General features: G+C 37.7%; 15 protein-coding genes and 1 long non-coding RNA gene across 30 annotated transcripts; 7 read left to right on the top strand and 9 right to left on the bottom strand.

Moving 5' to 3' along the window:
- Positions 1 to 13,550: 13,550 nt before the first annotated feature.
- Positions 13,551 to 33,048, bottom strand: cta (Guanine nucleotide-binding protein subunit alpha cta). The gene is made up of 3 exons (XM_028317829.1): positions 32,331 to 33,048; positions 23,215 to 23,483; positions 13,551 to 17,120 (listed from the first exon to the last, which is right to left on the bottom strand). Exons 1-3 carry the CDS (start codon positions 32,829 to 32,831, stop codon positions 16,763 to 16,765), a joined length of 1,128 nt encoding a protein of 375 aa, XP_028173630.1. The 5' UTR covers positions 32,832 to 33,048; the 3' UTR covers positions 13,551 to 16,762.
- Positions 33,049 to 35,689: 2,641 nt separating this feature from the next.
- On the top strand, positions 35,690 to 40,925 carry Tif-IA (RNA polymerase I-specific transcription initiation factor RRN3 homolog Tif-IA). 2 transcript variants are annotated; one of them, XR_003656673.1, is made up of 8 exons: positions 35,690 to 36,098; positions 36,181 to 36,280; positions 37,496 to 37,648; positions 37,830 to 38,048; positions 38,278 to 38,642; positions 39,459 to 39,684; positions 40,131 to 40,431; positions 40,611 to 40,925. XR_003656673.1 is itself a non-coding variant. In XM_028317847.1 (7 exons), exons 1-7 carry the CDS (start codon positions 35,690 to 35,692, stop codon positions 40,324 to 40,326), a joined length of 1,668 nt encoding a protein of 555 aa, XP_028173648.1. In that variant the 3' UTR covers positions 40,327 to 40,524. The 2 variants fall into 2 exon arrangements, 1 of the variants encoding a protein (XP_028173648.1); XM_028317847.1 differs by lacking the exon at positions 40,611 to 40,925 and having other exon boundaries at positions 40,131 to 40,524.
- A 1,851-nt stretch (positions 40,926 to 42,776) lies between these two features.
- Positions 42,777 to 43,453, bottom strand: LOC114362434 (uncharacterized). Its single transcript, XR_003656674.1, has 2 exons — positions 43,114 to 43,453; positions 42,777 to 43,005 (listed from the first exon to the last, which is right to left on the bottom strand). It is a non-coding gene; the product is annotated as an uncharacterized LOC114362434 (long non-coding RNA).
- A 55-nt stretch (positions 43,454 to 43,508) lies between these two features.
- On the bottom strand, positions 43,509 to 44,735 carry LOC114362432 (probable RNA-binding protein 18). The gene is made up of 4 exons (XM_028317846.1): positions 44,585 to 44,735; positions 44,394 to 44,479; positions 44,016 to 44,226; positions 43,509 to 43,844 (listed from the first exon to the last, which is right to left on the bottom strand). The coding sequence occupies exons 1-4, from the start codon at positions 44,597 to 44,599 to the stop codon at positions 43,572 to 43,574; spliced, it is 585 nt and encodes a 194-aa protein (XP_028173647.1). The 5' UTR covers positions 44,600 to 44,735; the 3' UTR covers positions 43,509 to 43,571.
- A 411-nt stretch (positions 44,736 to 45,146) lies between these two features.
- Polr2M (RNA polymerase II subunit M) lies at positions 45,147 to 46,214 on the top strand. The gene has a single exon (XM_028317855.1). The coding sequence runs from the start codon at positions 45,261 to 45,263 to the stop codon at positions 46,209 to 46,211; it is 951 nt and encodes a 316-aa protein (XP_028173656.1). The 5' UTR covers positions 45,147 to 45,260; the 3' UTR covers positions 46,212 to 46,214.
- A 380-nt stretch (positions 46,215 to 46,594) lies between these two features.
- Positions 46,595 to 61,940, top strand: LOC114362436 (SEC14-like protein 2). The gene is made up of 10 exons (XM_028317849.1): positions 46,595 to 46,820; positions 54,916 to 54,985; positions 58,006 to 58,049; positions 58,132 to 58,252; positions 58,692 to 58,843; positions 59,182 to 59,320; positions 59,534 to 59,733; positions 60,181 to 60,326; positions 60,707 to 60,855; positions 61,451 to 61,940. The coding sequence occupies exons 1-10, from the start codon at positions 46,758 to 46,760 to the stop codon at positions 61,615 to 61,617; spliced, it is 1,251 nt and encodes a 416-aa protein (XP_028173650.1). The 5' UTR covers positions 46,595 to 46,757; the 3' UTR covers positions 61,618 to 61,940.
- gudu (Armadillo repeat-containing protein gudu) lies at positions 50,372 to 54,244 on the bottom strand. Its single transcript, XM_028317848.1, has 6 exons — positions 53,646 to 54,244; positions 53,262 to 53,568; positions 52,695 to 53,040; positions 52,111 to 52,494; positions 51,807 to 52,021; positions 50,372 to 50,532 (listed from the first exon to the last, which is right to left on the bottom strand). Exons 1-6 carry the CDS (start codon positions 54,242 to 54,244, stop codon positions 50,401 to 50,403), a joined length of 1,983 nt encoding a protein of 660 aa, XP_028173649.1. The 3' UTR covers positions 50,372 to 50,400.
- Positions 61,941 to 63,937: 1,997 nt separating the features above from the next.
- LOC114362437 (thioredoxin domain-containing protein 17) lies at positions 63,938 to 65,465 on the bottom strand. Its single transcript, XM_028317850.1, has 3 exons — positions 65,299 to 65,465; positions 64,537 to 64,618; positions 63,938 to 64,186 (listed from the first exon to the last, which is right to left on the bottom strand). The coding sequence occupies exons 1-3, from the start codon at positions 65,441 to 65,443 to the stop codon at positions 64,033 to 64,035; spliced, it is 381 nt and encodes a 126-aa protein (XP_028173651.1). The 5' UTR covers positions 65,444 to 65,465; the 3' UTR covers positions 63,938 to 64,032.
- Positions 65,466 to 65,709: 244 nt separating this feature from the next.
- LOC114362428 (uncharacterized) lies at positions 65,710 to 68,001 on the top strand. Its single transcript, XM_028317840.1, has 5 exons — positions 65,710 to 65,882; positions 66,017 to 66,151; positions 66,242 to 66,408; positions 66,496 to 66,595; positions 66,685 to 68,001. Exons 1-5 carry the CDS (start codon positions 65,819 to 65,821, stop codon positions 67,800 to 67,802), a joined length of 1,584 nt encoding a protein of 527 aa, XP_028173641.1. The 5' UTR covers positions 65,710 to 65,818; the 3' UTR covers positions 67,803 to 68,001.
- Positions 68,002 to 68,427: 426 nt separating this feature from the next.
- LOC114362431 (peroxisomal membrane protein 2) lies at positions 68,428 to 74,692 on the top strand. Its single transcript, XM_028317845.1, has 4 exons — positions 68,428 to 68,703; positions 72,574 to 72,666; positions 73,272 to 73,557; positions 73,916 to 74,692. The coding sequence occupies exons 1-4, from the start codon at positions 68,615 to 68,617 to the stop codon at positions 74,000 to 74,002; spliced, it is 555 nt and encodes a 184-aa protein (XP_028173646.1). The 5' UTR covers positions 68,428 to 68,614; the 3' UTR covers positions 74,003 to 74,692.
- A 430-nt stretch (positions 74,693 to 75,122) lies between these two features.
- Positions 75,123 to 101,835, bottom strand: Srrm234 (Serine-arginine repetitive matrix 2/3/4). Of its 10 annotated transcripts, none has more exons than XM_028317831.1 (11): positions 101,733 to 101,835; positions 101,330 to 101,585; positions 98,224 to 98,328; positions 91,266 to 91,478; positions 90,162 to 90,218; positions 89,563 to 89,686; positions 86,815 to 86,867; positions 83,755 to 85,932; positions 80,190 to 80,279; positions 79,205 to 79,327; positions 75,123 to 76,235 (listed from the first exon to the last, which is right to left on the bottom strand). In XM_028317831.1, exons 2-11 carry the CDS (start codon positions 101,566 to 101,568, stop codon positions 76,112 to 76,114), a joined length of 3,306 nt encoding a protein of 1,101 aa, XP_028173632.1. In that variant the 5' UTR covers positions 101,569 to 101,585; positions 101,733 to 101,835; the 3' UTR covers positions 75,123 to 76,111. The 10 variants fall into 10 exon arrangements, 9 of the variants coding, with proteins under 9 accessions (XP_028173632.1, XP_028173635.1, XP_028173634.1 ...); XM_028317834.1 differs by having other exon boundaries at positions 79,205 to 79,294; XM_028317833.1 differs by having other exon boundaries at positions 90,162 to 90,215.
- Positions 101,836 to 102,613: 778 nt separating this feature from the next.
- Positions 102,614 to 104,102, top strand: thoc6 (THO complex subunit 6). Its single transcript, XM_028317843.1, has 4 exons — positions 102,614 to 102,828; positions 102,939 to 103,328; positions 103,467 to 103,629; positions 103,717 to 104,102. Exons 1-4 carry the CDS (start codon positions 102,725 to 102,727, stop codon positions 104,035 to 104,037), a joined length of 978 nt encoding a protein of 325 aa, XP_028173644.1. The 5' UTR covers positions 102,614 to 102,724; the 3' UTR covers positions 104,038 to 104,102.
- Positions 104,103 to 104,110: 8 nt separating this feature from the next.
- LOC114362429 (uncharacterized) lies at positions 104,111 to 118,601 on the bottom strand. Of its 2 annotated transcripts, none has more exons than XM_028317841.1 (5): positions 118,513 to 118,601; positions 107,756 to 107,835; positions 107,119 to 107,667; positions 105,483 to 105,703; positions 104,111 to 104,786 (listed from the first exon to the last, which is right to left on the bottom strand). In XM_028317841.1, exons 1-5 carry the CDS (start codon positions 118,541 to 118,543, stop codon positions 104,336 to 104,338), a joined length of 1,332 nt encoding a protein of 443 aa, XP_028173642.1. In that variant the 5' UTR covers positions 118,544 to 118,601; the 3' UTR covers positions 104,111 to 104,335. The 2 variants fall into 2 exon arrangements, with proteins under 2 accessions (XP_028173642.1, XP_028173643.1); XM_028317842.1 differs by lacking the exon at positions 118,513 to 118,601 and adding an exon at positions 112,588 to 112,949 and having other exon boundaries at positions 104,112 to 104,786.
- A 715-nt stretch (positions 118,602 to 119,316) lies between these two features.
- On the top strand, positions 119,317 to 121,979 carry LOC114362440 (WD repeat-containing protein 78). Of its 2 annotated transcripts, XM_028317853.1 has the most exons (2): positions 119,317 to 119,441; positions 119,817 to 121,979. In XM_028317853.1, exon 2 carries the CDS (start codon positions 119,821 to 119,823, stop codon positions 121,900 to 121,902), a length of 2,082 nt encoding a protein of 693 aa, XP_028173654.1. In that variant the 5' UTR covers positions 119,317 to 119,441; positions 119,817 to 119,820; the 3' UTR covers positions 121,903 to 121,979. The 2 variants fall into 2 exon arrangements, with proteins under 2 accessions (XP_028173654.1, XP_028173653.1); XM_028317852.1 differs by having other exon boundaries at positions 119,317 to 121,979.
- An 86-nt stretch (positions 121,980 to 122,065) lies between these two features.
- On the bottom strand, positions 122,066 to 127,911 carry Rbsn-5 (Rabenosyn-5). Of its 3 annotated transcripts, none has more exons than XM_028317857.1 (7): positions 127,360 to 127,911; positions 127,124 to 127,271; positions 126,717 to 126,937; positions 125,742 to 125,936; positions 123,631 to 123,762; positions 123,126 to 123,245; positions 122,070 to 122,245 (listed from the first exon to the last, which is right to left on the bottom strand). In XM_028317857.1, the coding sequence occupies exons 1-7, from the start codon at positions 127,783 to 127,785 to the stop codon at positions 122,171 to 122,173; spliced, it is 1,317 nt and encodes a 438-aa protein (XP_028173658.1). In that variant the 5' UTR covers positions 127,786 to 127,911; the 3' UTR covers positions 122,070 to 122,170. The 3 variants fall into 3 exon arrangements, with proteins under 3 accessions (XP_028173657.1, XP_028173658.1, XP_028173659.1); XM_028317858.1 differs by lacking the exon at positions 123,126 to 123,245 and adding an exon at positions 122,733 to 122,860 and having other exon boundaries at positions 123,639 to 123,762; XM_028317856.1 differs by lacking the exon at positions 123,126 to 123,245 and having other exon boundaries at positions 122,066 to 122,245; positions 123,511 to 123,762.
- A 570-nt stretch (positions 127,912 to 128,481) lies between these two features.
- LOC114362439 (tetratricopeptide repeat protein 27-like) lies at positions 128,482 to 131,827 on the bottom strand (the record flags this gene model as incomplete). The annotated part of the gene is made up of 6 exons (XM_028317851.1): positions 128,482 to 128,752; positions 128,972 to 129,119; positions 129,891 to 130,072; positions 130,605 to 130,791; positions 131,394 to 131,568; positions 131,679 to 131,827. Coding segments are annotated over 6 exons (1,108 nt in total), but the record flags the coding sequence as incomplete, so codon positions are not given.
- Between the last annotated feature and the right edge of the window lie 515 nt (positions 131,828 to 132,342).

Here is a 132,342-nt window from a genome sequence, read left to right as displayed (position 1 = left end):
TAGTATTTCTCTTCGACAAATACTTTAACACATTGTGAACCACTTTTCTTTCACGACTATAAAAATATTTTAGCAATTTAATTCATAAAACCAATTGCGCACATTTAAAATAAAGTTTGTTTACACTTTGACAGCAATAGACTGACATGCAAGGTGACATGCCAATGAAGTTTTCAGTTACTGTTGCCATTAAAAGAAATTAGTACCATTAGTTTTCCGCAACATGGCGAGGGTTTTTATGTTCCTGGTCAGGCTATAATTGTTAAAACTAAGGCTGAATTGCGCCACCTAACTTGAACAGTTGTAGTTCTTGCAACTCACGAAGACGAGTGAGCTTTACTTGTGTGTTTACGTGTACACTCAGCGTCAAAGACGTTGTTGTGACAACAAAAACATCTTAAAACTTTATTTTAAAATATGATAGTCAAAATATACCCTATCACTACATCATCATCATCATCTCAGCCATAGGACGTCCACAGCTGAACATAGGCCTCCCCCAATGCTTTCCATGCTGCCCGGTTGGTAGCGGCCTGCGTCCAGCGCCTTCCTGCTACCTACCTTTATGATGTCGTCGGTCCACCTTGTTGGTGGACGTCTCACGCTGCGTTTTCCGGTACGCGGCCTCCACTCCAGAACCATGCTGCCCCATCGGCCGTCGGTTCTACGTACTATGTGCCCTGCCCGTTGCCACTTCAGCTTGCTAATCCATCGGGCTATGTCAGCTACTTTAGTTCGTTTCAAAATCAAAATCAAAAATATTTATTCAGTTTAGACCACAAGTGGCACTTATGAACGTCAATAGAAAATAATAAAAAAAGAAAAAGGTAGCCCTTATGGGGCACTTTACATGTCTCCTTATCTTTTGGGCCCTACCAGCGCTTCGAGACAAACATATGGCAAGTGCTGAGAAGAAACGCCGGAACAAACTCAGTCACCACTTATTGCCAGGAATTATCTAACGGTAAGAATAGTCAAATTTAAGTACATCAAATATGTGCAGACTGAACTGACCACGCATCCTTGTCATCAATATAGTCTCGAACCTTGTAGTACCCTTTGGACATAAGGGTATTTTTTATATGTATCTTAAATTTGTTTATTGGCAATTCGACAAGGTTGTGTGGTATTTTGTTAAATATGGTAATACATTTCCCCAAGAATGAATTACCTATCTTATGCAACCTAAATGATGGAACAGCAAGTTTATTCTTATGTCTCGTGTTAAATGAGTGGACGTCACTTTTCTTAGTAAATAAATGTATATGTTTACGGACATACATAATGTTATCAAATATGTATTGCGAAGCCACAGTCAATATATTGATTTCTTTAAAAACTTCTCTAAGCGAGTCACGTGGTTTAAGACCGTATATTGCCCGAACAGCTCTTTTCTGTAAAATGAAAATTGATTCTATGTCTGCTGCTGAGCCCCACAGTAAAAGACCATAAGACATAATACTATGAAAATAACTAAAATATACAAGCCTTGCTGTTTCAACATCAGTCAAGTTTCTGATCTTTCTCACCGCAAAGGCAGCTGAACTAAGTCTTCCCGCCAAGGCAGCAATATGGGGGCCCCATTGTAATTTACAGTCTAGGGTAATACCTAGAAAGACAGTAGAGTTTATCAGTTCAATGCGTTCATTATTTACTGTAATATTAGTATTAACTTGTTTGACATTAGGCATAGTGAATTTTAAACATTTGGTTTTTTTTGCGTTTAATAGCAAATTATTAGTTGTAAACCAGTCTAATACTTTGGAAAGAGCATTATTCACGTCGTCAAATATTTCCTGACGCCTGTCAGTTTTAAAAATTAAAGAAGTGTCATCAGCAAATAATACTATCTCACAAAGGTCCTTTGAATAAAAAGGTAGATCATTTATATAAATCAGAAAGAGCAATGGTCCCAGTATTGAGCCTTGGGGCACTCCCATTTTTAGGGGGGCGCCCGAAGAGTTAGTTCCGTGAATATTTACTTTTTGTAATCTGTCTGAGAGGTAAGAGTGTAATAGGCTTAAGGCCTTGCCTGATACGCCATAATGTTCTAGCTTAAATAACAGAGTTTGATGATCAACACAGTCAAACGCCTTCGATAAGTCACAAAATACACCAATAGTATCATTGGTGTATTTTGTGACTATTTATACCACCATCTTTTTTCTCCTGCCAAGCATCGAAAATGTGTTTGATAAGAGCAACCCCTGCATCGGTCGTACTTTTCCCTTTTGTGAACCCATATTGTTTTTCATGAAACAGTTTATTTAAGGTAAAATGAGACAGTAGTTGATTGAAAATATTTTTTTCAAATATTTTACTGAGCGCAGGTAGTATCGATATAGGTCTAAAGTTGGATGGGTCACTTTTGTCTCCTGCTTTAAATAATGGTATGATTTTACTATGTTTCATCATTAAAGATATGAGCTAAATGGGGAGCTATAAGAGGAATGATGGGTTTTATTATGTCTGTTGATATGCCCCATATATCCTCTGTCTTTTTTATATTTAGTTCTATGTTTAGGGATCTCCTCATTTCCGATTCGATCTCGTAAAGAAACACCGAGCATAGCTCTCTCCATAGCACGCTGTGCAACTTTGAGCTTCTGTATAAGGCCTATAGTGAGGGGCCACGTTTCGTTCTATCACTATAAGTTAAGGATTATTTTCCTATTAAGAAGTACTTATGACCACTACGCTTGATTAGATACGATTGAACTATTTATTTGCATACATATAGTTTTGAACACCCAAACTCCAAAATAGGTAAGGCGGTTATCACACTGCGCCGCGCTCCGCCGCGGAGCGCGTGATTTCATATAATAAATCCCGCGCGCAGACTCGTTGTCTGTGTGTTGTGCCGCGCGTGTTTTCTATACAAACTAAGGTCCTTGCATAATTATAACATAATGATTAAATCTGTCGTCCCGCGTACCGGCGGAGCGCGGCGCAGTGTGATAACCGCCTAATAGGTGAATACCGCGGAGACTAAGATTGAATAAGCATAACAACGAAATCGGGCGATTAACACGTGAATACAAAAAGTGACTCCAGCGATCAAATCGCTTGCATGTCGTTGGAGTTTGGGTTGTTACGTGAATACGGCTACTGATGATTTTGGTTATCTTAGACGCTGACGACTGTACATGCACATAACGATTAGTGAGCGAGCCCCACCTCACATGTACAGCTCACTCACCTTCGTGAATTGCAACAACTAAAACTATAACATTAAGGCCCAGAACAGACCGTGAAACGCAACTGCAACTGCTAGTTACTTTTGAGTTGCATCTAAGTTTCTGCCATAGCGTCCGTTGAGAGACCACACATGACGCGACCAGTTTGAAACTTTCAGTTTCAGTTTCATTCATCAGAATCATCAGAAAGTTGCAGTTTCGTTGCAGTTGCGTTTCACCGTCTGTTCTGGGCCTAACCGGTGTTTTTTTGTATGGAGTTTGACAGATTTGTGATTGTGACGTTTGTCATCATTGATTTTTTCATTAAATTCAGCGATGCAGCTAGCAGTAGTTAGAATTCAGTTTTTTATTTACCTAAATTGTTAATTAATTTATTATAATGTCGTTATTAACTTCATACTCTGTTACCCAGACCCAAAGATGGCGAACAACAAAGAACTAAAGGCGTTCCAGCGACTGGTATCCCTGAAACCCCTGGATGTCTCCCTGATGAAGACTCTACCAGCCGGTATGTGCCTACTGCCAGCCGGGATGTCCCTGATCGCCAGCCACATCATCATGATTTTACAATTTAATAACGATATATAAAAACTTTAATGGGTTTTGAGTGTGATAGATATTGGTTAACACGTGTTTTTTCTTTAGCTCAAGTAGCACCCTGATTTAGAATGACGTTTTTAAGCAGTTTTTAATATGTATCAAATATTTCATTGTGAAGTGTGTTATTAATTTAAGTAAATTACCTACATATTTTAAATTTTAATAGCTTTGAACACTTAATTTATACGAGTATGTAATTAAATTTTTAAATCAACAAAGGCGTATAAGTGTGAATAGAGTAGGTAGGTAAGTACTTCTAAGCTTTAACTGCCATTATTTTCAGAACAAGTTTAGTGCGACGCTTTTTCTTTTGACTCGACTGCGCGACGCAAAGGACACGGTAGATAGTATTACCGTGCAAAGGATGTCCTAATTTATCCTCATAAGACACGTGTAGTGAAAATAATAATGACTTCAATATCTCCGTCAATATAATAATATTGGCTACACACTGACACGCTAATTATAGCGTGCTAATGGTCATTAAACCATCACGTAGATTTTGAGTGATGATCATTTTTCGTAATGACCATTTACTTGATGAATTGGTTTTTTACGAAGATCCTAACATTCATTGTTCCCGACCTACTAAACAGACACGTCAATGTCTTAAAAAATATCGAATTGAATGTTACTGTTATACAATGGAGCATTTCGAATCGATAAAGTTTCTGTGTGGAATAGAGAAGTTTCTGAATATCCGTCGTGATTTTATCTACCTAAAGCTAAAACAGCAGATTTTAACTATCTTTGGAGTTCTATTAGAAGGCATCGTCTCATTTGTGTTAATCCTAGAGAACTTTTCATTTTTATTGCATTCTCAGCCAGTACGTCTCATAGCTTATGGTTTGTTAAGTTTCCAACTTCTGTACCTCGTACAGAGTATCCTCTCTGGATTATACTTTGGGCCAAGATTCGGTTCAGAGTTTACAAATCTTCTGACGAACCTGTCACGCGCCCATCAAGTCGTTCAACACGATAGCTCGTACCAAAAACTTCTGGAGCAGCTTAAGATCAAATGTATACTTACCGTGTGTATTCTAGCCATCCTTAGGACAGTTTTAGGAACACACCAAATATTAAACTATGAAAATAAAGAGTTATATCATCATTATATAATTATGTTGTTTGCTTTAAAAATCTGGGCGGAGACAAAATTTTTGATTGCAATACTAATGTACTGCTCCTTACTTTGTGTGATCAAAACTATTCTCCTGACTTTAAATACCCTAGTGAAAGACATGGCCCTAGATGACTCTATTGGAGACTATTTAAAGGATTTAGTTACGACCTACCAACAACTGTTTGAGTGTACTCTACGATTAAAGAAGTGCTTTGGCAATCAGGTAAGTAGATAACATTATGTTTCTCTGCTTACGAGCGGCTATAGATTATTTATACATGTGTCTAGATGTTGGTAAGCAAATTGATTTGTGATTTTGTTTCAGATACTATTCGCATTATTTATAGCAGGAAGTCACCTCATATTTTTGATATACAGATTTTGTCAAGAGAATTTAACACACGTACGGTTTTTTAAGTTATTTAACCTTAATCTCACGTAGGTACCTATACATTTCCATAGGGATAACTTTGACTTTTAATTCTTTTAGGAGGGTCCACTTATCTTTAGGCCACACGGGGTCAGCCATCTAATCGTGCATATATCCTGGGTCATCATATGTTCCCGTTACGGCCAAGAAGTGCACAACATGGCTTCGAAACTCAACCGAATCCTAACCAAAATTTGCTGCGAAGTTTCTACAGGTAAAAAGTTTAAGTGTACCTAAAAGGCACCATTTAAATTCCCGCAATATAGAAAAAACATCCTCAAAGAAGTTGGTTAATTTTACCGATATACGAGTATGTACAAAAGGCAATCGCAGCGTAACACGTCCATCCACAAGGTGAACCGATGACCTCATAAAGGTTGCAGGAAGGCGCTGAATGCAAGCCGCTGTCAATAGGCCAATCTGCAAGTCATTGGGGGAGGCCTATGTTCAGCAGTGGACATTGATGACTGATATGATACCAATAATCTAAGAATTATGACCCTGAACCGTTTTAACGATGACTTAGCTTGGCTCTATTATTTTGTTTCCAGACGTAAAAATGACAAGTACGAAAGACCTGAAGGACTTCCAGCGCCTAGTATCCTTGAGACCCCTGGAAGTTTTCCTGCTACAGCCAATGCCAATGGGAATGTACCTACCTCCTGCCAGCTGGGATGTCAATTACTGCGCAGTATATAATCGTCATTTTGCAGTTTAATGATGTTATTTAGCTCTCATTCGGCATGTAGGGAAAACTTTAGTCTTATAACGTACATACATTATTGCAAACGACCATAAATCTGCTTACGGATATGATTAATGGTTCGTTCAGCAGTTCGTCCTTTAGTTACTTGTAAACGCAATATTATAGATCGTTTCATCCACGGAGACGCGCCCCACCAATCTAAGATTGGCGGAAGATTGGCAATCTTCCGCTAATGTTTGAGTGTTATCAGTACACACTAAATTATCCATGAGTGTACACCCACATTACAATAATGACGCTCGGATTTCTCGGATCACCCTCCCCGCGAGTCCCGCGACCCCTCGACCAAAAATTGGTGGGGCGCGTCTTCGTGTATAAAACGTTCTATATTATAGATTATGTATAGATTCTATACACATATTCCTATCTACTTAATAATTTATAGGTACCTATAATTGTGTGTAAACTTAGAAAAAAATTTTTATCAAACGAATTTATTACCAAGATACTTGTAGCACAAACAAAAGTGCATTTTAATATTCACAGCTCATTCGAGTTTAATTTTCGGCAAGCGAATACGATAATCGACAAAATGAACAATAACGCCACCATTGAGGCTATTGGTCAATCGATTAAACCTCATCAACTTGGAATCGAATCATTCGACTTGATCAGTTTTAAATTAGCTTTGATGCTGGACCGATATGAATTTTAATTAGTGTACAAAATAATTGGGATCCGTGAACGATAGATCGACAAAAGCTTTAGTGAATTCTGAATAACGCCATGTTTTATATTTGCGAAAAAAACTGTTGTTAAAAGTTCGTGATTTTACAGTATTTAAAAAAAATTAAACCAACAACAACAGAAATCCGTTACCCGAACATTAAAATTTAACAGCGAGCGCACTGAAATAAATATGTTTCAGTGCAAAATGGTACCGAGTTGCTAACATTTCCTTTAACACCTGTATAATTTTCCATATTTGTTTTTTTTTGTTACCATTTAACAAATATACGCTAATAAATAAACTATAGCAACATCCCAAATTTTATTTCGATTTGGTTGACTTTAATCGAGCTACTGTTTTGAAAAAAGTTTTTCAGTCAGAATTTCGGGATTCTTTCCAGGCAGACAAGTTGGAGCGCGCCTAACGAGCGCAGAGGCCGGCTCAAAGCCCTAATGGCCGCAAATAAACCCAAATCGCTCTAATTGAACGACCGACTGCCGAAATACTGAGTCAAAGAGTCTCATGTTCCCGTCTCTATTTATTTGGCAGAAAGAAACACTCGACTTAATGAAAGCTGGCGCGAAATATGATGTAGAGCTTGCGTACACATTACGTAGTAAGTCACGAGTAAAATCGACGGCACAACAAACATCTGTGTTGCAATATAAATAAAAAAAATTTTCAGTCAGAATTTCGGGGTTCTTTCCAGGTTAACACATACAACTTAGGTGTTTTGCTTAATTTGCTGCCATCGATAAATCTCAGGGCTGAAGAATCGACGTCTCTGTAAACCTACAGCATGTGGCTGTGGAGACCAGCTCCAGTTCAGACTTGAGTAGGTATCAATGTTTGCACAAGATCAGACCACCTGGCTCGGGTCATGAGACTCATGAGTTGCAATTGAGATCGAGCTTTGTTGGGGCAAATTAGTGCCGTTGACATGAAAGAAGAAGAAAGAGAAGGAAAAATAAATCACTTAGGCCCGATTCAACCAAACTTTTATCCGAGTTTTAGTATGGGAAATATGTCCAAACGTAAATTTATATTTACGTTTGGTCGAATCCACCCATAATCCAATAAAGGAAATATCCATGCATCAAGGAATACAAATTGTAAGGAAAGGAAAGATATTTTTGCACTCTTGATTGTGCAGGTTCACAGTAATATTTTCATGGAATTCACTCGAGTGCATCCGTAATACATTTCAATTTTCATTTGAGCAAAAATTAATTAATTAATTATTAAATCACTACCGAGAACTTCCAACAGCCAGGTAGCTTAATACCGAATACGTACCAATATATCTTGGTTAATAAATGATAGTAGCAGAGAGCAGTCCATTAAAACTCCCAAGCTAAATTCAGAGCGGTTAAGTAATTAAAAACGCAATTAATTAAGTCAGAAGATAAAGGTATGGGCCATGCCAATCCAATGTAATTATTTTAGGTACGATGAAAATAAATGAGCACGTCGTTTTTGGGTTGTGATTTTCCAATTTGTTTTAGACTGTACCTACCTAGGTACCAAAATTCCATGACTCTACCTACCTACTAATAGATAGAGCTGATCAGCTTTCATCCTATTTTGAAATCTAAGCTTACTTTCAAGCTGTTTTTAAATGGATGTTTAGTATGACTTACCTAAGATAGTGTTAGGTAGGTACGTAAGTAGATCAGATAGGTAGATTTACNGTCATTATACTGCTAGGTGAGCGATATGTCAAAACCGACGTTTGGTCGAATCCACCCATAATTTAATAAAGGACATATCCATGCATCAAGGAATACAAATTGTAAGGAAAGGAAAGATATTTTTGCACTCTTGATTGTAATACATTTCAATTTTCATTTGAGCAAAAATTAATTAATTAATTATTAAATCACTACCGAGAACTTCCAACAGCCAGGTAGCTTAATACCGAATACGTACCAATATAATAATATTATCTTGGTTAATAAATGATAGTAGCAGAGAGCAGTCCATTAAAACTCCCAAGCTAAATTCAGAGCGGTTAAGTAATTAAAAACGCAATTAATTAAGTTGAAGATAAAGGTATGGGCCATGCCAATCCAATGTAATTATTTTTTGGTACGATGAAAATAAATGAGCACGTCGTTTTTAGGATGGCATTTTACTTACCAAAATCCCATGACTCTACTTACCTACTAATAGATAGAGCTGATCAGCTTTCATCCTATTTTGAAATGTTTTTAAATTGATGTTTAGTATGACTTACCTAAGATAGTGTTACGTACCTAACTACGTAGATCAGATAGGTAGGTAGATTTACAAGTAACTTGCAGATTTTAGAGAAGTTTGAAAATTTCTCACAATTTGGTATAACGAGGCCATGTTAATATTACAGTTAACATGCTAAATTGTAACTTCATCTTGAAGCCAAAGTAGAGTGAAGTATATTAATGTTCCACAAATTTTCCCTGAAGTTGTCAATGTTTTCGGTACGAACGATTCGATAATTTAGAAACAATTCCAAGTATTACATAACAAGTGGATTGGGTTGGGTAGCCATGTAGGTACCTGCTTAATAACACCCGTATTCACAAGCAGCAAATCGAACGGACAACGTTGAATAGAGCTCTGTGATTGGTTCGTGTGTGACCCTGCGCGTCCACACGCACTGTGAGACCTCATAGTAATGTTTGTGATTACGGGCGTAAATCTATTTGTAAATATCAGCTCTCTAATAAGATAAACAAGAAACCGAGAGTCGGTAGTTCTACAACTGTTCACAACTCACACGAAATTGTTCACACTCACACACAACACTCACGGACAGTCGATCCACCAATTTCCTTGCTTCCATTAAAGGTATTCATTTACTTGTCCCCTTTTACTGCCCAACATAAGGTAGGTACGTATTATAACGCCAACATTGTATTTATGTTATGTACACTTTACTTCCCCGGGAACACTCCACTCCCGCTTTGAATTTATAACTAGAACCGGGAGTAAGTAGGCAGAAGGCAATAAACAGGAAACGTGCTAAAAGCTTCCAGGCAAGATTCGAAACTTAGTGGATACTAGAGAATCACATTAAAATAACAAAATAGCTTACTCATTCTATTTCGATTTCCGGGAAGCCCTGAAATTTCCTAAATCAACAAAGAAATTCAAGAAACTTGCCCTCGATTTTTAAGTGCTTGTACCTAAATTCTTATTATTTATTAGACGGGTCGTAACGTAAAAAAATGTTAAAAGTATTTGCATAAATAATAAAGATACGTAAAAAAGAACTAAGGGAACATAAAAGCCCCAAGGAAAAGCCTACCTAAAAAAGATACCTAATAATGAAACGAGTGAACATCGGCAATTTCTTGTTTTTTACAATTTGATAAATTAATCTTGATAAATCTGTAAATCCCACTTCATGATTGTTTAAAGGAAGGAAAACAGACTTTTCTCTGTAATGCCTATAGAACAAGCTTTGTAAAGTACAAACAATACGTGCACACAATACCAACAGAGCTTCTTGTATGTTAAATCATGATTTGTTATGTTTTGTTTTGCTCTGAGCAAAAGCGTAGACGTGACAAAGTTGACTGTTTGAGTTCATACACAATCACAGCAAATATAATTTTTAAAATAGCACGAAAGCTTTGAAAATTCGTAATGTTACCTTAGGTGCTCACAACGTAGGTATTTATTTCGAAATACATAATATCTTGGATATTAAAATAAATTATGTAGAATACTAGCTTTCCGCCCGCGGCTTCGCCCGCGTGGAATTTTGTCTGTCACAGAAAAACTTTATCGCGCGCGTCTCTGTTTCAAAAACCGGGTAAAAAACTATCCTATGTTCTTTCCCGGGACTCAAACTATCTCTATGCCAAATTTCATCAAAATCGGTTGCGAGGTTTAAGCGGGAAAGCGTAACAGACAGACAGACAGACAGACAGACAGACAGAGTTACTTTCGCATTTATAATATTAGTTGGGATTAGTTGGGATTTACACGTGTCCAAATTGAAGTTTAGTTCGAGTTTAATTATTTTCTAAATTACTGGGTAGGAAATATGTGTGGAAATAAAACGTTTCATTATACATGCATGATATTTTATTACACTGTACAATAAATATTGGGCTGTATACAAAATATAGAGGAATTCCAAAAGATATTGTCGACACTCTAGCATACATAACATGAGTGTAAAATGACTCCTAACATATGTTAAAATTCGTAACGTATAACTAACTTTAACCGCGTTTTCGTGAGCTTTGGGCCTGGTTTGTTGTCTGATGGGGATGAGATGGTAATCATTTGATTGGATGCTTACGTATTAATAATTGCATCAGTTTCGATTAATGCGACGGACTCTTTCTATTCGTATAACAATTTAAATTCCTCTTAATACTGGCCAATAAATAAAAGTCCCGAAAACTTCGTGTAGGATAAGTTTGAAAGTGCTTAAAATATTTCACACAATCTTTTTACAAATTTTAATATTACCTATTCCTGTCCCCATCAAATAGCCAACCTGTTTATTTCTGAAAATATCCTCTACTTAGGCCTTGGTATCCTCGTAACATTCGATTCTTTGATATTAGGGATATTTCCTCTGATTTAAACGAACATTTAATTTTGTACCCTTAGCTTTATGCCTATAACATTATCCAGATCTTGTGAAGCATTCATTTATGTATACTGCATTGATTTATTTAATGATTTAGATTTTATCGAATCAAATAAAATGTTTTCAGCAACTAAATTCTTAATAAACTCTTAACATTCCCTCACAAACCTCATGTCGAATATTAGATACTTTACAAATTATTTACACAGATTAATCATCTTAAATAAACATCACATATAATATTCAATGAATGCTTCACGGTGCTCTGACCCTACACGATCGTATTGCCTCGACTTTGTCGTTACATTTTTGAGACCCATGTTCCAACATCACTGCCTTCCATTACACTAAGTTTTCCAACATTTCCTAATTTTGTCACACAATATTATTATGAAAAGATGAAATTCTGGAATCACCAGATGGCAAATTGAAGTCAGAAATATCAGGTTCTGAAATCTTTCATAGCTAGCTTTACTACAAAGCAAATATTTCGAAAATTTAACTACGAAGAGTAAATATTACATACATCCTATTTGGAACAATAGTAGATGTAACTAAAGTAAATAGGTACCATCTGGTAATTCTTACCTCACTCGCTCAATCGTTTACAACAGTTAATCAATAGTTTATGTCAACATGATCTTAACCCTTAGTGCCGTCCGCTGCTATGAGCGTGTGGCCAACCATTTCTCACAACATATTTCATTGCTCGCATAGTAATACTTTTCAGGCCAATATAACATCAAGATAATAGGAAAATTAACAAGCCAGTACAAGTACTCCAAATAGCTGCCCGATATAAGGTGCGAGCCAAATTGCACTTGTGATAATTCAAATTATTAAATAACAAATGATAAGGCATCGTAAATTCAATTGTTTTTGCTGGGTTAACCCGTTCATTATTAAATTCATAAGGCGATCAACATTTGTGTGTAATGTAAGAAACTCTGCATAATTCAAGCCATGTTAACCATTATAGCCTGACCAGGAACATAAAAACCCTCGCCATGTTGCGGAAAACTAATGGTACTAATTTCTTTTAATGGCAACAGTAACTGAAAACTTCATTGACATGTCACCTTGCATGTCAGTCTATTGTTGTCAAAGTGTAAACAAACTTTATTTTAAATGTGTGCAATTGATTTTGTGAATTAAATTGCTAAAATATTTTTATAGTCGTGAAAGAAAAGTGGTTCACAATGTGTTAATGTATTTGTCGAAGAGAAATACTAACGGTTCGGACAATATTTTCATTGAATAATGTTTCCGACAAAGGTTGTCAAATTGACTGACATGTTTATCGTATAGTACAGTCCACTATGAAAATTAGCTGTAGTCTGTTTCAACTACCTATTTTAAAGTTTTTTGTCACTTTCTAAGTTTTGAATTTTATGGAATTGGGAAAGAAGTACCGAGTTTGAAGCGTTCATGAGCAGACATTGCAGTTGAATATTCAAGTTCTGAATTTGATTATTGATGAATAATAAAATAAATCCTACTAGCTCGATTGATGGTTTCATTTAATTTATTTAAACCAGGTTACCTTTAATAATATTTTTTCGGTAATTTATGAAAATATCAAATTAGCCCGTAATCCTGAATCCTGATACATAAATTTAGCCTATTAATTTAACACATGTACGACTGTACTCAGTGTTGCACTATCAAATGCAATTGAGGCGCCTCTATGCCAGGGTTTTTATGTTCCTGGTCAGGCTATACAGTCGAAATATGCAGAACGTATGAGTGACTACCGTAATATCAAAAACATATCACTTATCAAAAACATAGTATAGTAATAGTAGGAATAGCAATATAAGACGAGAGAGATGGCGCTGTATAAACTAAAAGCTGTATGTGTGTGTATTATGTCTCTCTCTGCCGATCTACAAACTACCAAGATATACGTTTTGTGTACAGCACCGTAAAAAAACTGAGCATTTTATTTCAGAGACGAATAATTCATGACAATCTCTACTCAAAGTACCCCTAGACAACGTAGCGTCCGCTATCGACTTCAGTTCGAGAAAGTCGCACATCTACTGTATCTACCTAACGAAGCAATCACGAAGGGTAATCGACAGCAAATGTTTTGTCTACAGGCACTGAACTCTCGTGATGATAAGTGAACAATGACGATTTAGAGGGCACTGAACCGGTTAACTTCCTAAAATATTGTTTTACTATACATATTGCCAAATCATGAAATCATGACTGTATATACAGTGGTAGTCAAAAATACTGCTGACAATTTTCTGCATTTAGCAGTAGCCTCAAGCCCTTTAAACATAATGTTAGTATCATTATAGGATTTTAAATATTCAGTTAAAACACCTCAGGAATGCCTAGTAAAATTCGACCTTTGGTATCATAATGTTAGTTTCCATTACAGTGGTTATATTTCAGAAAAACTATTTAACATACTTGTCTTTGGAATGAAATGTAACGTGAAATATTGATTGTTTTTTTAACATATCTTTTTTCGTTTTACTTAGAGAATAAGTGAGATGATAGTATAATTTATAAGGTCAGGATATCTGTCATTAGAATACAATCAGACACAATTAAACTAGAACAGAGATACGATAGGCTTACTCCTCAATAGGCGTAAGTGGACATCAAAAAGTTTACTGGACATCTTTGTTGAATATACATAGGTACAAAACACAAAATATATGGTCCTGTACCCATTGCATTCTTTACAAACTTACTGAGGGGTGAGCTACCTGTACCTTTTGTGGTATAACCTAAAGGCAGATTTATTTAGAGTCAATAGCTGGCACCTGTCTCACTGGCGGATTACTGGCATATTACTTGCCAGGTCAGCGCCAAAGGCACTGGCCAGTGGCACCAGACATCCAGCTACCAGCTCCTTATAACACCTGCCTATACAAACAATTCCCAGTCAAAATCAACCATCTCTTAGAGATAATAGAAAATCGCAAAACTTCACTTACACATTTTAATTTATTGCTATAAACGAGTAAACCGTGCGTTTAGATATACGACAAACACCAAATAAACTTACACCCATACAACATAAAAAATGTATCAAATCAAGTCATCAAAATTAGTTGAACAAAAAATAAGATCAATATAGCTTTTCTAAATTTGAGAACAGTAATGTACTTATTGGTTACACTGAATAATCTAAAAAAATCAAAATTCAGGCTAATATAGGTACTAGTTGATCACAAAGTTCAATTTCGAAAAGTTGATGTTACCGAAGGAATGTAGGCATGCTCTTATATACTATATGCGATATTCATATGGCAAAATGATGGAGCAAACTATAAGTTGGTCAATATAAGTGTCAAATAAAATATTATCTTCTAGGGACTGTCCACTATAAAACATGTAAGAGTACTTCATATAAATTCGTTTTGTACTTCTTTAAGTGTACCTATCGGGTACATCTGGTAAAACGTTACGTGTAATATTAAGGCATCTTAATGTATTTTGTTAATAACTGCTAAATACAAAAGGAGCAGTTTAAAAACGGGTGATTGTGAACTCTCAAACGGGAGAATATTCTTGTGCTATAGCAGTTTGATAGTGGAATCACTCATATTAATAAGAGTAGTAAGGAAGTAATTAATCCAAGAGCAAGACCCTCGTTAGATCAGCGTGTGGAGAATGGACCCTGCGGTCTCGCGCCGGCGGCCAGATCGCGCGATGGCACTATTAAATGCATTCAGTGTTCCTGCGAGTCAAACCCATCCCTAGCGTACAGGCGACGTACCAACTACTTAACACCGAGTGATGTAAAATTAAGAGGTATATACACATAGCCTCGATAAACTGTTCATAAAAATTTACAGTGAATAAATAGATACTGCTCTATCTAAAACTCGTAAATAATTTTTTTAACGTCTAAGCTTTAAATAAATACACTTAGCTTATCGAAACTTATAACTAAATGAGTATAATTATTATGATCGAAATTATGCATTGCCGAAGAAAATAACCTTTTATCGGACGACCCGATTGAGAATTTGATAGTCGAATTCGATCAATCATTAACATAACCTTTGTGCCCTTTATTACAAATTATGTATGTATAATTGTACAAAAATGTATAATTAAAATATACAAGATAGAAGCTAGTGAGATTACACGTTTTTGCATTAAATTGTGCCAAGGGACGGAACATTTCGTAAGAGTAGAACACTGCAGAACGTATTGTAGAAAACTAAAACCGCATCGTATAAAAAGGTCGTTTGGTCCTCTTGGCCCATAGACAAAGGAACATTCGCTATTCAAATTGATCATTACCAAATGTATGGAGATGAGAAAATATGCCACATTTTTCGAATATTTATGGTTTCTCTAACTCAAGTAAGTCCTCCGAACGAAACGAAAGTATGTTTAGCGAAGTTGCTTTGCTTACGGAGACTCTTGGACCGGAACGACACAGTAAACCATTTCAATTTTGAGCGCGTCAATATGTCAGACTCGGATTCCTCAACAACATTTAACGTACATTCGTTGCTGTTTACAGCCAACACTTTACAAAAATTCGATCACAGAGCAAATCTAACTCATCTTCAAACCTATGTACACTTTTATTCCCCGGAGGGAGTATCAATAAGTCTTCTCTTTATAAAAAGAGCACTCGTGAGCTCCCCGAATATGTGGCACCCCGTTAGAGCAATTTATTTTACATCTAATTGATATATTAATTTATATAGCCAATCTACAGTTCAATCTCACCTCTAAGTTGGCACTGCAATACTATGACTCGATTAAGAGTTATTCTCAACTCCGCACCGCAAAGACAACGACGTCTTATTTCTGCGTTTTTGTCCGCACTTTTAAAAGTAACATAGACATTAGACGCAAAATAAGACAGAACGATGTCTAGCAGGCAACGAGTTGATAGGTGTGCGTAACCCCTAATAGGAATCAATCTCACCATAGCGGCGAAAAAAGTAATTTGAGTACCATTTTAGGCGTAAAATCTACTTCGTTTATCAATTTTTCTAAGACCAATAACTTTAAAGGTTATACAAATCGTCTAAACTAGTACAATAATGCAGCCTGTGGTTACACCTAGTCCCTTGTACGTAAATACGAGTACATGCGTAGATACATACGTAAATTCATCAAAAAGTGTTCAAAATACGTTTCAAGTGCAAAATCTATGTTTTTTGGTCATAAATACACTGATATACAAACTTTATCATTTCATTAGATAACTATACATGAGCCAAACATCTTTGGCGAATAAATATTCGTCGAATTACATACATATTTTACAACCGTGGCTAAAAAATAAAAATCACATATTTGTCTTTTGAACGCGTCCTCGCTGTCGCTGGATCGTGAGTGATAGCTAGAGTTCATCGCCAAGGTATCACGAGCTTGGGGGCGCGTGCGCTCCGGTCACTGCAGCATGAGAGACTCGAGGTTGCGGTTGAGGATGGTGTCTTTGACGGAGTTGAAGACTACCTCGATGTTGTGCGTGTCTATGGCAGTGGTGAAGTGGTGGTAGAGCGTTGTCTTTGGTTCCCGCCGGACGTTTGCGAACATGTTTAGCAGGAACATTTGCACGTCGCGGAGGGAGTGCGGGTCTCCGCTATAGTGGGGGTAGTACCAGCGAATGTCGGTCTCCTTGCTGGCCACCTTCTTCGCGAGCAGATCCGACTTGTTCAGGAAGAGGATTATGGAGATGCCCTTGAAGTTCACGTTGTTCACGATCGTGTCGAAGATGTTTAGCGCCTCTTCGAGACGATTCGTTTTTCTGTGAACAGAGAGAATAAATTTTGAAATGTCTTTATTCAAAAAGTACACACACAGACACAATAGTATAGATGACCCACGCTGAACTGTCCCACCAAACTCAATGACAGGGGGGCGCTACCATCGTTCAACTATATGGTTTCCAACATGGCAAAAATCGGAACCAGCGATCCGGTATTGACGGTGGCGCCCCACTGTCAATGTCATGCATAGGACAGGTCAGTATTTTGGAACTATATTCCGGCAGTTAGGGGGTAAGATAGCCAGTTCCTCCGTGGTTGATTCCGGGTGAAGCTCGCTTCCACCTTCGGCCTGATCGTCACTTACCGTCAAGTGAGATACAGGCCAAGAGCTTCGTTGTGGATAAAAAAAAAGTAAAAAGGCGACAATAGCCCAACAGTATCGACACCTGACTGCCTATTCGACATTCTATTTCGATCCCTCTAATTCGATTTTCGCTAGTTCGAGCCCTATCGATCACTGGATGGATTATTGCGGCCACTCCTAGCATATGTCTACCTTACTTGAAAGGGTTTAAACATAAACCATTTATACAAGCATTATTTAAGTGTCGAGCACAGGTTTGAACTGGTAAATCTAAACTACAGAACACTATGCTTGAATGTAATTTAAATATTTCTAATTATTCAACGAGGCATAGCAATAGCATCGTAGCTTACATAATAGTAATAACTAGTTGAAATCACGCGTTACAGCCATGGCGATAAAAGCCCTGCCCGAAACATGTGTAATAGATACCTTATCATTATTAGAATATTGTTTTGTAAGAGTAAATACGAATTATTGTAAATCTTATCATGCCATACGGATATTACACGAAGTTTACGTTAATCTAAGTTAAAGAATGTATTTGGGTACTTTGCTGAAACCGATATCATTAAATTATCAATAAGCCTCTTAGATAAAAATACGAAAAAGCTATCCAATTGCTAAACATTACACTGCCGTTCAATGTACCGTCAGTGCCATCTCGTAAACAGAATCGACAACTGCAAACGGATGCTAATAATAAATATTAGTACTCAATGGGACAGTTTTTAAAAGAAGCTTCAAAATTGGTTCACAAATAAACTTCTACAAAGAGAAGAATTTAAACGATCTTAAATTAATGCAATAACAAATACATAACGATGAGCTGTCTTTAGATGAAAGATGTAGTGCAATCTTATAAATCTAGGTGAATAATAAGACAGAATTATACCGGCCTCGCACTGCCGGTGGATGTACTTTTCTTAACTCACACCTGTTATCCGCTTTTAATGAGGGTTTTCGCGATTGAAAAATCCGCCAGATGGCAATACGTAGACGCGAGATCCAAATGCTGCATGATTGGTTATTTTTGACATGACATTGACAGATATGTCAAAATCCACCAATCACGCAGCATTTGGACCTCCCGTCTATGTATTGCCATCTGGCGGATTTTTCAATCGCGAAAACCCTCATTATAAATGCGCACGAATTTTTGTTGCATATATTCACATCTATTCTATACTATATTATATATTCTATACTAATATTATAAATGCGAAAGTAACTCTGTCTGTCTGTCTTGCTTTCACGCCTAAACCACTGAACCGATTTTGATGAAATTTGGCATAGAGATAGTTTAAGTCTCGGGAAAGGACATAGGATAGTTTTTATCCCGGTTTTTGAAACAGGGACGCGTCCGATAAAGTTTTTCTGTGACAGACAAAATTCCAAGCGGGCGAAGCCGCGGGCGGAAAGCTAGTTATGAAATATTTTAGTCTACCCAATATTCTAGCAATTTGGATCGACGACCGGCTTTCGTGTTTGACCCTAACGAGGAGTAATTTTAAATTTGTAGAGCAGTACACAAACAACTAATAAAATTGGAAACTAATTAGTAATCCACGATACAGCTAAGTATCTATTATTCCTTAATTAAAAAACCAATTACCCTTAATTGTAGCTAAACACTATCATGGGACACTTTTATTCGAACTATTATTTAGGTCACGTGACACAAGGGCCGATGACATCCAGCGTATAAAACTATAGTTATGGGTTGCTTCATTATATTTGTTGCAAAATAGCACTCTATCACAACTACATAAGAAGCTACATTTGATATGCCTGTACATATGTAGTTTATGCCCGGATCCACTATAATATGGTGGTGGACACGATGGAAATGCCCACAATCCTACTAGACCTGTGACGTCATAATGACGTGAAAATTCACGGTCTATCGAGGTGACAGGCTAATGACATTTATAAAAAATCTGGTGGTTGTAACGTGCTCATAAACTTTTTTGAGGCCTGGATCTTTCACTTTACCAGGCGTAGATCCAGTACAGTTATACTGTATAACGCACCAATACTGAAATGTCAAAGGTCTCTATATTTTCTCACAACAATACAATTTGAAGCGCCACTAACGTGAACTGGGCATTAAGGAAATTGTCCAATCGATTTCGTGATGGAGGCAAGATAATGTATTGTCTAAATTAGACCTAATCAATAAGTTGTTCGCAACTAAGAGCCAACTGTGAGCCTAATGCTTATTGAGTTTGACTGTCGACCCGAACGTAAGTAATTTTGTAATTTCCTAGATAAAGATAGGTCAAAGGTCAATTGTAGACTGAATGAGTATCTCACTGCGGAGATCACAAGCATATTAAATGGGTTGCTTAATCATATTCGTATAAACAAATAATCACTGTTAGCACCTTTTTAACACCGTTTTAGACCATCCGTAGATCCATTGAGACAAGTCCTCAAGGAATAATTAAATAGGTAAGATTTTTAGTTAGCCCGATTTGCTGTCGACTGAACGTCCATCATACGGAAGACATCAATAGACATTTGAATTATTAATAACTTCTGAGTTGTACCTTTTCGTAAAGTTTTTCTAACATAACGGTACAATTGCACGTCATAGTACCTATAGATGTCAATGGTATCAAGGTAACCGAGTAAAAACATTTTATTTTTAAGGAAACGCACTTTACACTTCTTGCTTTTCAAAAACATATTATCCATTCACAATAAAATGAATACGTCTGCGGTATTAACTTCGTAACAAAATCTTGGCACGAATATTAAATAAGGGTCGAGGCGAAAACAAGGCGCGACTTTGAGTGCCTCTAGTAGGAAAAACTTTCGAGTTCGTTTCGTTGCGTATTCAAAGTGTCATCGAAAAATTTTGTATGAAAAATTAAACAGCGCCCCCTATATTATAGCCGCCCTAGGGGGCGCTGTTTAATTTTTCATACAAAATTTTTCGATGACACTTTGAATACGCAACGAAACGAACTCGAAAGTTTTTCCTACTAGAGGTACTGAAACGAGCTGCGATGTTGAGTGACGTCACTTGAAAGGTTTCAATTACGCGCCACCTTTCTTGAATTTAACATTGCAGGGGAAAATATTGTGCAATTGTGAGGTTAAAACTTCTATGGATTCTGCAGTTGACATGTTATAAAAAAACATAATAGTTAATCGTAGTCGTGTAATATTTTTTATATTCAGACTATACAGTGTGAGTCACGTTAAAGTGTACATATGTGAATAGATGAAACTAGACCTATTTTTATCGACAAAAAAGTGGTCAAAATTTTTTTGAGATTTTTTTAAAATTTTTTATAGAATTTTTTTTCTTCCAATTACTTATTGTCAAGAAAACGTAATAACTTTTAAACTAAGCAGCATATCCTGATAAAATAAAAACAGTAATAATGCGAAATAACAGGCAATACTAAAAAAATACATACAATACACAAAAAATGCCAACAAATAATAAAAAATGACAATTTTTGAAAAAAAATCTGCTTAAAAATTCGTGTTTTTTTGTTATTTGATAAATTTCTCCGAAAAATGCCCCTATAACAGGTAGTTTTTATTGTTTTGTATTATTCTCTATTGTATTACCTTTGTAAAACCAAAAATTGCATGTCTCTATCCCTATCACAACATTTGCTATGATCGTTTGAACTAAGCCTCTCCGGGCGCGCCATTCAACGCTTCGTTAACAACGAAACTGAAAATGGCTCTAGATTTGTAATTTTGATAAAGACAAGTTAGATTTCAAGTAAAAACAAAAGATTTCGAAGTAAAATAAGCATTTTAGTTAAAATTAAAATTGTCCTTAACTGTAGAGGAGAATAATGTTGTGGTAGGCCTTTGTTCAAACTATCATAGCAAATGTTGTGATAGAGATAGAGACATGCAATTTTTGGTTTTACAAAGGTAATACGATAGAGAATAATACACAACAATAAAAACCACCTGTTATAGGGGCATTTTTTGGAGAAATTTATCAAATAACCAAAAAAACACGAATTTTTAAGCAGATTTTTTTCAAAAAGTATCATTTTTTATTACTTGTTGGCATTTTTTGTGTATTGTATGTATTTTTTTAGTATCGCCTGCTATTTAGCATTATTACTGTTTTTATTTTATCAGGATATACCGCTTAGTTTAAAAGTTATTACGTTTTCTTTACAATAAGTAATTGGAAGAAAAAAAATTCTATAAAAAAATAAAAAAATCTAAAAAAAATTTGACCTCTTTTTTGTCGATAAAAATTGGTCTAGTTTCATCTATTTTCATATGTACACTTTAACGTGACTCACACTGTATATATTTTTTAATACAAAATAGCACCCAATCACAACAACATAACATGGCACAGTGACTAGCTTGATGTGCCATTGTCTGTGCATTGACGAAATTTGCAGATGACAGCACCTCAGATTTTACATTTTTGTTGCAAAAAAGCCTCTATTACTAGAGTCATAAAGGCCACCGTGTTTGCCGTCAGTCGTCTGTACATAATTAAAAGCATACAAATATGTTTTTTTATTAATAAGAGTCCATGTTAGTACTCGTAGTACGGTCAAGAATCACATAGAGGTGAGTGGGGCAATGACCCGCTAATCGGCGGGAAGTGGCTCATTGAGAAAACTAACAAATTAAGACGCAAGCAGACACACAATATACGTAAAGTTGTTCATACACTTTACTATAGGTAGGAACGAGCATATTTAACTTTACGATGTAATTTACGGGACTGACAAATTCTCTAAATCACGTGCAAAGCTTTAATACATAATAAGGAAAACAATTATTTTAATAAACCTGTACAAAGGTGTTAATCATCCATATTTCCTCAGCTTACAACTTTGCCTATCGCAATAGGAACAAAAGGATATGCTTATTTGTTTAATTATGCATAAACTTATGAATCACCGTCGCCACTCAACGTAAACCTCATTCACAGCGCGTCACAACTAGAAATTCAAGCATTTACATAATCACTGTCATGGTCATAGAGCAGGTCAATACAGGCATTAATTATTCACTACGACGGCACATTTTCCTAGTAACCTACCACACAACAACACTACAAGTAGATCTCCTAAATATTTGATAAGCAAAGGAGACAATATTGAGCTAGAACATCGACACATTTACTATAAACTAATAATACGAAAAATAAGTATTAATCGCTGTTCTAAATCATTTTCGGATTCTTTCACGCGTGGTATAACAGAGATTGTAAATAGAATAGAAATTCGTAATAATAACGATGAATCAATTGCAAGTTTCATGAACAAAATTGATTTTAATTAAGTGTGAAACGTGTTAATGCCTCTCTCGCATGTCAACGCAGGAAGACGACCAATTTCTCAGAGGCAAATGAAGGATTTAGCCTACACTCCCCATGCTAGCCTAGACGGGTTGGGGAGACCTAATATTCGTATCCCCATGGACGGAAAGCAAATAAAAGGTGTATTTTCGTATTAACTATTTCAAGTAATTAATCCACGATAGCCGAACGGTGAAGGGATCGGACTGGCCGACTCGTCATCCGAGGATCGCGGGTTTAACCGATTGAGTCCCAGACGGCATTAATTAATGTCATAACAATTGATTATCTATTGTGTCTAGATTCGCGGAGCTTGAAGGATTAAACCCCGCTAACGCTATTGTGGTGAGCCCAATCGTGACACAAGCATTTTAATTTAGTATGAGGTGCTAACGGGACTATTAGTAATTTGTGCAAAACCAAATCACTATTGTTTAAAAAAAAATGCTCAATTGCTCACCTGTCTTCAGACAACACCTGGTCGAACTCTGACGAGGATACAAGGAAGAGTATCGACGTGACCGAGTCGAAGCACTGCGTCCACTTCTGCCGCTGTGTCCTCTGGCCTCCCACGTCCACAAACACGAAGGGGACGTTGTTGATGTTGATGGTGCACTCCGTGATGCCTTTGGTGGCTTTCCGACAGTGCAGGATGTCTTGGTGGGACGGCACGTAGTCGGGCCTGGCTATGCGCTCCAGCTCGTCGAAGAAGTAACTTACTGAGTCGCTCTGGAAAGTGGAGATGTTTTAGGGTTTAATTTCGTTGAGACATAAGTAAAGAACTATAATTTAGTCCTATGGTTGGTGTAACTGATTAGTGTAGAGGTTTCCTTCAAGCACCTAACAAGCTTCGCGAAGAACAGTATACTAGTCCGAACGCGGCAAGCCAGATACATAAGGTGTCATAAAATGTGACACAAAGAGGACATCACACAATAGCAGAATAAAATAAAAGATTTTTTTGCCCGTTAGTTTACTTAGTTTACGTGGTTGAACTTGAACTTTGTCACTATAAGAAATGAGACATTGTTTCGATTCGAGTGTAGTCTTAAAGGATTAGCAGTTACTAATTTGGCTTGGCAGCATCGATCTACCTATCAAATGATCACGTTTACAACCGTTCAATTCACCTCAAACAACATAGAAGACAACATTGTGGACATTGTATGTCACTTATTAATAAATATTTGTATCTTATTAATAAAATTAGTAACATTATCAATAACTTTTTTTTAGTTCAGCTTGATATTTGGAAAACAAGGTAAAGGCGTTGTTGATAAGTTTGGAAAACTGTCTGGGATTTTGGAGAAAAGTTTACTGTGACGAGAAACAGGCAAGCAGGAGAATCATGAATGACTAATCGGACTGGGGCGTAAATAACATGCTCGATTTATTTCTGCAGGAAAGAATAACTCGGTGGACTTTGTATGACCCCCAATAGACATGCATTCAGTTTTTCATCGTAAAATTAACTCCGAACCGAATGTACATGTTTTTATAATCTTTCTTTAAACCTCTAGCTAGATATTTTTAATGAAATCTCAAGCGGTGTAGTAAATTTCCACGAACGCAAGTGTATAACGAATGTTTACTGCATATTTATAGACTAGCGTAGACGTCGAAACGTTTTATGAATGAAAAAATATACTGCATTGTGGAAGGAAGTGCGGTAAAGAATCTAGGGCAATGCGATACTAAGCCGCGGCATCAGGCACTAATTGACATTCTGACGGAAGGCCTTCTATCTTCAGAATAGAGCAAGTAACCTAGAATTGTCCATCGATTTCATTACATTTTTACTCTTATACTCTCTAATGGCCTCAAATAAAGAGCTTGTCCCAGAAGGGCCCATAATAATAATAGCAAATTACTAAATCATCATTAATTTAAATCCAAACACTTAGTCATTAAAATACCGAACAATAATACCTCGAATGCGTAAGCGCTTTACGATAATGGTAATCCTGTATTAAAAGTAATAAGTTGATGTAGGTGTGTAATTGACTATTTAATTGCAAATCATATAGACTTTGTAAAGTACTACTACTTTGTTATTGATGGGAAATAAATATGTATAATATTGTTGTTTTCTAATAAACTTGATAGACTCTCCCTTTCGAGAGATCATAGTTTTTAATCTAACAAGCTATTAGGTTAATTACGAACAGGTAAAAATGCTAAAAATGAGTATGGTATGTGTAAACTTTAACTCATTACTGCTACTTCAAATAGCTATTAAGTAATTTGTGTCATTACGATTCACTGGAGACAGATTCAGACATAGCAAACATTGCGAAATATGCATCGAGTAGCGAGAACCGCCTTCAAAAATAAATGCACAGAAGATAGCAAGTAAAATAATGGCATATAAAAGATTTCATTTATCATTTTAAAACTGCAAACAAAATGCCGTATGAAGACTGCATTAATTAACACACATTCCTGTGAGATAAGAACCAAAGGAATCTATTGAACGAACGAGTTGCATATTACGGTATGGCCGATGACTGTGAACAAAGGCTTTTATAGCCACCACTCCACGGCAACGAGGACTGGCATTCTGAATCGATAAATACCGATCTCTAGGAAAATATATTCTTATTGCACTGCATTTATTATGGACTGATGTTAGTTTCGTGGCAGATTGTCGCTCTACTATTTATCTCCATTGGATTCTGTACTTCTGTCGATACAGCTAATACGCCTAAAACACCCCATAAAAGGGTTACTAAGTAAAAACTAACAAGATTGAAGAATGAATAGAGATAGAAAGTTACTATTTTACTGCATTGCATATTGCCGAAAAATATCCTAATAAAAACTAAAACATTTTTGGATATGAGATATTCATTCAATCAACAAAGCAGTTACAACGAAATCAAAAGCTGATTCATTTATTAGTAACCTATTTATTTTTGGAATATTGATTCCTATCATATTAACAAGTAAATCCTATCGTTAGTAGATTCTTCTAGGAACGAGTTCCCTGAAAAGTAAAACATGGCTCGATTCTTAAAATTGACACGGTTCACGGCCATAAAAAACGCGCCAAAATATTCGTAAATATTAGTTTTCCTGCGCACACGCAGTAAATTAGGTGTCGGGGTCACTGATCGACACATTTACTGGTGCGAAGGTGAGTGCATACGATCCGAGCCAGAACTGTATGACGTATAAGAAGAGGACACGCGACACGAGTGGGTTTAATCCTTTATTTGAAGAAAGGGTTTCGAGACAAACAAGCGAGACGTGCGTGAGCGATCTTCGGCCATTCGACCATGTGATCCCAAACGATTAGGCGTTAAGGTGACCCGCGAATGAAACGAGCAGAAAACGAAAACACTCAATTATTTAATCTAAAAAGTTGGAAAAACGCAATTTCGAGTGCGGTTCTGTAATTTAGATAATGTTGTGCAAGATAATGTTTTACAGACAGAGAAGGAAAGAATTTGAGAGAACCTACACGTTGAATAGCTCCCAAAAATTATTATTTATTGTAAAGGTCAAACTGCATTTGGTAATGGCAAAAGCCTTATTAACTAACAGCTTTTGTCATCTTCGTTTTCCATATTTGCATTGAGGAACACGACGAAAATGAAGATAAAACAGAAAACAATAACAATGCTACAACTAAGAGTAACTAAGAGTCACAATAACATATGCAAGCACTTGTCAAATTGTTTTATCAGCAATTCGGAACCACCAAGCATTGTTCACGGGTTCTTCATTTTAAATTTCTTTTAATAACCTCCACCATTTTAAAATAATTATTTTAGGGACTCAAAACCCATCGCAGTGAGTGATTAGCGGCTAAATTACTAATTTTAACTTCGCTAGCAACACTTTATGAGTCGACCTAATTACCGCGCGATGCGGACTCGTTTGGGAACTATTAAAGTTCCACTTATTGCGATTATCTAATGTAAACAAGTACAATGACGTCAAAATTTTTAAAGGGTATAACGAGACTAGCATCGGTTCATTCAAGAATCCTACTAAAGGAGCTATGTTGTGAGAGTAAGAAAGTCTCAGTAAATTCTTTGAATTCCTCAAATTGTTCGTTACATTTTTAACGCGCAAAATCCAGTGGAATCATGAACTAACCTTCATCATCGTTTTACCTTGACCAGTCAATCCGAACCATAATGATTCCCTTTTCGTAAATCTGGAGCAATTTGCATCTTATTAGGACCTGTGTTATAAAGAACGATAATTGCAACCTTCAGAGGCACGGCAAGGGTTTACGAAAAGTTTAACCCCATACAAAAGTACCTACATTGCGTAGTAGATAACCAGTAATTAGTATTACCAATAAAGCAATGTAACCATTATCAGGAGGATTGTGAAAATACTGTGATATCGAAATGGCATTCATGACTCATTGATGAAAATACGCCTTCAACTGCAGGTTGCAATGACCAGCGTTGCCAGACGTCCCGATTTTTAAATCAAATTTAAATGTCCCGCGCGGGACAGGCTCGCTCCCGCTTTTCCGAGAGAGACACTCACTTCATCAGACTATTGTTTGAAACGCCATATTATTCTAAAGTATAAAACTTTTAAAAAAAAATCTTTTTTTATTCTAAAGACGAATTTAACGATAGAGTAAATCTGATTTAAAATATTATTTTTTTTGTTAAAATACATTTTCTATGGCTACTTTTGCTATCTATTGTCAGGTAAACGTAATTTTAAGTCAAATAAAAAGATAAATACATGAAAACCTTTGATTATATAGGTTTTTTTACTATGTCCCGCTTTTGACGGAAGAATCCCGCTATTTTCACTCAAAAAGTACCAAAGTTCCGACTTGGCGAAAAAAAAAACTGGCAACGCTGAATGACACCTCACTGCAGTTTGTGCATTGTTCTGCGGTTAAGTAATTAATGAACTGGCATGAGAGTTAAAACACTTTGGCCCTATAGATGTGTGCCTAGTACAAATGACGTTGTCAGCGGTAATTGCAGAAAGTGCAGTGAAGGTGGTAAAGTAGCTTCACTCGAGTTATTACTAGGACTTGCCTAGTAATAATGAAAAAATTAGGAATCTTCTCACAGAAAACGTGCATAACGAATAATACAACGATTTTCCTGGTATACGGAAAAAAACACGAATTCTACGCATTTGAACAGACGTGCAATAAAAGATGAAGGTACATATTTTTTAAGAAGGACGATGGTATCGTTTGGTTGATCGTAGTTAAATGGTGCCAACCGATTTAGATTGTGTAAAGAAATACCTAGAATCCTAAGAACGGAATCAAAGTAACAATTTCGTTTACGAAATCTAGTCGCTGATACAGGGTTACCAAGTATTTAAATTGAATTAAAACCTTTTTTATAATTGTTTACTAGCCAGCCTGTATATTATTTAGTATAGGGTTGTCGTTAATGTTACACGAAGGTACTCATTCGCATGCGCCTGCGCCTGTCGTTAGTCAGCTTGTTATCATCATCATCAGGTTCATTTAGTTTCCACTACAGAAGAACAACTCTCCTCTCAGACAGGAGAGTTCTTCTTCTGTAGTGGAAACCGTACCTCCATCCAATCCTGCATTTTACCACAGGGTTATAGAGGATTTGGTCTACGCTAGTCAAATTGGGTAGGCCTGTTGTTAGTCGCCTCTTACGACATCCACGGAAAAAGCGGGGGAGGCTCTTTACTATTCTTCCAGCACTAAGCTAAGTATGCCTTAAGCTAGAGTCTGCTCAGTTCCTGACAACCCTAGAGAAGATACCGTCCTCACATGTGCGGAGGCTTGAGCATGACGCATGACGCAACCGGCCAGTGACTAATCAAATGAGATAAGGAATGCAATTACAATTATTTTATTTATGCCAGCGACGTTTCCAAAGAAACACTGTGGAAATCTAATTGCGCTATTTTAAACAGTTCAACCGATAGTGTCGATATGAATGTTTTTCAAAACAAGTGATTGTTGCTATCAGAAAACTCATCAGTAGCATTCATATTTTGATACTACAATAAACTTGGCGTATGCTTCATAGCTACGTATTGTACTTAAAGAGCAGAAAATCAAATTAGATGAAAAACGAGGATTTTCGTAACAAATAAACTTTAATTTGGTCTAAGATAGATTGGACCTTGGATAGGTTTATCTTTCGCCAAAAAACTTGAAAAGCTTCAAATAAAAGGGAAGCTTATAGTACATTTTTTTACATTTAGTCATATCATAAGATTCATAGGGGATATATCTTTGTACCAGGATCGCGAGACGCGTGATAAACACTTTTTAGAAGAGCGAATACTACGTGGACGAAAAAACTGCATGTAAAAGCAATTAAAGTAAATAAAAAAATAACATGCTGATTCAACAAGCAACAACTATAAGGATGTTAAAATATAAAAACAAGATACCTATACTGCTAGGATTAGATCACAGCGAGTTAAAAAAAAACATGACCAAAAAACCTTAGGTAGGTATTTTTGTTCAAAACACAGTCAATGCCAAAAGTTAATAAGCATCTCAAGAAGGCAGTAATGCATAATAAAGACATAGGTAGGAGGTAAAATTTTATCTACAGATAAGTTTTATAATAATCAAGGTTTTACCATAATTGGGACCATTATGGCATGCTTTAATAGGTTCAATAAATACATTTTATGCTTGTTGTATATCCTACTAATCCTACTAATATTATAAATGCGAAAGTTTGGATGTCTGGATGTTTGTTACTCTTTCACATGAAAACTACTGAATGTATTTTGATGAAACTTTACAGTGTTATTGTTTATAATAACCCAGAATAACATATAGGCTATAATTTATGACGATCTGTGACAAACAAAATTTCACGCGGGTGAAGCAGCGGGCAAAAGCTAGTAGGTTCAATAAATACATTATGTGCTTGTGATATAAAAAATAAATGTTACACTATTGTTATGACTGTAAATATTAACTATGTAACACTGAATTAAAAAAGAGGAAGTAAGGATTACTACTCAAATTCTGGGGAGAAACTAGCAGCCACTTATAACAAAATATGGACAAGCTAGAAAAATAAAATGGCAGTGAATGAAACCATAGATAAATAGAAAAACATTTGTTTTCTTACTAATTAGAAATATAACTGTAACATTAAGTAGGTAGATGGATTTTTGTAATCCTTTTATAAGCAATAACTATTTAATAAAAAAATCTTATTAGATAGCGTACATTATTATTAGAGATGAAACGGATATCCGGCAACTATCCGGTAGGCCGGATATCCGGCCTAAATTTACTATGCGGCCGGATACCGGATAGTAACTCACTATCCGGCCGGATACCGGATATTAAAAAACTAGGACAATTTCCTATTAATAAAATGAAATACATTAATCTTTGAGGTAAATATAAATAAAATGGGTATCCTTCCGTTTGGCCAAATTACTTTTCGCCAAATTTCACTTCGCAAACAACTTATCGCCAAAGTTTCATTTCCCAAATGAACTTTTAGCAACTGCTCTTTTCGCAACTAATTCATTTGGTCAAATAATCATTTGGCCAAATTTTACTTGGCAAATGTTTATATAATAGCAAATGTTTTATTGGGCCAAATATTATATTCCAAATAATTTGTTTCGTCAAATTGACACTTCAGATACTTACCGACCGTTACCCACAAATCAAAGCATAGGCACATCATGGTTTTCACAAGAATTGTACGTAAAACAAAGAGATTGCAGAAAACAGTATGGTTGCAGAAAGTAGGTATTGCAGAAAATAGTAGGTTAGGTTAGGTTAGAACAGTGACCATTAACGCGCGAAGGCGAGCGAAGCGTGCCGCGGCAGCGGCCGCCGAGCGCTAGAATCACCTTTATTGTTGATGAATCATTTGAAAATTTCGATAAAAAGAATGAAATATGAAAATTAGTATAGAAAAGAAATTATATTAACTACCCACGAAACAAAATAATAACCACAAGCTTATTTGTATTCCATTCTATGCATCAATCAAATTATTTTGTAAATTGTTTATCGTGAAATATTTTTGCCAAATGAAATATTTGGCAAAACATACCTTGCCAAACAATAATTTACTAAACAATAATATGCCAAAAACGACATTTGCGAATTAAACATTTTCAATAAGTAGTTTTGCCAAATGAAAATTTGCCAAATGAAAGTTTGCGAAACGTTGTTTGCGATGTGATAATTTGGGAAACGTTTTTTGGCCAAACATTAGTAATCCAATAAAATGGCTTATAATAATGGCGGCTTTTATTTAAAGTCCAAAAAGTTACAAAAAAGCCATATTAAGACCTTTCAAAAAATTAATTTCTTTTTCTGGGCTTATTCACTCTAATGACGAATACATAAATAGTAAATATCTGTTAAGTCGAAATATTCCCAAATAAAATAGGTGATCTTTTTTTTACTGATGGTCTGATGTCATGCATGATGCAGTTCAGTCAGATTAGGCAGCAAGTAAACTAATTTAATTTTCGCTATTCAATCACACAGTCACGATGGCAACCGAAATCCCTCGAATTGATCTGCCCCCTAGACAAGTGGCAAAATCTGACATTCTATTCGGACTGATTCGATTTTCGAAAAGTGTGACTAGTCTAGTTTACTAATAGACCCACTGATCGCGTTCGAAGCACTTGTGCGGCGCTAAACTCGTCACGACATGCAACGAGACAATGGGCCAACTATCCGGCCGCCGGATATCCGGCTATCCGGCCTAGCAACTGGCCGGATATCCGGTATCCGGTATCCGGCCAAACAACTATCCGTTTCATCTCTAATTATTATATCGAAATAATATAATATTGTATTATTGCCAATAGTAAAAATAATAAAAACAATTTATAAAGAAATTGTCTAGTTTATGAACTCTACCAACGGTGTCACAGGTGTCCGACAAAGCCGGGCAAACAACCAATACAGATTTAATTACAATAAATGTAACTATGCTTAGCAGGTGACGAGGAAAACATCCTACATAAAATACTATAATGCATGCATAAAACTGCATTGTCATTTGTACTGATGCACCGACCATCAAAGGAACAATACAAAGGAATGAAAGTTTTATTATATTTGTGGTCTATTGTGGGACTGATGAAATATTTAATATTATGTTGGAATTACCTAATGATTAAGTGAGCAAAACACATAATTAAGCACTACTAGTATTTTTATAGAGGTACCTTTGCTGTTTGTTTTTCAATACAGTGTAAAGAAACCAAACAAGAATTAATAAATTTATACAATAGTTTCTCTAAAGAATAATATGCTGATGTAACAATCAATAGTAACAAAAAATATTTGGTATTAACTCAATTCCAATACATCAACAAGAACTACTCACTATTATCATCACTGTATGTACCTACAAAGAGTTTATAACAAAACTAAACATGCACCATTGTAAACAACATGGTTTTCTCACTTGAACAATAAAATTGTATGTTCCTGCTACATGAATAACTAGTAAATAAAGTCTAATTGCATGATGACTAAAATGTACAACATGGAAAAGTACATTTGCCATGTAACTAGAAAGTCAGAGTGGAAACTTCGAACCTTGTTTACACAGTAAATATTGGTTGTCATTTGTTACTCACCAATTGAAATTCTCTCCGCCTGTCGTAGGCTCTTTTTATGGCCCTGTCGAGCCACAGGGAGTGGATGTGCGGCGCGTAGTGCATGAACAGGCGGCTGTCGAGCGACGCCGTGCTGTTGAAGTGCAGCGCCTGCTGACCCACGTCCAGGTTCCGTGGGTTCTCCCATGGGATCGCGAGCTTGTCCCGCGCGTCCACCAGCACCTGAATACCCTTCACAATGTTCTGGTATATCACGTGCTGGTACTCCCGCACCAGTTCCGGCTCAAACTTCACTTTATGTATTATCCTCATCTGTTTCAGGAATGTTGATTTTCCGCTTTCACCCGCACCGAGCAGTAACAACTTCACTTGTCGCCGCAGCGTTTGTTTGTCCTTCTCCAATATTCTATCGATCTCTTTGCTTCTGTACCTCTGCTCTATCTCCTCCGGTGACAGCTTCAGGCGCAGCCAGCAAGTCAGAGCCTCGGTACAACAGGTACATGACCACAAATCGTTGGCCATTTTGCATGATTATCTACGCCCATAGAAAAGAAAGAAACTGAACTCGTATAGCACTAATGATTATATAGATTGACATAGCACATTTTCGCAATAAAACTTAGTATGCACTGATAAATTACACTATTTTTATTAAGATTAATGTCCCACAAATCGGAATTATGAAATAGATACACACGCATTCCACCCCTCCCAAAACTCAAAAATGAGAACGCACAGATTAGAAAATGTATTATGAAAACCAAAGAGATGAAAACCTTGATAGATTAAAATATATACTGGCAACACAGACAATAGCTTGGAGGAGTTTCCATGGAGTCTCCATATTTTGTTATGCTGTTTGTTTAATGCTCATGTCATAATATACAGGGTGTTTGGCGCATCGTGTGCCAAAATGATTTGGCGGATAGAATGGGTCATTTCCTACATTTTCAGCCCCCATAACACGTTCCATGCCAGGTGGCTACTTTTATATTAATTTTTTTAGTAATTTCACCAAAATACCCAAATCGCATCATTTAATTTCGATTTTAAAAAAAACCACTAGACGTAGCCTCAAAGTAAATATTTTGTTTTGACGTGCATTGATGTAGGGTTGCATCAAATCTAAATTTACTGGCAAATATCATCTAGTTTTTTTTTTAATTCAGCTTTGAAGTTTTCCGAAAAGTTAAAAATGGACTGAATATTTAAGTTTACATGGCTATAATTTTTTTTTAAAAGAGATAGTGATCTTCGGATTTTATCAAAACTTCTCTAGTCTATCCCCATTCAAACGGTATACTAATCTAGTTTAAATAATAACAACAACTTCACAAATTCCTTAAATTAGTGCATTGACTCTACTCGGACTGATTTGCGAAATTTGTGTTTATAGCCCCTTTTTGTGTGAATAGCACGTTAAATACCTACAGGTAAAAATTATTTATCTTATGCAATGTAAAAACCTTTTCCCTATCGTTTTTCAATGTGGATTTCTTGAAATTAAAGACGAAAATAACTATTTTTATCGTTTATTAATTATTACAAATTTTGTTCAAAATGTCCGCTTAGGCAACGTATACACTCACGACATCTTCTTCTAATTTCGACGGTTGTCGTATGCAGGCTTATTTCTCTTTTTTTATTACTACAAAGGCGTTTTCTATTCGTGGATTGGAAGAGATGGCCCTATGCCACTGTATATGCCTGCACGTTCCCCAGACCTAGCTCCGTTAGATTTTTACGTCTGGGGACGAGCTAAAGAACTGGTGTACTTAATGGAAGTTCAAACAATAGAAGAACTACAACAACGAATAGAAAACGCCTTTGTAGTAATAAAAAAAGAGAAATGAGCCTGCATACGACAACAGTCGAAATTAGAATAAAATGTCGTGAGTGTATACGTTGCCTAAGCAGATATTTTGAAAAAAAAATTGTAATAATAAACGATCAAAAAAATTTTTTTCGTCTTTAATTTCAAGAAATCCACATTGAAAAACGATAGGGAAAAGGTTTTTACATTGCATAAGATAAATAATTTTTACCTGTAGGTATTTAACGTGCTATTCACACAAAAAGGGGCTATAAACACAAATTTCGCAAATAAGTCCGAGTAGAGTCAATGTGNAACAATAATAATTATGAGTTAAAAGTACCTATCGGCCAATGTGGTTTGGCTAAATGAAATTTTAGGCGTACCGAGGGGCACCCGATCACGCGACCGCGCTTGAGCCGCTTAATTTTATACATTTCCTAATACAATATTGGAATTCTATAAAATTCCTAGGAAAAGTATACATTTCCTAGGATATGTGCGTATTAAAAAATCTCTGAAGCAATATTTTATACATTTCCTAAATAGCTTCGGAATTGTATACATTTCCTAGGAATAGTATACAATTCCTAGAATTCATACATTTCCTGTAACATATATATAGATTCCTATGCCTATGCACATACACACACAACACAACATAATTAATTTTTATTCAACTAATATTGAAATTAATTTGTTGAAACAATCTTGACCTAATAAATCACAAAACCTTAAATAATATTTTTTAATACACCATATTGTGAGATTTTATCTACCAAAGTTTATTTTCAATCCATCCATCACAAAATATTATTCATAACCTACTGCACCTGTCAGCATTAGAACAAATTAGTTTTAAAATATGTGTTTATTTATGAAATGAGATTAATATAAAAATATACACTGATTTGTTGCAAAACTGGTAGCATATTATTTTGACAAATCATGGTCATACATTAATGAACACTTAGATGGTATTTAGGGAGACGTTAAGACCACAAAGTTTCTTATAAACTAAGAATATATTAATACTGAATAAANCAGAGTACGTAATAGTACACGAACGAAACGTCATCCATCAGCAGGTAAAACGTCATAAATTTTTGCGCGATGTGAATAGTTGAAACGCACGTGTTATATTTTCTAAAATTGTCTTTATTTACTATTAAATAAGTAACTTGATAAACAAAAAACGTTTTAGAATTTTAATCCATCAAGTGCTGAAACTTTAAACACTTCAACAATGTAAATATTATATTGTGCAATGTCTAAAGAAGGTTATAGTGGTGAAAGAAAAGAAGGTGATAATAAAGTGGTATTAGAAAGATTGCAGTCGTATCTGAAAGATAAAAGAAGTACGGAAAGTGTGGAGCCTTCGCTGAGTTACAGTAAACCAAGTACGAGCTTTGATCAAAGTGTAAACGTTCCCGCTTTCGAAGACAGTAGCAACATACTGCGCGAAGTGCTGAACCACAAGAAAGCTCAGTTGCTGAGACAGCCGGAAATAGTGGAGTACCTAAAATCAGTGTCATCCGATCTTAAGAAGTAGAATTTACTATCTACAATGGCAGTGGCAGCACAAAAGTCCGTTTCGACTCTGATGCGTAAAACCCTGCAGCGGCAGGCAGCTGTAGCCAGAGAAAAATTTAAATTCAATAAAAATCAAGTAGAGCAAATCTTGCTAGCCTATGTGAGAGAGAAAAAAACTGGGCCATACAATGATTTGCTAAAAGTTCTGAAGGACATTCCTTTGAACGACGAAAACTATCAGATTCTCTTTGAAGATAGTCTGTCTTGTGTGGTTCTGTTAGGACGTGACTTCAAACAGTATGTGGAACTTGTGTGTAGTGTTGAGTTTGCCGGCCGGAGGGAGGATCTCGTGGAACTGTTCAGTAGATTTGTACTGAGCTTGGTTACTGCGCACACATACCATTGTGCGAGTGTGATGACCTGTCTTATTAAGTTGTTCAAAGGTAAGTTGCTATGACTAGTTTATCTATCATGAACTTTGCATCATATATCCTAGAACTAGCTAATTCTCTTTTAACCTTTCAGCTGAAGGTGAAAACTGGGAAGACAGTCCACCGCCAGAAACAGTGATGAAATGGTCAAATATCCACACAGTTATTGCACAAATTGTAGCCATCATGCCTATGTAAGTACTTTCTTTACCTTGTTTATTTCTTTTTTGGAAAAAAAAAAACAGTGGGTCTGATTAAAGTTCAGTCAACTGAGTGACTCTCAGAAAAAACCATGAATCCCAACAATATTGATTGTATGATCAACAGTAGTCATGAAAATGACCATTACATATTGCAAAAAGTTATGAAATCTTATTTATGTTACTAAAATATATTGTGCAAGAGTATTGTTGTGAAATAAGTATCTTAAATTTTTTCTGATTTCTTATGTCAGAAAAAAAAAGATACATTATAACAATAAATAATGCACAGTCATACTTATATTACCATTTCGTAAAATGGTGGCATTTTATTCAGAAATCAAACAACTTTTAGATTTCAGATGTCACTATCACAAACAATATTTGAATGATAAAGATCATGTTTTCAGTGATAAGTGACTGGAATTCTGTGCTATCTCCACATTCTAGGAGTTGGTGAAAATCTTCAGGGGACACTAAAGAGTAGAGAAAAGACCACAATGAGAGGTTCTACCAAATATGGCCCTTCAGAAGCTTTGATGATTGTTGTCTATGACCACTTAATCATTAAAGGCTTCTATAGATAAACCATAGAAATGGGTAAGAAAAGTAGCCACATACTTTAAAATTAATAGAAGAATCTACAGAAAAATAAAACTGTACTTTAAAAAATATAGATCATAAGATAAAAAAAAGTCATTAAAAACTGGCAGAATGAACGAATCCTGTACAATTGATGCATAACAGATACATCTGTTATCTAAAAGGATTCCAAACAAACTATTGACTGAATGAATGATTCACCAAGTCACAGGCGCGGATCCAGCCCTCAAAAAAGGTTGTGGGCAAAACCACCAAAAATTTGCAAAGTGAGAGTTGGATCACTACATGCCCGGACATACATACATGCCTATCGATCTTATCAATAGATCATAATTAAAACAAGCAAATTAGGGTTGTGGGCATGCCCACAGTGCCCACAACGGTGGATCCGCGCCTGCCAAGTCAAGTCAGATTCCGTCAATTACCTAAGATATTACCATCTTAGTTCTGGAATCAAATTCATGTGACTTTTCATTCCATTGGAGTAGTTTGCTTTTGCACTCTCCATTTCACTTTGAAACTGTCAATGAATGAATAAGCTAGTATAAAACACAAGAAATATTTTCATTTTAATATTTACTAATAAATTAATCCAAATAATTTCAGGTCCAGTGATCTCCTAATGCAAACAGTGATAGATGGGTTTCCGTATTACAAAGCAGGCTGCTATATCAATAGGTCTTACATACACAATCTAATATGGATGAGCAAATACATACCACTACTTCAGGAACAAATTGTGACGACCATAGTTAGCAGGTAAAGCTTGAACTTATATCATATTTTAGTCTGCTTTTAATTAAAAACAATAAAAGGCTTTTATTGTATAAACAGACATTTAAATGCATTATAAGCATAAATTGTTGCATTCTAAAAATCATAATTTACCTTACCTATTTTTATCATAATTTAAATATTTGACACAATTTATTTCTTACAGATTAGTAATAATGGATGTAAATTTAGTAGACCGATCAAAGAATAGAGTACCGGCTGAGACACTGTTTGAAATGGACACGGACGAGCAAGACGTTCTTACAGACTCATTGGACTACTGCATGTTGGAAATGTTGAAATGGCTCGAAGAGGAAAGAGATCCTGCACTGAACATCTTGTGCAATGTTTTCGAAAGAGTTGTTCTTCCAACCTATGGTATAAAGTAAGTATTATGTTTCTATCTTAGGGTTATTTTGTAATTGTAGCATTCAATAAGTGACTGGCAGTATTACGTACATTTTACTAGATGAGATTAGTTTCCAAATCAAAATTATGAATGATGACGTCATCAATTTACAAGTCACTAACAAAAAGACAGTAACAAGTGCTAATTTGATTAGATAACTTATTAATTGAAAAATAGCGTCAACTTAATTTTACCCTGTTTTCAGATACGTCCAATTCCTGCTGCTATACACGATATCGATCAACCAGCAATGCGCCGACCGTATACTGAACAACTTGTGGATAGTGGCGGCAGGTCTTCACGGGTTGGGACCCGGTGCCTTAGCGACCCGGCGGACAGCTGCCAGCCATCTGGCTGGTTTACTAGCGCGCTGCGTCAGGGTTCCTAACTCCAGACTGATTCACTACCTAAGAAACATGGCGGAATGGTGCCACTCGTATATTACGGCGACGCAGGAATCGACAGCGGCGTGTGATAACACCAAAGTGCACGGCTCCTTCCATGCTGTGTGCCACGCCATCTTTTATCTGGTCGCGTTCAAAAACCATCACCTGTTCATGAACAAAGAAAGTAAGTACATCATTCAGTTATCAAAGTTGATGTCATTATAAGGCGGTTATCACACTGCGCCGCGCTCCGCCGCGGAGCGCGTGATTTTCATATAAAAACACGCGCGCGGACGCGTTGTCACTTCACAAAGTGCCGCGCGTGTTTTCTATACAAACTGAGGTACTTGCATACAATGATTAAATCTGTCGCCCCGCAGTATGATAACCGCCAAAACCTACATTTAGCTGTCGTTGATCTTTTTTCGATTTTGAAATGTCTAGCTCCCTCATTCATTATTTGGAAATTTTAAAGCTTAATAGAGGCGATCAAACATTTCAGTCAATTTTAGCAGTAACCACAACTTCATTAACATTGTTTCGTGTGAAGATAAGTAGGTACTACATCCACGGGAAATGTGGGTCCCGTGTTTAATTGTTAGGCTGCGTTGCCTTCGTTCGTTCGTTCGTTTCAGCCAAATGACGTCCACTGCTGGACAAAGGCCTCCCCCAAGGTTTTCCACAATGAACGGTCCTGCGCTGCCCGCATCCAGGCTCTTCCCGCGACCTTTACCAGATCATCGGTATACGGATCTGAGACGTGGTCGCTTACTATGGGCCTCATAAGAAGGCTCAAGGTCACCCAAAGGGCGATGGAGCGGGCTATGCTCGGAGTTTCCCTGCGTGATCGAATCAGAAATGAGGAGATCCGCAGGAGAACCAAAGTAACCGACATAGCTCGCAGAATTGCTAAAATCAAGTGGCAGTGGGCGTTGCCTTATTCTGCCGGAACCACACTGCATGCACAAAGTTTAGCATTAACACAAGTCTTCTATTCCAGATCTCCTCTTCGTCGAGTCACTCAACCTCCCTCGTCTAGTAACCTGCAACCTGAACCCGCTCCGCACGTGTCCACCGCAAGTGACGCACGCATTCTCTTCAGTGACGCGCGCGCACCAAGTCGTGTACTGCCAAGCTATCATCGAGAAGAACGCGCGACACACGCTGCAGTCGGCTGCTCAAGATTATGATGATTGGTTCCCGTATGATCCCTACACGCTGCCTGTGTGAGTATCAACATAATCATAATCGTCATCAGGTCATTGTCACCACTGCAGGAACCCTATGTATCCTTTATAATTTGCAAGAGGCAGATAGACCATTCAGTTTCGATGCGGGTCTCGATCCGCTATAAGAGACAACAAGAGAAGGATTGATTTGACTTACACTCCCCACGCTTACCGATGGGTTTCATTATCAGCTCAAATAGGCTCTTGGAGCATGACTCGTTGTAATTTACCACAGCCACGAGTATACACACCCCATGCTGACCAAACATTGCAAAGGCCTGATACTCACATCTTGTCTCATATATCTCTTCTGAGTCGATCGAACCGCGAATTTTGGAATAGTAGTTGAGCATGCAAATGTCTAGGTTGCCAGTAGTGAGCAATTAATTTATCAGAAAATCTCTAATTTGACTACAATCTCACATTGTTATTTTTGTTTTCAGATCCGGTAAGATAATCTGGCCGTTATGCATAGAGTACAAAGACTTCCTAAAGGACGGCGACAACGAGTCGCAATACACGCACATGAAAATAAAGCTTGAAGAAGACGACGACTACCTAATGTTAGCCAGCCCCACGAAAAGGATAACGAACGGCATTTCACCCGGATTCAGAACCAGTGAATCAATTATGATGTAGAGAATATGACTGAAATGGAGATTACTAATACTGCTTGGACAGTTAGCATCAAAAGTAGTGATAGTCCAAAGATTTGAAAAACCTCTTTTGATACTTTCTGTACCATAAGAGTAGGCGCACACCGTTGATTTTTAGTTGGCCAATAGTTGTGCCCGATTTTAAATTGTATGAAGAATCGGCCAAATCGAATCGTCGTAGTGTGCGCACTCCCAATACATGCCCATACCGATCAACTGCCCGACTAAACTATCGGCCGACGAAAAATCAACGGTGTGCGCCTACTCTAAAAGGCATCCAATGTAAGCCTTAAAAATTACTGATTTAATACAAATGTTAAGTTTTAGCCCAATATTAATGTTATTAAGATTGTGTCATACATTTTTGATATGTAACTAAATAATACATATTCGTATGTAAACATTTATACTTATCAATGGTATATTTTATGGAGTAGCGAAGAAAAAATTGCTATATTGCCTACCAGTAAATAATTTGCTTTACTTTTTTCTTAAGTCATGTTATCTATTGGATTCAGATGATAATTAAAGTCTGTTTTAAGTAAATTATTTATTCACCTTGATTTTTAAATAAAACATGTAAAAACATTTGCGAAACTTTTATTTCACACTAGCTGACCCGGCGAACTTCGTACCGCCTTAGCGTAGAGATTTTCTTAATATTTTTTTCCATAAGAACCATCCTTGGACTTCTACAAACATTTAAAAAAAAGAATTATCGAAATCGGTTCAGCCGTTCACACGTGATGCCGTGACAACGCGAAACGGGTTTCATTTTTATATATGTTACAGGAAATGTATGAAATCCGTCATTGTACACAATTCCTAGGAATTGTGTATAAATCCTAAAATCACCCGGAAATGTGTGATGTAAATTATATTAGACACATTTCCTAGGAAAATTACACATTTCCTAAACAGCAATCGGAAATGTAATTAAGATATTTTTTTTTTACAAAATCATTTTTATTACGCCACTTTTGGTTCTCCGAAACTTAAATGGCGCTACCGCGCCGCGGCAGCTGTGTATGTGTAAGGTCTCAAGTCTAACCTAACCTAACGGAGACTTTGTTATCCAGCTACAGGAGTACTAAAACCTTCATGCCAATAATAGTTTAATAAAAGAGATGTTAAAATTAGGCATTTCCAATACTTCAGCGTAACATGCGTGATGCCGAAAGCAAGGTATGCCAATAAATTTTAGGCAAATATTTTTTTCGATCAAAGTATAATAGTGCGAAAACAACTGTCAAGCTAAACAATAATAAGTAATTATGAGTTAAAAGTACCTATCGGCCAATGTGGTTTGGCTAAATGAAATTTTAGGCGTACCGAGGGGCACCCGATCACACGACCGCGCTTGAGCCGCTTAATTTTATACATTTCCTAATACAATATTGGAATTCTATAAAATTCCTAGGAAAAGTATACATTTCCTAGGATATGTGCGTATTAAAAAATCTCTGAAGCAATATTTTATACATTTCCTAAATAGCTTCGGAATTGTATACATTTCCTAGGAATAGTATACAATTCCTAGAATTCATACATTTCCTGTAACATATATATAAATTCCTATGCCTATGCACATACACACACAACACAACATAATTAATTTTTATTCAACTAATATTGAAATTAATTTGTTGAAACAATCTTGACCTAATAAATCACAAAACCTTAAATAATATTTTTTAATACACCATATTGTGAGATTTTATCTACCAAAGTTTATTTTTAATCCATCCATCACAAAATATTATTCATAACTTACTGCACCTGTCAGCATTAGAACAAATTAGTTTTAAAATATGTGTTTATTTATGAAATGAGATTAATATAAAAATATATGTTACGGTCAAAGTGATAAATGTGAAAATTATGAATAATCGCCGGTTATTATGAATAATTACCGCATGATTTGGTAAATGTGATTAATATGAGGTCATTTATGTGTGTATAAAACTAAATAGGCGGCTTAGGGGTGGCCCAAGGGCCACCCCCGCCGCACCTTAACCTATTTTTCACTTTAAATCAAAACATTATGTTATAGGCATCATGGAAAAGTAATATTATGCAAAAAACATTCCAAACTCATTATGCCAAATTATACTAATATATGATATCAAAACGTTCAAAAGTTTGGCTGTACACGAGCACGTACACAAGATGTTGTTCTCTTTTATGAAATTTGTTAGTACTAAGGTTGAATTATTAAATAATCACTGTTAAATGTGATTAATTTATCACTTTCACCGCGACTGTCGGGAATTATTCATAATAACCGGTTATTATTAATAATTTTCAATTTATCACATTAACCGTAACATATACACTGTTGCAAAACTGGTAGCATTTTATTTGACAAATCATGGTCATACATTAATGAACACTTAGATGGTATTTAGGGAGACGTTAAGACCACAAAGTTTCTTATAAACTAAGAATATATTAATACTGAATAAAAAACTAATAGGTATATTATACATACTAAAAGTATTAAACCGATTTTGCATTAAGTATTGGATAGCTTTACTAACATGAATAGATTAAATTCAGAATTAAAACCAGTATTGAGTATTTTTCTTGATAGGTAGCACAGATAGATACATGTTCTGCAATATTTTCTGATAAAATTAATTTGGAGTAGATAGGAATTTACCTGGATGCAAGCGGCGCAGGACCGGTCTTTGTGGAAATCCTTGGGGGAGGCCTTTGTCCAGCAGTGGACGTCTTTCGGCTGAAACGAACGAACGAACGAGGAATTTACTGATATTCAATTATTCTATCACTAATGTAGCATCAAGCAAGCAATAGAAATATGATTAAACAACTTGCAATATTCATACTGCTAGTATGAAACAATGCGCTATAACTTTTACTAATAATAATTATTATCATAATACAGTGGTAATATCAAAGATCTTTCAGGGATGCAAAAATTCACAAAATTCTCACCTCAATTTTAACTAGTAAATTTTTCAGGGTAGACAAGTGTACTTATAACTAACATTTTAGAAAAGTTTGCTATAAAAGCTATAAGTTGTTTACATATTGCAATATTTTGTCAATAAACCTAACAAAATAAAATACCACAATTTAACAAACATTTGCCTNATTTGCTTACTCAATAAGCAGAAATATGAAACACAGTAATTGTTTTCATGTGCCCTTAAATATTTCCTTTACCTGATTTACAAAGGCGATGTAATAATCTAAAAAAAAAGATTATCTTTTTTTATGATAGGGGTGTCTTCTTCTAAACGAGCTGATGGTTTTATTGGGGGGCTGGTGCTGTTTTGACTGATACTGAGCAATGATTGGGGTCTCATTGGCTGCCAGCTTGTTGACTACAAAGTCATCGCCTGGTTTCATGTTCTCCATCATCTTCAGCTTGGCCTCAATAGACTGGATGGCTGTCTTTTTGCTTAGTTTTAACTCCGGCTTAGCACCAGCTAAAGCCGCTATACCCAACTCTGGTTTTGGTTTGTCCTGGTCATCCTGAAATAAAAAAATGATGTAATGTTTTTGATGACTAAAACAGTTATTATATGATTTAGAAAGAAGAAATTGATTGCCACAACTAACACTATTGAATCTTCTAATTATTAACATTGCAATCTTGATAGGGTTTGTTAGGACAGTTGAAACAAACAATACAAACAAACTTACCGAAGTATTCTTTGCGAATTTGACACAGATTCTTTTGCAGCCTAATAGCTGTCCGTTCAATGAGTTCATGGCTTGAATTGCATCTTGCCTAAGCTTGTACGTAACAAAGGCGAATCCCCGGGGCTGACCCGTGTTGGGTCCACTCCGATGAAACAGCATGTCAAACTTTTCGATGTTCCCATACACACGGACCATTTTCAGTAATTGATACCGGTAATGAAAATAAATGGAGTTAATTAGACAAGGCAGTTGTAACACAATAACATATCTACATGAACACATGTGAAAAAGCAGGTAATAAATCAATAAAAAAAACTAGAGCTTGAACTTTTAAGGTAATGGGGTCGTTTAGGACAAATTTTGTAAAAATAGTCATACTCATTAACTCTGGTGTCCAGGTTGCCAATCCAAAGCCTCTTTTCGCACACCTCACTCTGCTGCATAGGTTCCAAATGCAAAGGGACCTAAAATAGAGAGAACCAAGTGGTAATTAAATGATTTTCCGAGGATATTGTATACAATCCCGGAGTCAATAAAAATAGATTTTATTTAAATAAAATAACACAAACCGTGGCGTCCTCCATTGTTAAAGTATTTCTCCTTTTACACAGTGCGATTTTTTCACGTATTTTTCATCCAGAACAGAATGTTCATACCGAAAACGCTCTCGCTCGCAAATAAAAATACCACTCACAAACACAGATTAGAGAGTATGCTCACAAAAACAAAGCTGTCATTTTGAATTTTTTACTTTTTTTTAAGGGAGAGTTCTTTTGTTTGTGTTTGACCTTCATCAATCATCGTTGAATTCAACTACAACGCCAACGCCAGCGCCACTTTAACATAGACTTAAACCAAGTAAAAAACTAACATTGCGAAATATCAATTTTAAACGAAATGGAACATGCTCCTGTTATACTTTTTTTAGCCCTTTAATAAAAATGGCAATGATAATTTTACTTATTTGATTCCCATCTCTCTGTTATATTTCATTAGGTTTTACCTTATTTATAACAACGCTTTATTTGATGGGGTGAATAATATAATTAGGATGTCTTCGGTTATGTACTAATTTAAAAAAAAGATGTCAATGACTTATGTCAAGTTTGACATTGACATGTGGTGGTGGTGACGAAATTGCACGAAATTGTGTTTTTGTTTGTTATCTTACAAATTACAATTCTTGAGTTTTAATTATACTCAAATTGAAATTATTTATGTTATTTCTTTAGTCATAGAAGTGAAATGGCTGTTATTCCAACTATGAAAAAAATTAACACAAAAATCCCTGGAATTTTACCGCCTCCGCCAAAAACTGAAATCGACGGTAAAATCTCTGATCTTTCGTCAAAAACAATTCCAGAATTAATAGAACTCCAGTCTCGACAAGCTAAACTATTGTGCAATAAGTCTTTTGTTTCCAAACTGCCAGACAAAGGCGCTAAAATACAGGCTTTCCATGACAAAATTGCTAGTACACTAAAGGAAAAACAAGAGGAAGAACAAACATGTCGTTTATTTAGTGATATGAAGCTGGACAATCGTACTGTTCAAGAGTTTGAATGGAAGGGCAAATTAGACGCAAATAGGAACACTTATCTAGATTCAGATGATGACAGTGAACCTGAAGATGTTTTGCAAATACTCAGCCAAAGCACAGCCCATGAAAAGAAGGTGAAAGTGATAGAGCCAATGGAGCCAAGTATAACAACTGAGGATCTTGTTAAAATAGGAGAAATCCCACATGTGAGGTATATTGTTGAAAAGACAGAGCACAAGCCTGAATCAAAAAAGGCAACAGGAAACTTCAAGCCGTTCAAAACCACTGTATCAGATGTGCACAACCCAGAAAAGGAGATTCTTAGGAAAAAGCACAAACACTGGGAGGTGACTGCAGCCACGCCTCCACCTTCCATCCATGGTCCGGCAAAGTTGCTGGCTTTGGAAGAGTCTTTAAAACTGCAAAAGGAGTATAATGTACACTTGAAGGAAGTTGAGGCCCAACATGCTGCTGAGAAGTTATTGGCCCGGACTGGAATCAAAATGCCCGTTCTGCCGAAAGATACAACAACCTTTGGATCATACAGAGACGCAAACAGCGATGATTCGGAAGAGTCTGATGAGGAGGGCAGTGATAAAGAGGTGCATGATGAGGAACCTGAAAGAGGCGGAGTTGTTTTTACAGTCATGAAGTAATTTTATGAATACCAAATCTACTTGATGGTTTAGCCATTTGTCAAAGATAAATCAAGTTACAGAAGCAGGATTATATTTTTTAATTTGATTTGATTGTACTCTTTAGGCAATATCGTTATGAAGTACCTACCTTATTGTTAACTTATCTATAGATTTTACAATGTGATCAGGAATAAAGGATATTTTTGCAGGCATTTATTATTTTCACTTTACCTTCTTTGCAATAGGACTTATTTACTTACTTACACAATATTATACCCACCTATCTTCTATACTTTTGTTTCTTGGACAGGATAAATTGAACTAAAGCAAATTACCTACTATGCTTACTAATATTAGTTGCAACTTGCAAGGCAAGATAATGAAAAGACTGCATTTGAGCATAAATGTAGGGGCGCTCGCGCACACGCTAGTCTGTTTTTGTTTATCATGCAACTTTTCCGACACGACACGAACGTATAATCATTCGCGCGCTGACCGCCAAGCGTGCCACTTGCGTGTTTCGCTTCCTTTAGCTGAGTGTTAAATAATCTATTGTTCTGTGAAATGGCTCCGGTTTCCAATACGGTTGTGGGGATCGACGATGACCAGCGATTCGCCCTGATGAAGGTAAGTGTGGTGATACGTTCTCGTTGTTATTCTTTATTTAAGCTAACATATCCGACAAATCTCGTTTGGCGATAAGCAAAGGCCGTCAAAATATTATTTATGTTGAGACCTTGCACTTGTTAGGCACTTGCCTTTATTAAACTATACTATACCTACTTTAAAATTGTACATACCTACATGCTTTGATTAGGTAATTTATAATCAAATAAGTAGGTATTACAAAGATAGGTAGGTACCTACTTACTTGACCACAGATATAGATATATCTATATCTGTGTACTTGACCGTGTTAATGCACCGAGGGAAGATAAATTCGTACGTAACCGAAAATTTAAGAATTACTTAATTAAACAATATATTTTGAAAAGTAACTATGTAGGTAGTTAACTGAAAAATTATTACACACCAACATGACAGTCGTCACGTTAAAACCAATAACCATTTCCGCCTCGTCCAATGGTTGACTGGAAGAAAATCAATCAATGCGTTACTTTTCGTTATGAGTACCTACTTACTTAATCTGGGCAAACTGAAGCCTGTTTGTGTAGGTAATGTAAAAAAGGCGCCCTAATTTAATCTTAAACAGACAAAATCAATGGGTAACCTACCTAAAGGTGTGCGTGCCCTCAAATCTATTGCTGCACCTGAATTCCGTACACCCACCCTATAACTTCTTGTCATACAAATTAGAAACAACTACATTATCTATAGTCCACAGCAAACCGGTGAAAGTACCATCCATGCATGGTGACCGTCAACCACACCAGAGGGCAATAAACTCGTATGCCAGACATATTTAAATTCGTTTTTTTACCAATAATAGCCAAAATAAAACTAGCTTTTCCAGTTTCCATAGTGGGACGCACATCTGCTATTTAGAGATATTTTCTGACAAAATAATAAATATTTTACTCAGGCAAATTAATTTCCCGAACTTCTTATTCGTTTTCTTATTGCCTCAACTGTTTTTAATGTACTATCTGGCGACTTGTGCATAGTTTAATCACAAAATAGAAATTAATTTAGTAGGCGTCAATAGCCAAACGGTGTCGTCGTGTCGGACCACCGAGGAACGCGGGTTCGATCCCCGCCCCGAGAACCCATCTCGTAACGTACCTACATAGTAACTAGTATTATATTATCTGTGATAGTACTATTACCCTATCATTAGGCAGTATGGCATATAATTTTTTCCTACCCAAACAAAAAAAAACTTGGATTTGTTCAGTATCTTGCGGTATTGACGTAATATCGGAGTGAGCGAAGTGACCGTAATCGCGTTTTAATGGAACCTGCATAACGGAGCTGGGAAAACTGATAGAGTTGCAATAATTGCGTTGTTGTGTTGAAACATGTTTCATACATGTTTTTTTTTATGCATGCATCACTATTAAAAGCGATTCTGTCGCCTCTAAGGAAAAGTTACAGAAATCTCAATCTAAATGATTCGTTGGACATCATTGAGTAAAGTACGAGTACATAGCACTGGGTACCTACATAATTGTTTAATGACATGTTGATCACGGCACATTTTGACTGCAATATGTTGCTTCTCAATATATTAATGTTACGCACGTAACAAAGTGGAAACACCAAAAAAATGTGGGACTCGCCCTTTCGCTTTGTAATTTCGTAGTCACCACAAAACCTTTACCGCCAATAAAAACTATTGACCATAAAAAGAAGATAAAACCCAATGGCCCTACAGATTTTGATGATTGTATGATTACAAAAACTGCCCGTTGAATGGCCGATTCGAATTGTAACGAGGTTACTATGAAATATTGAATGAACGTCCAAGAGTTAATAGTTACTCAAGTTTTGAATTTTGATCAGAAGTTACATTACACTTTTTAGCAATATTCATAAAAAAACATAATAATAATAACAGATATTGGACCATCAGAGACTAAACTGTAGGTAGAGCAACAGAGCAACTAAACGGTACCTACCTTCCGCTATTCTGTGTTTTAGTACCCCGAGCACGAATAAATATCCGCAATCCGATTTCAGTTATCATGAGCGCGGGATATTATAATCATAATTATTATGATTTTGAGAATTAGCTAGATTACTTCCTACTTTGGTATACAATAATGTTAGTTGTTATACCTACCAAATAGATTAGATACCGACATGTGGATTAATCTGTTTACAAATTAAGAGTGAATGCCTCTCAACTAGATGAATGACCTCCTAAACATATTGCAACTCTACGTTAAGCATTTTAAATTGAAGCAGATGTCAACATCATGCTAATTAAGTTTGAAAGAGTTGATCGAAATTGTGTAACTTTGGAAATAAATATTGATTCAGGTTCCCCGCAAGGAACCATCTTGAGACCCCTTTGTGGTCGTGATTGCTGTATCAACTCAACTGTGTGTTATGCTGAATTATTCTAAGCACATCAACAAACAAAGCTACATTTAGGTGTCAACGACTCTCCTAACAGTCATTAATGTATCGATGAAGGACGAGCAAATAATCTATTAGTGTGTTTGTGTCAACATTGCGAAATGCATCGCACATACAAGGTCAGGGGAATGCTACTGGTTTGATACGCAATGTGTAATGTTTTCGACACTAGCAAGAACAAGTGTTTCTCAAATACTCAGTGAATGTCCGGACAACCTCCAGCCGGATGATAAAAGGGAAGGGAAATAAAAGAAAGGGAAAGGCAGAGTCCGGAGAGAATTTAAAACTTTTAGTTTCGGACACCCAACTGACTTATTTCTAGAGCATAATTATATTAAGTAATCTACACTCACAAATTAATTAAGATGCCAGTCAGAGTCGCAAAGTCTCTACATCACATAACCAAGGTTTTTTTTTTCAAGATGAGACATGGCCAGACTCGGAAAAACAAAAGTTTCTGGTAATTCATAACTCAAACAAAACAAAGAGCTATTTCGTAAGCTTTTCGGTAAATAAGTACTTTATAAGGAAAAGGAATCTGTTAACTGACGATGACCCCACGCCATTAAGTCCGAAGAACAAACAACCGGTTTCAAGCAAATAAGTTGCAGTTTTGGCTAATATTTGCGAATATGATTGTGCATTTAGCAAAGATGATGACGTATGCGTGTGAAAAAGCAGGCGACATCTTCGTTAGCTAATCTTAGGTAAATTCCCTGTCACCTGTCTAGCCACGTCTTGCGGTGAATAGAATTATGTAAAACATCCTTGTTTCTAGTGAAATTCTAATAGTACCTAAGTAGGATTAAAAAGAAAGAAATTCATGTCCTAATATGCTTTGAAATAGCTGAAAGAAGTAGGTACACCTACCTAATCAGAAAATTAGCATTTTAAAAAGTTTTGAGCTTACTTGAAGTTCATATTATTAGCAGCCTTACATTTTATAAAACGACATGTTTATTACAATGTCGACTGGATCACCTTGACCGTGTGAGCACTCTGTAAAAACTGGTTGAAAAAACCCGATTCTTTTATTACCTGCCTTACCTACTTGATTATTTATTTTTAATTAGAAGGTGGGAATAAAAACCTTCCAAACTGGATGGGTCGAAAGCAAAGCCAATATGTCACGATAGCCAACTACTTTAATATAAATAAATTCACATTATTGCTTCAGTTTAATTTTCTCCGTGGCGAGCGCCAACTTGCGGATATTGCAGAGGCAGCCTGCTGACGCCTCCTGTAGGATCGGATCTTTGGACCCAATGGTTTCCAGCAGGAACTGCACTACACCAGCCTGGAATAATAATAAACATCACATTTTCATTACTAGCTTCGTCCTGTAGCTCTACCAGGGCCGTCTTTAACCTACTAGAGGCCCTGGGCATTTAAGAATCAAGGATGTCCTTTCCTCAAAAAATGGGAAATTAGAGAAATTTTCACCCCACTCGATCGCGGGGCCTTGGTAACCTGCCCAGAATACCCACTGGGAAAGAGGGGCCTGAGCTCTACCCTTGTGAAGTACCAAAAGTGACTGACAGTCTTTATAACCTCGTGGATTTTGATGAATGAAGTTAGTTTTTAGCGATAGGTGAACGAGCTCCGAGGTCACAGAAACATAAATATTTTGCGCAGACGTTTAAAAAACGTTATTTTGAGGATATCCGCAATTGTTCAAAACATATTAATAATAGGACTAATAAAATTATGTAACTTATCTCAGCTTCTCTTCACAAATGTTTGTTTGTACACAGACAAAATTTAAACTAAGTTACTGCGTGGATATCTGTTATTGGCTTTCCATAGTGTTAAGTGTCTAATGTTACATTGAAATCTGTAAGCTGTTGATGTCCCTAATAAATAAATAAATAAATATTACCGTTACATTAACTGGATACCTAACTTTCGTATTCAACCACATATTTTTACGAATTTAGTCAGGTAAGTAATTATGTATTGTTCTTACTTACTTCGTGTCAAAGATCAGGTCATGCCATTTACGCTAAGTAAGATTTTAGGTTTTCTTTGTCTGCTTACATTTACAGATACCTAGTTACATTAGATAAACGACGCTAAATACTTATCCGAATTTCTTAATCTTCGAATGACGTAAAGTAAGTTCTATTTTAAGACCTATTGCGCTGGTGCAACTTGAATGTTCAAATAGATACAAGAACTGCTTTGGAAAGTAATCTCACACGTTATTGTCGCCACCTGACTCAAATCCGTGTGGTAACACGGAACACCTACAATGATTGCATGACGTGCTATGCAGCATACGCAAACAATTAAGAAAGGCAGTGCTATTTGTGTAAACTAGGTATAAGTATGACAGCATTCATCTTACACATATTGCACACTTGGCTAGCTGCTAACCACACGCAACTTTAATACAACTAAATCGTTTTCAAGCTTTAACAAGACCTCACATTCAGATTCCTATAACTTTTTGATTAGGATCTACATAATTAATCGAAACATGCCATCAAAACTATATTTTTGGACCCATAACACTAGCACAAACATTATCATGCAGAATGGTTGAAAAGTGATTAAGAAGATGCTACTAACAGCATGCATGGTGACACAGTTGATGGAGTAGAAGGACAGGTGGTAGAGAGCCAGTGCCGTCGCCCTGTGCACGTTGGGGTCCCGTGACGTCATGTAGTTGACCAGCGGCGTGATGGCGCCTCGCTTGCCAAACTCCTGCCTGTTCTGTGCCCAGTCGCAGCAGTACGCTATTGCCACGCCCAGATTCGCTCTCAGGTGATCATCTGTTGTGCTCACTGCAATGAAACATTGTAATAATACTCGCAAATGGAATAAAGTTATGACAATTGAACANATTGAACGTAAAACCGGTAATTTGTCTTACCGAGTTTCGAAAGTTTACCCACAACACCGTGATCGGATATGACCGCCAAATTCTCGTGGTCTCTTGCAATGGTTGCGATTGCAGCGCAAACTGCCGACAAAACGTTATGGTCGTCGGAGTCCAGTAGGTCCACGGTCAACTCCAAGGCGCCTACGAAGGATCTGACCATCTCCCCGGAATCTGCGGCATTTTGCACACAAGGGCTCAAAGCCAAAGCGGCGTTTGTCTGAACTTTCTTCGAGTCGTTCTTCAGCAAAGACCAAACAAGCCTCACACCGTCCAATTCGTCTATTTCGTTCATGCAAAACTGTTCTTTAGCGCATTCCATTAACACCAGAGGCACGTTCTCCAGCAATGGCTTGTAAGTGTTGTTTAGATGATGAACTGAAATAAATAAAGATTATAAGACTTTAATTTCGCGATTAAAATTACTAACTAACTAAGTACCTATTTATGCAACTCGATTAATGTTTTTCCTGTGAAGTGCACCCCATAATTTATATGGGTCATTTCATTATTCATGATTGTTTCTTATTGTGTAGCGTTTGCACACAAGAGAATGTTTAATTAAAATAATGACTTACTTAGCATTGGAATGCCACCAGCAGATCTAATTTTATCACGATTCGGTGGATATTTAGCACACTCTGCGAGTGCCCCGGCGACGTTGGTCAATACGCCATCGTTTTCGTCATCCAACAATCTGACCAGTATAGGGACTGCTCCAAGGCTGTCCAGCCTTTTTACACTAGCATCGCTGTTGGCACATTTCCATAGAGCTCCAGTAACCGCCGCCAACAAAGGTTTATTAGGTCTATTGGTGCTATCTTGCGCGGCCTCTACCAACAGCTCCAAACCTCCAGCTTCACGAATCATATCCCTCGTAATAGAATCGCTTGCGCATTTGTAAATCGCCAAACTACAGTAAGTCTGTAACGCATAACGTAACCATATAGGAAGTTTAAAACGTGAATACGTTGTTTACGCACCGCGAAATTGTTAAGCTACCCAAATTATTCATAAGTATTCAGATCGCGTGACAGCAAATCGGGAAAGGTAGGTACGTGCAACTCAACCATGATGAGCGGTGCCATAAAAGAGTCGGCGTTAATACCACAGCGTTACCCAACAAAACAATTGCTACATGTTACCTTCAGATCTTTGTCATCGTTGGCCAAGTGCGTTATCAAGTCGGTGACCATTTTCTCCGTTTGTATAGCCAGTTGGAATGACGTTTCATTCGCGCACATTTGAAGAAGTCCAACTGCCGGAACAGCCACGTCTAGATGAATAGTTTTGAGCATTTTGGCTATAAGAGGTATCATGCCGTACTTCCGCATTGCCTCGCGGTTCCTTTGTGAGGATGACATTGACCATAATGCTTTAGCTCCAGCACGAGCTATATCTAGAAACTGTAACTCATCTTGATTTAGCTCCTCACGCGGAGACACTAAGTACCTAAAAGATAAAACTATCGTGTACCTACATACATTTTGTTATGAAATCCTATCCATATCAAAATTCAAGTTATTCACCGTTCCTTTATGTCCAATAAATCGATCAGTTTGGGAATCCCTCCAAATTTTCTGCAAAACTTCCTACTTTTACGGATTCGCCCTAAATTAGCAATTGTTTCTGCCGCCAGGATTTGCACGTCCCGTGCTGGATCAGACAACAATCCCACCAACAAAGGGATCGCTCCCAAATCTGTTACTTTCTTCCTTATTTCAATATTCGGGGTTATATCTTTCAGAACAGCCAGTCCACCTAAGATACAACACAGATCTCTCGTTTCCAGCAAATTCACTAAAAGCTCTAGACCGCCTATCTCTTGAATAGCTCTTTGATTGACCTCTATCGTCAGGTCGTGGTCTTTCAAGCAGGACAGAGCTACCATCGTCGCGGTTTGGTTTCCTGCTTTCATGTACTTTACCAGTTTTTGTATATGCCAGTACTCTGGTGGTATCTCCGAGGACTTGATGAGGTCGGCCCAGTTGTCCTCTGACTCGGACGTGGATGATGCTGAAGATGCCGATGTATCAGAGCCTTCTGTGACCATCACTATCCTGGGCAGACCCACAGTATCCTGCCCCCCATCTGCACTAAACGTAGAAATGTTATCTGCGTCCGTCATTGTAATCTTTGGATGTAAATTTAAACAAACACAAAATTATGATTCAATTCAGTTTCTTTTTATGGCTGCAATCGTGATTGTTATTGTAAAAAACTCTCCTCAAAACGTTTGCGGGAAATTGTAGCTTCGTTATGTCAATATTTTGCTGTCGCTTGGCAACTGTCAGGATGATTTTGCGCCAAGTTTGTAAACAAAAAGGTTTTTCTTGAAGTTATTAGGTAATTTTCATGTAATTTTCCACCGACTATGTTACCTAAACATTTTGTTGTTTGTAGGTATTTCTCATACATCTGATTTGATTTGTTCGCTGTATGCTGGAGTAATTATGTATGTAAGGTCAAGGGAGAAGCGTAACCATACAGCGTCAGCCCACATTTTATTGCAAAATAGCTGTTATTTCAACTGCATAAGATGCCAAAGTGTAACACACACTTCATCACACTTGAAGTGCAATCGTCTGTGTCTTTACTATAGTAATTAGGCACCACAATACCACAATACGCTCATGTTGTTATTGATTAACTTTAAAAGGATACGAAGCAATGGTATAATGTTGTTATCTTTGAAACCACCTCGGTGGATGGTTGAGGATCGTTTAGTAGAGCTACTGATCATTTAGGTACCTACATTTACCTATTGCGTTTTCTTTATGATTATTTACTTTGTTACAGTTCAGAAAGAGCGTCAAAGACATCATGAAGCCAGAGCACAATGACCACTTTCTGCTACGGTGGCTTAGAGGTCAGTTCTTCTACACCTACCTAAGTTTACTATCTTCCAAGAGAACAATCATCTTCAACATTCTTACAAAACTACGACAATCAATTTACTAATGTTTTACACAGTTTAATGGTGAGAAATGTTAGCGACCTTCACTTATAGGTATTTTTCTAACTTTTGTTAAAGTCATCATGCCTCTGATGAAATAACACTTGATAGAGTAAACTCCACTGACCATTATTCGTGGAGTTCACAGATATGGATAGAACAATCATTTTCGGTCGATCATGCCGATCGAGTAAGGTACTTACCTAAATGTAGAGTGAATGAAATGTAGAATGTAGATGAGTCGATCTCGCAACGTTATCGTATTCTAATTAATATTTCGATAAAGTTCTTAAGGAGATTATTAACTGCTCTCCATGATAACATTGTTTTGTAATCAAATATTAAGATTAGGTTAATGCGTTGTGTAAATTGTGCAAATTACCTACTACCACTAAGCTAATTTAAGATTCTACACGACATGTAGAGTATTATTATGTAAGTTTCATTTATATGTAATTAATAATACCTAAGGTACAAAAAATCCATCACTGTAAACACAGCAAGGTAACAAAAACACATAAGAAGCAAATAATATTCAGAATAATCTTGAAAGTAATTGTCTTGTCTCATAACTATTCACATTTGTCACACCTACAATAACGGGTTTTAAAATATTTTTAATTTTAAAGTTAAGAAATCAGTTGAAATCGGTCGTAAAACCTGTCTCCCAAACGATGATAATTGACTCTACGATTCGTCGTAGACAGTAATGGCCTCGCGGTGTCCATGAAGAATGCGAATAAACTCATATGACCATATGACTCACATTTACGATGTTTTGAATGTTGGCTTACAAACTTTTGGTTCGCGGTTTTACGCAGCGTCAGCAAAAAACGAAGTAGGTAACTTAGAACGTACTATTTACTAAACATCTATGTACCTACTTACATAGGTAATCTTAATTAGGTACCTCCTAAAAACAGGAAGAAAAATTCAATTAACCCATTAGAGGTCAAACACAAAGTACAAATATATTTTCAAAATTTTCTTTATTTTCATATTGAAATCAGAGCAAAAAAACACAAGATACAAGAAAATGCTGAAAAAAAGTTATTTTCATGAAATTACAGGGGTGTACTCAATTGGGTACAATGACCTCCTAAGTACCTATGCTAATTTTCAAACTGCGCCTTTTCTACCAAAAATGTTTTAAGGGACTTCTTATACTGCCAACACACTGTTGAATGACAGAGAACATACCCCAGCTCTTTTTGAGTTTTTATGGGATATTTTCCAACACAATTTTGAAGGAAAACCATCAACTATGTGTACAGCCGGGTGAATTCACTTTGTTTACTTAGAATATCTCTTCATCTAGTGACCAGTAAAGTACTTGAATACACTGTCTCTCGAGGTAGCTTGTGGTACTCAGATAGTACCAAAACCCGTAAATAGGGCTTTATAGGAATCCCAAGTGTATTGTGTTGATTGGATACTGCTATGAATATAGCCAATAGAAATATCATAATGATATTGAGAAGCATCGTAGTTATCTATTGGATATAAAAATATGTTCAGTATTTTTTGTTTTTTCAAAATATACTGTGCAAGTTTGAGGCCTTCATAAAATATAGCAAACTTATCACCACAGACTTCACGATTGAAGAATTACGACTTTTGATTGGGTGCGGATTCAGAGGGGATTTGTGGGAAACATATCGACTTTTTTTCACGCCAGCGGTTCATTATCGCTGTCTTCCTATAAACTGCCTTTACTTCCACTATCCCCTCTGTTCATAAATACCCTTTAGTACGTCTTATGGTATGAAACACGCCGCCATATCGTCTTATTCAGTCAACGCATTTGTATCAGGTGGTACAATTATTAGCTAAAATACATTCATCGTCAATAACTATGCTGTAAATGGCTCCAATAATTTCTTCAAGTCCCTTTTAGCTCTTTTGAGCTGTAAAATGTTACAAAAAAGCAAAAAATAAATACAGTTTTCAACCGACTTCAAAAAAGGAGGAGGTTCTCAATTCGACCCGTATGTTTTTTTTTTCTATGTTTGTTACGCGATAACTCCGCCAATTATGAACCGATTTGAACAAATCTTTTTTCGGCGTATAGGTAATACCTCAAGGGTGGTCCCATTTAAATTTAATAATAGAAAAAACAAGCTTCAAGGGTGGAAAATTGGGGATGAACTTTTTTATACGCAATATCTCCGCCGATTATAAATCAATTTGAACGATTATTTTTTTGTTGAATAGGTATTATCAAAAGGGTGGTTTCATGCGAATTTGAAGAAAATATTTCACCCCCAAGGGTGGAAAATTGGGGATGAACTTTTTTATACGCAATATTTTTAATTTTTAGTTTTTTTTGTGTTCACGCATTTGAAGTCGGTTCTATTTTTAAAAAAAGTTAATTATTTTACTTACGCATGTTGTCATTGTACCTAACCGAGTACAGTAACTTTTACATGACCCTTGTTTTATTTGAGATGTAAATATTATATTATATTGTGCTTTATAACTTACTCTGATATGTATTCTAAAGTAATTAAATAAAAAAATCAACTTTTGAGCAGTAATTGTTATAAAAAAAATAAAAATTAAACACCTACCTCCACTACGTTTCAGTAACACAACTTCAACTGATACTTTTTATCAAAAAAAGTCCCACTACCCGCGTCATTTTTGTCAATATACTTTAATAGTGTCATAATGACGTAAAATATCAAGTCAACCCATGTTAATTTTGTGAGATTTGCAATTAACACGTAAAAATATAGCTGTACCCATTTGAGTACAGTGACCTCTAATGGGTTAAGAAGCCGAAACAATAAAATTAACAGTTCTATCTTCATTCTCTGATAGAATTAGTAACTTATTAACTTCACTGAGTATTCCCGAAAGTTACTTATAAGCTGAAACATTTTCAATGAAGTTACTGAAAAAACAGTTTAATACGTTTCTATGAATTTCAGCTCGTCAATGGGATCCAGAAGCAGCGGAAAAGATGCTTCGAGATGTGAGTAAAAAAATAATTGCATTTCTATCTAACTAGTTATTCAAAATGGCAGTTTATTAGCCTCAATTTTATTTGTTTTCAGTCAATGAAATGGCGCGAGAAATGGGAGGTGGATACTACTCTACACTCTTGGCAGCCACCAGAGGTCTTGGAAAAACACTTCCCGAGTGGAAGCACCGGCTTCGATAAAGAGGGATCTCCTGGTATGCCATTAATCTTCTTCAAATCTTTTCTTAAGAAAATGCTTCTTAAAAATACTCGTATTCATGTGATCATAAATCGCTAGATAGCAAAAATCGTAGTAACATCAAAATCATGTTCAGCTGGGGTAGGATGCGCGTCGTGATATACATACCTACCTACTTTATCGACGTCAAAATGTATGGACAAAATCGATAAAATGGCGTGATAACCGCTTATCGCGGCGCACATCCTATGCCAGATGTTTCATCCATTAACTTTGTTTGAAAATAACACCTTATTCTGTAGAATTCGGGTTCATAAAACCTGTCATTATAAGTACCTACCTACTTGCATTATCCAAAAAGTGCTCAGAGAAGAATCACATCATTATTAAACACAACACAATAAAAAAGATAAATAAAAATAAAATTATTTAAACTTACATGATGATGCTTCCAGTGATAATCGTGCCATTCGTGGGCCTGGACGTGTGGGGGCTTCTGCACTCGATCACGCGGACTGACGTCATCCGCATGGTGCTCAAACACCTGGAGAACTACCTGGCCAGCGCCAGGAAGCAGGCGCTTGCTCATGGACCTGCAGCTTTGAAGGTATTGGAGATAAATCGTCCATTATAGAACACTAAAGTGGCTTTTCCTAACGGCGTTTCACTCGTACCAGCATCCCGTTTCAAGAAATGAATGTAAAAAACAACTTACAGGAAAATAGATTACATGAACCTAGTCATTGATTTGAGCTCAACACTGATTGTGTAAACATAACAATTGACTATCAATTAATTAACTGTTTACCACTTCATTGTTTCCGCTCTTACTTCATCACGATAGTAACCACCCACATCCACATACATTCTAGATTGTGGTATAGACTTTCTCGTAACGGCTTTACTTTGTAGCAAAACTTACAAGAATCTACTTTAATGTTTCAGGTCACGGTACTCTTCGACCTGGAAGGATTCAACATGCGACAATATGCGTGGAAACCAGCTGCTGAAATGGTGTTTACGTTACTGCAAATATACGAAGCGAACTACCCTGAAATACTCAAAACTTGCTTCATAGTTAACGGTAGGTAAATGATTAAAAATTCAGAAGAAAAAGAAGCGACAACAACATATTGATAGACCCAAGAACAATGATGGTCTTTCGAGGCAGATTACTTTATAAGTTTTTGTCCCACGTTATGGAATCATATCCTGCTTTATGTTCTCGGCGTTCAATTAGAATAGGTAGGTACATAATTTTTGATCGAATTAAAATGTATAATTAACATTCTTTCAGCACCAAAAGTATTCGCCCTCGCTTTTTCTGTGATCAAAAAGTTCATGCACGAGTACACGATATCGAAGATCAAGATATACGGCACAGACACGAAGAAGTGGCAAGCGCAGGTGCTCAGCATAGTGGATAAGGACCAGTTGCCGGTGCACTACGGGGGCACCATGGTGGACGAGAATGGGGACCCAAGGTGTAGCCTCATCGTAAGTGCTGATTGTCTTGATGCTTTCACGGGAATTTAATTGAGCTCACCTATATTCGAATGGGATGATTATAGTGCCATCTATCGCGTTCAATGAAAACCTCGTAAAAATATACAGGGGACGGTTTTTAGTCTCTCCTGAAAAATAATGTTTTCGGTACTCCCGAGGTTTTCACTCGTCAACGACGATACAGACAGGGTAGGGATATACGAGTAAGTTATTAACCGATAAGTAAGTAGGATTAAAGAAGACGTAGGTAAAGTTTGAATTGATATTTTCTATACGATCGGGAAAAGATCAGTGAGAGATGATGGCGTGTTGGCAAACATTGTTATCTAGCAGGTGGAACTTAATTTATTTCTCTCAAATCGGTTAAGTGTTAAGAAGTTCTGAAGGAACATAAAAAAATTGCCTAAAAGTCTCATAATTTTATCTAACTTCTTTCAGGTCAGGCCAGGTGGAAAGGTATCCAAAAGCTACTACTCGAAGAATTCCAGCGGAGACTCAAAGAAAGAGTACCATCGAGTCACAATCAAGACGGGAGACAAGCACACGGTCGACTTGCTCTGTGCTGATCCGGAGAGTGTTTTGAAGTTAGTATTTAGATACATTTGCGAAATTATGAATAACACAACAGTTAGCCTCCGAAGAGAAAGCTAACAATTCTATTAANTCTGTCTGTCTGTCTGTCTGTTACGCTTTCCCGCTTAAACCTCGCAACCGATTTTGATGAAATTTGGCATAGAGATAGTTTGAGTCCCGGGAAAGAACATAGGATAGTTTTTATCCCGGTTTTTGAAACAGGGACGCGCGCGATAAAGTTTTTCTGTGACAGACAAAAATCCACGCGGGCGAAGCCGCGGGCGGAAAGCTAGTAAGCCATAATTCCTTTCGATAGCTCGTAAACAAAATCTGCGACCAGTCATTCTTAGCATAACTTCTTCCTTCAAGTGAAATACTAAATTTTTCACAGATGGGAGTTCGGGATAGAAAGCCACGACATAAAGTTCGTAATCAAGCGGCGGGACGAGGACGGCAACGTGGAGACAGTGCACGGGCCGCGGAAGGTGCACGAGGGGCCCATAGACGTCGGCGTGCTGCCCGTCACGGGGCCCTCCACTTGTGAGTGCAGTATATTCCATACAAATACTGAGTTTGTTCCGGCGTTTCTTCTCAGCACTTGCCATATGTTTGTCTCGAAGCGCTGGTAGGGCCCAAAAGATAAGGAGACATGTAAAGTGCCCCATAAGGGCTACCTTTTTCTTTTTTTATTATTTTCTATTGACGTTCATAAGTGCCACTTGTGGTCTAAACTGAATAAATATTTTTTGATTTTGATTTTTTTTGATTTTATGACATGATCATGGGACCCAGGGAAAAAATACGACCTACATCCCGGAGTTTTAGCGAAGGTTACCTTTTCACACTTGTACCGATTAGAATTTAGGTGAAACTACAGAGGTAAAGAGACCCTGGGAATCCCTTCATGGTAAAACATTGGTTAGTCTTATTTTTCACCCAGGTGAAAGTGGAATGATCCAGTTTTTTAGGGTTCCGTAGTCTGACAAGGAACCCTTATTATCCCAGTCTTCGAAGAGGGAGAAGACGCGCAGTCTTTNCGAAAGGGATAGGCTGAACTTCATACTCGCATGCTACTTTGCTGATGGCAGCAACGCCAGAAAAACAATTACTAATTACACTTTTTCGTCTTTTTCAGACTCGGTGATATTCGACAACAAAAACGCATTCCTCCGAAGTAAAAAAGTATTTTACCACGTTCTCATCTCTGTGCCCGCCAAGGATCTCAATATTAGTGATATGCCAGAAGACGACAATCCAGAAGACAAACAACAATCAGAGACCTCAAGCAGTACCGCCTTATAAACTTTAGATTCCAATGATATTTTTATTAGACAAATCTTTCTTGATTTTTAGGGTTCCGTAGTTTAAGGTATCAACAAGTTATTAGACAACTTTTATTAATTTTTAAAGGTAGCAACAAAAGTTCTTCTAAAATAGCTGTTGACGTTTGAAATGCGCTCGCGCCTATACAACTTTCAAATCTAATCAATCAGCATTCAATGAACACTATGTGGTTACAGAATGCATTTATTCGATTAATTAACTATGACCATGTTAATTTTATTTTTGATATGAATTTATTCACTTTTGATATTAGTGTTGAATTTCTGTGATAACTGTAAGTCAATTTCAAAAACAAATTATATGAATGTTGTTAGTGTTCACATTTTATAATGACTGATTTTACAAATCTAATACACTCGCGAGCAAAACTATGGAATCACTTACATGAAGTTGTTTCCACGTGAACTTGTGTACTAACTAATTTGTTAGTAACAAAAAAAGTGGCACCATTTTAAAGATTAAACTTTTATCTTTAAATTGATACCAAATTCATTTAAATCACATCAGTATTTAAAAAGATATCCCGGCTGATGTGAAGAAGTAACGAAAAAGACATGTATGAACTGTTTGATACGTCGCGAGTTGCGGCCTATTTACCCCCTATAAAAGCACGCGTTTTCGGATTTTTGCTTTCACACGTTGATTCATACACATCTCCGCTTCTTTTGACACTTTACCTGGGATTCTACACCTTCAGAAGCAGCACAAATCGTTGCACTATTGCAAGAAGGGCTCAGCCAGCGGGCTGTCGCACGTCAGCGCCACATAAGCCAGTCCTGGGTTTCGAAAGTTTCAAGACGCTTTCGGGAGACTAGTGGCTTTATCCCGAGACCAAGTTCTGAACAGCGCCGGTGCACATCGCAGAGGGAAGACCGTTTTTTCATGTCAACCTCTCTATGAAATCGTCATTTGACTGGAATCGATGTCCATCAAGAGCTCAGAAATGTTCGTAAGATAGCTGTTAGCGAGTGGACAGTTCGTCTAAGATATAAGCAATAGAATTTGACTCCAAAAAGGCCTGCCACAGGCTCGAAACTGACGGCAGGTCACCGATAAGCACCCTTTCAATTTGCTCGTACACATCTCGATGGGAAGGCGAGTAATGGAGGCGAGTTCTGTTCTCCGATGAATGCAAACTGTGTTTGCAGGGCAGCAGTCGAAGAGGTCGGGTTTATAGGCGGCCTCAGAAGCGATTTGTGCAGTGCTGGTTCGCTGAAACAGTGGCTTATGGAGGTGGCTTGCTCGACTTAACATCGAGATGTGTACTAGCAAATTGAAAGCGTGCTTATCGGTGACCTGCCGTCAGTTTCGAGCCTGTGGCAGGCCTTTTTGGAGTTAAATTCTATTGCTTATGTCTTAGACAAACTGTCTACTCGCTAACAGCTATCCTACGAACATTTCTGAGCTCTTACTGGACGTCGATTTCAGTCAAATGTCGATTTCATAGAGAGGTTGACATAAAAAAACGGTCTTCCCTCTGCGATGTGCGCCGGCGCTGTTCAGAACTTGGTCTCGGGATAAAGCCACCAGTCTCCCGAAAGCGTCTTAAAACTTTCGAAACCCAGGACTGGCTTATGTGGCGCTGACGTGCGACAGCCCGCTGGCTGAGCCCTTCTTGCAATAGTGCAACGATTTGTGCTGCTTCTGAAGGTGTAGAATCCCAGGTAAAAAGTCAAAAGAAGCGGAGATGTGTATGAATCAACGTGTGAAAGCAAAAATCCGAAAACGCGTGCTTTTTATAGGGGTAAATAGGCCGCAACTCGCGACGTATCAAACAGTTCATACATGTCTTTTTCGTTACTTCTTCACATCAGCCGGGATATCTTTTTAAATACTGGTGTGATTTAAATGAATTTGGTATCAATTTAAAGATAAAAGTTTAATCTTTAAAATGGTGCTACTTTGTTTGTTCCTAACAAATTCGTTAGTACACAAGATCGCGTGGAAACAACTTCATGTAAGTGATTCCATACTTTTGCTCGCGAGTGTAGATATTTTTTAAAGGAGAATTTTTTTTATTCAGCCATTTGGTACTATATTGTCAATAAGAATAGAATGTAATATTTGGTTGATAAGTATACATTTATTAATGTTTTAATGTTACAAGTTTCAAATGTAGTTAAGTCTTTGTAGTATACTTATTTCCATAAGTGTTGTGTTTTTACTTTTCACTCCCTAAAAATGGTCTTAGTTCTTTAATATGTAGGTACATGTTTTATGACTGACCCTAATTTACGCGGGCGAAGTATTCAAAGGCTACTTAAATTATAAAACTTGATTCAAATGTAAATATTTACTGAAAAATATGCAGCTGTCTTATGATTACATTGGATATATACATTTTAAGTTTATATTACAGTAGGCGTCAGTCGTTCACTCTTCCTCCTCAAACATCATCTGCAGGAGGTCTCGTTTGTTGCACTGGCTGCCCTCGAGTCTCTGGACTCCTTTCCACTTGATGATGGTGGGGATTACCATCAGGCTTGTGCGGCTGTCTGTCCTGAAGGGGCAAGCTTTGTCCTTCCAGCTGAAACAAGTTATTTCAAGTTTTATTTTGATAATATAAAAGCTGCTGGCTGATCGCAGATAGATAAAGAAAAAAAGTTTTATTATTCTTTTGTCTTTAATTTTTTTTTCTGCATCTCACCTGAAGGAAGATGGAGATCAAGCTATGTTGTGCAAATTATAGGAATTGTATACAGAATGTTAGAAAAAGAGTATTATAAGCTGTAGATCACAAATAGAGAAGGGCCATTAGAAACTATAAAAAGTATTATGTTAGTTTTTATTGTTATTATAGTAGATAACCATAAAGATTAAAGGCATATAAAGCTAACTGACAAGTAAAAACTGAGTGATAAATATATAAATACTCACTAATCCCTGTCTCCAACATCCACGTAGACAAAAGTAACACTTTTCTGTAGCTCCCCAAGGTACGATTTTACAATTGGTTCAGCTGTAAATGCAATAGGCATCCATTAAGAAACATGATACTGTCATGACCGTGGGTAAAAGGTGACTAATAAAATAAATAATGCTTGTAAAGCACCTACATATTTTCGAATTTGCATTGTGAGCAAAAATTAATAATATTACTTATCAGGAACCATGTCAGGAACATTAAAAATATTCCTCAAAATGACATTACCCATCTGACAGTAAATACACCAACTTCTGCCATTCTCTTTCTTTTTGCCAGTAAACAGAAAATATACATCAGGACCTTTAGCCGGTATATTTTCAACATAGTTATTGAACTCTTCGTAACTATTCAAATTGCAAACAGTAATTTTGTTTTTATTTCCCATTCTTGCAAAATTGCCATCCAAAATTGACAGTGTCTTGTCAATTTAATATCACAAACAAAAAAAAGTTCAGAAACTCATAGTTAAACAAACAGATGATCATATCATCATTCTTTTGAATCAAGTGGAAAAGTTTTCAGAGGATTTACAAATAAAATAGATTCGAATCTTTATTTGCACTAAGATTTTTGTTGAATAATCTTAGGTTCTTAATGGGTACTTATGAGCATAAGCATATAGCCTTACAACCAGTTAACAACTTGAGAAAGTTATTAAAAGAAGCCTTTTTGCTTAGTCACCGTACTCCTATCTATGAGAATTATTTACATACCTTCGACACAGTCAGGGCACCAACTATTTCCACTTGGTAATTTAGCACCGCTGAAGAAGAAAAACACAGGTGGTCCCTTTGGGTCTATGTTTTCCGTATATTTTGAAAAATCATCGAATCCCTTAATTTCCACGTAGGAAACCATTTTTGGCGAAATAAAATAAAAATCTCTTCTTCNCATCTCCATTAAAAATCTCGAGTTTCGCGATACGAGATAACCGGCTGTCTTTTTGACATTGACAGTTGACACTGACAGCTTGAATGAATACAGATTAAAAAAATATTCACCCCCAAATCACCCCAATTTACTGGAAGTATACCATCAAGTAAGCTGTATAGTTCTAATGATTCTTGCTACCTTACTTGCTACAAATGAAATTAAGAAAAACCAAATGCACAACAAATTGACAGATGCGACAGTTGACATGTTTGAATTTTGGATTCAATTTGAAATATTTTGAATGTTTATAATTCGTGAATTAATGTTACTTTTTGTGCTAGTTTTGGAGAGTATATTATTATGATGGAAACAGCAACGGCTAAAAAGCCAAAAACCATGGCAGAGCTCTTGCCTGGTTTGAGTGGTAAGTGTAATTTTTAGGTACTAATGTTTCAGTTTACAGTGGCTTTACAATCCAATTCTAAACTACTAAGTTTAATTTGAGGACTAAGAAATGACTACTTAAGCGTATAACATGAACCACGAACTGTATTTTAGGTATATTGTCTAAGGATGCGATGCAAACGCTAACCGCTAAGAAGCAACCACGGCCCACGATGGCAGCACAAAGTCGTACTGCTGAAAAAGTTCTAAAACCCCTGACTATCGCGGAAATGAGGGCTGATATTCAAGGTACTGGATTTAGATACCTAAATAAGTTTTGTAGTCTTGTAAAGTTCACTGTCCAGTGGCAAGGTGTTTAATGTTATTTAAATGTTTTAGCCCTAAAAATTCAGTCCCCAAGAAGATTTGCTCAAGGAGCTACATCAAACAAAAAGAAAAATTGGAACTCTTCAGTCAAAGTAGACAAGAAGGTCAGCCACACAGCAGATGGGCAGCTAAAGAATAATCCGGTCAGAAAAGTGCTCAATTTCCAACCAAAGACCAAGGTTTGAGTTTTTTGGAATTATTTTATTAGATGCTTGCTTTATTATTGTTAAAAACATTGTTAACTAAATATTTCCTCTACTTTTTAGGTAGTAGCTAATTCCAGAGTTACCATGCTTCCAATGAATCCTGAAACTCCAAAGTTTCCCAAGCCTGAATTCAGAGCCAAAAAATCTCTACATCTACAAGGTATCATTTCATTCTGTATTTATTAAAATTTTAAAAAGACTATTATCATAATTTAAATGTAGGAATACTAACACAAGAATTATTTACAGCTCATAATATTGTACGAATCAGTGGGATCTGTAACATACCAGAGACACCACTCGTAAACAAGCCACCAAAAAGTCGGATGACTCTTGCTAATAAGGAAAACATGTCCAATCGGGCCAATGTCCTCACCAAGAAAACATTAGCAACTCTGAAGCCAGTTGCCCGTCCGAGGCTGGTGGTTACTACTGTACCTGATACTCCACTTTCTAACGAGTCTTGGAAGTCAAGCTGTGATGCCAGCTTCTTGCAGAAAGAGAAAGAAATAAATGACATTGAAGAAAAAGTAAAAGCTGTTGCTGAAGAACAAACCTTGGAAAACATTGCTGAGGTGTCACCTCCGGTCTCTACACCATTCAAGGAATATAGAAACGTAAAAGAGTATTTCAACAATTCCAGTGAATTAGAGAACTCTGCTGTCTTCGATGACAACACTATTATGTGCTTCGATAAACCTACAGAGAATAAAGATAACAATAAGAGGGAAGAAAGTGTTATTGTCTCCCTCTGTGACCTACTCAACAAGGCCAAAGTAACAAATAATGACCAGACTAGCACTGAATTAGAAGACTTACTTGAAGTAGAGAAACAGACAGAGAACAATATTAAAATGATAGAAAATGGTATACAGACACTGAAAAATATTAAAGATTCTCAGCTGAAATCCTTGCAGTATGTAAGGAAATTGATTAATGAGAAAAGAAGTGGCAAAAAAGACTCTGAGAGTGATCATGACAAGACTTTAGTAAATGATGCCAAAGTTACACCTAAAATTATTAAGAAAGAGAGACTAAGCCCTGAAAAGAGTCCCATTCTTGGGAAGCCTTGTTCAGTAATCAAGTCACCTTTAAAATCACCGTCATACAAGATTCCTAAGAAAAATGTGTGCCTTAGGAAAAAAGTGTTTTACAAATCCATGCCAAATGTGTCAAATTCTATGCAAACACCAAATAAAGATCCTGAAAACAGAGCACTGAATATGTATATGAAAATGAAGCAACAAATGAATTTCTTGAACACACCTGTCGTAAAGCATAATAAGCCATCATATGTTCCCGATACACCGGCAGTTACATCTCATAATTTACAAATGCAACTAGACAAATTGTATGGAGGAAGCTAAGATTAATTAAGATAGTTTTATTATCAGAATTTATTAAAATTGTATTAAATTAATATAATTAAAATAATCATAATTGTTAAGCTTTATGCTGAATCAATTTGTGCATAGGGTTGTGCTACAGGTTGGCATAATTTTATTATTATAGTTAATTTTATTTGTTTACTTTGGACTCCTTATGATTTTTATTAAGTTATCCACTCTAACTACTAATGTACTAACAATGCCAATGCAATGTATTTCTGACTGTCTATCTATAGCCATAAGAGTTATATTCTGTTCTTGCTTTTATTGTAAATTAATAAAATAACTGTATATTAGACATTGATACTGTAAAAAAGGAATAAAGTTTAGAGATTTGTCAAAATGCTGTTGATTGTTTGTCAGTGTCAGAAGTATGTTACACTTCAGTCAGTTAGTTAGTGGTGGCGCTAGTATCGTAAAGTTAACCAAGAATTTTATTAACATAATTTTCTTCTGAGAAAGTAATCCATTGAAGTTATAACTACTGCAAAAGTTAAATTACCTTTTGGTTGTTATAATAATAAGATAATTATCATTATTACAGTAATGATTAATTACCAACTTGTTCGTGGGCTATTAGCCTATTAGTTCATATTTTGGCCACCACCAATGTGAAGTTAGTTTAAAGATAACCTAATTTAGTAGTAGTGGGCCTCACTGCTCAGTGCTCGTTTGATAAACAAATATCAGTCGGCCTTCTGTCGTGACCACGCAAATTGTTATCGTGAATTATTTACTGCTTTTTGCTGTACGAGTGGATGAGGTGTCATTAGAAAGACAAAAGTGCAAAAATGGCTTTATCTAAACCGATCATGTCGCTAATGGCATCATATTTACAGAATTTGTATTTACACCCAGTGAAAACGAAATCGATAACAAGGTAAGAATTTTACTAATATTGCGAGCCGTTTTAATTGTTTTTATGTGCTATTTATATAATAGCAAGCATGTAATTACCTACACTTATGTTTATACTGATACTGAGAAGCAAAACTGTAATGTAAATATTTTCTTAATATTATTTTGCAACTCTTTGTTATCATTACACATAGAACAAGATAGTGATATAATACTTATCTCATACTAACTGTACATCGAAGTTCATTTTCGATAATGTACTTTGACCTTTTAGTCATAAAACTGTTATTAGTAGGTAATTTAACTTGTTTGCCAGACCTACCAACTCGTATGCATTCTTTTCAGCCATAAATAAGTGAAAGGCATTCATATCATGTTGCTTTTGTCAATGGAACATCGAAATGTAACTCTTGTTTATAATGAGGATCAGTACTGTTGTAGAAAATTCAATAAAACTAGTATCTACGTTAATCTTTAAGACATAAGAAAGATATAACTTTTTGAATTATCCAAATCGGACCATTACTTACGAAGATATTAAGTAATAAACATAGGCCGTTTTTGCCGCTAAAAGTCAACGTACGCAGGGCTACGTGACGTCACTATATCCGAATCGAGCGCAGCCGGCGTACTATTGGGATGGAAAATATTTTTTTCCAGCTAAACTATCAGTTTTAGAAAAAAACTTTTAATAACATTTATTCATCAAAATAAAGTAACCTATAGACCAGTAATTTGTAAAAATAAGAATTGTGAAAAATAAGTATCGCTATGTCCAAAAACCACATTTTCATAGGATTCGATGCAATGCGGAGACGCGGTTGGGGTGAGTGTAACTTAATAATTGTTTGTATTGAACATAATAATACATAATATGATGCTAATNGAGAGATAATGTGAGAAAGAGATGGAATGTTATTTATACCTAATCGACTCTAATTGATTATTTTACAACATTTTCTGACTGTTAACGTTGCTAATCAATTCTAATTAATGATTTAGCGTATTTCCTTAGTTGACGTCGCTAACAATATAGGTACTTGTTTTTCCAACTTTAAAAGTAAAGCTGATCCTGCGTTATGTGAACGCACCGAGTCATGCTCTTGCAATAACGTAAACAAATATTAGAAGGATGTGCCACGTCATTACACGCTTTCGTTTGTAAATATCTGACGTCATCGAGTGACGTCATGTGTGTGATGAATGTTTATTTACTGCTGATGCTTGTTTAGGTTGTTTTGTGAAATATTTCCCCGAATCGTAAGAAAGGATTTTGTACAAATAGATGATAATGCTGTTTTATGAAAACTGCAGATAATCGTAGTTACTTAATAATAATACTTATCTCATACTAACTGTACATCGAAGTTCATTTTCGGTAATGTACTTTGACCTTTTAGTCATAAAAGTATTATTAGCTTAACAAGTTAGGTAATTTAACTTGGTTGCCAGACCTACCAACTCGTATGCATTCTTTTCAGCCATAAATAAGTGAAAGGTATTCATATCATGTTGCTTTAGTCAATGGAACATTGAAATGTAACTCTTGTTTATAATTGGTAGTTATTATAACAATGTCGAACATGACACTGCTTTATGCTAACTTAAAATAACAGCTACCCTGAAATTTATCGAACAGTATACTTATAAAGTATTTGTTTATTTATTTTATGAGTTGGTACTTAGTTGTTACTTTGAATACAAAATTTCTGTCATTTTTTATTCGACTTAAGATAATTAACTTTTTAAAAAAATAAAACCGACTTCAAATGCGTGAACACAAAAAAAAAACTAAAAATTAAAAAAATTGCGTATAAAAAAGTTCATCCCCAATTTTCCACCCTTGGGGGTGAAATATTTTCTTCAAATTCGCATGAAACCACCCTTTTGATAATACCTATTCAACAAAAAAATAATCGTTCAAATTGATTTATAATCGGCGAAGATATTGCGTATAAAACGTTCATCCCCAATTTTCCTCCCTTGGGGGTTGTTTTTTCTATTATTAAATTTAAATGGGACCACCCTTGAGATATTACCTATACGCCGAAAAAAGATTTGTTCAAATCGGTTCATAATTGGCGGAGTTATCGCGTAACAAACATAGAAAAAAAAACATACGGGTCGAATTGAGAACCTCCTCCTTTTTGAAGTCGGTTGAAAACATGGAAAATTTCTTGATTTTTTACCTGACTGCGCCAGAAGGAGGGTTATGTTTTTAACGAATAGTTTTCGCCTGCTGCCTGACTCGCCTGTATTTCAGCCTGTCACTATATTATCACGAAAGAAAAATAATTATCTCGCTTGCATCCCCCCTTCAAAAACTAGAATAAAAACCTGTGTTTTTTTCCTTGGTTTCAATCAATATTTTATCTAAATCAATTCAGCTCTTTAAGCTTGAAAAGGTAAAGACAGAGAGCTACTTTCGCATTTATAATATCAATATGGATGAATTGAATTTGAGACAGAACTAAGTAGCATTAAATCCCCCATCTAGTTCAGTCAGCTGCCATATTACTATTATAACTAAATGGTTTCTTGTAATCCAAACCGCAAAGAGAAGCCAGTGGCATTTGCTATACAATATTAAGGTGAGTATAGACTAGAGCAGGGTTTCCCAAACTATGGGTGGCGACCTAGTGGTGTCGCGAGCATACATTGAGTGGGCCCTGCCTGTAGAACGACAAACCACCCTACAAATCCGAGTCCTTTATTTAGGCATATTGGTAATTTCCTATAGGTGGGTCCCGAGTTTGGAAACTTGTATTAGATGAGTCGTAGCCCAGACAACTTTGGGAACCACTGGACTAGAGCATGTANTTCAACTGCGGAAGCAGAGTATGTCGCCGCCGCTATGACTGTGAGCGAGCTATTATTTGTGAGGGGACTTGCAATCGATTTTCAAGACAAAAGTGATGCAGTGTTATATGTGGACAATCAAAGTGCGATTAAAATGGTGATGAACAGTGAAAACACTCGACATTCGAAGCACATAGACATTAAATTTCATTTCGTGAAAGACATAGTTTGTAATAATATTGTAAGTGTCAAATATGTAAGTACAAACGAAAATACGTCAGATATTTTGACTAAATCACTGTGTAATATCAAGTTCAGTTATTTTCGTGAGAAGTTATTAGTTTTGTAGTGATTTCATTTAAAGTTTTGTTTACATTAATAGAACAGTGTGAAGTGAGTTGTGTGTCACTAGTTGTCATTAATGTCAGTTTCTGAAATGTCAAATTCTTTTTTTAATGTTGCCATACTAAAACATAAGTGGAATATTGTTATTAGAAGTTTTTATTAGTAGATAAAAATTATTTTGTTTTGCAATTAAAAGTTAAAGCCTAACTTGTAATTGAGAGGGAGTGTTAGGATTATATTATCTTTGGAAGTGTATTAAATATTAAAAAGTTAACTGTTTCCGGTAGAACGCTCTTCCCTCTTCCGGCTATGTACGAACAAGATGTGTCTGTGTAAGAACCCGAATAATAAATGCTTATCTCGCTAACTATCGGTCTTTTCATTAAAGAAACACAAGTTCTGATAGTTTAGAGGTATACATGCCATAGTAAGTTTGGTTTATTAAACTATTTTGTAATCAAAAAACAAAGTTTGGTCGATGGCCGCGCGAAAAAAAAAAAGACGCCACTTTCCATACAAAATCTGGCATTGCCATTTATATGACACAGTATACCTATAAAGTATTTGTTTATTTATTTTATGAGTTGGTACTTAGTTGTTACTTTGAATACCTACTTGTTTTCTGTCATATTTTATTCGACTTTCGAAAATGCCTAGCCAAATGTTTTGAAGTCAACAGTATTCAAGTTTGGATACTATTTTAATATTATTTAATAAACCGTGCTCAAAAAGTATGTAATGTTTTCAGTTGCGTCGTGGGCACGACAGCATGCGTGGCCTCCCAGCTGATGGCCGGCGATTCCCTCAAGCTAGACCCGATTCTGGCCTATGGTTTATATGGGTAAGTTGTACTTCCAAAACTAGCTCTTGTATTCAAGTAGGTAGTACTTAAATACAAGTAATTAACTTTTAATTTGATGAACTCTTACCAAGCTCATTAGGCAATAACCAGACTATGTTGGTATTACGCCCGGGTATCGCTTAAGGTGAGTATAGACTAGACTCTAGCTATGTAATGTAAAGTTCTTGCGAAAGGTACAAGAGGTATAAAAAATACGACATTTGGTTCGTGACACTAAACATTTCATAAGGCGTCTGACGTCTCGTTGTTCTGTTACAAGTAAATGCTCTAGCCTCTACTCACCTTGAAGTATTCTGGCCCACCCTTCGCGCATCGGCATGAGACTGTTTTTCGTATCTACTTTTCATGTCAATTACTGCACTTGTCTAAAAGAGCATGTAACGTATGCAAACACGTGCATAGTTTTATTTTACGTGCTATCAGAGTAAATGCAAATGAGTAAGTCATCTTCTCTTACTCTGGTGCTATTTATAACGCTTGTACATGTTTTGTCTCATCGAGCCGCTCGCCGAATATAGGCATAAAAATTTAATATCCATTGACAGTTATATTGCGGCACAACATTAATGGCATTGTCATTTCAGATTACTATTCGGCGGATCCATACCACACTATTTCTATGAAGTAATAGAGAGGATATTCCCCGAGGAAGTGGTAGCGTTTCCATTAGCAAAGAAGCTGCTCTTCGAACGGTTAATCTTCGCTCCAGTGATGCAAGCGTTCTCACTTTACACGCTAGCGCGGTTCGAGGGAAAGAATCACGCGGCGGCAGTGAAGCAGTTAATGGCTCTGTACTTGCCTGTACTGCAAGCCAACTGGAAGTGGCTGACTCTGTTCCAGATCATCAACTTGGCGTTTGTACCTCCTATGGTAAGTATAAATTATACTTTCTTACTATGTACTTGTTTCAAATGTAAGAACGAACTTTTATCTGTGTGTAAAGTTACTCTTTATCGTAGTATGTAAAAATAAATTGTATACTAATCTGATTATTTTGTAAGCAAAGAAAAGCTGAATTTACGATCTCTTTTAGTAATAATTATTTAACTGTTTGTAATAAGTATGTTGTAACGCTTTAAATCATTTACTATCAACATTTTTATGTAGGCGTTAAATCATGCGTAACAGTTGCATAGTAAAAGTAGCTCTTATTTCGTACAAGATAAGGCTTTTTTGTAAAAAAAAATGTTTTTTCTCATTTATTAACTTACTTCGTTTTTTGTTTCAGTTAAGAGTTCTCTTCATGAACTTCGTTGGATTGGGCTGGGCCATATTCCTAGCAAATAAGAGGCGTCAAAGCCAGAAGAAAGAATAAAATAAATTTCGCCCAAGGAAAAACGCGAAGCATTTTTTGGGAACATAACGATCGAGGTGCTGGTAGTATATTGTGGTAACTGAACGAATTTTATCTTATTTTAAGTTACCCTTAAGGGGCAGTGACAATATTACACAATATTTTGAACCTAATAACGGGCCGTTTAGGGTCCCACCCTACCATATAAGGGTGAAGGAAGGTAAACACTAAACACATTCCTAATACTTAAGTCACTATGGTTGTAAATAGGTAGTACTTTATAAGTGTTAAATTTTTACTTAAGTATATTTATATTGCAATATTTTTGTATGTATAATCTAAGGTTTTAATAAAACATTTAATGCATTTGTATTACTTACTTTATTTTACAACAGCAATGTATTCCCAATTATTTACTTTCTAAATATTTTTTTAAGAAGTCTTTATAACTTTATGCCTATTTTTCTATGATCAAATCAGCAAAATCAATTCATCCAGTTAATGGTGCTCGAGGGAAGCTTTTATATTATACAAACATCTATACATTTAATTGAAGGTGTATAATAAAACTGTTATTCGTATTTGTATGACTATTATTCAATATTATCATTGTTTCACATTCCACTTATTGCTTACGGTTAAATATTTTTCACATTTTTAATACACTAAAGAATTCGCTGATAATTTTATACGCGTTACGTCACAAGATGTGTATATAATAAATAGAGTCTACATGACTAGAAAACTTAAAAATTTAGTGTAAATAGTAGCTGTCAATAAATATATTGCACTTTTAGCCTAAGAGTATTTAATTATATAAGACTAGATCTGGAATATTTATTTTTGACTAGGTATCCGTAAAATTAAATGTACAAATAAATTAGCAATTATAACATCAAATAAAAACAACCAAAACATTACAAAAATAATGTTTTGTTAATTCACATTAAATATTTTGACTAGGAGTTGAGTATTTTGAATTAATATAAATAAATTAAAAATATGTAATATAATTTGGCCCTTGCGAGTTGCATTTTGACCTTTGACTTAACATTGGAGCGATATCTACCACTACTACTCTGATATCAGTCCGAAATTCGAGTTATCGCGAGATATATTGTTATGTATGATTTATCAGTAAATAAAAACTAAATTATCGTTGAGTAATCCTTTGTGACAAGATTACACAATTACGTAACTGCACCATTCTTCGTTGGGTGCCAAGATAAAAATTTCTAAGTAGTAAAATGAAGTATCTGGTAAACTCTTAACTATTATTGAAGTAATCCTATGGATTGCAAAGAGACCAGGTACGCGAATCGTGATAACCTTATACATTATTCTACATATCCATTTTTATATCTAGACTGATGAAGCTTATCAAATCATTCCATAGCTGATTATCAGCAAATGATTCATGTCGTAAATGCTGTTAAATGTTTCCAATTATTGTAATATTGTCGACCACTTACGAATTTACATTTCAGACAATTAATTTATTGTCTACGTACTCCATCTTTGAAAATAACTTGGTAACAAAAATATAAAGTTTCGCAAGCAGTCACAAATAAACAATTTTAGTAAACAACAGGTATTATGGGCTGGCGTTATATGCGCGAACTTTTGGTGGTACGTTGGTACGCCTTGTATCACGCGAGTGTCTTTTATTTTTTGCCCAAAAAGCCGAATTTTATCCAAAGTTTAATCCTGATGTTTCCTATAGCTCCAGACACCTTTGTATCTTAGTGCAAATTAATTCATCTAGTATCTACAATACGGTTAATTTGATAGCGACCGTCGCCTGAACACTAGCAGGGCTATTTGAATACTGTTACCTACAGAGTCGGACTGCCCCCTTACAGTTAGTATGTTTAGTACATTAGTATCCAATCTTTTATTAGAATTAGTGTAGAGCCATTCGGACCAGTCCGACTGGTTACCCATCATTGATGTTATTTTACATTCGAGATTCTGGGGCCTGTTACTTCGGGATGATGGCAGCTGACGTCACCAGGAGTCCGACCCAGTTGCTGACGTCACCAGGAGTCCGGCCCAGTTGCTGACGTCACCCGGAGTCCGGCCCAGTTGCTGACGTCACCCGGAGCTCGGCCCAGTCGCTGACGGCTGCAGTTACTCTCTTTCTGGCTTGGGAGATCGTGACCAGCTGCGCTGCGAGGAGCGGCTGCTGTAGTAGCTCCCGGTCGAAGCCGTGGAAGGCGTGGGCCGCCGGTAAGGGATCGGCCGCTTCCTAGCGCTGTTGTGTTATTTGTGTTAGTAAACATGCTGGACAGTTAGACAGTTATACTTTCCATGCAAAAAGACATTCTAGATAGGTAATGATTTAAGGTGAAGTTACTGTTTATAGATGATAGTGCTGGCTTGCTCTGAGGCAGCTTGGAAATGTACGATTATTATTTATATTGTTAGTGCATAATGAGTTTTTAATGAGTGCAGATAAAATAATTTAGTGATTGTAGATAATTAAGTAGAACTTACCTCACAAGCCTTTGCAACTTATTTATTTGTCCTAGCTTGCCTTTTAATTAAAAAACAAAATGTTGAAAGAACGGTCTACTAAAATTATATAGCTCTATCTACCATGCGGCATAGCAAAATAAAAAACAGCTAAGATTTACAATAAACTTTAATGTGATAAAACAAACTAAATAATATAAGATTGAAACAGAAAACACACTTGCAAAAATAATGTCCATAAATAGCACAAGGTCTACAACTGGCGTCATGGAGCGCATATGACGTCCTGGGAACTGATAGCTGGCTAGGGCTTTCATCTTCTTCTATACTTGTATTTATTTGTAGTAAGATCTATTATGGGTGCGCTACGGAGAAAAAATAATTTATTAATCGTCTTTGAACATCCAAATCCAAATTCATCCCCATCAGCAAAAATAGAAATCACTACATCGTGAAAACAAGTCGCTCGAATTATTTATACATAGATTAAGACTAAAAATAGCACACCCATGTTAAGATTCAAAGCAAACAGTTAGTTTTACACACAACAAACTCCATTTACATTTTTACATAATTTAAACCTACAAGAATTAATTCCATCACAGCCAATGAATTTTCTGTTTTTCATACAAATATTAATCCTTGAATATAATTAATCAATTTGTATAACACATCAGCATTGTGAATTCGTTAAAAAAAAAATGAAATTTTGGTTATTTGAAATTATGTCTTAGTCGAACGATAAGGAATACAAATTATAATCTTAGGCTAAGGTTATTGAACTAGCAGAATCACTGCGCACTAATCGGAGCTACTACTCGTGTCTTCAGAACTCGTGCTATACTTTCGTTTTCTATAAAGAAAAACAGAAAACAAATACATAAACTGAAAGAAATAACACCATGATGAATTTACCATGTTACGAATACTTTGTTAGCCTTACTAGAGTAATAGTTCAACAATGAAAGGTCTCGTCTCTTATTTAAATTTGGTCGCTAAAGATATTCGTAACATGGCGTAATATGCAAAATAAAATAAGAAGCATAAATTAAAGTTAAAAAGCGACACACACAAATTATTTAACACCTGGCAAACTTCGATTATTGTGATTTTTATTTATATTACTGAAATTATAAATAAAAATCGCATACACCAATAAAATGCATTCCCTAATTAGTGCCAAACTATACAGTGCTTAGGAGAGGGGAACACACGAGCTTCATCTTTACTATCAAACAAAAACGTCTAAAACGTTATGGAAATAATTTTATAATCGTGAAATAGAATCCCTCAAACTAAATAAACACGAGGCGTGGAAAAATTTAGGTGGAGCAGAGACTAATTTAGTATTTTTCAAGCACATTTTTCAAAAGGGAAGGGATCACAAAGAGAAGATGATAGATTTGTGTAAAAAAAGTCTAAACTGGACTAAACCGGTTAAAAAATTATGAAGTCTTCTAAAACAAGGAGAAAGAAATAAACCAGTAGCCCAAGATGCGTGCTACTAAAATCATCGTCGATTTTAGACGATGAATGTATAATCGTTTAAAATCGATAAAATGATAATGCAGCAGAACGCCCTATTAGCTATTACTATTACTACCTATTACCACAGATAATATAATACTAGTACAGATGCATCATCCCATACTCGAAATGTGGCCGACCTAAGTCTTGAAACTGCTCGGGCCCGCGTGGTTTCCTAGTGGTGATAACAGATCGCGCTAGTGTGCCGCAGCGGACTTGACCGTCCCGCGGTTTGCGACCCGCTAATGCTTTCTATTCTAGCAACTTGAGCGGAGTATTTATTTGGCGTGCTATATCAAAAGATGGCGCTAAAGCCAATAAGTTTACTGCTTTGTTTATGAAGGCATGTAACTAAGCAAAAAACAGATTAGAGACGCTATTGAAAATTTCGACACGGTATAATAATGTCCAAGTAGCACAACGATCACAGCCGACGCTCAATATCCAGCACCGTGGGTTCGTATCCCGCTACAAATTATCATCATGAAACTCCATTTTGTTTTATTTTATTAGGTACTAGCTTTCCGCCCGCGGCTTCGCGCGCGTGGACTACATTATCTACATATTTTACGGAACCCTATTTTTTACCAAAATAAAATTTAGCCTATGTTACTCGTGGATAATGTAGCTTTCGAATGGTGAAAGAATTTTTAAAAACAGTTCAGTAGTTTTTGAGCCTATTCATTACAACCAAACAAACAAACAAAGTTTTCCTCTTTATAATATTAGTGTAGATATAAAACAGGAAAATATCGAAACATGCAGTAATAAAGGTGGATACCTATCAANAAACCTATTTTAGTATTTTTATAAGTGACGAAATAAAACAGCAGCGATGAGCGCCATCTATTACATCATTTGTAACTAAATGCTACTTCGACAGCGCCGCAAAAACGATTGCTTAAGACTTCAGTTTTTACTAAAGATAAAATTTTATTATATGAAGAAATATTGTTTATTTGAATCATTCACTGTGTTTAAATGAACAAATTAATGTGTAAAACATTTTTTCATTATAGTTTACTGAGCATTAGTGACTTTTTACAAACGTCTTCAGAAATTCGATACTTATGTCGCCATCTAGTGAGATTGATTTGGAATGATTCAAGATTTAAAGGCATCGGGTTCCCGTGCTATTACTAAGCACAGAATACACAAGTCTCTGCTCCCCCTAAACACCAAACTCGTCTAAAGGTGCGCATCCACTACACACACATCTACCTCGTGATGCGGCGACGGTCGAGGAACGACGGCGATCCGGCGCGCCGCGGGATAGACGGCGATCGCGAGCGCGGGCGCGTGTCGCTGGATCTACGGTAATCGGCGTACACGCCCGTCATTGTTCTACTCGCATTATCGCATGCACATCGTATCGCAATCGCATGCATTCGTTTGTAAGAAAGAGAAAGATTGTGTTAATTCACGCGGGTTTGTGTGCGTCGACTTTTGCGGTTTGTATACAGGGTGGTAGAAACAGGTTGACAAGAATCGTTATAAATGTAAAATGAAACACATATTATCTAAATGTGTATTTTACGGGAAGAAATTTCACAGATTTTCTACTGAAATACTGAAAAGCATCATTTGAACTTGCTAGTTAAAGTTTGTGACAACCTGTCTCTAACATCCATATTTTTATATTCACTTTATTATAACGAAAAACTGCATAAAGGAACACAATTGTGTTTTATCTATAAACAGCAGTTTTCTTTGAAAATGTAAAGTTTTTAAAACTGATATATTTTTCCATCAATCCTACTTCATAAAAATGTACGTCAAGTAACAAAATTGTATTAATTAGGTACATTCCGACAATTATTTTGTAATTTAAAATAAGGATTCATTTAACTTATACTTAATAATTTGCCAATTCCAACCCAGCGAGTCTGCATCGACTGAATATTTCATCTTGAAATACACTGAAGAAAATAAATAAATGTTCTAATATCCATGTCATTTGCCAATCAATAAAATCGTTACAAATTACTTTCAATTAAAACCGAAACCATGAAGACTCGTAATTGGCTTTTAACCTGAGATTTTCAATCAATTTTGCAAATAAAGAAAATCGATACATTTCTTTCTCACTTTAACAAATAAAATGTACTAAAAATCTTGATCAACACACTTCTATAAAAAAAACATTGAAAATCTCAGATTCATACTAAATTCAACCCAAAACCCATGAGCAAAGAGTGCAAATTACCGTGAGGAGCGCGTGGAGCGCGACGAGCTGCGCGAAGAGCGAGACGAACTGCGGCTGCTGTACGAGCTGGAGCGAGACGAACGCGAGCGCCTGGGGAACAAACGTTATTATTGTTGATTTCACATTCTCATTAGTTTTGAAAGAAAAGAGAGGGTGAATTTTTGAATGTGCTAAGTCAAATCAGAAATTATTAAGAAATTGCTAAAAATAATAATAATAATTTACATTGTAAAAAAATATTTAAAATTAAGAACCAAAGTTAATAAAGAGAATAATAATAAAATACACTTTATTGCACACCAAAGATAAGAACAGAAAGAAAACTGCCGAGAGAACACACAAGGTACAACTAGGCGGTCTTATCGCTATGAAGCGATCTCTTCCAGACAACCTATGGTGAGGACAGTTACTTAAAAAAATATGAAGGGGAAGGCGGTGTCGACACTAAAGAAATAAATGAAAACAAAATATTTTAATAGAGCTAAAAAGTTTCAAATTAAAACTTTGTTGTTAAATTTTAATACGCTATCCGGGAAGCAAATCTGAAAATATTGAAACAAAAACAGTCAAGTGTTTCGGTAATAGGGACCGCATTCTGTGTCGTATATTGGCGATAACGCGATTAATCAGTAGAACTAGCTTTCTATCGTTTAATCATTTATCATCTCGTTAGTTATTATTTTATGGTTGTGCTTAGTGTTTACATCAAATGTCCTCACCAGTGAGCGCGTAAAAAATGACATTAAATGTATGACGGATTGTACAGCGCCCCTAGCGGAAATTTTCAAGAACTAACATTTTCATATATTTTTTAACGCGCTCACTATTTTCGCGTTTGATGTAAACTCACACTCAGCCCTCAGAAATGTTACTTATAGCCTGACCAGGAACATAAAAACCCTGGCATAGTGGCGCGTCAATTGCATTTGATAGTGCAACACTGAGTACAGTCGTACCTGTGTTAAATTAATAGGCTAACTTTATACAACGTGTCCCAAAATTCAAGGATAAGCCGGCGCCGCAGGATGGACATAGTCACGACTACTTTAGGAAAAATAAGGAAAAAAATCTATCTCAATTATTTTTTAAGTTACACAATAAATTGCGAAATTCTTCGAAAATTGACACCCCTTATGATATTTTACATTACCACGACCGCCATTTTTCAAATATTTCTGTTTTTTTGTTTGTATCGGCAACTTAAGTAGTGTTGCTGTCCACCCTAACTCTTAAAACCCCCAGAATCCTTGCAGTTTTTACACAAAAGTTAATCAAAATATGTTATTTCCTTAAAATTTTGAACGATTTTTACTTTCAATCCACTTTGACTCATCGATTTGTAAAAAAAAAGTATGAACACTACTGCGGCAAGTTTTTTATAAAGTTGACACAACTATCCAAGATTCCAAAATGGTATAATGCTTTAAGAAACCTAGTCGCAAAAAAGATATGCGTACCATTTTTACAAGCACTTCGCTTGTTAGTTAGTATGGGATAAATCTTGCAACTGAATTTAAAACCAGTTCTCCTCAACCGATTGGGCTGAAATTTGGTATACTTATTTAAGTATGATGAAAATGCAATATTATGGTACCATTGAGCTGAATGGAGACTGGAGGTGGCCATAGGAACTTCTAAACGAAACGGCGGAATTGCATCTAGTTTGGGTTTGTTGGATTTGTCTTTTCGAGTACTTTAGTGCTAGATGATGTCCAGGGTCCTGATGATGAAGTCAATTATAATTTTCAAACGAAGTCAAGCTTGTTTTTAAAAAGGTTTTTTTTTATTAAGTACAACTTTATTTTAAACTTTTTAGTTGTTTCTCAATCTCATGGCCCAAGTGCTCGGGAAGGCAAATCCAACGAACCCAAACTCGATAAGCTTCCGCCGTTTCGTTTAGGAGTTCCTATGGCCAGCTCCTGCCACCTCTTGACTTCATCATCAGGACCCTGGACATCATCTAGCACTAAAGTGCTCGAAAAGACAAGTCCAACGAACCCAAACTAGATGCAATTCCGCCGTTTGGTTAAGAGTTCCTATGGCCACTTCCAGACTCCATCCAGCTCAATGGTACCTTAATATTGCATTGTCATCGTACTTACATAAGTATACCAAATTTCAGCTCAATTGCTTATGGAGAACTGGTTTTAAATTCAGTTGCAAGATTTATCCCATACTAACTAACAAGCGAAGTGCTTGTAAAAATGGTACGCATATCTTTTTTGCGAATAGGTTTCTTAGAGTATTATACCATTTTGGAATCTTGGATAGTTGCGTCAACTTTATAAACAACTTGCCGCAGTAGTGTTCATACTTTTTTTTTACAAAACGATGAGTCAAAGTGGAGTGAAAGTAAAAATCGTTGAAAATTTTAAGGAAATAACATATTTTGATTAAGTTTTGTGTAAAAACTGCAAGGATTCTGGGGGTTTTAAGAGTTGGGGTGGACAGCAGCACTACTTAAGCTGCCGATATAAAAAGAAAAACAGAATTATTTGAAAAATTGTGGTCGTGGTAATGTAAAATATCATAAAGGGTGTCAATTTTCGTCGAATTTCATAATTTATTGTGTAAGTTAAAAAATAATTGAGATAGATTATTTTCCTTATTTTTCCTAAAGTAGTCATGACTATGTCCATCCTGTGGCGTCGGCTTATCCTTGAATTTTGGGACACGTTGTATGTATCAGGATTCAGGATTACGGGTTAATTTAATATTTTCATGAATTAACGAAAACATATTATTATAGGTAACCTGGTTTAAATAAATTAAATGAAACCATCAATCGAGCTAGTAGGATTTATTTTATTATTCATCAATAATCAAATTCAGAACTTGAATATTCAACTGCAATGTCTGCTCATGAACGCTTCAGACTCGGTACTTCTTTCCCAATTCCATAAAATTCAACACTTAGAAAGTGACAAAATTTTTTAAAATAGTTAGNCCGATCACAGACGATTGTCAACAAAATGGTGCTTGACTCTTGAGACAGGCTAAATTACACCATATTGTTAATGAGCATACATTTTTTTTAAATACCTTCGCGAAGTAAAACTTCTGTACGTAGTACTTATTATTATTCTGTGGTAGAACTAGCTTACTGTCGTTTAATCATTTAGCATCTCGTTAGTTATTTTATGGTGCTGAGGGCTTAGTGAGAGTTTACATCAAAAGTCCTCACCAGTGAGCGCGTAAAAAATGTCATTAAATGTATGACGGATTGTACAGCGCCCCTAGCAGAAACTTTCAAGAACTAAAATTTTCATATATTTTTTAACGCGCTCACTAGTGAGGACGTTCGATGTAAACTCACACTCAGCCCTCAGAAGACTTGTTACTTGCATATTTTTATATGATAAAAATTGCCTTTATAAGACTTGAAACAAATTTAAAAAAAAAAAAACTCTTAAAACTCATTTATTTTTGCAAATAGACCTTTAAAAAGAACTTTTACACGTCCCAATATTAACCCTACCACTGCTTCGGGACAATAAATGGGCCAGTGCTAATTTATTTTAGTCACCTTGTATTAAAATGTATAGTATTGACAACACCCACTCACCTGGACGACGAATACGATCGGGAGCGTGACCGCGACGAGCGGGACCTGGATCGTGATCGTGACCGCGAACGCGACCGCGACCGGGACCGCGACCGCGACGTCCAGCTGCCTCGCGAGCGGCTGCGCCTGCGCCGCCTCTCCGGAGAACTTTCTGTAGGCCGGGTGCTTCGCCCCGACTTGGGGGAACCTTTAGCAGGGCTCCGCGGTCTCTCTTCCTCCCTTCTGTTGCTGCCCTCCCTTCTGCTACCTTCCTCCCTTTTACTACCCTCCTCCCTTCTACTACTCTCCTCCCTTCTACCACTACTCTCCCCAGTAGTTGGATTCCTCGGAGCGCTGGAACTCCGCCCCGCTTGCGACGTCGACGGCTCAGACATTTCTGTCAACATCCCGCTCGCCATCTTGGCTAATTTTTCCTTCAACTTATTCATCTCTCGTAATTCGAACTGGTCCTGACGAGCCCGTTCGTCGACGCCCAGGAAATCTTCTTCTTCAGACACCTCGTTGTCGCTGCACGAACTCCTCAGGCATACTGCTTTCGGTTTGTAGTTGGATTTGTCGCCCTTTTTCCTCTTCTTTGGATCTAAATCGGACGGCGATTTGATATACTTTCGCTTGTCCTTTTCGGGCAATCTTTCGATGATGTCTCGGTAGCGCTCGGGGCTCCTTCGGGCGGGTGAGTAACTGAGACTCGACGTGCTTCGACTCTTCTGCACAGATCGGGAGCGCGATTTCTTCTTCTTTTTCTTTGATTCGGAGCGATCGTCGTCTAGTTCTTCGTGGCGATTATCCCGCCTGTCGACGCTTCTATCTCTCGCTTCCCTATCGCTGACGTCGGGCTTCGGCGAAGCCGTCCGCGCGTCTGGCGATTTTCTCGCTTTAGACGTACTCGCGGTCTCAACTTTCAGTTTATCCTTTTTAGCTGACTTTCTCGCGGGCGATGTGGATCGCGACCGGCTCGGCGACGGCCTGCGTCGAGCCACTTTTACTTCGGGAGACGGAGACCTTTTCCTGGATCGACTATCCTGATGGTTTTCAACGACTCTCGGTTTTTCAGCTTGTCTGTGTTTATCCTGTCGGCTAGTGGAAGGCGACGGGCTTCGTCTCCTGGGTTCCGGTGACGGACTCCTTCGCTTCTGCTCCTCGGGCTCGCGGGAAGCGCTTCTGTCTTTGTAATACTTGGATTTCTTAACTATCTCCGACCTCGGCTTACGCTCCGGCTCAGATTCGGACTCGGACGACTCCTTCCTGTCGGGCCGCGACTTTCTGTACGGTAGGTCTACGTCCTTGCGAGATTCTTTATTCCTGTAGTTTTTGTTTACCGGAGATCGCTCCTTGTATTCCGGCGACGATTCTCTGTCACGTCTGTCTTCTACTGGGCTTCGATTCCGCCGACTTCGCGAAAATTCGCCGTTTTCTTCTCTATCTCTGCGTCGCGGCGGTTCTTCTTCGTATCTCTCTCTGTCTCTCTTTTTCTTGTATTTGTCATCTCTGTCAGTTCTGTACTCTTTGTCCCTGGAGTCCTCCCGCCGGCTCCTGTGGCGGGGAGACTCGCTCCTCCGCGGGTCCCGGCTGCTTTCGCGCGGGGAACAGTTTCGGTAAGACCGTTCTACATCTTTGCGAGGCTCCTTACTCCTGTAGTTTTTATTCACCGGAGATCGCTCCTTGTACTCGGGCGAGGAGTCCCTGTCGCGTCGGTCTTGGTCCGGGCTTCGATTTTTCCGGTTTCGGGAGGGTTCGCCGTTTTCTTCTCTGTCTCTGCGGCGGGGCGGTTCATCGTCGTATCTCTCCCTGTCTCTCTTTTTCTTTTTCTCGTATTTATCGTCTCTCTCTGTTCGGTATTTGTCGTCTCTCTCTGTTCTGTATTCTTTGTCCCGGGAGTCTTCCCGGCGGCGGTGGTGTCGCGGGGATTCGCTTCGGCGCGGGTCCCGGTGTCGCGGGGAGTCGCTTCGGCGCAGGTCCCGGGCGTCCCGCGGGGCACTGTCCCGATGGTTCCTGCTGTAGCTCGGGACAGGCTCCTTGGCCTTGTTGTAGTAGGTGTCGCTCCGCTCGTAGTCAAGCGAGGGGCTCCTGCGGCGTCTCTTCTCCGGCGGTTGAGATACACTCCTCTCTCTGTCGTGGGGTCGTTTGTCTCTCTTCTCGGATCTGTTCTTGTGGGGTGGTTCGGGTTCAGATTCGGAACTGAAAACAAAATATTGTATACAGTTTTCTTATTTATGCTTTAAATATGCTTAAATATTACACGTGTAGCCAGTAGGACACGTTTCGTAATATTTTTACATTATCGTATGTTTTTGTGGCCATGGATATTTCGTACTATTAAAATGTTAAAAGGATAGCCTTGGTTCAATATAACCATTAATTTAAAAACTAGTCGAAACATCTGGCTAAAGAATGGCAATAAAGGGGTGTTTATACAACTGTTGCTGTTTAAATAACTTTCTTAAGATTTACACACACAATTAGTTTTGTTTTCATTAAAGAATTGAATAATGAGACAGTGTGTTTTTAAGTCGAATGTAGGCTATGATGACGATCGGTTTTTAAATAATAAAAAATGCGTCATACTTTATGTTTGCTGAAACATCCTGTTTTGAATGTTACAAAATCAGTCAATATATTCAACGTGACCCACAACGTGTTTAATATAAATAATAGATTCGGATGAATTTAAAAGCTTTTTTCTTTACTCTTTTATACGGGAATGATAAGTGTGTAATATGTATTGTAATGTAAAAACGAACGAACGAAGAAACGAACCAAAGTCGCTGACATAGCCCGACGGATTAGCAAGCTGAAGTGGCAATGGGCAGGGCACATAGTACGCAGAACTGACGGCCGATGGGGCAGAAAGGTTCTGGAATGGAGGCCGCGTACCGGAAAACGCAGCGTGGAACGTCCACCTACAAGGTGGACCGACGACATCGTAAAGGTAGCAGAGAAGCGCTAGACGCAGGCCGCTATCAATCGATCAACATGGAAAGCATTGGGGGAGGTCTATGTTCAGCAGTGGACGTCCTATGGCTGGAATGATGAATGTAAAAACAAGCTTGTTATACGCACCTGTCCCGACTGGACCCGTCGCTGCCGCCCCGTCGTCTGCCACTCGACTTTTTCTGTTCAAACGTCAACAGTTCAATTTAAACACCTCGGTCTTCCAAAGCCATATTAAAACACCAGTGCCAATACAAGAGACTATAGTGGTAAAGGCAACTAAACATGTTTACTAAAAATACACGAAATCCTTCAGAGACAAGCTTTTGTATTCATTCAACATCCGCAGTCCCCGTGAAGAACTTCTAAACATAATAGCACTTGTACACATGCACTATAAATTAAGAATAATATGAAATTAAAAAGGCGTTAAATCAATACAAAACTGTTAACGAGTATAAGAAATGAAGATTTAAGCTATAAATGGAAGCAATATAAATAATGATATAGAAAACTTTGACAGCACGATGATTTGATCACGTGTCAGAATGTTATATTATTAGATTAGACTATCCATAACATTCTCATTTTAGTTCAATGTATAAATAAATAAATACATACAATAATTGAACATAAAATAAGGAACAGTGAACTTATATTGTTGGCACCAGTGTGACAGTTTACATACATTGCTATTAACACATTACGATATCGATATATTTCATGATACATGTTAAATAGATATAATAATACACAAAAATCAAATGTAATATAACACTTGGGAAACGTACCTTATTTAACAAACGGTGGTGGTATACCATTTAAACATGTGGAGCATCCTTAATTAGTCAATGAGAAGAGGGAGAATGTTATGGATTAGTGACATTTCAACAGTTGCATGGGCCGGCGCTCCACCGCGTGTGGTAAGGAAACGTGCGCCGGCGTTGACTCATTGACTAGTAGGTACTGCCCATCTTGTGCCCTAGCGCACGATTCAAACCATAAATGGAATTTAAAGGGATTGCAGCACGTTTCTCTAACACACATCAGTGAACTTGCGACCAAGAGCATATTAAACCACCATCTGTTTTAAGGACTACAAACACCATGCAAGTAAATAACTGTGCACACAATTCCCTCACAACCGCCCATCAACTCGCATTATCTCAAATGTTAGTCACAAATGTCATAATTAAAAAAAATGCATTAAATTATCACGTACGTAATTTTAGTATTCACCTAACATAGTGTTCTTACTGAGTGTTATTGTTTTGTGATATACTTACAGATAACGTAATTTCTTCAGATAAAGATGGCTATCCTATGAAATGATGCACAGTTAAACAGATAATTTTTACTGGCTATTTCTTGTATTTACAGAAAATAAAAGTAAAATAAAATAAAGTAAGAAGACAATCGTATAATATAAAATGTGGAATCGTTTTGCCCCTCATTTAAAGTTATTCTAGAGTGAGACCACTGCAGACTGGGGACGTAGCAAGTAGCAACGACAACCGAAGCGAGGGAGATGAAACGGAGACTACTTCCATGGCTGAACTAACAAAAAGGGCCTCGAAAGAGTATTTTACACAGAAATGTTCAGTAATAGGATGCACAGTGCCAGAAATTAAAGTTATTTGTTTTCAGGCCAGTGACAAATAATATCGTCATTAAACTTAAAATAAAAGGAAGCGAGTGCTATCAGATCTGAGACTGCACTAGCGGGAGCGGGATAGAGCTCGATAAGGGGTCGTGAACAGTTGAGTGTCGTATGGTAGAAGAGTCCCAACATCTACATGTAGGTATTACAAGTGTAAATACAAATTATTCAGTGTATTCCCCAAAATATCCCATCAAAACCAAGTTACAAATAGAATATCTTAAAAAATCAAAGATTATGTTTATACACATTATTTTAAGACTTTGAAATGAGAATTATTTTTGTAAGTTACATTAAATAAATAATAAATGAAATTTTAACCCTTAGCAAGCCTGTTAAGAATCACACAATATCTACAACTACTCAAGTACTCAGTGGTTTTGATTTGCCCAAACATTTTAAAGTGATGGTTAAGACTTCTTGCTCAAGCATGCGCAGGGTTAAATTTAATATCTTGGAGCCGATTTTTCAATAGTCAGATACAACCTAAGCATTTCAACAGGGAAGGTGACACAATACACTAGTCAAATAACTTTTTTTTTATGTAATGTGATGGATTTTATATGCCAAAGAGGTTTATGACGCCACGAGCTTGCAAACTCGGGAGTTGAGGACTAATCCCATCTTTTTTTCTACCACTTCTGTATGTCAGGATTTACAATTTTACCTCCAATGAAATCCAAACAGTGAAGGTTTTGTAGGGGGATAGCTTACTGCCTTGGAATACGCAACGAATTTAATCAGAAGAATAAAGGAGCCCAAGGATAGGAGGAGGCCCAAAAGATTTTTTATTTTGGAGGAAATCGAAATATACCAGCGTGAGGCAGACAGATAAAAAGGTTTAAACCGTTTTAAGAATCAGATACACCACGAACAAACGTGATATAAATTAAAGGGTTCTATCAGAAGATTTAAAGAAAGTTGCGAATCATGATCCAAAGTAGGGTTAACTTTCGGAGTCACTAATGGTGATGTTTAGATAGATAGATATTTGTATCACCATAATACAATACCATGTTACAAAGGGGTAGGGTTTCTATTCTAGTCTGGCCATTGAAAAATCTGCCTTAATATTTCGTATGCTCCAGATGAAAACCAAACATGTCGCGCAAAACATAATCCTTGTATAGAAGACCATTGTACTAATCTCTCTAAAAAATTGAAAGCTAAGTATTGCTTGGACATTTCATGTTAATCAAATTAGGATGGACAAGTACCTTTTTTTTCTTTTTCTGCTTCTCATCGCCAGAGCTGTCGGAGTCGCTCTCCTGCTCCGAGCTACTGGAAGTGTCGGAGTTAGAAGACTTGGAGCGTTTCTTCTTTTTCTTGCTTGACTCTTGCCTGGAAATTACAACAGTGTACACAACCTCCCATTTTGTTAATACATAATTAAATATTATATGTAATTCATGTAAATACACCTAACTAAATACTGAAGCGAAACAATAAGATAATTACCTATGAACATCCTACGGACGTACGACAACGGATATTGTTAATAATTATATTATTAATAAGTAAGTAAATAATATTGAATGTTGTTTCACAAATTGTGTCATACCTACGTATTAAGTCCCATAACAACTTTTTTTCACTGAAATTGGTAACAGAAATATATGACCAAAATGATAAAGATTTTGAAGTAAATGAACCAATAGAATATTATCTAAACAAATCAATTGAATACTTGCCTCTTTGACAGTTGCAGGGTGACCTGTCTGCATTAAAAGGCAAACTATGAGATTTACTACTTTACAGTAAGTAATTAAAACAAAACTAACACTATTGTAACTATTATTAAAAGAAATATAAATACCTTTCTTTTTTATTCTTTTTCGACTTTTTCTTCTTCAGTTTTTTGCCTTCTGAACTGCTGAAAACAAATAAGATTCTGTTAAACTTGTGCCCTTAATACATATGTATAATTAATCTTCAACATGTAATAGAACTATAGAACCTATAAAAAAAAAGAAAAATAAACTCAGTCTTATTTATGGCAACTGTCCAAAATTTATGGCAACTGTCCACTAATCTTATTTATTATGTCAGAGAATTAAATAAAAAACTTGACCCCTTTTTTTAAAAGTTTTCCTTCCTGTATCAACTAAATGTTATGCTTGACTGAACCACTTTTTGAAAACTTATTCCATGTGCACACACAACTACTAAAGTGTACTTATTAGATTAGTAAACTAATGCCCGTTTTCACCATGAAGTGACCCCTATTGTAACATATAACAGGAATTTTGTTTTCATGGGGTTGATTTTTTTTTCTGGCACTCACGGCTTGTGCATTTGCCAATGACGAGGTGTAAAGGTTGGGAAAAAATCAGGGATTGATGGTGAAAACGGGCATAATACAATGAGGGTTTTCGCGAATGAAAGATCCGCTAGATGGCGGGACGTGGATGTGGGGTTTGACTGCTGAGTGATTGGTGGATTTTGACATATCTGTCAATGTCATGTCAAAAATAACCAATCATGCAGCATTTGGACCTCGCGTCTACGTATTGCCATCTGGCGGATTTTCATTCGCGAAAACCCTCATTAAATGTTATGCTTGACAGGACCACTGTCTGTAAACCTAATGCCATGCGCGGAAATTACACAAATACAGTTCATCATCATCATCATCATTTCAGTCATAGGACGTCCACTGCTGAACATAGGCCTCCCCTAATGCTTTCCACGTTGATCGATTGGTAGCGGCCTGCATCCAGCGCTTCCCTGCTACTTTTACGATGACGACATCGTGTAGGTGGACAACTGTTCCAAATACAGTTAACTTATTTTATTTATTTATTAGGTCTACCAACATTGTTACATTACAACATGTACACTTAAAAATTACAATTATGAACAAAGTTACAATGCAACAACAATTATAGGCTGACACAACATGCAATATAGCAATATTTACCTTCGCTTCTTTTTTTTCTTGGCCACGTGCGCGTCGCGCTCCTCCCGCTCGTTGCTGGGCGTCCGCACCAGCGGGTACCGCTGCGCCTGCTCCCGGGCCCGCCGCTCGTCCAGGCTGCTGCCCTCCACGAAGCGTGGCGAGATCCCGAAGGCGTCCCGAAGCCGAGCGTTCTTCTCCTGCTGCGCTTCCGCGATCGCGTGCGTCTCGCGCACGCTGCCAAACAACTCACGTTCAATATGGCCGACCAAAAAATACTGGAGCACGATTAAAATAATTAACTTTTTAAAAAAATAAAACCGACTTCAAATGCGTGAACACAAAAAAAAACTAAAAATTGAAAATATTGCGTATAAAAAAGTTCATCCCCAATTTTCCACCCTTGGGGGTGAAATATTTTTTTCAAATTATCACGAAACCACCCTTTTGATAATACATATTCAACAAAAAAATAATCGTTCAAATTGATTTATAATCGGCGGAGATATTGCGTATAAAAAAGTTCATCCCCAATTTTCCACCCTTGGGGATTGTTTTTTCTATTATTAAATTTAAATGGGACCACCCTTGAGGTATTACCTATACGCAGAAAAAAGATTTGTTCAAATCGGTTCATAATTGGCGGAGTTATCGCGTAACAAACATAGAAAAAAAAAACATACGGGTCGAATTGAGAACCTCCTCCTTTTTTGAAGTCGGTTGAAAAGTATTTACCTGAACGGCACCTAAGTGCGCTAAAGATAGAAAAATAATAACAATAATTTAGCATTCGCTCTTTATGATCACTAATCTAAATCAAACCGTAAAAGCCCATTAAAATCAATGTTGTGTCTGAGCGAGTATGAAATCGAATCCAATTAGCGCTGTTTCTGCATAGTTATAATTTTTAATTAAGCCATTCGCTCCGTGGCGACTGACGACCTACATAGCTCGCGATAACCGATCGATAGGATTGTGTGCACACCTTATGACGGACCGCATGGACTTCCTCTCCTCGTCGTTGGGGAGACAGACCTGCAAATTGTCGTTAAGGTTGTTGCGGGGTTGGGAACAGTTGCAGCGGCAGCAGCAGGCGCTTCGGAGCCCCGCGAGGATGGTGCGGAGCGCGGGCTCCAGGTCAGCCACGGCCGGCGGCGCCGGGAGGGGCATGACCGCGGGGGTTGGGGGCGCTTCGGGGTTGGGGTCGTGGGAGGACGCGCGACCTCTCCTTTGAGGATCGGCGAGGACAGCTTGGAAGGTGCCCCGCCAGAGCCGTTCGAAGACGACTCGATTGTTTTGTTCGCGACGCGGCGCCCGGCCCCTTTGCATCTTAACCTAATTACAGCTAATGGAAGACTTGGTTTCTTATGCTAAATTAAGACTAGACTAGGTCATGGAAGACTGGTGATATAGGCGGCGGGGCAGCGCTACAGCCTACATGGCAGCGGCCGGCGAGGGGCCGGCGGCGCTACTGCCGTCTGCCGCGTCGCGCGCAGCCTGCGCGGTGCAATCTTCTCATCTCCGCTCCCCGGCGCGCGGCGCCTCTCAAAGGGGCGCTTCCCCTCGCCCTTTGTGCGGTAATCACTCTGACTCGACTATGTTTTCGAAACAATTTTCCTCCCTTGCGGCTGGCGAATTTTTTGCGGAAATCTAATACACAACGCTTTGTTTCCATTTTAATTATTTACATGTAAACTATACGTTCTACTTGGATTAATTCATAGTTTAATTATATAATACCAAATCACCACCAATAATTGAATTTCAATCATATTTTCCGGCGATCACGATATTAATATGGAAAACGTTTCAACTAGTAGGTATACCAATGGCACGATATTATTTTCTGTATCAACTACTCTCACTATCCTTCACATTAAAACAATAGTAATTAGTGATAGATATTGACTACCCATGAAGTAGATATCGAAATGGCAGCATCCTTATAAACTATCAGCAATAAGTGCGCGTCAAAGCGAACATTTGAACAGAGCCGTCGCACCTGCCGCGCGCGATATTGGCGTCTTCTGTTTGTCCTGGCACTGGCAGTCTGGCAAGCAGCGGTGCATAAAATAGATGCTGTCGATTTGTTATTATTATCTTATTGCAACAGATCCATTAATCCAGTTTTTTTTTTGTTTTCGTCACTCAAATACGATGTTTTTTTAAATCCCCACAATATACCAGAATCAGGACTTTACAGTAACGTATTGCTTAGATACTGGTCCAGTGCTGAAAATTACACGGTGCTGAAAATTACCAAACTTTTGGAGTTTTACTCAAAGGCTCTCCTACTACTCGAATAAACAAATGCTCGTGTCGCGTGATTGTATATCACTATCCTCAGTCGTAGAGTGGCAATCACAACAAAATTTGGGCGCGTCACTGGCACGGAAACGACAGGCGGCGAGCGTTCAAACCGCATGTGGTTGTGGTTAGATAACTATCATGCGAAATACAAAATATGAAACTATTGGCCACTGCCAACGAGGTGGAATTGTGTAAAGCAATCGTAATCATTTGACAGTTCATAACGTAAGATTATTCTGTCAAACGCTTTGTTTAACTGACTTAACGTTATGAACTGTCAAATGATTACGATTGCTTTATAGTTCCAAAATACTGGACTGTCCTGTCGATGACATTGACAGTGGGGCGCCACCGTCAACACCGGATCGCTGGTTCAGATTTTTGCCATGTTGGAAACCATATAGTTGAACGATGGTAGCGCCCCCCTGTCATTGAGTTTGGTGGGACAGTTCAGCGTGGGTCATCTATACACAATTCCATCCCTGAATTTCATGTCGTTTTTCCACTGAAAAACTTAAGTATACTTTGAGTAAGTAGATAAACATGGGGTGAGCTTTCGGAGGAGCAGTAAACTATGGTTTGCTCAAATCTATGCTTTCATTTTATTTTTAACCCTTATGTCACCACATAAACTAAAGTTCTGTGTTAATGTTAACATCAAAAGTGTTTTAACATAATTAGCAACCTCGGTAATTGAATTGAATGACAAGCACAAAATTAATAATAAAACAGACGCTTGTAGCTATAGGAATAACGCGACCAGGGTAATTAATTACAGTTGTACATTTCGCCTGTCCGTCTAAGTTTATTAGGATCCCAAACCCAGCGCACAATTGTGTTAAATCTATGTCGGCGTTGTGAAGCGGACTGGCCATTATAAATTAGATCATGCCACACAGACGTTTTACAATTTAACTAATGATATTTCAGCGCGGTTACGCCTATGTAAATGCCAGTTACACGGCTCTCAAAGCGCATTGATCTACACCAACGTGAAATACGTTTTGCTTCAAACAAGACAGAAACTATTTGAAGAGATAATTCGGGCTGTTCCCGCCGTATATTTTAGTAACCCATTTCAATCAATACAAACTGCAAGTCTGTAAATCAATGCTTGTTTATTTTAATTTCTATGCCGCGTCGAGCATAGAAAATAGTTGTAAATGGAACATTTGAAACAGTAGCATGTTTTTAGTACCCACAACTAAATTATCAGTAGAATTTGTTCGCAGCGCGGATTCAAACGGTACGAATAAACACGATTAACGTTTTCATCGTGTAAGTAAAACATGTAAAATGTATCGTAAATATTGATAGCCTACGAGCCCGAGCATTGCTATTTTATTAGATTATGTTTAGCACAAATTGAAGTTTTCATTTCATTATGTCTACTTTTCATCAAAGGCATAATTAAAATTATTATATCAGGTCAGTTAACAAGCCACATCAGTTATTTTATAATCGGTTCGATCGATTTCATAATTTCAATAAGTAATGCACTAGTTATTGGTCTCTAACAAAAGTCATTCTTAGGTTGTTGTCCAGAGAGCTTACAACGTTATTTGTGTTTCTGACTCAAAGTCAGTCTCTAAGACTAAGAGAAGAGTGAGACCTTTTACTTCATTAGTTCTTCCATTGCGTCATGAGCCTGAATAATATAATTGTCCTATAACCGCTTCTTTTCCACGAACTGCGTTAAAATATGCAAAGTCCATAATTAGTGTTTGAAATCAGGGCAAGGGTCGGGCGGGTTCATTAGGGGCGGCGAGCGGGCGACATATTAAAATCCCGAACGCTGACGTCACGGATCGATGTGACAGCGACGAGACAGGAACATAAAATGCTATACTTAACCCAGAAAGCGAACGTCTAGTTAATTGAAAATTAAATTCGCTGTTCCGTGAAATCGGTGAATGAAGAATCGATGGTTTCGATTATGAGCTTTAAGTTACGGAAAAGACTTCGAAGAAGAGTTTTCGAATTCGATTGACTTTGTTTTGTGAATGATCGGAAGAAAATTATCAGACATCATCTGAAATCGCTGAATGCAGCTCACGAGATTTTTAGGTTATTTAAGTCAAGTGGCTGTTCTAGTTTGGTGGAGTCCTGGTATTATTGTGACCAGTTTTAGCTAAAATATTCCATCCGTATACAAGGTCGAAAGTACAGACAAAATAATCCGTCAATCCTTAATTCCCAGAGCGCGCTTCAAATGTCAACAAAATATTAAATGGCCAGCGTTCATTTTAGTAACAAGTTTACATACAAAAGCTTTCCACGTCAGTCCTTTGAGGGTTGAACCATGGCAGCGTCGGATTAAAGGACAAAGGCATTGGGAGAGAACTTCCCTTAAGGGCTATATTGTTCCAGCAATCTTTGTTAGGGTTAATGCTGATATGATGTAAATTGTAAAGCTACATGTATACGATGTTTTCTTTTGTTACAGACACGGCTACAGCTTTTATATCTTTTGAAATGCAGATTAATTGAATAACTTGATTCAGTTTAAAAGAGACTTAGATTTTAGTAGTACCTATTATTACTACATAAATTCCAAACCAATTCCAATCATTGGTCAAATGAAGGGCTGCTTACCAAAATTATTTAAATTTCGTGAAAAATCTATAACTCAACTTCTTCTAACAACGCTTTTTATTAATTTTCCCAGCCTCAAGGGCGTGCAAATGGGCAATTAGGCGCGTACCTATCTGGCAAACGATGTTTTATTGATGAAAATTACAGGTTCGTTATTTGTAAGTGCTTACTCCCTTATTCCTCGTAAACAAAATGACCGCCATCGATATTCCGAATACCTAGTAGCTCAGTATTGATCTGTAATACCTATTCAGGGATTTCCAGTTAGTGCTACCTAATCAGGTATTCATGAATAAAGTTTTGACGATTTTCAATAATCTAGGAGCTTTCTTAGTGGCAATTTCTACAGGTCTGTGTGAAAATTTCATTGACGTGAATCTTTTGTTTTATTCTATTTATGTAGTTCTAAAACCCGAGATCATAATTTGATATTGCTAATACCTGTATTGATTGATATACCTACTCGTAGATTACAAAAGAAAGTTGTTAGACACAATTATTTGTAACAATCTATAATTTAGTCAAGTCAGTGGCTTTTATTTGAATCTGAATTGAAATTCTTCTCGTGTAAAACGACAAGGGTTGTTAATTAGTGTTACACGCCCAACAAAAGTCATTAATCTTATTTAATTAATGCCCAGCGAGGATAATGGATTTGCGAACGGAATTGCCGACTAATTAAAAATCTGTCCAAGGAATATAGTGGACATGCAAAATGCTTATCGGCTACTGAATAATTTATCGGTAATTCGCTTCTGTGGAATCATCGATTAATCAATTGAAACTTCAATAGATTTTTCCCAGCTTTACGACACTATGGAATTCTACCCCGCTTTGTTTTTGTTGTCGGATAGTGTTACCGAAACGGAATACTGTCATCTAATCAGGGATAAACAGGAAACCAATAAAATGAACTGAAAAGGTCAACTTATTTTTATTGGGGTGATACTTGCCAAAGAAAACCTATCAAATACCTACTTCGTCGTTTTGAAATCTCGCTCGTAAATCCTGGAGTATTTTAGTTATATTATGACGTGACATTTCAATTGCAAATGCAATGCGTTAGTGCTAGTTTATCTATAAGTTGATGACTACTTAGCTACAAGCGTCTGCTATTAACCTACTGATGAATTTTTGCATAGTTCTCCTAAAAGAAGCGGTTAAAATAACTATGTTAAACAAGTATTTGCCCAGACTGATCTACTATTTAGGGTCGATCGTTTTGTGCCTGATCATTAACCACCGGCTGAAAGGGTTTGCAACAAACGAAGGAATGGCAAGATTGAATTGTTTAATGGTTTAAAAAATTCTGAGGGAACACGCGAAAGCAATTTTCATAAAAGTATTGAATGAAACCTACCATGTTCGTATGACGTCGAGGAAGATTTTTGCATTAGGCAGGAGATTTTCAAATATGAGTGCATTCTCTATTCTTTATGGCTTTTCTAGATATTTTCAGAAAATTTCCATAAGATAATTAAATTACATATTTTATTCTCAAGCATGATTAAAATTTCAGTTTTAGATACGCAGGCGTGTTATGTAAACGGATTTATTAACACTGGCCGGTAGATGCGTGACGAACGCACGTACAAATTAATACTCGTATTCGCAAACTGATTACCTATAAGCACACGCTATTTATTTGTCCTATTTTCAACGTTAAAATTACAAAGATTCAACTTATTTATTTAGAGTTGTGAATTGTAATTATTGGCCCAAACATAGGACACTTTTATACTATTGTGTGAAAATAACGTTGATTAAAACCGATTTATATTCAAAACACTAATTAAATACACTCGATAACGTAGACAAGAAAATGCAACAATTACCTTCTGCAGTAGAGGAAAGTGCTAGACTTCATTTGCTTATCCAAAACAAGACGATTAATTAACACATCCAGCCCAAATATTTACGAATTTACACTTGTCTAAAAATACACCCCGATCTAATACAATTTCAGCGCTACGCTCATTTCTTTGGGAGCATTTGTACACAAACTGCCGTTCCGTGCCGGCGGAACGTCAAATTGACGCAGATGTAGGAAGGTACTCGTGAATAAAACAATACTTACGCTACCCTCCCGAATTCGTCCCTGGGCACGTCTTTTTCGCCGCCGGCCTCCGCCAACTTCGCCCTGAAGGCTGCCACCCGCGCCGCGATCTCCTCTCGCGGCAACCTGCGCAACCACACCAACGATATACTCATGTTATTAAAATAAAAAAAGTAAAAAACATAGCAAAGGAATCGCCGATACGAGCATCGAGGACCGCTCTGTGTGAACAAGTGCAACGCGAACGTTCAATGAAATATCTGGCGTGCGTACCAATGCATGATACGCCGTGTGTCGTAATCGCGGAGAATTACTTTTTGAAAACAATAAAAGCGAGCGATAAGACGCTCACGGCTCGCGGCCGTAAACTGAGCTCGTTAGCCAGGAGCAGGCGCAGTCCCCGCTCGGGTGGATTATTGATTACACTCCGGCGCATAGGGCCGGCGCCCCTAGCCGAGGGTGCGGACAGACCAATCCCCACAATAGGCCATAGCAGCCCCGTGCCCTTTTCACGACAGGGGTTTACTAGATCGATAACTAACTACACAAAGGTTGACAGTAATAATAAATTTTATTTATTAGTTACAGGTTGTTTGAGATACCACTTCAGTTTGGCCGAGTGCCCCCAGTTGCACGTGATTCCGTGAACTTTCATTTTACATCTACACTATTGTTCAATTTTAAAATAGCATTTGTTTGTCCAATATGTTTAAGGCTTTTAGGAGCCTTATTATCAAATTATGTATTTTTATGCTCGACTTTTAAAGCGCGACTGAATAGAAAAGTAGCATAGCTTTTCATCTCAAAGAAAATTATACACAGAACGAACACTCGCAGAATTAGAGCCTAAATCCAAGAAGTACACAGTATAAAGGAAGGGGATGGTTTTGTAACAGATTATGTTGTGATATCAGTTACGTAACGTGACACATTTGATTGCATGTTCAGAAAAATCACCCTGTACATAAATGAAGGTTTACGCGCGGTGTTTGTTAAATGTTAGCGACAGACGTGCGTGACGGAAGTAAGCCCACGACACACGCACTCACCGGACCCGGATCGAAAGGAGAGTTAGAGTTTTCTATACTATATTACCCAGAATTCATCACAAACTCTAGAAATATCTGGAGTGTGAATAGAAATCAAAAGCATCAAATCAACTTATGCTTGAAAATGAATCTACTTTTGCTGCTTTCCACAATACCTTAGTCCACTAGTAAAAACATCTGGTGTTAAGCCTAATTTTGGGTCAAAATGTTATAAGGTGACTCCAAAGAGAGACTATTAGCTATTCTGTAAGTGACTTATTTGCTGTGTTATTCATGAAAATCTTTCGCCATTAGGCTCTGCAAATGTCTGTTGCGGTCGCCAATCGCCACACGCCGTGTTTTGAGATTGCGTCCAATTCGGCGCACCTACTTTACTGACAATAGTTAAGAGTTGGTAGGGATTTATAAGATTCCTACACCTAACAACATCGATAATACCTTTTTTCATTCTTTTAGCGGAAAATACGTAAGTGGGTCAAGTTTTATTAACCTCAGCAATGGCCCATATATTGTCCTGAAGCAGTGGTAGGGTTAATACTGGGACGTGTAAAAGTGCTTTTTTAAAGCCTACTTACAGAAATAAATCAGTTTTACTGAGTTTTTTTTACTTAGTGCAAGAACTTTTCTTCCAAAACTTTTTCTATGGTCCACCATTTATTTTTTAAGATCTGTATTATTATTTAAGATCCAAATGTACCAACATGATACAATAAACATTTATGACTATGACCACAGAATAAGTAAATAGTACCAAGGTCTATGACTTAGTATATCAATAGAAACTACTTTCAATATTAATAAATATATGTCATAAAAACATAATTGTTAAAAATATGTAATTTAGGAATATTATTGTGACAATATATTAAGATAATAATGAAAGAATTTTTTAAGAAACTGTTTGTAATATCTAGAAATTATCTCTAAACCCTAATAAATTTTACATAAGAAATAAAATCTTTCATAATTTTAAATTATTTCTTTAAAACTTACTACTCAACAGGAATTCCATAATAAATTCATGACTTTAAGCACCATGCCATTGCTCATAACAAATAAAAGTGAATGCCATGGATAAATGCCAATACGATTTGATAGCTGGATGTTAGCCAAAAATACACACCTATAATTTTTAGCGGTAGATGGAGAATTGGAGACCAACATAATATACCACAGTAAAGGTAATTTAATATGAACATAGAAGGTTAGTGACTACTGAATACATATTTTAAGAGCAATATTAGTCAATTTTAATGCAGCAGTATATGGTCACATCATGATATAAAAACTACATAAGGAGAGATGATGAAAAAACAATGCAAAAGATAGTGTCTCACATAGATCTGTGGTCACCACATATTAAGGGCTATGTTCAGCAGTTGATATCCTCTGGCTGATATAATAGCAATTGTGTCAAAGCCCATTTCAGTAGAATATTAATCAAGCCTTACTGAATGAGGGTGCCTAATTTTGCAACACATTTTACTGAACAATCTGAGGTGGAATTGTGTAAAGCAATCGTAATCATTTGACAGTTCATAACGTACGATAAAGTCAATTAAACAAAGTGTTTGACAGAATAATACACAATTCCTCCACTAGCAAGACTTATGCTATAATGAATAGAATAACTTATTAATAATATTACATGACATGACAATATTCTTTGTACGGCCCATATTAATGGAACACATAGCATAACCTATTTATCAACATAGCCCCAATTTTTACTCAACTAACATAAAAGTAAACATTAAAATTAGAAAAATATTTTTCTTTGTAATTCTCATTCCTGAGTTTAACCTGTGTATGATTAGTACTATTATTCTGCATTATTTATTGGACTTGTAACAGATTTGACAGCGTTAATAAATTCCATGCCGTTGGAAATAAATTAACAGCTGTGAAAAATTTTATGACCATGTTACTACTTTTTAGCATAGAATTTTTACTGCAGGCAGTTATAAACTTTAGCCTACTTATAAAATAATTTAAAATGTGAAATTTTAATGTTACATCACCGCATTTACCTAAATATTAGTGAGGATGTGTTTGTAATTATTGACTGAATCACTCACCCTTCCTGTTCCAAAGTGTCCTCTAGTTCTGCACATTTCACTTCGATCTTCCTTTTCCTCTCATGATCCAAGATTTCACGGTTCGGCTGTTTATTGGATGCGGAATCCAATTTCGCTATCTCCTCTTCAGTTCTGTAGTTTACAGAATCTTTGGTTTTTCTTACTGAAGCCCAATTTCTTTGCACATAACCATTAGTTCCGGAACCTCGCGGTGTAGTCAATCCAATACCATTATACATCTTGGTGGTTTATTTACCTAAAAAAAGATTTTTGTAAATCGTAGTTGTGCAGCGGCCGTGGCGTAATTTTAATAGTTACATCCGTAAAAACTTACACTTGTTACAAACTTTGAGTTCTTAATTAAAAAGGATATGAATATAGAGAGTTCATTAATTATTCTCACCATTTACAAGCACCTGAATAAAATATTTCACACGAAAATTATCTACACGTCCATCTTGACTGCTCACACTTTTTTATGAATTAGTGTTGCGCTTTTGTTTGAGCATTTGATATTGATATACTCGATTTTTACTATTCGATTTAATTGAATCTATAATGTCTGTTAAATTGAATAGTCAATAAAAGAATAAAGTTGTGAAGTTTAAAAAATCTTTCATAAGTAGCAGGTTTTTAGTCCAGTCAATGAATGCTTTAATGACGGTGTAGTAGAGGGAAATGCTATTAAGACTAACTAAATATCTATGCATCGTTTCATCCACGAAGACGCGCCCCACCATTTTTCCGCGAATGTTTGAGTGTTATCGGTACACGGTAAATTATCTTTATCAATATGAGATAGTAAAATGAGAGCAGTTGAGCACACACGCACACTAATGACGCTTGGATTACTCAGATCAAACTTCCCGCACGCCACGCTTCCCTCGACCAAAAATTGTTGGGGCCCGTCTTCGTGGATGAATCGATTTATAATCAAAAATGAATCTATTCAATTGAAAGTCAAGTAGAATCTGTTCTTGATTTTATTTTATTAATAACATCACTAGTGTCCAATGACGTCATGCTCGCTGACATATTTTATGAATGTAAATTTTTGCCTGCGGATATTTTGTGGATAAAATATTTTGAACCATTTCATTGCATTTCATTGATGAATTATAATAACGGAAATTAATTATTTTTTTAACTAATAGAATTATCAGTCAAAAGGCATTATAGAGCATAAAAAATATAGGCAAAAGTCATCACAAATTAAAGAGCTAGTTTGGCTAGAACCCAGAGCCCAGAGCCGTAAAAAATGGAATCAAACATTAAAAAAAATACGTCATTGTTGTTTGGGTTTGAGGTTATGTAGTTTGTTTACCATTATTTCTTGTGAATAGTAATAAATATTTTTTATTATTTGTACTTTCTGTGACTTCGATCTACATCAAAATGCTGGATAAAATATTATACAATACAATTCTCGGCCAAACATTTTCTCCTTGTGGGAAATATTTAGTCGCCGGCAATATCTATGGACAACTGGCAGTTTTTGAGTGAGTTTATTTTAGTCAATTTTAAAGAAAATAAGTGGAAAATAACTACAGAAAGCGAAAAATGTGGTGTGTATTCATATTCTAATGAAAATTTCTTGTTATTTTTTCAGTCTTGATCGAATATTGAATCCTGTAGTCGAATTGCTTACGACGGATTACAATCAGCCCAAACACATACATAGTCTTGATTCAGGCCATCATATATGCAGTTTAGCTACTACAGAAAAGTTTCTGATCGTTGGATCTGTTAATTTCATATATGGATGGGACTGGAAGGGTGTTTTGGGTGCAAAGCTGAGCAAACCATCATGGGTGATCAAAATACCGTCTCAGTCTGCGTTGGAACAGATAGATGTCAATAGCCTCTGGGTGTCTGACGATGAAGGGAAGCTGTATGCAGGTTGTGGCGATAATAAACTGTATGTTTTCAATCTGGAGGATGGACAGCAAACCTCAGTTATGACTGGACACACTGATTACATACACTCAGTTCATGGAAAGTGAGTATTAATACCTAAATCTTTACGTTTTACACCCTATGATCATTGATAATATCTTCAGTACTTATTCCTTTGTTAGGCATTTAGAAAAGAAACCTTTAAAGTAATTGTTATAGTAAATCAAAGTTTTATTTTTAGGAATAACCAGCTAGTCACTGCAGGGGAGGATGGTGATGTCCTCATATGGGATGTAAGAATGGGCAAGTCCCATAACAAGTTGAATCCCCACAGCAACAGTAAAGTCAGCCGTCCAGACATCGGCAAGTGGGTTGGTTCTGCAGCCCTAGGAGATGACTGGATTGTAAGCAATTTGTATTATCCTATTCTATTTCAATGATATAATATTTAGAATGATTTCTTGAACTTATCACACCTATATTTTTTCAAGGTTTGTGGTGGAGGCCCTCGCCTGTCTCTATGGCACCTACGCTCACTAGACGCCGTCACAGTATTCGACCTACCTGACCATGGCATCCATGTGTCCTACTTCCACGATGATTGTATAGTAGCAGGAGGCACAGCCAAGCATTTGTACCAGTTGAACTACTCCGGAGAAATCAAAGTTGAACTACCAGTATCGGCTACTACAGTCTATTCTGCAGTGTTGAGGACGAGCCCCAATAAAGTACTGGCTATCGCAGGCTCAAGCCCCGAAATCGATTTGTGCACAACATTCAACTACAGAGATCAAATATTACATTTTCGGTAAGTTAAAATAGTTGTTTTAGTAAATAAACTTATGTATAAGTTTGTAATAAAAGTCAGTTAAAACAATTATCAGTTTTTATTAACAATTTACACCTCTAATGTAGTCTTTGAAACTTTCTACACACACTACACACCTTGGCCATTAAAAAATAAGACCAAGTTATTTATTGTTAAATAATACTTTCATGGACTTGATTTTATTCATACTGATTGATGACATTCATGAATTATGTATCTTGATTAGTTGCAGTGGCCAAAGTGTGGATTTGAAGCTTTTATACACAATATTATACACACATTCAAATATAACCATGACCAGCAATGGCGGCCGGTATGAAACCCTGTGTGCCATCTTTCTTCCTAACATAGAACCACTCGGCGTCAACGTCCGATTCCACTGCGGTCCCTTGCACTAATATCACCACGTCTCCCTGCTGCACTGACAGAGTTCTGTTCAAGTCACTGCCCCTATAGTCACTGTTAACCACCAACAACGTTTGTCTTTTCACTTTTAGATTTTCTTTTTCGTGGACTCGGTCGATGTTGGAGCAGACGGATTTGGTCTTTAGGTATATGGTGTCAAAGTCCTTTTCAGCGCAGTTGTTGACGCGGCGCCGAGGACGGTAGTGCGACTCGGAGCGGGTGCGCCCGCGCAGTTGCTCCTTTTCTGTGTCCGTGAGGTTCCCGCACGGCCGCGGGTAGATGTCCGTGCTGCTCTCCCAGCAAGGCGTCTTCTTTTGGGGCGATGACCTGAAAAAGACGAATTTTTCGATCAATTTTAACTGTCATTATCTACCGAATTGCTAAAACCAAGTGGCAGTGGGCGGGGCACATAGCTCGTAGAGACGATGGCCGTTGGGGCAGAAAAGTTCTCCTACTAGGTGGACCGACGATCTCGTAAAGGTCGCGGGAAGAGCCTGGATGCGGGCAGCGCAGGACCGTGCATTGTGGAAAACTTTGGAGGAGGCCTTTGTCCAGCAGTGGACGTCCGTCATTTGGCTGAAACGACCGAACGAACGAACGATCTACCGACTAAGGTATATTTTCATAGGGAACCCTGAGGAACCCTATGAAAACAAATTCGCGTAAATTTTACGTTTTACGCCGTAATAGGTACGTCTGTCTATATTTCAATCCATACCAAAATAGTCCAACTACATATATTATTTACCATTTCAAAAGCAAAATGCACTTGCATATTTATCGATCTAAACCAATTTTAAATATTGGTCNTATTGGTTATATCTCTCTGTGTAATACGAATCGAATTGAAACCACTTTACGGAGCGACCTTTAATTATTCCTGAGTATACAATGTAGGCAAGTTTATGTTCATTATAGGTATCGCCGCCCCTTGAGTGTTTGCGTATACTGTCATCTCTCATCCTTAAGAATAGATATGCTTCCTGATTGTTACTGAATTACTAACTTTGTAATTAAACGTACCTGTTAGGCAAAATCCCTAGCGGCAGGCATGCGTTATACATGACGTATCCTTCGTCCCCATGCGGCGTCTGCACATATAGCCACTGCTGGTTCTTGAACACAGCATTGACGACAGTCCCGAGGGGCAAAGTTAACTCCCTTTGGGAGTCCTTTTGCGTCTGGTAAAGAGTTGTAGGGTACGCCACCACCACCGGAATGTTGCCCGGCCGGTCTATCGAGGCCTATAAATGGCAGTTAGGTAATTGATTAATGTATGCACGATACTTGGTAGTAAAGTACTTAATGCACTAAGATAGACTTGGTCAAACGCTTTATAGAAATCGAAACTTAATGACCCTCATAAAAAGTTTTTAATTGTATCGAACGTGAATGAGCTTTATTCGCGGCAAGTTAATTATGGCATGCACACTGTGTGAGTCTCCAGAATAAAAATAGCCAATGTAATCCATGAAGCGATCTAATTTCCATTCAAAACCACAGGTAAAAGAGTAATAAATATTCAAGCTTAATGTTTCAGATTTATGACACGGAGGAACTCAGTTCATAAATTATTTCTCAAATGACACATTACATTTCACACTCAATAAATTATAAATGTTCAAAGGTCGGAAACGAACAACTGCAACGTATATGAACCTATAGTCTCCCATTAAATTTAACATTACGAGTCGAATGGTCCTGCGCAATGGGGATGTTGCCTGGGTCAAAAAGCAAGAGTTTTAATTAGTCCGTCAGTTAACTTATCAAAAAATACTCTACACGTATTTTTCACTTTTTCAAACTAATGAAAATTTAAAGAGATAAAGCGCCCCAAAGTTCATAAGAAGAGGCCCGTGACGTCAACGCTTGCTTAAAAATGCCGCACGTTGTGACGTCGTGCGCAACTTCAACGCACCATAACTATGTAATTATTTGTTAGATTGACAAATAAAATTATATGTGTCCAATATTTTTTGATATTAAACATTACGGACTAAAAAAATTTTTTTAGGCAACTAGCCTATTAACACCGTAACGCTTAACCTCACCAAGATATATTGTTGTTTTAAATAAACTGCATTGATGAATGGACCCGTCCACTTTAAGATTAACGTTAAGCCGCCGACGACACCAAAATAGGCCAAAAGAACATAACAATACGGATTATTATCCCGAAGATAATGCCCGGTAATCGTCCGTTCCGAAGCCCAAAGCGAAACTCTTTATTAAACGTTCCCAAAGATTTCGAAAATGACGAGCAATTTGTGCCTTGTCCAATTTTGCGCCAATTTCGCGGCCTACAATGTTCAATACTCGCTCGGGATACGCACAAAAAACAGATTGTATACCATAATGTCATAATAACATTGCAGAAATGAGTAATGAGCGAGATTTACAAGTGCATTTAAATTCTTTTGTACGGAGAGCCCGTTAATACTCGATATAATGCGCCGAAGGATGATGAATTACTTTTTTCGTAAATTAAAACAGGTTACACAATACATTCTTAATTATTTCTGGCTTTAAGAGTCCGTTCAAATTTCATGGTGCAGCTATTGACCCGTCAATTACTTTAATTTTACATTATTATTTTTAACACTTGCATTAGTGAATGATTTGATTACAAAAACATGCAATTATAAGTCAGAAAGCTCACCTCGCTTAAGAAGCTGTCCAAATCTCTTATATCGTAGCCGAACTTACTGCTCTTCTTCTTCCTTCTATGCCGATGCCGGTGCTTCTTCCTTGTGTACTCCTCGGTAGCCACACTAGTGTCATCAGAAAAAGTGTCCTGACCATTCACAAACTCTTCGCACGCACTCCTAAACTTCAAATTATGATAGTACTCATTGCGTCCCACGACTCTGTCTTTCACATCTCTATACTTGCACTTTCGATAACGTTCGTTTTCATTGAACTTCTGATTATGACGTTGATGCCGATCGACGTTATTGCTGTTTGTTTTTCTCGTCTTGTCTTCATTTTGCAGTTTATCTAGCGGTAATTTCGTGCTCTCCAAGTTTTCCTTGAGCACCCACGTCAGCGATATCTTGGACTTGTGCCGGTGCGCCAGGGGCGTGGAGTGCCACAGCCCCATGTCTTTGATTTCCGCGTACTCGACCTCCGATTCCTGACTTTCATCTGCTCGTGGCGCGATTTTACAGTTCGCCAACAAGTCTAAGACTTCGCACGCTGGCGCACTAACCTGAAACAGGTACACAAATATTTATTCGGCTTTTTGTTTAATTAATCGCGACACAGTTGATGATAATTAATATCAATTAACGACGTACCGGATCGTTAAACTCCCGATGGCGCTCTCCTTGGTCATCACTCTCGCGGTACGGCGGCGGTGACTCCTTAAACGAGATCTCTGCAAACGAAATGCGTCCGATTAATCATAAATTAAATTACAATCGATCGTAACTCCTCGGCGGATGCAATTAATACGGGTGTTATTACCACAGTCAGCTGAGCGGATTATTGGGCATAAATAATAAAGGCGCAGTCAAAACAATGAGAGTGGGCGCGCGAGTGGTGTGTGGAACAATGCAGTCCTGAGGGTACGCGCGCTGCCGTGGACGCGGGTGGCGGGTGCGGCTTCCGAGCCGAGCGGAGTGGTGTCCGCCCACCGTGCGCGGCCTCGCGCCCAGCACTGCCCTCGCTGATACACTATCGCCGAGACCCTCCGCCAAACCCCGCGCATTCTCACGGCTGCGCGGGCGCCGTACGCTACGCGCCCCGGCCGCGGCCACACGATCCGCAGCCTTCGGTCACGAACAGGCTTCATTATGCATTCTCTAATGAATACTACTTGTGTGTTTTTATAAGATACGAGTATTTGTCAATGAACCACTATTACGAGGCTCTAAACTTTCAGCTCATTTATAGAACATAACGTTTATCATTTAATTTACTATTTGTACCCACTTGTATGAATTGAAGCTAGACGTCATCCAGATATTGTATTAAATAACATTTAATAAAGCTGGTCCTAAAATACTTCCTTGTTGGAGCGCTTTTAAAATGTGCTAATAATTTAGGAATAGATACTGTCTTAGTTTCTAAAGCACGTTCGTTAGCTCGTAATAAAGACTAAATAAATTACATAATAATACACTTTGTAGATTTTTGTCGGGCGTTCGCATAACCGAGCCACGATACTGTAAATCTCTTCGTCACGAATCTGTAATTAGCTGCTAAGCGCAAAACAATGCGTTCTAAACGGCGGGCAGACGTTTTAACACTTCTCACGCTTTTAAATTAGTTGTTCGGTGTTTCGACACCTGTGTTTGTTTTTCGTTAGCTTAATAACAAAAGTACATTCTAACGCATTGTGTGATCAGTGAGACAACAACTTTGTTGTTAACTGGACTTTTGTTGACAGCCAGGTTGCCTGCTTTGGAAATTGTTCAGGTAGTACTTAATTATGTTACGGTTAGTTAAAACTTATCATGAACTCTACATTAATCATGATAATCGTTTATTTGGATAGCGGTGTAGGCAATAGCTTACTGTAAATAAATTATATTCGCCAGTATGAACAATGCTTTTCCTTGATTAAATTCTTCTATCCCTGTTTACTCTGCTAGTCTCTCCCATGTACACTCCAAGAACATTTTGACTAACAGATACTTACGTTTTAGTAGTAAACCTCAACAGCATTCAATCTTCCTAGCAATTTACGGCAACATGCAAGGTTTCCTTTCTCTGTGTTTCAATTACGTTACCAGCACTGACGTACGAAATATCTGCGGGTACGCGCTCTTCAACGCGCGTTATAATGACCAGTATGCGCCGCGCCAGTAGATTCTCACTGCGAACTTATTCTCTTTCTTTAGTTATTTACGTAACTGCGTAATTAAGTTGTTTGTTTCAATCGAGGCTTTATTCATAGAATTAATAATATTTGATCTTCTAAGCGCAACTCGAAAAAAGTTTTTGGCTGCTGTTTTTAAGCCGAAATTATTGACAGTTGTTCTGTACCATGGACTTTCCCTATCAGATCAACAACAACAATTTAGAACGACAATAATGACAAAATCATCTCGATTAAGTTAGTCTTGGTCAGTTAATTAGTTCGGCATTGGTAACTGTTCTGAGATTTCAAAGCTGGTCCCATTGAAACCTCAGCTTTTCAATGCACTTTGGTGTTAAATGTGAATTATGTTGGCAATGTATGCTTGCATGTGCTAGACTTGGTGCAGTTGGAGTGCCTCCCTTTTACTTATTATTAGAGTGGAATGTTCCTTTTTTATACATCCAAAAAACCGCGAATTATCAACGCACATAACCTCAAGGGTCCCCCGAACTTTATACGCCGGGTTTATGGGTAACAAATTAGGATTATATGGATCAATAAAATAAAAATCCGGTTTAAAATTTTGTTTGTTCAGATAACTTGTGTCAGCTCGAATTATGTTAATGTATCCCCAATAATTTATTTTATGATGGTGAGAGTAATTCAGCGGATGGTAAAATTGGCAAACACGACGAAAGTTTCGCAGCTCAACAAAAGTAATCATTTACTTTTTATTGACTCAATCTTGCGATTTAAACTTATTCAATATTGATCATCATCCATCCAGTGGGTCTAGACAAAGTGCACAATAAAATCGCAAACCAGTCGAAAAGTGGTCGAAAGTTTTTTTGACGGATTCAAAAAGTGCAACATGTCTAGGGGGGCTGATAGCTTGCCTACTGATTTCAGTTAAATAAGTTAGCACTGTTAGCTGATGCATTCAATTTAATTCGTACACATCTTTTTATAGTTCAGTTGCCTAGTCCCAGACTTAGTAGATAGAGCTTGTAAACCCAGAGACATGGTCTCGGAGTAGCATACGCGTACTAATTAGCTCATCAGCAGCCATCTTTATGTTCCGAAATGGCTGATTAGGTTTAGAAAGTGAACATTTAGAAACACTTGCAAGTGCAACCGCACTGTTGTCTACCAACCAACCCAAATCTAAATGGAAATTAATGATAATTCGATTCCAATTCCCTGATTGTCGCCGACCGAACCACTGCGATGCGATTTGATCATTTGATACAAATAATTTTATATTGTGTCCATGCGCATATGGTCTGTTCACTGGTGCATACCTATTTCAGAAATGTATTGTTAAGTTTTCCAATCTCTAGGCCCGTAAAGATACAAATTATAGCTTCGAAAGTATTAGTTTGTTTATCTAGATTCTCGTAACATGTGTAGCGTCAGTTTTATTCTTTATTTATGAACCCAGACAACATTTAGTATTTTGTACATTCCTCAAAATTGGAAAGTGCGACGGTTGCGGCTCGTGTCGCGATCACAGTTTGTCTGCGCCTGCGTCTTATTTTACGTCGTTATTGCTCTTTTAATTAAGTTTATTGCTATGCATTGGTTGTGTCGTTATTGTTACAGTTACTTCGGTTGCAGACAGTTTCTTATGAACCTGTAGCCTTAAGCAATTGACGGCTCTATATCCCGATGACGATTGCTCTCCCAATCAGGATTATAAATTCTATTACACTACCGAACGCAAATTTATTAGTTATTGCATATTGAATTATTGACTTATCTATGTAAACAGTTATTCATCAGTAAAGATATCTGACAATGACTATCCGGGGCCGATTCTCACGCTATAGCTGTTGTTCTTGTAGCGTGTGCCGCCTACGCGCGAATTAGGTGCATTTCTATGTCTTTCTGCATTTATACACAATAGTTAATCAATACGAATTTAGTTTGAGACGAAGTCTCATAAAAACGAAGAACAATAAATTTTTCGCAAACTCGCCTTTTTTGGTTTTGATATATGCACACTTGGTATAAAGAACGCATCCCAAAAGCTCGGGTTGTGTTACATTCCATTTCACATATCTATCATCCATAAATTAGCCATGAAAATGGAAGACAACGGATAACCGAACTCACGAGCATATCGCTATGGTGGGAATGTATCGCGAGTAGGGTGACCAGGCGGTAGGGCATTCCCTTCTTATCAGAACAACCGTCAAAATATCGGATAAGCGACTAAAATTAGTTTACATGATACAGATTACTGATATTCTTTAGCTAGAAAACCGGTACTTTGACCGTAGAGAAAATTGGGGTAAAAGATTTTGAAAAATGTGGTCTGGCTTTTTTATTGTCACCAGCCTACCCTACAGGCGGAATGCGCCCCGCGACACGATCCGCCCAAAACGTGCGTACGCGCGTCGCACCGTGACAGGGAAGCTATGCGCACGCATACCCATTGTTGGCCCACGAAATGCGTGATTTTTCAAATTCCTCAAAGATTTCTGATTTGGATGATGAAGAGCACAGGTGTTACTCCACGAATTCCTTAACCCTTTATGTTGGGGTTTGATTTTTCAACCATAAGACAAGCTCGCAAGGTTCACTGTACAGTGGCCATAGACCCTCAGATTGCTGAAAATGGTTTAAATCTGCCATGGAATTTTTGAAGGTCTTCTGACGAAAATATAATTTACACTCATAAACAGAATGCATATTAAAATTTTGCACTTTTGATTCTATAACACTTTGTTATTGACCCGTTTAGGGTTTCTACTATAATAGACAGGGATTCCCAAACTGCACGACTTTTTTTTACCAAAATAAGCTACATGTTTATGACTGATAGAGTTTCATATCTACATACATTTCAAGATGTGCGATCTTTCTTTTGATACGAAATCCACGTGTGGGGAGCCGCGGGCAAATACTAAGTCCTCTATAAAATGTTTCATAATAAATAGACATAAATTATTTGTTCCTTTTTTATTTAATACTTAAACTTTGAACTAGTGATCAGTTTAAGCGTGTTATTACGAAGATCACTATCGATAACTCATTATGTTGGAATATTTTTAGAAACGCCCCCCACGCAGCTTAGGATATAGGTGGTACCTAATAATTATCGACTTATTGTGATACAGCCTCACTCCTACGAAATTACAATCTCTTGAGAATTTTCGCTCCCGTTTTTTACCAACTTACTGATCATAACAGATTTTAATTGATGCAAATTGTAAATAATACGAAACGATGAGAAAATCCAATGCACGCTGTAGCTTTTTTGCATTACACCGTTTATTTAACACAAACAAATGAACTGAAATTAGCAACCACCAGACTCACAGATGCGGGCAGGAATCAGTTTGGTAGAGCGGGAACAAAATTAAGGTAAGTGGCAAGTGCAGGCTCCGTAGGCAACCGATAATTGCACCGTGAGAACACTGCGCGCGCGCGTAACACACAACACAAACTCCCGCGATTTTGGTTCGGCTTTGGCCATAGTGAAAGTTATTTTGGGCGTAGTAGCCGTAATATACTGCCAATATGATTATGGTAATCCAGCTCGACGTAACAATATGCCAATCAATGACTCTTGCTTTTCAGATAATCATAGCTCACGTCTATAATTTAATGGAGAATAATGTGCGCCACGTTCAGAATCGCGGGTTGTTTAGAATCGTGAGTATTAAAATGAATTATAAATGCAATTTAATTCCAGAAAGCCATTCAAGAAAGGTCGGCATTTAAGTCTAGATTAACCTACAGTATATTTGCCCTGACAAGTAATGCATCTTTAATGCAACTAGTCATTAGGCATTGGTCTGCCGACCATACTTCCCCTATGCGGCGGGCGGGCCGCGGTCTCGCACCCGACTCGCACGCAGCAATCGGCGAAAAGGCGAAATTGCGCGGGCGCATTACGTCGAGTGTCGGCGTCGGGTCCCGACTCGCGCACTCACGAGCACATTTTTGAATAATAAACGAAAATTCACAATGATTCTCGCATACTTTACCGAGAAAATGTAGAGATTATATTTTTGCCTTCACTTCCTCAATCATAGGATCGCGATCGCTATGATGTTGATGGCAGTGTTTGCATCCAACGATACCATTCAACAATGTTTTATCTCAGTGGTAGACAATACGTATTCTTCCTGGTAGAGTCTTTTAGATTGTTTGCAGAGTCAGTCGTTTCATGATCACTTCAATAACGTATCCATTCCATACATTTCAATTCCTTTTATTATTACTCGTTCGTGTCTCCTTCTTTCCATTTCATCTCAGGTCGTAGGTTTCCTTTGAACTCTTGGGTCTTGCATTTGATACATAACCAACAGGTTTCTAATCAGTCTGGGCGCGCATGGCGAATGATTTGCATTCGATAATGAGTCTGCATTATCAACAATAAAAAGCGAATTTAGTCTCAGGTCAGTGGAGCGCTTTCCTAACGCGACAAAACACACTGTGACCAATCAATAATCGCAAACGTCTCGCGATTCGTCGCGGCCACCCGAGCGTCATGGTGACATCTCTAGAAAATGGGTGAGAGACGTGCGGAATCCGCGCCTCGATTATGGAAGCTGGAAATAGCATGTACCACAAAGAAATTTGAAATTGCTTTGGGTAATAAATCGTTAAAATGCCTTCGACATCGTCGCGTGTATGCTTTTGGCTGCGTTTAAGCGGATATTACCTAGAACTTCATGAAAGAAAATTTCTTCAACATGCTCCAAATATTGAAATTCCACCAATCACAAGCTTGTGGTTTCATAGAACACGGGACTGAAATGTCATTTTCAGAAACTTAATTTATTAGCTTTTTCCCTTCCTTATAGTATCGCTCTTGTTTCTACAAGGGTGAATCTCAAGACCCTGAAATGTGTAATTATTCTCAAATAACACCATACCCATGTTTTACTTGCCTACCTTCAATTTGCGATGCTCATCGATGGGACATGCTCGGGGAGATGTCGCTTCCACTTTGCGCTATTTCACTGACCGCCTCAATCGCGTAGGATTACAAAATCTGCAACTTGCAAAGTTTATCTTAGAGCGAATGCAATTTGAGAAGAATGTTAACTTGGACGGGCATCATTACAATCAAATGCTCTGTCATTCCTTTGTGCACGTCGCTTGCAAATGAAAGCAACTTTGTAGTAAATGTAGAGTTTTGATGAGATGTCATCAAAGAAAGGCGAATTTTTAACCTTTTCTATCAGTTGAATAAATTCTTCAGTATTTAAATTCTTTTGTTAATCGTTGCTATTAAGTTGCGAATATTTTTTTTAATTTACTCGTATTTCATTTTAAAACTTTTTATCTACATCACACCAAGTCATGTAACTAGGCACATGTTTTAGCTCTTGATTTGATCTTGCCGAAAGGAAATGCAATCCAATAAAATCGTATGGTATGCAGTCAAGTACAGCTACCTACCCACTCGAGAACAGCAACATATGCCAAAGAAAGAATTTATTAAGAACTAGCTGTCCCGGCGAACTTCGTACCGCCTTAGCGTAGAGATTTTCTTAATATTTTTTTCCGTAAGAACCATCCTTGGACTTCCACAAACATTTAAAAAAAAGAATTATCGAAATCGGTTCAGCCGTTCACACGTGATGCCGTGACAACGCGAAACGGGTTTCATTTTTATATATATAGATTCAAAAACCATAAAGATAATTTATTTTATGATAGTGCATGAAAAGCCATAAGAAATTCCATGTATTTTCACGGATAAGGATATAAATGTATGCAGCGAAAGTTTTGTGGAGACAAGTAACAAGGAAACACAATAAAGACAAAAATGCTTGCATATCTGCATATATTGGCGGTGCTGACCCAGCGGGGCCAACGGAATCGGTAGAGTACCGAAATTGTTTTATTCTCACATACCCGCGTAATGTATGTATGTGCTTTATCTCAAAAAGTTTAATTATTACATCTGTGCGAGGCCGAGAACGTATCATTAACAATTCGACGCAGGCGATGGTATCACAAAAGCGCGATCATCGCTCGCTGGCTGCTTTTCGGTGCCCACGAAGGTATTCCATTGGCATTCGGGAAACCGATTAAAATTTAACAAAAAAGAGCTTTACGTACAGTAATTTAAGGTCAAGAGGGAGCGTGATCTCGCCGGTGAATAAAAATTATTTATTTGCGTGGGGCGCGGCAATTAGGGGGGCGGGCCTCGTCTGCGCGCCGACCTCTAACCTGCGCCCGCGCCGCCCGTGGACACTCGCCCTGTCATGGTGACGGCCCAACTGAACAATTTCGAAATTGCAACGCCTCAGCTCTCGGGCACGACCTCACCTACTTTTGTGTAATCTGTAAATTTTTAAATGGTTTCTGAGAACAACCTTTCAGATGGTATGTAATCTTGTTCTGAAGAAATGTAGAGAGGCGGTGAAACCTTTGCGCTACATTGTAACGTCTGATTAATCCCAGTATCGAGGTATTTTCGTGAAAAAACATTAACTACAAGACGTATAAGTAGGCATAAATGCCCGACTTTAATTTGAAACATAACAAAAACAAAGAAAAACTAGCGACTTTACAAGCATTTTATCATACGCTCAGCGAAACTAATGAAGGTTTAAGAAGCATGACGTGTAACCCTTAAGTTTTTTCACGGGAATCAGTCATACCTGGCTGATAAAGCTGCGTAGTAAACATTATCAAAATACTTGTCTGTCACGTAACATTTTTGAATTCTCTAACACTGCGATCAGCACATATACCACCATTACACCGACGCAGCTGTCCAGAATCCAGACTCCAAAGGCTGGATTCTAAGACAGGTACGTATATCACCGGCGACTATGGCTCATTTTATTATTACTGACCATAGAGATGCAATTACGATACACGGCATCGATCGGCGCGTACACACGCACGCACCGACGAAAACTGGGCGGGCCGAGTAGGAATTAGCCGACTCTAGCTGTATCCGATGCTTCATTCCAGGGTTTCTCAAAGTAGTAAACGCAGCACCACTCAGTAAGGATAACACACAATGTTTTATACAGTCGATAAAGTAGGGTAGTTTTCTACTTCCGAGCTGAAAACCAGTGGAACTTTTAACTGGAAAAATCTCGTGACTTTCCTACATTTCCATTTTTGTTAAATCGTGACTATGATAGAAAACAACACCTATTTTATCAGCTTTTTCGGAAGGACAGCTAATATCTAGCTTGAAGCCGCCTACTTTAGCAGCATCAATAAAAGCACGTAAGCGAAAAGGACTCTCAACCTCTATATTTTTACAATAAAAAAGTTTTCCTATAGTTTTGTATTCTATAATTTGACTATCAAAATCAATACTAATTTAAATGTTACATTAATTAATTCATTACATACGTGGGGTCACGACTACCTGATTGCTTTTATTACGGTGTGTTCGTGCAGCTACCGGAGCAGCTGCAGGCAAATTTTATTTTATTGTTACCGCTTGCCATGCATGCAAGTCATGTGAACGGATTAACCTTTATTATTCTACAGATTTTTGTTGAGTTTGTATTGGAAGAACGCGGACAATATATTTATCTGGATGAAATAAATAAGCTCAAAGCTCTGACTGAACCTCGGTTGTTTGTTGTGTATGAGGTTGTGTATAACCAGTATTTTGTATGGAATTTGACCGACTTTTGACGTTTGATAAAGAAAAAGTAAGATGGTGCACCCCAGGGTAGTATTGTTGTTGCAGTCTCCAAAATTCTTATTATTTGGGGGTACGCGTTGAAGTTTGAGAATCCCTGCTTCACTCCTTTTGCTCTCAAACTAGCCATGACCATGAAGACGATTAATTTACGCGATACTACGCCGATTTAATAAACAAGTAAGAATTATGCAAGCGCGGGCGCAAGTCGTCGAACTGAGTAATTGATTGCAGGGTTCATAAAAAGTAATGCGCTCGTCATGAGCAAGCCATTTTGTTTTTTTAAGAATAGGGTATGAGCGAAACGTGTAAGTACGCTATCTTGCTCTGCTTATCTTAATCTTGACGCGGAACTAACAAAGGTTCTACTTCAGCAACTGGGTAACTGTTATTCGTAACAACACAATAGATATATCACGAATTCATGATCATGAAACATTTTGTCTTCAGCGAAATTCCAAATTCTACGGACCACTGCATGAGTTTAGGAAATCTGGCTTAATCTCTCGACCAGGAAGGCTGTTGAATGCATTTTATATCTCTATCTGCATAGTGATAAGAACAATGAAATAGCCAAATGGGAAGTTTTCGAACTCACAAACTGGACATGATTCTGAAGATCAATATTGCGCTCTTGTCGGAAATTGAACTCGGGCCTTTTCGGTGCAGAACACCAGAACAATTCCATATTAACAAGATTTCAGTAATTATGAGCGTATCTAGCTAGACTAGACTATTTACTGAAACATTCCATCCATCTCTGACCTTTTAAAGCTTTAAAAACATTGGCGCATCTTTATTGTTTTTGCCAAGTTAATGTGAAACAAATACTATAATTACATGACTAACAAAGAATTGTGGTAATCGTCCCACAGCCATCCAAATCCAAAGTCACCGCTACACGATCTTATATGGGCGGGTGACCAGCGTGAGTCAGAGGTCCTACCACACCAAACGAGGTCGATATAATCTTTGCTCGTCTCTCTTACTCATTACGAGACGATGTTGCCAATGAAAGAGATGGAGCCTTAGGCCCTCAGCCCAACGCTGAAATCGTTTTGCGGATTACGCCCACGGATCACACGCATGCCAAATAAGACGCTTAGACCTAATTGGCCAAACAATTACCAAATTAGATAACTTCCATGAATTTGTTGAATTGTAAGTTACTTAAATAATATTGCTTGCAGTAAGTAGCTTAGATACCAATGGATCCTTGTTCTCCCTCTTCTTCATTCGAAGTAGTGGCAGATAGATGAGCACAATTTTAAGACGAGGTCTTTAATTAGGTAGTACCTAAGTATTAGTTATGTTTTATGTGGAATCTCAGAGTTCTTTTAAGAAAGTTAAAACCGTAATAATTATTGCCATAAATTATGCAGCGGCAATGTGCGGCGAATACAAAAGGATTTTAATATTTCAGGAAGTTCACGTCAATTTATGCCCAAGAATCTCAGTTGAAAACGCACGCTAATTTCCATGTGCCTCTTCCTAATCTGCTCGCGTGCCAAAATATTGCATTTGTCGAGACAATCACCCTTATCGAATCAATCAGCAAAAGCACCAGTCGAATTTGGACCTTAAACAATAAAAATAAGGATTCCACTTACTCTCTTTGAATCTCCTGAAGATCCTCTTCATCCCGCCAATCCAAATAGACAGGTATTCCGTGGCACGCGCCCGCGCAGCTAATGCACCGCCCGCGATAACACAGGCCGGCGCCGTCACGGCTGGCTGCGCCGGACGGTAGCGTCCCGGGGTGGATAAACTCCGTTTGACAATATGTGTCCCGGTAGGGTTACCACGCTTGAGAGAAATTAAAATACTCGGGGTCCGTGCCGATTTTGATGCACAAAAAAATTTTGCTGCGAATGTGAAAATCAATGAGGCTGATTTTGCAGTAGATACTTTTCGAATTTTCTTGTCTGCATCAAAAGAACCTAAAGAATGAGCATCAAGAAACATCATATGGCACAAAACAAACAGTAAGACACCAGTTCCGACTTAGCTGGGCACATGGAAGCCAATTATGTGCAGAAAAGCTCTGTTATCCATCCTTATGGTTCCGTAACTAATTTGCTCAATAAACCTATCGCTCAGCAATTCTAGACAAAAGAAATTGTTAAGACACTAATTGGAACTAATGAGTACTGAAACGTTAACTAGCTTGTTATAAAGAACTACATATGTTCAATTTATTAAATTACAGTCGCATGATGCCATAACAGACGTGTTAATAAAAAGCAATATCTGCTATAATAGTAGGTAAGTACCTACGATCTTGTTATTTTTAACATCTAATAGGCATGACATTGCATAAATTGCATTGTATTTTTGCATTAAAATCCGGCTGTCCATTTTATTGGAGCTATGAGAACTTCCATAAAAAAACCAAGAATCGCAAGTCGTGAGCATTTCTTTGCTGGATGCAAATTACTACGAGAAGCCGTACTCTCGGCCCCAGCGGATGTGCGCTTGGCTAGGCAAGGGAAGCCGCGAGGCGCGACGAGTGTGCGATATGCACTGAACTTCGGAACCGGTAATCATTGCATGGTACTCGACCACCATAATCGCAGAAAATTATATTTGCAACCTCTTTGTGGCAATTTGTCTTCATACACGGGAAAATGACACTGAACAGGCGCGATTTTGTCAAATGTCACAAACTTCAATGTCAGTAAAAACGTAAACTGTGTGTTTTTATGCAAAATATTTATTTTCTATTTATTCGCTAATAGGATATGCCCAGGTAATTAATTTGCTTATTTGCATTAACTTTAGCAGTAATCATGGCTGTTCAAGCGTCCGCTACAGACGCGGTGCATGCAGGTGGAGATGCCACCACTTCAGTGTTCGAGGTGTCTCGAATTAGTTTCGTGGAAGACTCATCCTCGAAAAGCAAATGCACATTTAGTTTTATGGAAAAGCGGCAAATTTACCGCGTAATCGTGGACGGCGTTGACGCCACGCCTGACAACATCGTCGATATCGACTTCGTGACCATGGAAGACACTTTCTCACACGCAGCTTTCGAAAGCAAGCCGCGGAGAAAAAGCGATCTAGCGCTCAAGGAGTCCAAGTCCAAGTCAAAGTCTTCCGCCGACATGGGAATGAAAGTTTACGCGACCACCATCTCCCTTGACGACATCTACATCGATCACACATACAACACTGAGGAAGGGTTCATACCCGATGACATCGACTTAGAAATTGCACCTTCAGCATTCTATTTGCCTAAAGAAAAACCAATCATGTCTTATCCACCGGAGGTATTGATTGTGCTAAGAGAAACAGAAACAATTCTATTATTTGAACTGCCAACTTCTTCATACGAAAAAGGGACTACTGAGGCGAACATCGTCGAAGAGGAAAATGAATATTACCAATATATTACTGTGGGAAAGGGCAGAAATAGGAAAATGGTCATTGAAGAAACTCAGACCAAAGAATGTGTCACACAGACCCGTCACACCCTAGCTACGAGACCTCAGAAGAAAAATGCAATATCTTTCGCTTCTATGTGGGACATGCATGACACTTACGCTAAGCTAGCCAAAATAAAGCCTAAAGAGGAACCTGATGAAATGGTTTTATATCAATCTGCTGAGCCAACCCTTTTGCGTAAAAAGAAACAGAAAGTTTCCGAAGACACAGACGAGAGAAAAGGAAAAACATTTGAAGAAATAGCACCAACTTCTGAATTTTTAGACGCGGTCCTCTTGACTGAACGGGTCCTTGCCACATTGGAGTATTCTGGTGAACAAAAGAAGTTCCGAGGGCTCATACAGATAGATCCCCTCTCCTTAGACTTGGTGTATATTTACACAATGAAACCGTTATGGACGCTCGAGTGTGAAGATACTGCAGGTCGTCCAATTACAAGCATATCATTTAATCCCAGAAATGAAAACATATTAGCAGTGGGACATGGAAAATTTGCTCACGCTGAATGTTTCAACGGCATCGTTGCAGTTTGGTGCACAAAAAACCCTTGCAAACCTGAAAGGGTCTACACTTTCGATGATCCTCTTACTTCTGTTGCTTTTTCAGAAAGAAATCCAAATTGGTTGGCGTGTGGGTTCGCGAATGGGGACGTGCTGATTTTAGACATAACTTCATATCCGGTTAAGAAAATTGCTCAGAGTAAGAGAGACACAAATCCTTGCTTTGAACCGATTTGGGTGACAGACTGGCGCGCAGCAGAGAACAACACCGAATTCGTGATGACCGCTTGCCAGGACGGGAGGTTGAACAAGTTCACGAGCACTAAGACTCACGACTTCATTTGCACTCCTATGATGCGGATATCTACAGTGGAAGGCAAAATGAAAGGCTTGGAAACGGCTAAAACTTGCTTGAAGGTCGATGTTCCTATCACGAGGTACCCTGCAGCTCTGTGTATGAAATGGCATCCATCAATCGATCACGTTTACTATGTGGGGACGGACGAAGGGTGCATTCACAAATGCTCAACGCATTATTTGAACCAGCACATGGAAGTTTTTAGAGCGCACGCTGGCCCAGTATACAGCATGGAATTTTCGCCTTTTATGAGAACGTTGCTGGTGTCCTGCGGGGCTGATAATGCCGTGAGGCTTTGGCTCGAAGGCATGGATGACGTCATAATGACGTTGAACTGCCCGGCTGCAGTTTATGGGGTGGCTTTTTGTCCAATAAACTCCACGGTTCTCATTTCGATAAGCGGGAATGTCTTGTCCATTTGGGATCTGCGTCGTAAGACTCATATGCCGTGCGCCGAGTACTCATTCCCAAATAATGTGGTGCTGACGTACATAAAGTTTTCCGCGTCGGGTGACAATGTGTTTGTGGGAGACACGACAGGGCGAATACATACGTTCCATCTCGAGGATACTCCTATACCGCCATTTTATCAAAGAAAACTACTCGATGAGGCTATCAAGAAAGCTCTCTGTACCAGACCACAGATGCTGAAGCAACTAGACAAGCTGGAGAAGTTTAGAGAAAAGTATGCCAAATAATGAATTTAAAAATCTAGTCATTGAGAACTTTAAATCCAATGTAAATATTTCCTAGTTATTGTATTTTTTATGCTGTATCGTTGGGCGTATTGATGGAGATCAAAATGATGAATATAGTATTATTTATAAACTTGTTTATTACTTAAACTATGGAGGTAAAAATTCAATTAACAGGTATGTAAAGCTATACTTATGTAAATAAAAACAAATGCCATAAGTAAATATTTAAAAAATATTTGCTAAAGCTTACATTATAATCTTGAAATGACTAGGATTTGCTTGAGAGTTTCTGGAATTGATATTCTTTTTTCAGTTCTTTCAAATTCGCTTCTAATATCGCCACCTAGAAAAAAAGGAAAGTTTTAATGAATTGTACTAATAATGATGTAAATTCTATCAACTACTACAATAATTAGGTTTATACAATCAAGGCTTTCCATAAGAATATACATTCGTCGATAAACACAAACTTCTGATATCATAAAATGATTTAACCCTAAAGCAATGAGAACATAGCTACTGCTGAACATAGGCCTCCCCCAATGCTTTCCATGCTGCTATGATGTCGTTGGTCCACCTTGTGGGTGGAAGTCCTACGCTGCGTTTTCCGGTACGCGGCCTCCACTCCAGAACCTTGCTCCAGAACATTAACTTGCTATGCCAGTTACAGTTAAGATGTTTTCCAGTGTGTATACCAACCAGCAAGGGGTCGTCATCGTCCGAGCTGGGCCCTGCCTCCAGGACTGGCTCACATTATGCGTTCTCACTCCATCTGCATTACCTGCTTTACTTGGGCCTCAAAGGACACTAATTGAAGGATGAATACCAACCTCTTCAAACCTAAGCTCCTTCCTGGCTTCCTTGATGTATCCCCTTATAATATTCATCTGCTCCAACAAGGGATCATCGTCGTCGTGTTGGTTGTTGTCAGCGCCTGAGCTAGGCCCCGCCTCCAAAACTGGTTCACGCGCCATGCGCTCGCGCTCCATTTGTATCATCACTAATTTAATACCAACCTCTTCAAACCTAAGCTCCTTCCTGGCTTCCTTGATGTATCCTCTGATAATATTCATCTGCTCCAACAAGGGATCATCGTCGTCATGTTGGTTGTTATCCGCCCCCGAGCTAGGTCCCGCCTCCAAAACTGGTTCACGCGCCATTCCTTCGCGCTCCATTTGTATCTATCACTAATTTAATACTCTAATAATAGTATGAATACCAACCTCTTCAAACCTAAGCTCCTTCCTGGCTTCTTTAATGTACCCTCTGATAATATTCATCTGCTCCAACAAGGGGTCGTCATCATCGTGTTGGTTGTTATCCGCCCCCGAGCTAGGTCCCGCCTCCAAAACTGGTTCACGCGCCATTCGCTCGCGCTCCATTTGTATCTATCACTAATTGAATACCAACCTCTTCAAACCTAAGCTCCTTCCTGGCTTCCTTGATGTATCCTCTGATAATATTCATCTGCTCCAACAAGGGATCATCGTCGTCATGTTGGTTGTTATCCGCCCCCGAGCTAGGCCCCGCCTCCAAAACTGGTTCACGCGCCATTCGCTCACGCTCCACCTGTATCTGGTACCAACTTACTCAAGAGTGAATACCAACCTCTTCAAACCTAAGCTCCCTCCTGGCTTCTTTAATGTACCCTCTGATAATATTCATCTGCTCCAACAAGGGATCATCGTCGTCGTGTTGGTTGTTATCCGCCCCCGAGCTAGGTCCCGCTTCCAAAACTGGTTCACGCGCCATTCGTTCGCGCTCCATTTGTATCTGCCGCTCGGCTCTCTCGTAGCGCTGACGGCGGACTTGCTCCACTTGGGCTTCGGTTGGAAGCTTGCGGAGGGAGAGGAGCTCCTCCTGTTGAGAGAGGATATATTTGGTTAGATTAAAAGTTATATTGATGAATTTCAAAAATTTCGTGATGTCGAGGTATAAAGTTATTAAGAAAAAAAAATCTGATACTACGATGACCTACGGGACGAAAAGTAACCTTTTACACGTTACTTGGCAAGGCAAGGTATATTATAGGAAGCGTGATGTAGGTAGAGAAAACGGGCTTCAAATGGAGACCTTGGCAAATCTAGTAAAGGAAAAATCTATGGATCGACGATATCAAAAAGCTAGCAGTGGCTAGATATAAAAAACAGGAGACTTGCCCATTTTCACCATCAATCCCTAATTTTTAAGTGACCCCTATGTAAACAAAATTCCTGTTAATTATTACCATAGGGGTCATTATTAATTAGGGATTGATGGTGAAAACGGGCATATGCTTTGTTGTGACGTGCCTTAGGGGAGCCATATCCAGTACAGTATGGATGATTATGAAATGAAAAAAAAATATTGTCAGACTGGGGTTCATAATCGTGTTAGTAACAATTTTCACTTAGCCTATATTAGTAAGATACAAAGGAGACGTGCAAGCTGAGCCAGCGCCCCAGCAGCGGCGAGTCCCACTGGTAAGCCAATGCCCTCAGGATGCCATTTGTACTGCCGCACAGTGTTTTAAAATCACTTGGAAGCGGACATTTTTTGGTGAATAGATGACATGATTTAACAAGTAAATCTAAGTAAATTCCTAAAAGAAACCCGGGGTCTATCTTCAACAGCTTTCGAGAAAAAAATTTTTTAATTCGGCTTATTTTGTGTGTTTTAAAATACGTTTTTTTGTTTATCTGTTCTTTATTTGAAGTTGTAACACAATTGACTTAAGTGAGTGATAAAGCACACAATTTCCCTTTTTTTGAGCTATACATCACATTCTAAAGCTTTGTAGATCCGGAGAAATTATAAAAAAACTGATTTTTGGTTTTTAATTTTTTAAATTTAAGTTGTACATTTTGAGCAATAACGAATTATTGCATGTTATAAAAGACCTTTTATTTTACTCACGAAAAAAAAATCACCGAATTTTGAGAACATACTTTTGAGAAATTTGCATTTGAAATTTCGTGTTAAGCAACGCCTTCCGAAAAACTCTTGGCAAAAACAAACTTTTGTCATTGCTAATACGCAATCTCATTTGTAGTGGAGAATCACAACTTTGATCTCCATTTGTCCATCCAGTGCGGACTGAAGTACGTAATAGAACAAATTAGTAACCCTAAACACTGCCTGCCTTGCACTAAATTGACCAGTACAATATCGTCAGACAATATTTTAATAGCAATGACGAAAGTTTGTGTTTGCCAAGAGCTTTTCAGAAGGCGTTGCATAACACGAAATTTCAAATGCAAATTTCTCAAAAGTATGTTCTCAAAATTCGGTGATTTTTTTTTCGTGAGTAAAATAAAAGGTCTTTTATAACATGCAATAATTCGTTATTGCTCAAAATGTACAACTTAGATTTAAAAAATTAAAAACCAAAAATCAGTTTTTTTATAATTTCTCCGGATCTACAAAGCTTTAGAATGTGATATATAGCTCAAAAAAAGGGAAATTGTGTGCTTTATTACTCACATAAGTCAATTGTGTTACAACTTCAACAAAAGAACAGATAAACCAAAAAACGTATTTTAACACACACAAAATAAGCCAAATTAAATTTTTTTTTTCTCGAAAGCTGTTGAAGATAGACCCCGGGTTTCTTTTAAGAATTTACTTAGATTTACTTGTTAAATCATGTCATCTATTCACCAAAAAATGTCCGCTTTCAAGTGATTTTAAAAGACTGTGTGCCGCGGAGACGCTCTAGGAGCGATGCGCTCCGCTTCCGGATTATCGCGATTATGATTATGAGCTTCAAGGATTACTTACACATCAATTAGCAAGCAGTGTCTTCGAAATGAGAGCATTCTTTACTAAAATGGCGGGTCAAAAGCTCCATTAAAACATACCTTAATATAATGAGCTGCCGCCTGCCTAATAGAGTTTTGCAACCGCGCCTGGCGGGTGGCGGGGGCGGCGGGGTGGGCGGCGATCTGCTTGCTCAGCAGGTCAATGCCCTCGGCCAGCTTGCCGATGCGCCCGCGCATCGCGTTGACGTCCGTCAGGTTGTACGTCGTCTCGCCGTCGAAGAGGCTTTGACACATCTGGAAGAATGGACTGGTTTGTAAATGACCATTCAGACTGGTTGAAAGATATATTAAAAATTATAGTAGTACCAACTTTTACAATCATATACCATTACTAAAGCCTGGTCCGTGAGTACGTAGAATCCCGTCCAATGACCCCAAGCTGCCCATCCTTGTCGCTCGCACGTAATTATGTTGCTGTCGCGCTCGCACACTCACTGCGGTCGCGCGTCGCACAGTCGCGACAGCAATATAATTACGCGCGAGCGATAAGGATGGGTAGCTTGGGGTCATTGGACGGGATTCTACGTGCTCACGGACCAGGCTTTAGCAACGCACACTGATCAGACTTTTGTCTTGAGACACTGTGGTATTTTGAACGTGAGTATATGCAGGACCGGTCGTTATGAAATCCTTGGCGTCTAAGCATTTCTCCAGTAGTGGACGTTATTTGGCTGAAATGATTATGTCAACCAACTCTTGCTAGATGCAGAATTGGTGAAAGATGATGTGATTAGCCCACCATGCATTAATTTCTTGGTCTCAGTTATGTCAGATACTACAAAATATTATAACACTGTAGACAGTAGATAGGAAACTGACTTAGTAAGATAGCATACTTTTCAAATCCAATATTTGCGTTTAAAATAATAGACACCTAAATCACAATTTTTCAACTAAAGGTGGTATGATATGGCAATGAAAATAATTTATTGTTCCTTGTATAATTTCTATTATTTTTCTTGGAGTAAAGAACAAGTAAAGTTATTATTCAGCAAAACATGTTAGTAAGTATACCTTTTCATACATAGCCACAGCTGGTCTAGCCTGTTCCATGAGACTCCTCATCTGCTCATACGCAGTAACTAGAATGGTCTTGGCATTCCGGCTGTCTTGCACTTGTTTGCGGAGCTCTACGAGGTTGTAGCAGTGCTCACAGAGGCGTAAACCTGTCTTCTCTAGCGTTTCTTGGTCTGTTACTTCAGTGTTTTTTGGTGCTGATGGGTCTACTATTGCCTCTGTAAAGTAATACATAAAATCATTAGAACATTTTAAACTATGTTACTTCACTTTTAGTTTGATAAATAAAAAGAAATATGAGATCAAAAACATTTTGCATGGAATAGCAGCATCAACCATAAATGAAATCAAAACTAAATGGCAAAAAATATTGCAGAATTTGTTGTTAAAAGACTATGACTTACTTGCAATACTTAAATCTAAGAATATCGAACAATCATGGCATAATATTGAGCCACAAAGTCTGCAGTGATGTTTTCGTCTTGTAATGTTAAATGCTTTTGCACAATTTGGGCACAGTTTCACAGAGCTGCCGTCTAGCCATGGAACAACCTGAAATAATATAATTTTAAGATTGCATCATCATTATTCATTATAGAACCAGATTAAAGGATAAACATCGCAACAGTGATGAACTTACGTCTTGTTCATGGTGTCTCCTCAAGTTTTGATCAGTGGGCATGTTACACACCAGCTTATCCAGTCTTATTAGTAGTTTATTAGTCTCAGTAGCATATCTCTCCAGCCTCGCCGAGCGGACTGCCTTGAAATAATCCGTGGAACTGCGTGATACACCTACCACTTGCTCTTCAGAATGGTAGTATGCCTGCTCCTGGTAATTCAACTTCAGGGCCCTATCAAAGGTCTCCTTCAAGTCACTCTCGTCATTATTCAATATTATCTTCTTCGCCTTCCCAAATATATCCTTCAGAGACTTCAGAACATCCTGCTCCTCCGAATGAAGGCTCTCAAAGTGGCTCGTGAGTTGCGAAGCAGATTTCAAGTCAGCCTTGCAAATTGGACACAGGAAACCCTCCAGAATCTCATCGTCGTTCGCAGTTGCCATTATGGTGGAGTAGTTTTCTAACTGTACATAGTAATTAAGGCGTAATTTGTATTAATTAAAAGAGAAAATCACGACGATAACAACACCTCCCTTTCCCAGTGATTAATGAATGCGTTTAGTTTTGACAAACGTAGTGTTAGCTGTTTTCACATCGTTGAAGTTTCATTTCAGGTAATAATAATAATTTACAATTTTATTTCTAGTTAATTAGCACGTTCATTTTAAATCTTGATTTCGTTATTATGAATATTGAGAAAATTCATCAAAATAATTAATGTTTTTCTAGGCTTGTGAATGAAAGCCAAGCTGTTACGAAACGCAAACTGTCAAAACTTTTTGACTTTTACTGTCACTTTGACATTAATATTTTTCTAAATAAAGGCAAAGGACTGTTAGCCAGGCAAAGCCATTGGCCATTAGACAGAATAATAAAGGACTTAGATTGTGCAGCTTCTTTGTGAATTACAATTATTCCATTCATGTCTACATTGTATTGAAGATTATTTTAAAGGTCTAATCTCTGGGTAAAAAGCGGGTCCAGACGGGTGTAATGTTAACACGAATTCTACGTGTGACGGCACTACGAGCATTACATGAACCTAAGTAAAGTGCTGCTGCCCATACTATTTCCATTACATTACACGTTACACCCATCTAGACCCGGCCTAAATGACAAGAAATGAAATAAAAACACAATTTACTACATAATTGATTTCATATATTCCGTGATTTCATTGAAAAGCTTCGTCAACTCCTCCAAGGGCTCCTTGGTCTGCGGCCAGTCCTGTTTCTCCGCGGCCCGGATGACGGCCTGGCCGGTGAGCCGAGCTGAAGACAACTGCTGGTCGCACTGCGCCTTATCTTTGTCTTCGGCCTCCTGTCGGGCCTTCAGACTGTAGTCGAGAAGATTCTGGGCGAGCTCTATCACTCTATTGCACGTGTCTGGGCTGTTCGACCAGTTGCCATTCTGAAAATAAAAAGCGCTTGTTTTTTATTTTCTCACTGACCATTCATACCGAGGGGCGTGGCTTATGTAGTCAAAATACAAACAACGTCTCAAGATAGACAAAATTATGAAGTTTCTCGTTTTAGATGCAAAACTTGAATCATTGGAAATTAAAGTCATTCAACAGAACCAGGATAAAACAATATTATAACCACTTTATGCATCTATTTCAACATATACCTGCGTATAGCCGCGATAAGCTTTCAGAAGTCGTTGCGCTTTCAGCAAATATGTCGGACTGATGTCGGAGTACAACTGCCATATCTCCGGCTTGTTTGGGGTCAGAGAGGTGATCCTGCCGAACAGCTCCAGTATTTGTTTCCGTAACCTGCAAACAAAAGTTTAGATAAGAATCGTAATCAATGTGCTACATTTCAGTAGGCGTGGCTATTGATAGACACGCTTACGTATCGTGTTTTCTCTTTCACTCTAAGCAAAAATCTGTTCGTTCGTTTAAAAAACAGGACGTTCACTGTGGACAAAGGCTTTTAAACAACTGGTCCTGCCCGCATCCATTAGCTTTTTTTATGGGACAACAGGCAAACGGAACTCCTGATGGTAGGTGATTACCGCCGCCCATAGACACCCGCAGCCTCGGGGGAGTTACAGGTGCGTTTTCGGATTTTAAAGTGTTAGTACGCTCTCTTCTTGGAAGATTGCTTCCAGCGACCTTTATAAAGTCCGGTAGCCGAGCACGTAGAATTTTATCCAATAACCCCAAGCTAACCCTATAGTCTGGTCTATGAGCACGTAGAATTTTGTCCAATGACCCCAAGCTATCCATCCTTATCGCACGCGCCTAATTATATTGCTATCGCGACTGTACGACGGGCGCCCGCAGTAAGTGTGCGAGCGCGACAGCTACATAATTACGCGCGAGCGATAAGGATAGGTAGCTGGGGTCATTGGACAAAATTCTACCGTGCTCACAGACCGGGCTTTAGTAATTATATTGCTGTCGCACTCGCACACTCACTGCGGCCGCCCGTCGCACAGTCGCGAATATAATTACGCGCGAGCGATAAGGATGGGTAGCTTGGGGTCATTGGACGAAATTCTACGTGCTCGGCGACCGGACTTTAGCTAGCGTCTTAGGTACCTGGTGGCGCTGTGTCCATCGGCGTCTGCTCCCGTGCTCGCGTGCAGGGCGGCGCGCACCAACAGCGCCAGCACCTCAACGTCGTGGAACTTGCCCAGCAGGTCGGCCAGGCGGTGCACGCCGCGTACTACGTCATCCAAGTGGCCGGTATCCATGCTCACTGTTACTACGTTCTCCCACAGCTGTGGAAAATAACAGCGCTTAGATCACAATTCCATTGAGAAGTAAACTGCTAATCTGTGCAGTTAGGAAAATCTGCTAACCACACAATCGCTAGTATCGAAATGAGACGGTGCGAGCGGTGCCCAGACACAGAAAGCAGATCGCGGGGGAAAAAGAAAAGGCCTGACAGAAAACAAGGGCATAGTTATAGAAGCTTGTACCAAGCGTGTAAAAGGCTAGTTATGACATTGAGTCACATATCTGGTAAACTTTTTTTTTCTTTTATGTATTTTCTGCCCTATGGCAATCTGTTCGAAAACGATAAGCCACTTCTTTGGCTGGAGCTACATGTCCTGAGTTTTATGTTGTCTTCGAGAGCCAATCAATTGTTGAACTTTCCAGTAAACCCTCTTCCTGACTCAGTCTATCGGGTAAACTTGCCTTCACAACTTTGGAGCATAGAAGGCATTGACAGAATTTGGGTAATCCGGCAATGTAATGAATATCAAGACGACAGATGAGCCTCTAAAAAGTCAGGATTTATATTCTTACCTTCCAGTTATCATAGTTGAATCTCAGCGCCTCCATAAGTGCTCTGTACGCACGCTGCTTGTCGCCCTGGTTCACGTACACCTTGGCCAAGTTGTTCCACGCCTCGAAGCTGTTCGGCTGGAGGTAGGTGTAGCGACGGTACGCTGATGCCGAGGTCTCCCATTGCTCTGTTTGAAGCGCAGCGAATCTGGACACGTAAGAGCACTAGTTGGAAATAGATACAAAGGAGAGAACAGCGATGCTACTCTACTAAGAGGGACGAAAAACGTCAAAGCGAAAATATCGTTAAATGCTAGAGATTAAAGTACGGCCAACGAGAAGCGATACAAAAGGTCGATTCGACTTTCGAATTGACAATCTATTTTGTCTCTTCCCATCTTGTGTATTTGTCGTAATGTCTCGTTCTCCCGCCAAAATATGTCAAAGTCAAACCCTTAGGCTGGGTTGCACCATCTTACTTTAACTTTGACAAACGTCAAGAATCTGTCAAATTCCATACATAAAGCACCGGTTATCGTCATAGTTACCGTTAGAGATAGGTGGTGCAACCCACCCCTACTATTCCAAATAACAATGACATTGGGTTTGTTTTACATTTGGTATCGCTTCTCGTTGGCCGTACTTTACCGATACCGTTGGCCGATTTCGTAGCACTGCAATTATCTGTAGCAGTACAAAGAGTATACAAAAATATCTGTAGCACTGCAATTTCGCGTAGCAGTCCAAGTGAATATTATTGCAAAATATGTAGTAGTACAATATTCGTAGCACTGTGTTCGTAGCACTCACCCGAGTCGTAGCCACACGCTCTCCTGTATAGAGTTGATGGCTACAGACGCCTCGTAGTGCGGGATACACTCGCGGTAGCGCTTATGGTCGAACAGGAAGTTGCCCCAATGGCGCTGGGCCCGACTGCTCTTGTGGTTGGAGAAGTCCCACGCTTTTTCGTAGCATGAAACGTCGTCTGAGAAAATGGAAAATGAAATTAAAAATAAGCACAACATTATGACATCACCTTGAAAATAAATTGTTGTTAAATGGGTTATGGAGTAAAAGGATTAAAAAAGTATTTACCTGTGGCATCACCCAGAAGGCAGTACAGTTTCACAGTTGGGTTTATCTCTATTTGCTGCTGTATCACTTCTGCTGCCTGGAAAATAAGAATAAAAAAATTTGGTACACACTGGTTCGATTTCAGGGTGTGGCAAGCAAATTTTTGGAAATCTTTGAATGCAGTTCTTTTTCTTTTCAAAAATAAAGGAATGTTTTCTTTGAGTAAAATTTTCTATCTACAGTATTAAGAGTACTTTCTCTCCAGGTGGCATTACAAAATTCCACCCTGTATAAAATATGTCCAGTTTCAAGTCGCCCTCTTCTCAGAGCGACTGCAGCCGTCAACGGAGCGGTGGGTGTGCGAGCGAGACAGCCTCTCGGACCTCTCGGCCGGAGGTTATAAATATAAGCGGCCTCCTCGCGGGCTATCTCCCCTATCCGTCCCCCGGACACGGCCTGAGCCGAGGTCCGAGCCTACCGTGGCGCCCTCAGGCCGCGTCCGTAGTCCCCTCGATCGGGCCCACTAGAGTGAGCCCGCCGTAGGCTGGACTTTGGTCCAACACCGCGGTGGGCAACCCTCTAGTTGGGTTAGGTTAGGTTAGGCCGACGCGGACGAGCCCACACTCGGCCTCGTCGGCACGCGCACCGACGATCGCCAAACGGCTAGAGTACCTTCTGTACTCGC

Source organism: Ostrinia furnacalis, unplaced genomic scaffold, assembly GCF_004193835.3.
Source record: "Ostrinia furnacalis isolate ACB-3 unplaced genomic scaffold, ASM419383v2 OfSCF6505, whole genome shotgun sequence".
Classification (NCBI taxonomy): domain Eukaryota; kingdom Metazoa; phylum Arthropoda; class Insecta; order Lepidoptera; family Crambidae; genus Ostrinia; species Ostrinia furnacalis.
The sequence above is the reverse complement of the archived record's forward strand: the minus strand, read 5'-3'. Positions and strand labels throughout refer to the sequence as shown.

Bases quoted from the DNA above. Each gene is read 5' to 3' on its own strand.
- cta (XM_028317829.1), bottom strand. From the start codon at position 32,831: ATGGCCAACGATTTGTGGTCATGTACCTGTTGTACCGAGGCTCTGACT. The intron at 23,484-32,330 runs GTGAGTAACAAA...TCCACTTTCCAG, and splicing joins GGCGGAGAGAATTTCAATTG to AGCGACTCAGTAAGTTACTT. The intron at 17,121-23,214 runs GTGAGCAATTGA...CTCTGTTCACAG, and splicing joins CAGGTGTTGTCTGAAGACAG to AAAAACGAATCGTCTCGAAG.
- Tif-IA (XM_028317847.1), top strand. From the start codon at position 35,690: ATGGCAGTGGCAGCACAAAAGTCCGTTTCGACTCTGATGCGTAAAACC. The intron at 38,049-38,277 runs GTAAGTATTATG...CCCTGTTTTCAG, and splicing joins CTTCCAACCTATGGTATAAA to ATACGTCCAATTCCTGCTGC. The intron at 38,643-39,458 runs GTAAGTACATCA...CTTCTATTCCAG, and splicing joins CCTGTTCATGAACAAAGAAA to ATCTCCTCTTCGTCGAGTCA.
- LOC114362432 (XM_028317846.1), bottom strand. The intron at 44,227-44,393 runs GTATGACTATTT...TTTTCATTACCG, and splicing joins CTGGACACCAGAGTTAATGA to GTATCAATTACTGAAAATGG. The intron at 43,845-44,015 runs GTAAGTTTGTTT...TTTTTATTTCAG, and splicing joins AATTCGCAAAGAATACTTCG to GATGACCAGGACAAACCAAA.
- Polr2M (XM_028317855.1), top strand. From the start codon at position 45,261: ATGGCTGTTATTCCAACTATGAAAAAAATTAACACAAAAATCCCTGGA.
- LOC114362436 (XM_028317849.1), top strand. From the start codon at position 46,758: ATGGCTCCGGTTTCCAATACGGTTGTGGGGATCGACGATGACCAGCGA. The intron at 58,844-59,181 runs GTATTGGAGATA...TTAATGTTTCAG, and splicing joins ATGGACCTGCAGCTTTGAAG to GTCACGGTACTCTTCGACCT. The intron at 59,734-60,180 runs GTAAGTGCTGAT...AACTTCTTTCAG, and splicing joins ACCCAAGGTGTAGCCTCATC to GTCAGGCCAGGTGGAAAGGT.
- gudu (XM_028317848.1), bottom strand. From the start codon at position 54,244: ATGACGGACGCAGATAACATTTCTACGTTTAGTGCAGATGGGGGGCAG. The intron at 53,569-53,645 runs GTGAATAACTTG...TTTATCTTTTAG, and splicing joins TTATTGGACATAAAGGAACG to GTACTTAGTGTCTCCGCGTG. The intron at 53,041-53,261 runs GTAACATGTAGC...TATGCGTTACAG, and splicing joins ACGATGACAAAGATCTGAAG to ACTTACTGTAGTTTGGCGAT.
- LOC114362437 (XM_028317850.1), bottom strand. From the start codon at position 65,443: ATGGTTTCCTACGTGGAAATTAAGGGATTCGATGATTTTTCAAAATAT. The intron at 64,619-65,298 runs GTATGTAAATAA...TTGCATTTACAG, and splicing joins GTGCCCTGACTGTGTCGAAG to CTGAACCAATTGTAAAATCG. The intron at 64,187-64,536 runs GTGAGTATTTAT...AACTTGTTTCAG, and splicing joins GATGTTGGAGACAGGGATTA to CTGGAAGGACAAAGCTTGCC.
- LOC114362428 (XM_028317840.1), top strand. From the start codon at position 65,819: ATGATGGAAACAGCAACGGCTAAAAAGCCAAAAACCATGGCAGAGCTC. The intron at 66,152-66,241 runs GTACTGGATTTA...TAAATGTTTTAG, and splicing joins AATGAGGGCTGATATTCAAG to CCCTAAAAATTCAGTCCCCA. The intron at 66,596-66,684 runs GTATCATTTCAT...AATTATTTACAG, and splicing joins AAAATCTCTACATCTACAAG to CTCATAATATTGTACGAATC.
- LOC114362431 (XM_028317845.1), top strand. From the start codon at position 68,615: ATGGCTTTATCTAAACCGATCATGTCGCTAATGGCATCATATTTACAG. The intron at 68,704-72,573 runs GTAAGAATTTTA...TAATGTTTTCAG, and splicing joins AAAACGAAATCGATAACAAG to TTGCGTCGTGGGCACGACAG. The intron at 73,558-73,915 runs GTAAGTATAAAT...TTTTTGTTTCAG, and splicing joins TGGCGTTTGTACCTCCTATG to TTAAGAGTTCTCTTCATGAA.
- Srrm234 (XM_028317831.1), bottom strand. From the start codon at position 101,568: ATGTATAATGGTATTGGATTGACTACACCGCGAGGTTCCGGAACTAAT. The intron at 90,219-91,265 runs GTAAATATTGCT...ATTTGTTTTCAG, and splicing joins AAGAAAAAAAAGAAGCGAAG to CAGTTCAGAAGGCAAAAAAC. The intron at 86,868-89,562 runs GTACTTGTCCAT...ACGTTTGAACAG, and splicing joins AGCAGAAAAAGAAAAAAAAG to AAAAAGTCGAGTGGCAGACG.
- thoc6 (XM_028317843.1), top strand. From the start codon at position 102,725: ATGCTGGATAAAATATTATACAATACAATTCTCGGCCAAACATTTTCT. The intron at 102,829-102,938 runs GTGAGTTTATTT...TTATTTTTTCAG, and splicing joins GGACAACTGGCAGTTTTTGA to TCTTGATCGAATATTGAATC. The intron at 103,329-103,466 runs GTGAGTATTAAT...TTTTATTTTTAG, and splicing joins ATACACTCAGTTCATGGAAA to GAATAACCAGCTAGTCACTG.
- LOC114362429 (XM_028317841.1), bottom strand. From the start codon at position 118,543: ATGAAGAGGATCTTCAGGAGATTCAAAGAGA. The intron at 107,668-107,755 runs GTACGTCGTTAA...TACCTGTTTCAG, and splicing joins ATCGGGAGTTTAACGATCCG to GTTAGTGCGCCAGCGTGCGA. The intron at 104,787-105,482 runs GTACGTTTAATT...CGTCTTTTTCAG, and splicing joins CTAGGGATTTTGCCTAACAG to GTCATCGCCCCAAAAGAAGA.
- LOC114362440 (XM_028317852.1), top strand. From the start codon at position 119,692: ATGGCTGTTCAAGCGTCCGCTACAGACGCGGTGCATGCAGGTGGAGAT.
- Rbsn-5 (XM_028317856.1), bottom strand. From the start codon at position 127,785: ATGGCAACTGCGAACGACGATGAGATTCTGGAGGGTTTCCTGTGTCCA. The intron at 125,937-126,716 runs GTATACTTACTA...CCATTCTTCCAG, and splicing joins CTGTGGCTATGTATGAAAAG to ATGTGTCAAAGCCTCTTCGA. The intron at 123,763-125,741 runs GTATGTTTTAAT...CTCTCTCAACAG, and splicing joins CGGCAGCTCATTATATTAAG to GAGGAGCTCCTCTCCCTCCG.